Genomic DNA, 121896 nt, shown 5'->3' with positions numbered 1-121896 from the left:
GGCAGAGCCAGAGTTTTACCCAAATCTTTCAATTCTAAAGTCAGTGTTCTTAGACGAAGTGAAAAGTTTGGTGGTCATTCAGAACTAGGTTAAAATCCTGACTCCCGCACACACTGGCTGTTTGATGTATGTGCAGTTAATGTCTAATGTAACTGAATGGCTACTATAAAAATAACTCTACCGAAAGCTTTTGAGAATGTTCAAATCCTAGTTCAGTAGATTTTTCTTGTTTTTCATTTTATCCTCAGTTGCTACTACCTTCCATATTGGCTCCTAGGACTTCTGTTTTGGAGCTATTTTATGAGCTTCACCAGGGGTAGTTACGAGGTAAGCGGCACATAGGGCTGCAGCCCTCATGGCCACAGTGTGGCCTAGGGCTCAGCTTTTCGGCTGCTATATCCCTGGACCCATGGTGGAGTTTGAGAAGAGCCATTTAAGTGGCATGAACTTGGTAATTCAACTCTCCCTTTCTAGGAACCAAGATTAATTAAACAGAGTTAACACCTTTTCAGCTTTGCTTACAACATGTTTAGAGATTCAAGAATAAGATTACTACCAGTAGCAGCCCTCAAAGATGTAGAAAAAAAATCTCATCCTTCTGATAATTGGAGAGAAATAACACGAGGGAGGAAAATATCTTGCCTCCCAACTGTCTACTTGATGAAGACAAAGCCAATTTGAAGTATATGCCCTGGTAGGGAAGTAAGCATCCTCAGACTTTTTCCCCATGATTTGGTTTAGCCCATGCCCACTGAGAGTCCAAAGCATTAATAGAATAATAAAAAATTAATAGACAAAAGCCCCAACCCTTTAAAATTCCCTACTCCCGTGAGTTCCCAGTTCCCTCTTTGGAAGGATCATCCTTTCAGGGATCATCATACCAAGTATGTTGGTAAATGAAAAGAGTCAAAAAAGGGAAAAACACTTTATGCTGAAAGACTCTTCTGACCTATAAATTCAGTTCAGTCTCCACAGAATACTGAAGCTGGAAGGAAACCTCTGAGACAGTCCTGCAACTTCTCATTTTACAGAAGTAGAAACTGGGTCGGAGCACTTAACCTGCGTGAGTTAATGAGAGAGGCGGGTCTCCTAACGCAGATCTCCTGAATCCCGGCATCCAGTGGGCTTGGCACCACTCTGCAAGATCAGCTTTGTGTTGATGTGTATTAGATTAGTAACCGTCTTTTACCAAGGTCAGTTGCTTGGTTCATTTATCTAAGGAACACTAAAACAGGCATGACCATTTAAGAGAACTGGTTTCAGATTCTTAACGGTTGTTTGGAATCAAATGTTTTCAGAGAATGGGCTGCAAGTTACATTTAAATTGGCATCACAGCACCTTGTGCACACAGAGCAGTAAATAAATGTGCCATTTCCTTTGCAAAAAGAAAAGCTGAGGCTAAAATTGATGCCTCAGATGGGAATACTTGACCAACTAGCTGGTTCTGTTCAAAAACAATCAGCCCTCATCCTGTGGCCAAGTCTGTATTTATCCAATCTTTTTGTTCCATATGTCCTTACCATTCTGTGAAAGCTACTATTAAACTTTATTCCCCCGGTGAAGTTTGATTCTGTGACCTTGGCAAAATGTGAGCTCAGAGGTGCAAAATTCAGTTGCTCCTGCTCACGTCTCCTTGGCCCAGTTTACCTGGGAACCTTCCTAATGTGTTCGCAGAAAGCCCATGTGACTGTAAGGAGCATGCCTCCCATTGTCAGATAGCTCCAGAGAATGGCTAGCAAATGGAACCAGGCAATACACAATGTTCTCATTTGACTAATTAAAAGGATTTTTATCGTAACTGTTATCAGCATTGATGAGGCTCTTAGAATTTTTTTAATCTGTTTTCCTCCTTTGTGCATCAGAAAAGGTCACAATTATTTCTGTAAACAGTAATTGTGCCTCTCCTCATTAGCTCTGAGGGATAGGGGCATCACCTTCAGGCTCCAGAATATATAACTCATGCATTGGAGATTTGCTGACGGCAGGCTCACTGGTTCAAAGTGTTTCAGAAATGTTTGAATTAGTTGGTAACATTTAAAAGCCAGGAGATTTGGCAAAAGTTTAAATTCCTGGTTTCTAAAAATGTGAAGGGAGGTCTAAGCAACACTGGTTCTCTCCATGACAGTAGTCAAGCGCCCATTAGAAAAGAGAAGCTCGAGAAACCAAAGTATGCCCATGCTGTGTTAATAATACCTGTGCTAAAATCCTCTGGGCACTCAATACTTTCAGGACCCATCACCCAAGAACCAAATGGAGCAGGGAAGCATGCCATACCTGGAAAGCTAGCAGACTTGGGTGCCCTTCTAAAGATGGCCCACGATTTGGATCTAAAGTAAGAGGGTTAGAAAGCAAATGATACCTCCTTTTACTTCTGGTGCTTTTTATTTAACTCAAGAACTAGAAGGCAGAGCATAAAGTATAGCAAATGCATACACAAAATGAATTATGTTCTTTTAATGGGGGCTGAAAGGAGTCCCCGTTGACATTTTATCAGTGCCCCTTCATGGGCTGTAAGCAAAATGTTCTCCAGTTTGCTCTGAAGTGCAGAAAAACACAAGTAGCGTTCTGCCTCACACATGTAGAGGTTAGAGACAGTGTTTTAACATTGGATATTTATCTTGGGACCTGACCAGATACTTTGCACTCTCGTTAACTGAATCTGTGAATACCTGTTAGTGACTGCATGCTTACTGTTCTCACCTAATTCTTGACAGAAGTGCAAGGCAGTGGTTTCTGCGCAGCTAGTCCTTTCTTTGCTACTAAGACTCAGAAGCTTTAAAGGTTACGTTATCATCATGAGTAAATATTTCTGCATTTCCTTAAGCCTTTAGCATAATCTATATAACCCTTACATAAGGAAATGAAAAGATGAATAGGGAGACTGTTGCCAGAAGCAAAAGGAACTAATCTTTTGACAATGACTTAAAAACTACCAAGGACGGTGACTTCCGCTTCCACCACCATTTCTCCAGGCTGTGTATTACTGTTTACTATTTATGATTCATCTTGTATAAGCAACATCTCACCAAACACATCAGTCTTTTCAAAAGGATAACCACTGTTTGTGGCATAGGTTCTGAGAAGTTCTTTAAAAGGGAGATATCTGCTAGCATGTTCTGTGAGATTGTAATGGAACAAGCACTCTCCTACATTGTTAGTGTAAATGTTAATCAGGCAGATTACTTTTGGAGGAAAATTGGTGATATCCATCCAAATTTTAAATACGTAACTTCTGTCCCAGGAATGATGCTGCTCAGAATTTATGTGCAGATGTGCCAGTGCAGGATAAGGTATCTATGCGGAGTTCAAGTCCATCACTAAGGTGCTGGTTAAGTCAGTTACAGTGTATTTACTATGCCATCATTGAAAAACTGAGGTAGACCTATTTGTGCTAACATGGAATGTCCACATATAAAGTGAAAAAAGCAAATCTAAGCCTGTATACTTTGCTACCATTTTAAAAGAGATATTTATTTATATATAGTGCTTTGAACATCTGAAGGACACACTAGAAATGACTAATAGTGGTTATTTCTGGAAAGGGATGTGAGGGACTAGGGATGAAGAGTGGAAAGGAGACACTCCACTGTCTCTGAGTTTTTCTTTTTTTTTTTTTTTTAACCAGATGCACGCATTTCCTTTTCACTGCTATGTTTTTCAAAATGAACCAGACCAGGGAAATAATGATATATTGTGGAGTAAGGCGCTCTCCCCGCGCCCCGGTTGTGTGCTTCTCCAGGAGCACAGCTACAAAGCCTTGCCCTAGTCAGGGATGGGTGTAGGGGATGCTAGACCGCTGGCTTACCTATTGGATTCATATCCCCCTCCCCCGAGGCCTAACAGCTTTTCCCCATTCCAGTAAAGATGGACAAGTCTGTCTCTGTGCCTCAGGTCCTGTTTCACACCTATTAGTAGGGGCAGGGGATAGATATGCAGGAGTCAGCCACGGCCTGTTAATGGTAGAAGAAAGGCAAAAGAAATCATGCCAGAGCAGAGGAGCAAAATGGAAGTTACCTGGATATGTTTGCAAAGATCTGTTCAGAAAAGGTAGTTTGTTATTTATTAAGCATTTATTAAATAACTTCCTCAAGGTCCAAGATACCACTAGGACCTCAGTTAGGACTGAATCATATGTGCAAGAATGGCACATAACAAAGTATCAGCTCATCAGTTCAACTCCAAGATAATTTGCCCTTGAAATAGAACCTCATAAACTTGAAGCAGTCAGTGGCACGGCATTCTCTGAAGATTTTAAAAGAAAAACATAACCCGAAGGCCCAGTTTTCAAAAATTGCTGTTCAAGGCCAACAAATTAGCTGGAAGGGAGGGGATAAAAAGGGACAGCCTCTCTTCAAAGAATAAATCTACAGAATCCTCCGCCCTCCACAGCAGATCCTTGTAGTTTTGTCTCTTCCCAGGAAATAATCACCACTTTGTTGAAAATGGGAAAGGCACCCCCTACCATCCCCAAAGGGGAAAAAAAACATTCACCCAAACAACTTCTACTTGTTTTTACCGTATATTCCAGGGATATGTATGGGTTTGTTTTTACATTTATACAGTTTACATTGCTTGACCCATAAATAGCACTCGTAAGATTAAGAGGGCCATAGTTTTAAAGAGTATTTACATAGCCCCACCATGCATACAGAGCCTTTTTAATATTGAAAAATCAGAAAATTTAAACTCTCCATCACTAGGCAATATAAATTTGACCATCTAAGCTTATAAACCCTGACTAAAATACAAGCAATCATTTCATCCATAAATGCTGTTTCTGGTTCCCCAACAAAACTAGCACTGCAGTGTAACAAACGTCTTGCAATTCAGGGATATAAAAATATCAGCTTTAAAATCTGAACTGTACATATGTACATTAATATTTGCACCGTTAAATTAGGAATACACTTAAGTCTATGGAATACTACATTATAAATAGCAATGTCTTTTTCAATCTGTAGCTGGAGCTAATACAATGCACTGTTTACCTGGCTAACTGAAAGGGGACGAGGTGGTCTCGCACGATGGGATGCACAGAACTGGCTGGGTCAGTGTGACTACGTGCATGCCGCACAACAAGACAGACTGATCAGGACCTGGGCCAACCTGGTGTAGACAAACGACAAACACTATCGCTTTACAAAGGTGGCGGAAGTTCTCCATTGTCTAAAATCAACACCCCCGTCCAATCACCTCGTGACAGTTTCTTGAGGATTCTCTTGAGGATTGGAGACCAAAGCCGCTACACAGAGCTGTAATGCACCTGGCAGGCACAACATGTCACATCAAACTGGCACCATCCAAGGAGGGCAAACTGGAGAAATCACACCTTCCCAATGTTAATCTGACACTGTAAACAGCAGCAGGGGTCTCATTTACATGGGCAAAGCACTTTAAACTATTTTAGCAACTTTCCTACGGAAGAAAAAAGATATGCTTCAAGATGGTTAATGGCAAAGTTTAAACATGATCTCCACAGCTACTAGATTAAGAAATAATACAGTTTTTGCCCTTGGGTCCCTTTTTCTTCTTGGATTTAGTTGTCCTCTGACCAAACTGAGGACTGGGGAGTACAGAAGTTGGGCTCGAAAGGTCATCTGTGTAGTAGGCGTATCTCTGGGGCCGGGGTTGAGGAATTGGTTGTCCAAGAAAATATCCTTCTTCTTCGGAGTCAGAGGAGGAGGAGGTGGAGGAACACCAAGAATCATCGTCCTCACCGTAGAGTCCTAGAAACCTAGGCCCTCCCGGGTTCTGCAGAGCGTAATCGGAGGTGGCATGGGCATACCGTCTGTACAGATCAGCATTCTGGATGTATGCTTGGATCTCCCGGGCACTTTTATTCTGTATAAATTTCTCGTAGTTATCAGGGGTGTAAAGCCGCAGCCTATCCTTGGGAGAGTATTTTCTTTCTGCAACAAGATTCAGAGCATTGTCAGAGCGGGACTTCCTACTTCTCCTGCGGCGATGGTGATGAGACCTGGATCCCCTCTCTTCGAAATGGTAGACCCGTCTTCGAGTCCTCTCACTCATCGGAGGCTGCCGGATTTCAATGTTGTCATAGTTTCCGTTGTCGATGACATCATCCGAAAACTTGACCTGCTGTGGTCTGGACTGAGACTTGGATCTTCGAAGCACAGGCAGATGCACCGGTTTCTCCTCAGGCCTGATTTTTTCTGGACACAACTCTGAACTTAGACTCTTCAAGGACTCTGCACTCCTGTGCAGCATGGAAGAGTTCAAAGTCCCCATATTGCTCATTTTCTCACAATCCTCTCCCTCCATCTCCTCAAAGTTTTGCAGGGAATACAACGAGGGTCTCGGCTTGCTTTCTCCATCCACTGAAGCCCCTAGGAGAAAAGCCAAGCCAAGATGTGATCTTCTGACAATTATTACAAACAAGCCACTGAAAGGAAGCATTTCAAAGAAAATTCTCCCAAATTTCAATATTTGATTAACACCCACTAGGTAAGGCCAACATGCATATATACTTAATTGAGAAGGTTTGACCTTTATTGATACAAGGGGCACAGTCTCTTTACAAGCCCAGCTCTTTTGGAGCCAGACGTTAGTGACAGCACATGTCATGAGCAGCAAAAATTTTAAGCTCTTCATAAAAGTCTCCTCATTAGTTTATGTAGAACATGACACGTAGAAGCTTCTGCCTCTCAATACATGTAAGCCAGACTACTTCACTTGAACATCTCTCAAATCGATCCCTTCCTTTGCCTCCACATGGCCACCCCACCATTATGGTCCTTTTATACCTAGATTAGTGGTCAGCACACCACAGCAAGGGCCACGTCCGGCCCACAGCCTATTTGTGGGTAAAGTCTCACTGGAACACAGCCACACCTACTCGCTTACACGCCGTCTACCGCTGCTTTCTGCAGTGACAGAGCTGAGGGGCTGCAACAGACTGTGTGGTCCAGCAAGTACCACCTAGCCCTTTACAAGAAGTCTGCCAAGCCCAGACCTGGATCATCATGACCATCCAGTCTTCCTCCTTCACCTATATGAACTATGCCACTTACAGATTAATCTTACTTTAATAAAGCTTTTCTCAAAATGGATACTGCTCTCCTTTTTTAACAAGGCCCAGGCAAGTGAAATGAATATAGCCCAGCCGACAGCAAGTGACCAGGGCATGGTGCAGACTATCGTCAGCTGGAGACTACTTAACTTCCTACTTTCTAGAGGGAGCCTGTTTCTCAGCCTGTTATTGTCAAGGAATGTTCACCCCTAACACTTTATACCAAATGATTTCTGCCTTTGACACTAAATGTTAAAACACCTACCACAGGCCCTAGCCAACAGGATATGCTTAATTTAGTCCCACCCACATTCCTTAACTCCCCTTTGTTGTAGGCCTCATCTTTGACAAGTCCAACAGAAACCAGGAGGATAGCTGTCTTATTCCTCCCTGCCACAGTTATTCCTGACACAAGGCAGCCACTAAAGCCTTTCCTGTATTACAGTAACATAGCCTTTATGAGAGGACGGAATGTCATTAGCTTGACTATAAAACTAGCCACAGCCTTTGCTAGCTATAGGCCAGTAATATTTCTATATTCAAAGACTTAAGGCAAATGTGATAGGAAGGGTGGATTCTAGGCTCAGTCTTGCCTTTATTATTTTTATTATTATTATTTTTAATTTTATTTATTTGAGAGAATGAGAGAGAGAGAGAGAGAGTTGGGTCAGAGGGAGAAGCAGACTCCCTGCTGAGGGAGCCCGATGTGGGACTCGATCCCAGGACTCCAGGATCATGACCTGAGCCGAAGGCAGTTGCTTAACCAACTGAGCCACCCAGGCGCCCTTTATTATTATTTTTAATTATGTCAGTCTTGCCTTTAAAAATGTATGTGGTAGGGGGTGGGAGGGATGGGGTGGCTGGGTGATAGACATTGGGGAGGGTATGTCCTATGGTGAGCGCTGTGAATTGTATAAGACTGTTGAATCACAGACCTGTACCTCTGAAACAAATACATATGTTAAAAAAAAAAAAAAAGAACAGTAGGAAGGGAAAAATGAAGGGGGGGAATCAGAGGGGGAGACGAACCATGAGAGACTACGGACTCTGAGAAACAAACTGAGGGTTCTAGAGGGGAGGGGGTGGGGGGATGGGTCAGCCTGGTGATGGGTATTAAAGAGGGCACGTTCTGCATGGAGCACTGGGTGTTATATGCAAACAATGAATCATGGAACACTACATCAAAAACTAATGATGTAATGTATGGTGATTAACATAATAAAATTTAAAAATAACATGTCAAGTTAGGCACTTAGCCTCTTGATAACTGTAAAACACAGGAGGTAATATCTACAGCTCAGGATCATTTTGTGGATAAAACGTAGATAGCTGATATGAATATGCTTTGGAAACAAAGTGAAATTTTATTATCTGGGTAAAAAAACCATTCAGCTATTTTTGAGCTGTTGCCACAGGGCAATTAAGGAAAACATAAAAGATGCTAGGAGCTTATAAAGTACACAGGCTGATTTTAGTATCTTGAAATTCATATAGCACAATCCAAAGAGTACAGATCTTTCAGACAAGACGCAGACTCCATTATCCAAATAAATCCATTTCCTCCGGTTTCAAATGCAGATAATGCCTACTCAAAAAGCTTGTATTAAAATGTATACAGATGCACACATGTATGCATACGTTTGTTAGTGTTTGGCATTTAATGTAAACTCCTCCCTTCCCTTGGTCTGCAGTTTTAAATAATGTGGCCCCTACTGCTGAACCTAGTTTGTCGAATAAATTTTTTAGTGGCTCTTTTTCTAAATACCCCATAATCCCTAGATTACGTACCTGTGATATTAGATAAAGCCAAAGAATCCATAGAATCTCGAACACTTTGCTCTGGTTTCAAGTCTGACAAACACTCCAGGGAATCTTCATACCACTGTGTTTGATCATGGTTATATCCTGCAGCCCCGTGGTCCAGATCTAACTCCTGGAGCCTTCTACTGCTTGCAGGGCCTGGGTGGCTGCCATAAGCAGAATCACCCAGTCCATCTTGGGACTGTGCCCAATACATATCAGATTGGTATTTTTTACTTGCAAGGCTCTGGTTATTTTGCTTTAACTCGGTCTTATTTTTAACCATATTATCAGATATCCAATGCTCACTGGCTCGAATATCTATCTCATTGGGCTGCTGCTGAAAGAGGCTTTTATCACCAAACTTGAGGAGGAGCTGCGTCATATAATCTTCATGCTCGGCCCATTCTTCAGGCTCTTCTGGGGTTTCGTGCTCCACCCTGCCTTTCCAAAATTCTTCATTGACAAAACTTGCTCCCTGCCTGGAGAGACTCAGATCATCCAACTTCCGAGAAAGGGTGTCATCAGCATTGCCTGACAGGCCAGGAAACTTGTAGTTCAGAGCAGGGGACAAGAGAAGAGACTGTCTACACTGATCGGCTGACCGACTGCTTTTGCCCATCCGGACACTTCTTCTAGAGTCTCTGGATCGAGCGGACTGAAACGCAGAGTCGGAAGAATCAGACGCATGGACGTCTTCACCAAGGCTGCATGTTTTTGAGCAATAAATCTGGCCTTGTTTGGGAAGGAAGGGACACCCCAACAAAGAAGCTTTACACTGGGCACAAGAAAAGCAGGCTTCTGTGGCATGCCAGTGCTGCCCATCGTACGTCATCTGGGCATGGTCAACCCCTGTTTTGGAAAAGAACAGAGGAGGAGGTTACAGTTCGATCTTGAAATGAAGGAAGAAGAAACGGACGAGACTATTTGTATGAGGGAACTCTAAGGGTGATGGAAATGTTCTGTATCCTGAAAGGATTGTGGGTCACACAGGTACAGTTAATTCTCTTTATTTACAAATTCCGTATTTTTGGATTTGCCTATTTGCTAAAATTTATTTGTAACCCCGAAATCAACACTTGCAGAGCTTCAAGGAATTTTCAGGCACGTGCAGAATGACAAAAAGTTTGAGCCAGCTAATCTGCATGTTCTCAAGAAGCTTAGCTCAAACAAAGCAATGCCTTGTCTTTTGTCTCAGCTCTTTAAACAACTGACATAGCCTGGGTCTGTTTTCTCTTTCTTCTATTTTCTACTATCATGTTTTCTTCATTTGTGTGCTTTTTGTTAATTCTGCTGTTTAAAATGGTCCCGAAGCATAGTGCTGAAGTGCTGTATAATGTTCCTAAGCCCAAAAAGGCTGGGCTGTGCCTTCCAGAGAATATATGTGTCCTAGGGAAGCTTCATTCAGGCATGAGCTATAGTGCTGTTGGCTAGTTCAGTATTAATGAATCAGTATATATTAAATAAGGTGCCTTCAAACAAAAACATACAGGAAACAAGATTATGTGTTGATCAGCTGATGAAAATGTGATCAGAGGCTTGGAGGAACCCAACCCTGTATTTCCCCCAGGAGCAATGGTTCCGTACTCAATAATTCAGGCAACCTTACAGAACACAACTATTACAAATAATGAGAACTGACTATTCGTGAAAGCACAACACAGAAAAACATTTAAGATCTGTACATTTCACTGTATGTTAAGTTACAGCAAAAAAAAAAAAGACTAGCCATTCACAGACAGACTGTTGGGCATGTGACAGAGCAGATAGGCTGGCCGTGGACTCACCGATATGCTCCCCACAGGCTTCACAGTACTCCGCGTACAGGGACTCAAAACAGCTGCAGCAGAACGGGCGGCCATCCTTCATGATGTACCTCTGTCCTCCCAGGGCTGTCTCACACTCAAGGCAGCAGAAGTGCTTCATGTGCCAGTGGCGACCCTCGGCTTCTGTGCACTCATCAGCAAAAATGATCTTTAAAAGGAAACAGGATGAAAGAAGATCTTAGCGAGCTATTCTAAAAGCCAGGCAACTGCAGGCTTTCTGGGCAACTGACAGACGGTGGCAAAGAGCCACTTAGCTAACCTTATTTCTTACAGCCTCAAGCTTAAATCTAACTCGATTTAGATACAAAGCAAGAGCAGAAATTGAAAATGTTGAAAAAGAGAAACTTAGTGCCTGCTTAAACTTTAAAGAAACAAACACATGCAGATTTCTACACTGGAAAGAATTCATTTGGTCATATTTTTGCTCCCCAGCCACACTTCGTTGGCATAATCTGGCAAAGAATACATTAACATTGAAATAATTTAGTGGTCTGTGTTTTAACAGAAAACTCATTTAAAAAGTCTGCAGAATCACCAGTTACAGCTATCCAGATGCTGCCTTGTGTGAACAGCACTTGTAGATACTGCTTCATTTGACCCGGTGGATATCTCCAGATTAAAGACTGGTTTTTATAATTTTGGTTTCAAAAAAAATTTAAGATTTATTTGAGAGAGAGAGAGAACATAAGCATGGGAGGGGAGAGACAGAGGGAGAGGGAGAGTTTTTTTAATTTTATTTATTTATTATGTCAGAAAGAGGGAGAGCACAAGCAGGGGGAGTAGTAGGCTCCCCGCTGAGCAAGGAGCCCCATGTGGGACTCAATCCCAGGACCCTGGGATCATGACCGGAGCTGAAGGCAGATGCTGAACGACTGAGCCACACAAGCGTCCCAAGAGAGCCTTAAGCAGACTCCACAGGGAGCCCAATGCAGGGATCGATCTCATGACCCTGACCATCATGACCAGAGCTGAAACCAAGAGTCAGACGCTTAACTGAGCCACCCAGGCGCCTCTCAAAAAATTTTCAAATAGCACATTACTGAAAAAAAAACTTTAAAAAATAAATGTATAAAAGTAAACACTGAAAGTTTACTGTCACTGATTAAAGGAGACTGAGGAGATATAAAGAATAAATGCAATGAGGTATGCTGGATTGGATCTTGGACTAGAAAAATCAGAAAAACTGGAAATCTAAATAAAGTCTGTAGTTTAGTTAATAGTGTTAGACCAATGTTAATTTCTTAGTTTTGATGCATACACCGTCGCTATGTAAGATGTTAACAGTAGGGGAAGCTGAAGGGAGGGTCTACAGAACTCTATCATCTCTCCAACTCTTCTGTAAATTTAAAATTACTTTAAAATAAAAGGCTTAAAAAAATTCCTTTCACACCACCATCCCTTCCCCACATGCCCCAAGGGTAACCACTGTTAACTCAGTGTATGTCTTTCCATACTATTTCTGTGTGTACACAGATATGTATAGAACTTTAACTTATTCTCCCTTTATGTAACAAAAAGATTATCTACCACGTACTCTACTTGCAACTTGTTTTTTCCCCCCTCTCACAATCCATCAAGGACATCCTACTTATCAATGCACAAAGACACCTGCTACCTTCTCTCTATTAGCTACATATTATTCCGCTATATGAATGTATAGGGTTATCTTAAACAGCAAAAGCAGGAGATATTTTATTTTGCTTAGATGTGAACAGTGGAATATTGGCTGACTAGAAGCTTATTTTTCCCATTGTTAAGGGATAAACTTTTTTACCTCATCACATGCTGAACACCGTGGTTTCAGTAGTTCAGCATGGTGCCTGCCACAGTGAATTTTTCCATCCTGATAAAAATAGATGAGGTCGACCAGCAGCTCGTTACAGGTGAAGCAGACAAAACAGGAAGGGTGCCAACACACTCCAGGGCCCGCGCGGGAGGCAAACACTGCAATTTCACCTCCATTTATCTTCAACCCACACTAAAAACAAAAGGATTTGAAATTGGGATGATCCTTCTTTGATGACTGGGTTCTCAGCCTTTCCCACTTTACACCAAATCCCATTTTGTCAAGAAAGCTTTCCTTTTTGCCCCCTCCTGTTAGTAATTACATAGCTCTTTAATGCTGGACTATTTCTGATTCTTAACCGGAATGAACATGCCTCAGGTATACTGCCACGCTGCTAGACTGTTTCGAAGAATGGTTTCACCCAACTCCCCCTAAGAGTCATTTTCCTGAGCCAGCCTCCTATTGGATACATTTCCTGCTCTGAGCCAGTACAGATCTGAATGTCTTCGTTCTGTTTCTGCAGTTTTGAACACTAGGTGCACCCCTGCACTTCCCTTCATGCCAAGATCCTAGAAAAGGCAGCATTTCACCCGACGTTTACCTAAGGGCAGCCGGACGCCCCCCCCCCACCCCGCCCCATCATACAGACACAGTAGCAGAGCTATAAATGTGAATACCCCCTTAATAAAAAGCTAGGCTGCCTTTTATTTGGGGGAGGTTTTGGGGGCCCACACCTGTGCTAGCCTGTCACCTACCCCCAAGCTCACTCCGTCCCCATCACTACCACGAGCTACTCAGCCTGGGAAGGGCTACCTGCTCGCACACGGCATGCATCACTGCTCGGGACAAAAGCTTGATCGCTCCTCTTCCAAGTGCTTCTTTCTTCCGCTGGGCACTGAACACCTGCAGTTCTTTCTTCTCCTCTTCGCTCAGAGACTGGCAGTACCGCACCTTCAGAGACAGGAAAACAGACGCACCACACTGGAGAGCACAGTCTCCCTCACCACTTCTTCATTCCCAGAGTTCGAGTTTCAGGAAAGGGCAAGTTTAACTGCCCTCTCCCGGGAATCCCCAATTTAAAAATGGCACTATACCTTTCAAATGACACCCAACCTTGCAGCCTCTCTAGCAAAAGGGAAATGCAATTTGAAGGAACTTTCTTTTTTAAAAAAATAGGGAAGGTTTAAACTTTTTTCAGAGACGCTAAAAAAAAATGTTAAGACACTAACCTTCCTACAAAAGGTTGAAACTTGTTACTTGGCACACTCACTCTACATTCTACAGGCACCCGACTGCAGGCCTGAACTATCAGAAAGCAAGGACTCTGGATGAAGGGGCAGGGAAATCTCAAGAGTTGGTAGGCTCCTGATAAGTGGTGGGTGGCTGCAAACACTATAAAAACCAACTTGTTAAGTTTATTGCACGGACACCCTTTTCTCTCTTTAAGAATGGAAAGCTGCAGCCTCCAGCCAAATTTTAACTGAAGAAAGGCCAAAGAGCCCTAGCCAATGAAGAGGTAGGGTTCACGAGGCATCTCAACGTTTAGGGTGTATTTTCTTTTTTTTTAATTAGCCTCCTTCCTGTTATTTTACCTCATTATCATGTGGTGGCAACTGGTACAATAGCTGTTTAATTCGATGTTTCTCTCCAGGGCTGTTAACATAAGGAACCTTTTCCTCTGGTAAGCAAGCGAAATAGAGCTGGATCTGAGTAAGATGGAAAGAAGGACGTCAGCATACAGGAAGTGAACATCTTCGCTTATATTCCATCTTTTTAAAAAGTAACCTTTCCCTTTAGGTGCAGGGCTTGGCCTCCTGCAGCTGATGAGAAGACCAGCTGAGCCAAGGCAGCAGAACTGCAAGCCTTCAGACAGCGAGCAGCCGGCTGCTCAACTGCTCTTCGGGAATGTAATTTGTAGCGACAATTAGGAGCATCGTAAATTATGCACCATAAAAGGTGCACCTTTAATGCTACCACTCCTCAGCTGCTCTCCCTAGGTTCAGCCAAGGAGTAGTGCTGGGGGGCACCGCCAATGACCACACAGGCTGTGGGACGGCGCCCCGAACCCCACCACTCCACAAGCACGCTGCCTCTGCCCGCCGGAGGTTACACGTTACAAACACAAGAGCTGGTTTGTTAAGCTCTGTCAACGCTCCCTTATCAGGGTCTCTCAAGCATCAGCTTTCTTTGCTTCCATGGGTGTTATTTTCTAAATACCTGGAGTCCATTTCCCCAAGGAAACTGGAGGGGAGCCAAACAGAGCCATACTTGGTCACTCTGAGAGGACTCGATTTTTGTTTGGGGTTTCTTCTGTCGTATTCAAAGGAATAGTCCTTGGTGAGTGCTGCTGACTACGCTGCAGCGCCGAGAAAGAATGAAAGCGACTCCAGGGGAGAGGAGATGGGGGAATCGGGGCCCTGTCTGCTTCAGTAGCTTAGTTTCACACAAAACCTACCCAACCCAAAGCTGAAAGAAGGGGTTTTCTCCTAGCGAGCAACTTGTCAAAATACTGCTTTCCTAACGCGGGTGCCAGGCCGCGGCCCTCTCTCCCCATTGTATCGGCCACAGAAGCCCTTCCAGGTAGAAGTGCTTACTGAGGAACAGCCATGTGTGTGCAGGACAGGCCCTGCGTGACTCGGGAGCCCCTGTTCTCAGAAGAGTTCCCCACCGTAACTCAGAAGCAATGGCACACCCGACTGGCACCTGTTACTTCAAACTATGGCTTTACCCTGACACGAATGTCTGTCACCAGCAATGTTTAGTAAGCTCATCATTATAAGGATATTGGGAAAATAAAAATATGCATATACGTAAAATAACAATACAGACAATGCACAAAATTAGCTTCCCCCTCCCCCCTAATCCACACTGTGGGGACAGGTTCTTTTATGTGTAAGGTTATCAAAGGTCAAATGTCTAAGCAGTAACACTTCAGATGGTTTCTTACAACTCTGTATTTCTTCTTTTCCAAAGCAAAAGCATTGCTGAGAACTGGCATGGAAACGTTCCTCTTTCCTTTTATTACCTTTTTATTGTTACTGTTATTTCAAAGGTTAAATTCCTCTCACTCTCCCAAGAGACTTGTCAGATATCCACATAACAAATGCATAAACAGTGCTCTGGATGTCATTCATGAGAGCAAAAATAGCATCACTGTAGGACTTCTGGATCCAGAAGTACAAAAGGATTGAAAACTTTCATCGAGAAATTAAGGATGACCTTAAAAGGCAAAAATTTACACTATCCAAAGAGTGAGGACCGAGAAGGGTAGCAGGTCAGTGTGGTGGAAATGGTCTATAAATTTTTTATTATTTATTTTTAGCAATTCTTTTTTTTTAAGATTTTATTTATTTATTTATTTGACAGAGAGAGACACAACGAGAGAGGGAACACAAGCAGGGGGAGTGGGAGAGGGAGAAGCAGGCTTCCTGCTGAGCAGGGAGCCCGATGTGGGGCTCGATCCCAGGACCCTGGGATCATGACCTGAGCCAAAGGCAGACGCTTAACAACTGAGCCACCCTGGCGCCCCTATTTTTAGCAATTCTTAAGAAATCTTAAATCCCCTGGAAAAACAGCACACACACAGGGCGATGAGGTTCCCACCTGCTCCGGTCGAAGGCCTGGGGGCACCCAGGCATACTCTTCCAACGCGCAGCCTGAGTCGTCATCTGACGTGGAGCTCCTCTGGCACCCAAAGGCAAGTTTGCTCATTTTGGGCTCCATCTCCAAAGGCATAGTAAGAAAGTGAAAAGGCCGGTTTCTCAGTCACAGGACATCAACAATGGCTGCTGTGGACAATATAGGCGGAAAAAAAAATTAAAACCCCAAGGCACTATTCTTACCCTCCAAGAACTTTCACTGAATGTTGTTTACACACAGCTGGGCCTAGAGAAAGTAACCAAATTACTGGCGTCACCACCCCCAACCAACCCCCAGGCCTGCTGACACTTAAAATCTAGGGCCCCACAATTTGGAAACAGCCCCCTTCACGACTCAGCATTTCAGAAAATGCTCCCCAAACTAGCTTGGTCCAGTTGCCTTTAAAAAGTGCCTCTAATGCACTATTCGTTAGAAAGGTTCTCAAGAAAACGGCTCCGTTGACTTTCTAACTTTCCCACAGAGGAAATCCTTGTGAAGTCCTAGGAGTCAAAGAGAGAAGGTGAGGGCCCGCGCCTCCACCTGCCTCACCCTCGGCTGTGGGCCATGAAAAACGGCTCCAGAGACCCCACCTTGCTGGCTGGGTTTCTAGTCCGTTTTCCCAAGAGGCGCTGCTGTGTGTGCCGACTGGGTCCACGGGGCCAAACCGCTTGGGTTTCGGGGTTCTAATCAAGTTCTGGGAGACAGCAAACTTTGTTTACTCACTGAGTGGAAAGAGCAGTTCAATCCTTACATAGCACATTCAATCCAAAGCCTTCACCATCAATGCGCTACAGTCGGCCAGACAGTTCATTAATGAGTTCCTTCAACAGAAAGCAACTGAATCCGAGCACGACGCAAAAACAGAACCCAGCTAGGTGACTATTAGTGTTGAACTGCATTACTAACAGGCATTCACTGAAAAGTTACACAGTACCTACTATGTGTGTGACATGCTAGCAGCCAGCTACCGGGCAAAGTAAATCCAGATGAAGAGTCTTCCTCGGACGGAAGGACTGTAAAAGGGGTCAACACAACGTGGAGTCCCTGCCCTAGAGCCCAGGAACTTTGTTATGGTCACTGAAGTTCCTTCTTAAGTGTCTTCTGATTCTTAAACATCCTCCCTCAGCTCCAGGTACTAAGAAAAAAAAGATACAAGACTTTCAGAACCAGCTTTCAGAGCGCAGCTTTTTATATCTGCTCCTTTCCCTTCATGAAAAAAAAAGAAAGGAAAATATATGTGATTAGCCTGACCGCAATTTAAAGAAAACAAGTCTCTGGGAAGTTAAGTGACTTGCCCAAGGTCACACAGCTAAAAGCCAGAGTGCAGTCACACGACACGATGGACTCATCAGACTTCCAAACGTTGTTCTGCCTTAAAAAATTCTCTCGCTTGCTGAAACAAGTAGGAAAGGAAACCTAACACGTTTCAGCCTGAGACTGTCCTTTTTCAGCCACGATGTCAAACGCAACTCTAAATACTTACAGTATCAGGAAGTGTTACCTATCACAACCTGATTATTAAAACGTATGGTTCTCCTTTTATAAATCAAAGGACATAAATTAAAATTGTAACAGTCAACAAATGGAAGGCCAAACGCCCAATGCCTACAATCTTTACTGGAAGAAGGAGTGATGCCACACGGTAGGTAGGTATGATTCCAACTAATAAATTTAACTTTCCTTCACCCTGAACAAAAAGTAAAGATGACCTCATTTCCTCCACTATCATCGGGAGGTTATGACCTTTCAAAGGAGTCATCATTTCACACAGGTGCAATTCATTCCCATCTTGACTTAAGAAAGGCTCTCTAAACAGGCACATTCCTTAGTCCTCAGTAAAAAAGGATGTGTTAATGAAAGTCAGAAAATTTCTTGGATCTAGTCTTTCCCTTTTGTTTTGGAAAAAGCAACTCCCACATGTCAAAGGAAGAGAACTAGAGTTTAAGAATTTAATTAGTAACTCAAAAACCCCACCAGTGGGGGGGGGGGGGGGCGGAAGGCGGGCTCCAATGCAATTTTAACCTGAATCATGAAATAGGTGTATTTGGCCCTTGCCAAACCTGGCTGAGGAAGGAGACATGACAGTACCCGCTCTGCAGAAACTTACAAAGAATAGATATTAAATAGAGCCTAAAAATGAAATGTCCTATCCTATAAAACAAGAGAAAACACCACAAATTAAGACAAATCATGGATTTTCCAAACTAGCACAGAGGCAGACTACCAAAGATCTGAATCACTTTTACAGCTGTAATCCTTGATTAGCCTTTTGCAAAAAAAAAAAAATTTTACAATTACTATCCCAATCAAGGTAAATCAACATGAGCACTAAATGACACAATCCCCCCTCCTCCCCATCATCTAGAGGTGCTGGCCACGCCTCAGGCCTACCACTCCCACATACTCGTTCCAGCCTTTCCACACTCTACACGGAGGACTGTGTCCACCAACAACATGAAGGGTCCAACTGGAGGAACGTGAGGGACTGAGTCCTTGTTACCCCAGGCAAGGCTTCCGGTTTCATCTGCTGGCACTCTGACAGCTGCCTTGTGCCTCTGTGCCCAGCCTGGCATGATTCGTGTTATGACATTTAATCCCCATATCAAGGGGCCCACAGAGGGTGTATCTTGACTCACAGAGGAGGAAACTGAGCCTCAGAACGATCTGCCACAGGACAACTGTCCTAAGGTCAGTAAGTTAACAAGCAGTGGCCTTGGAACTGGGCCTGTGATCTTAAACCCCGGGCACCCCTCATTGCCTCCTAGAGGTGGAACCCGACTGTGCCAGTTCTGCTTTCTCTGGCCGACTAGTCATACTCCTGCGCCACAGCCGTGAAAAAGGACGGACCGCAGGGAGACCAGCCGCTTTGCCCAAGCAGACGCTTCGAGGAGAGCACCCAGGCAAAAAGGATTATAAAACTTCAACGGCCTCATGAGCTGTTGATTCAGAATTTGTTCTCTGGAGAAGGCCTCTTTTTGCTTTCTATCAGGAGATAATAACTTAAAATGACACAACATTCCATTCATTAGCAAGGTCTCAGAGATGACAAAAAATAAACATTAAAAAAAATAAAAGTGACATAGCATGACCTCCACTTGCCAGGTTGTAGGAAGAGACCCTACATTACCACTAGCTACTTTCTCTTTACTTGATAACACACACACTTGAATATAGACTTTTCTTTTTTAAAAATTACCTCTGTCAGGAGACCCTTAGATTCTTAAGTATATCTTTGTCTCATACTGGGTCACAGGAAAGCAGTTGACTGCTGAGCATGGTTCCTGCACTTCTAAAATGTTAAAGTAATAGAAATGATAAATCTGACTTCACCTCTATCTCTTACTGTAAGCATTTACATTACTCTATGGTATCTGCTTTGACAACACAAAGAAAGAGGGGAGCCTGGACATTCCTTATGCTTTGGGTCATGATGTAGCAGCTTCCTGATGACACGTGAATGTGGTTATGTCTCATCTGCCAAAATACCACCTTTTAGACTAAACACAAAACCACGCGTGAATCACGTGGAACACGCGAATTGAACAGAAAAATTGAATCGAGCAGAAAAATTTCATTAATTTCATTTCCAGGTGTTGTCGCTTTAGGTTGGTCATGTGAAACAGGCACACAAATCACATCTACAAATGAACTGCATTATAATAGGAATAGAGCTATTCACAGCTGGGGTTAGGAGAGAGAAACTTTCTCAAGATTTTTTTTGCAGAACCACACTTAGATGCACAAGAGCGGCCCTGTCCTATGCCCTGTCCTTTATTAGTTTTGTATTTTACTTATTTTTGTAAATTTTTATTTTGATGTAATTTCAAACATCAGAAACGACGGAAGAGTAAGGAACTCCTATGTCGCCTGTACCCAGGTTCATCGTCTGCATTTTGCTTCATTCGTTTTATCATCCTCCCCCTCGTTATCAAACACCACAACACACTTTCCTGGGGACCATTTGGGAATGCGTATTTTTTACATTCTCTTACCTAACCACAGCTAAATTAAACATGATATATTTTTTAAATGTTTACTTAAAAAAACTATGCGGGGCGCCTGGGTGGCTCAGCTGTCAAGCGTCTGCCTTCAGCTCAGGTCATGATCCCAGGGTCCTGGGATCGAGCCCCGCATCAGGCTCCCTGCTCGGCGGGAAGCCTGCTTCTCCCTCTCCCACTCCCCCTGCTTGTGTTCCTGCTCTTGCCGTCTCTCTCTCTAATAACTAATATCTTAAAAAAAAAAAAAAAAGAAAAAAACTATGGGCAAGACGCCATGTTAGATGCTTGAGATAAATAGAATAAAAAGGCAAAATAGCTTAGTATTCTGTGATTATTAGGAGGCAGGTTTATTGTACTGGTCTTGAAATGCTGTATTTAACCGAATGAACTTAATCATATGTGAATGACAATTATGCATTAACCAGTTCTGTGCTAGGTTTGCCCCTGTCGGGGAAATGAATCAGTAGAGGCCCCACCTCTCCAATGTCTTTTTATAATTCTGGATGTAAAGAAGTTTCATCATGCAGGGAAAAAAGTGAAACAGTTTTCAGGAATGGGTTCGTTCAGGTTTCAAACAGAGTCTGACCCTTAAGGAAACGTGTAAAGGAACGTTTAAGAGCTACCAGCTCTGTCAAAGATGCCTTCCGGGTCAGCACAGCAAGCAGGTACCTGAATCCAATGAGAGCAGGTTAGGACGTATTCACAGATACTACTTTGAAGGGAAAACTAAAAGCCAATTAGAAGAATCAAGGAGAGAAATGAATGACAAACAGAAGAAAAGGGCATGGACATAAGGGAGGGGGAGAAAGAAGCCTGAGGTTGGGCAGAGAGAAATGAGATATTTTTTTCTTAGAAAGACAAGGATTATCATGGGGGTGCCCATGCAAGCCACGCAACAGACGGTGGAAGAGTTTCATTTCCCTCCTTTATCCCTTTTCTCTCTTCTTCCTTCAAAATCGTTAACTAGCTGCTTCTCACCATGTAAAAAGACTCAAAGACAAACAGCTCGCAGGTGTAGGACTTCTCAATCATCATATAATTGTCAAGAGAACATCTGACCCAAGGGATAGAGCAATACTTAGGGAACAGAATCTGGGGCTTCAGCACTCAGTAAACTCAGCCCTGGAGCCTTCATACCTCTCACAAGTCACTGAACATCATGGGGCCTTATTCTTTACGGCAGCTATTTTCCTTCCAAAGATGCTCTAAGTATGGGAAAGTTTTGAAGAAGAAAGGAACTGCATGAATATAAAGAATTACAGTTACTATCAACATGTGTCAACTGGCGTCGCTATTCCCACTGTTAATTAGTGGAAAGATTTCCTTGAAGCTGACCAGCAACATCCAGAATAAGAACAACTTGTTAATACAATAAAACTGAAGGTTGACATGTAAATTTCATCATCTTTTTGAGTTCAGGAGGTTCTCTAACCTTTTGAAGGGCAAAGAATTTTGACAAACTATTAGCCTCCATTCCCAGCTCCCTTAGAATCAGCTTCTAACCAGTACCTACATAAAATCTCCAATACCAGTTCATACGCACGCGTGCAGGCACACGCCCTCCATTACGTTCATACGCACACGTGCAGGCACACGCCCACACAGAGAGCACAGCCGGGTATTTCCAGGTGTCTCAGGTAGAGCAACAATTGTGATAAACCAATACACGACTGGCTGTAAGTTGGCCCTTGTTCCCCAAATAAGAGTATGGCCTCATTCATCCAACACCGTGATGTAAAGAGGGGTTCCTCAGGAAATTTACTTTCCAGATTCATTTACTCCATCCATTCATTCATCCCTATATTTAAAGGCCATTGCTGAATGATTCAAGGAAATAACAGAAAGAGGCAACTGGTTTTATTCAATTAAAGGCTAAAACTTAAAAAAAAAAATGTATCCACCAGGACAAGAGTATTTCCAAACTCCATTATACAATTCCTTGCTTTCTTGAGTGGCGATTGTGTATACTGTATGTGATTTAGCCTTTGGCTGATCATTTGTTTTCATTCTCAGAAGAAAATGAACAGTAGAAAGAAAACGGCCTTCAGGAATCTAATCCAGCCATCCAGCTGGGTGTGACCTGGGAACATAATTCCTCAACTAGAAAGTAAGTTTAGGGCTCTCTCACAGTGGAGAGCTGATGTCTGGAATCTCAGGGCCCCAGCCTCATGGCTTTAAGATGGTTGACAAACTTTTTATAGATTTTTCCCTCCCTGCTGTCACTACAGATTTTTGAATTACTGCTGCTTTAGTCTCTTACTAAGTAAGTAGCCTTTTCTCTTTGCCCACAACCAGCAACCTCCGAATCTTTCTTTTTTTAATTTGTTGCTTTCTATGTTCTGTAAATTAGGCAACTACAATTTGAAAATAATTCGTCTAAAAGTATATAGAGTCATTGTGCTATGAACAAGGGCTTACACAGTCCTTCTGTGAGCACAGTAATCACCGGTTAAATGAGGTAACATACAATATGTGAAGGTGTTATGCAAACTAAAAGCAGCTTTATTATTTTGCTATGCTATTTTGGTCATTTGAGAATCATTTATTTTCTGTTGTGCTATATGCTGCATCCAGGACAGCTAAGGATTACTATTTTGACTGACCTTGACATATACATAAATGAGCCTTTACTATTTTTCCCTAAAAAGCCTAGTAAGTCAACACAGAATGTGAAGGTCCAGAGACAGTGAAGAGTCAAGAGTTTCACTGGAAGACAGATGCAACAATAGAAGGCAATGGTAGCACCGAACGACATTGTCAAGAATTAGACAAATCAGGCAGGAGACTTCGTGCTTAACCCTAAAGGTTTAAGAGGAAGAGACAAAGGGCGTGTGAGCAGAGTGCCACTGAAAGTCTTAAAGAAAATTAACACAACAGGGACGGTCAGGAAAGAGAACAGGAAACAGGGAGGGGCCTTTCAGGCCACTGCTACTAAAGAGAGCCTAACATGGTAACTTGGGGAGATAAAGTAAAAGGAAGCAACAAGAAAGGGGGAAACTGGGTCAAAGACAGTCTTGAGTCTTAGGTGACTGAAAGACGGTGTACTAAAATGGAAATACTACATAGGCAAGTCAGAGAGGAATGAGGATTTCAGGAGGTTGAGGAGACGGAATTCAATCACACATACTGAGGTCTTAACTGTACATCAGTTCTGGTCTGGTTCCTATTATTAATCATTTTCTTGGACCAAGTCACCAAGCCAAATCAAAATCATGCAAATAGAAAACAGAATAATTTTCAGTGCCTGCCATTGAACATGAAGTCCAAGGTCACACCCCTAATTACAAATGCTTTTCCCAATCAAATTCCACCCTAGTTCATGTGAAGATTACCATAGCATTGCAGCAGCCCCATGAAAAGGTATTGCTTGTGTGAACCTGCCCAGAGAAGTCAGAAATCCTTTGATCACCAAAACCCAGAACAGATACCAATTTGTGAAGTCGGTTGGGCTAACATTCCCTAGGTGTCCCCTGCTGCTAAGTGTCATCCTGTGGGCCACAAACTGCTTAACAACTTCTTTGTTAAACTGCTTGTTAACAAGGCCTTAGCACACAGAAGATGCAGATCACACATACCCATTCAAGAGCTACTCTAACTCTGTCAGGCTAAATATGCAGGTGAATAAAATTTAACTACAGACTAACTTGGCAATACAAGAACCTGAAACACTTTCATTCTTTACGAAACACAAAATATACAACCCTATGGATACAGGTATTTTTTGTTTATGGAGATTTCTTTAAAAGCCAGAGGCCTGTAATTGCCATAGGTATCAAAACTATGATAACCAAGGTTTGAACTTCATAGTAGAGACCCTGAACTGTTATCTCTTTAAAGTTTTCACACACACACTCAAAGAGCACTCAGCGCTTACTGCCTGCTAAAGACAAAAGTTCAGAGCCCAATTCAGTTTTATTTATATTGAAAGGAACCGTGGAGATAACTGTAAAATAAAAAAAATGAAGGTACCCAAGGACATTGCTTAATGAAACATTCCTTTGCTAAGAGTACTTCATACCAGCAATTAGTGGCATTAGGCCATGTGCCCCTTGGCATTTTCTGTATTTTCCAGGTAAGCCTTCATCCAACTTGTACATTTTCCAACAGCTGAGTGTGGCCTGTCATGTACCATCCAATTGCCAAGTAGCTATCCATTTTTCCAAGAGGAAATGTGCAACTCTGCGGGGTTTCAAAGCATTCTAATTTCATGCACAAATACATTCCACGACAGTAAGACAGACTGCTTAACAAAAGGAGGAAACATGATGACAAAGCATGGTCCTGTGCCAGAACGGCGCTTTTGGGGTCAGGTTTTTTTTGGCTGTAAACCGGACTATACAGACAAAATCCAAAACGCACGCTGGGGTGTGCGGTGGACCACGCAAGGCACTGCGCTAATGAACTAGTTATTGTCCATAATGGGGGACGCAGATATTTTCGCAAATCGTGTTCCAGTCTCTTATTGATTTTTTGAATTTCTATTTTCAACGGCGGCCCAAGGAAACGGCAGCCAGACTTGACTCCAATGTACACACAGACTCAGGTTTCACCCCGTCACCTGTTGGCTCCTGAACAACACTCCTCTTTGTGAAACTTACAGCACTCATTTGAAACAAGTTTCCAGAGAAAACACTTCAAGAAAGTGTTTGAGAAGTCACAAGACTCGAGTTGTAAAAACAAATTCCACACATAGCCTGGTTTATACTGACACAGATTAATGTGAAAACCCGAGCTTTTTAAGAAGGGGTCGGGAGGGGAGCCGGAGGGAAAGGATGTCACCCTTCTTCAAGAAAATGCGGCAAGCTAATTCTGGATCAGGCTGCGAGGGACGGCTGTCGGGGTTCCGCTGGGTCAACCCATGCCCGCACCGAGGGGAGAGACACCTTGGAGCAGCCGTCGGCGCCCCCCAAAGCCCTACCCTCCGCGTGGCCGTGGCTGTTAGGCCGCGAGGGGGCGCCCCGGGCCGCGGGTGGGACCAGGCCCCGCGCCCCCTTCCCGGCCTCCCCCCCAAATCCCTTCCGCACCCAGAGGTCGAGCCCCAGACCCAGAGGCTGGGAGCGAGTCCCTCCTGGGCGCCAACGCGAGGCCCGCAGAGAACAGCCCCCCTTTTCCCAGGGGACAGTACAGTCGCCTGCGAACCCCCTTACCCACCTCCAGGGGAAAGCCTCGCGCCGCCTCTGCGCAGCGCCCCCTCCGCGGAAGAGCATTCGCCCCGCGGCTTGACGGCGGTACTGAATGGCCGCCAGGCCCCCCGTCTCTCCCCCAACTTCCGACGAGAAGCCCACACCCCGCGGGCGCACGGGGACGCGCGTACCCCCGCAGCCCTCGGCGTTCAGTCCCCGTCGCCCGACTGCCATCAAGCCCCAGGAGCGGACAGCGACTCCCCACCTGCGGCTGCGGGGCCGAGCGCGGCGGCCTGCAGCCCCTCCCGGCGCCCGCCGCGGCCCGCGAATCCGCCGAGCCCCTCGGCGCGCCCTCGGCGCCCACCGCTCCGCGTCCGAGCGAAGCTGGCGGCCGGGCGCGGGGTGGTTCCCGAAGGAAAACAGGGCTGGGGGCCCTCCATGTCACCCTCACCCACCCGTTTCCGGGGGAGACCCTAGCAGGGCGGGGACCGAGACGCGGGGGCGGCGAGCGCAGGGCCCCCGGTAAACCGTGGCGGGCCGCGCCCCCTGTCGGGGCTCAGCACCCGCCCCGCGCGACGGGTAGGGGGTCGCTGCCGGCAGCCCCCGCCCGGCCGTGACGCACACCCGCTGTCCTCCTCGAGCCCCCTTTCGGTGCAACACGGCGATCCTCACCCGCTGCAGCTCCCTAACCAGCCGTGGCGGGGCCGGGGGCCCGGCAAAAGGTCCTTCAGCTCCCCGGAGACCCTCTGTCCCCGCCGGCGCCGCCGACTCTGCTCCCCCGTGTTTGAGTCGCCTCGTCCAGGCCACCGCATCCCCCACGCCCCAGCGCTGCGTTTCTCCAGAACCATCCACCGGGGAGAGAAAAATCCCCGTGTCCGCTCTGCGCCCGGGGCCGGCGATCTTCAAAAGTAACCAGAGCCCGCATTTAAAAAAGTAACCATTTCGCTTCCTGCCGGTCCCACCCTCCTAGGAGCGCGGCGGGCCGGCCGCCCGGCTTGCAGTCCCAGCCCTCCCGGGCTGCCGGTTCCCGTCCGCAGGAGGCGCCTGCCCAGCCTGATCTCGTGGCCGCCCGCTTTCCAGGAACTGTCACTGCTGACCGTGCCCCTGGCAGGTCTCCACGAGGTCCTGCGCGCACATTATTCCTCGAAAAGTTACCCACCCACTTGGCGAGCCTCGCGGCTGGAGCACCTTACCTCCGTCCGCCCGCTCCATTCCCAGGAGCCCTAGTGAGAAGAGCCGCAGAGATGCAAATACCCCAGGACGCTTATGTAAACTTCCCCCTCCCGCAGGTGCACGCGCGGGCCACAAAACGCTGGGAGAATTATGCAAGGCCACCTCTTAAAGAAATCATCTCAACTCAGCCCCATAAACATGATGTCAGCAAATGGCACGTTTAACCAAGTTCTCACTTGGAAGGGCTCATTAACATATGAATTCTCCTCTTAGGACTTTTCTTGCATTTCGCAGTGATTCCTACTGCTTAGCGCAGGAGATTTATTTTTATCGGTAAATAACAGCAAAAGAAAAGGTGCCAAGTCATGGGATACACTTAATCAAGTACATGAATAGAGTTTTTATAAACAGGTTAAGTGAATATCATTATTCAGACACAAGAACGTGCCTCATACTTAAGGCTAATCTTGTTTTTGAGCTGATTTCTGGTACACTGAGAGAAAGTGAAGTTTGGCAGTTGTCTACAGAAAGGACCAAGAGAAGCAACACAGGACCTCAAAGCAAGCCAAAAACGGAATGATAGACTACTATAATCAGCCCCTGAGGTATCGATCTCTTCTGAACTACAGATTTTAATTTCTATAATAGCCCCATCACAAGGTGATAAAATGCCAAGGGAGAGGAGAGGAAAAGATGCAATATTTAAATATTTAAGGGTTTTGTCAGTTTATAAACTGCTATTAAATAAAAGCAACTTGAAATGGTCACCAGTTTCTTAGGTATCCTACCTTTTCTTTAAGATAAAAACAAAATCCTTGAACCATCAGGATTCCTTGGGAAGGCTTTGTAATATATGTACTTCGACAGTATACAACTGAACAATAGCTCATTGTAACTGTGATTTAAAAATACACAAGTTGCCATAAATGGAGCAGTCAAGTAAATACCTCTGTGGCCAGTTTCTGTTATCTCTGCCTTAAAGACAGAAGCAGCTGAGGAGAAGCCCCTTTTTTAAGCGATTGTTCTAAAGTGGCAGAGACAAAAATTTGTGGCTCTGCTGGTAGACTAATTTGGAAACACTGATTCAAACAACAGGATTTGTAATTCAAATAGACTCTCTGTTGGCCAATACGGATACCAGTTTTGAAGACTGTTCCTAAACAGTTGCAACCGTAGAGCCCCTCTGGCCTTCAGATTGTGTGGGGACTTGAGGGAGGGTGGGCGGGGAGCTTTCAAGGTTACCGCTTTCCTCTGTGGATCTGTAAAATTAACCATGAAGGCCTAGGTCAGATTTCCTTTTTCCTCTTTCATTCTGTGTGGGCTTCCTCAGGGAAGTCATCCACTGAACAGTATCTAGAGGACGAAAGCGCAGTTATTGACTTATATCAAATCCTAAGCTATGGTATCATTATGATAAAGAGGGTATCAGAGGACCAATGCTTTGAGCCAGGTGGATCCTTTTAGAAACAGCTTTTAAAGGAGAGCTACACATTAGCTAAGGCCACAGAACCCTCCCAAACTACAAACCATGGCAACACCTATCAGTATTAAATGTCAGCCATTGTAAGTGTGCTTCCTCTAAGGCAGTTACTTGTAAATACTGTTTGTTACAATTTCAACAGGTACTGTCAGCTTTATTGCCTATTGTCTGTGTTTTTAGCCATGAAGCTCTTTGGAGAGAGTTAAAAAGCTTTCTACTAATGTTCACTCTAAATGCAACAGACTTTTCTCCTGGTCTGCAAGGCATTGTTATTGTCAAGGGTGAACTTAGGCAGGATGGGGAGCAAGGCCCCCAACCAGCACCCTTTTGTTTCAGCCAGGTGGAATATTCATTGCTTGCAGATCACACTTGAGAGGAGGCTGAGAAAGGAAGCCCAGAAATTCACAGGACTCGGTTTCCTCACCCCATCCTGGTCTCTGCTATACAGTAACCTCCTCACAGGGGCTTTCTCCAGCCCTCCTAATGCCCCAAATCACCTCTCCCTCTGCTTTGTGCTATTTGTCTTCATGGCTCTTACCTTTGCTTTGACATGATGTGGCTGTTTGTTCATGTTTACTGGCTTTCTCCTCCCCCAGAAGGCGGAGACTTTCAGGATTCGCTACTATAGTCTCAGCATCTAGAATCATCCCTGGCGCATAGCAGACAAGCTCAATAAACATGAGTTAAATGAACAAATGGGTTTTGGACATTCTTCTCAGGCCCTCACGGATATACCATACTTGTACAAGTCAGTCTGTTTCTAACCTAAAACCATACTGAACTGCAACGTCCTAATGGAAGAAACTAGGATGGAAAATCAGAAAAATGCCAAAGGCAAAGAAAGAAAGAAGCAGCGCTTTGTTTTGTCAAATGCCTGCCAGCTCTGTTGGATCTGGAAGAAAGAGATAAAAATACCAAATAGAAAGCAAACCTTGGTGCTATTTCTTCTGTGATTTGTATACAGTGACCTTGAGGTCTTTTCCTTGCCTCTGTTTTTTCGTTTGTAAAAAACTGCTTTTTAGTTTCACGGAGAAGAGTTGCTCTTGGTCTCAGACATTGGGAAGAATTTTTATCTAAATACCAGAAATCTAGGAAGAGTCTATTTAAAGGATTGGATGTCTTGAAGTTTCTTAACAGAAAAGAGATCAAGGCCTCTAATGTTCATCAAGTGGCACCTCACTGAATACATCTGAGGGGCAGTTGGCATAATGTTAGGTGGGGTGCAGGCTTCAGTCTTCAGTGACCCCACAGTCTAGGACACCAGTTTGGCCGTTCTGACAATAGATAGATAGGTAACTAAAAGAATCTCAAAATACACTTGTATGTATGATGTAATTTCTAATTAAAAGGACTTTTAAAATAAAAAAAAGAATCACAAAGTCACACAAGTAGACAAAGAGTTGACAACAACCTGTGGGATCCTACATCTTGTCTGGATAAAAAAAAAAAGAGAGATCCAGAGGAATAATCATAATAATTCATCATGCTCCTTATCAAATTTGTTACCACTGAAGGTCAATGTAAAATGGTCTCTTTTTCCTGTTCATTTTAAACATTCCTAATGTACCTCAGATTGGGCAATATACCCGCCCCGGTGGGTTCCTGCACGTTTGCAGATTCTAGTTGCCCTGAGCTGAGTCCGATGCACCCCCCAGGGAAGGGCCCCAGGCAGATACCAGTTCTTCCTAGAGTTAACAGGCATTACAGTGTTTTATAATAGATTTCAGTTTCTCTAGGCCTCCAATTACTTCGCCCTTTGATTATATTTAAAGCAATGTGATTAGAGAGCACTGGTTCTTTAACATTTTCTGCACCCAATCCCTCTTTAGATTGACTACTCCAATCCTCCCAGCTGTCTGTCCCCTCCCCCCACCCAGACTGCCTTTGTGAGTGATGTAACTCCTCCCATCCAAGTACCCAGAGGCCCTGGGCTTGTCTGTTCTCCGTCACTCACTCACTCCCTGACACTGGGGTAGATCACTTCTCTAAGGTATTCGCTCTCTTCATTTCTAAAAGTGCTAGTGTTCAGGCGAGGTCAATGGTTAGAACTTCTGAGGAGGGAACACAATCCATTTTTTTTTAACTCAAATGAGAATCTCAGTGTAGAACCAGATGAAGTTCACCCGCTCTGTGGCAGCTCTGGGTTGGTCTCTTCCCCAACCCCCTGCCCCCGCAATACCTCCCCCCCCACCACACCCCATGCTTCCAGGTCGGCCCCTCAGGCTCCCTCCCCTCAAACTAGATGCCCCCAGAGGCTCCACCAGCTCTAGTATTTTCTGAGTCTCTTAAAACTCAATGGCTGCTTAGGACACTAATGCTGGATAGGTGTTTCTAGCTGCGCTGTCTTGAGTCTACAGTCCAAGCTGGGGGTGGGAGGGGAGAACAGGGGGTCAAGTCCTTTCATTTCACTCCTGCTCAGGGTTGTAACTTTTTTTTTTTTTAAGATTTTATTTATTTATTTGACAGAGAGACACAGCAAGAGAGGGAACACAAGCAGGGGGAGTGGGAGAGGGAGAAGCAGGTCTCCCGCTGAGCAGGGAGCCCGATGCAGGACTCCATCCCAGGACCCTGGGACCATGACCTGAGCTGAGGGCAGATGCTTAACGACTGAGCCACCCAGGTGCCCCAGGGTTGTAACTTCTAGTAAACAACAGCAGCTATCTTTGCCTACCCCACTCCCTCTCCCAAATTTTCTGGAATACCATCCTTCTCCACCCCAGGAAGTGTTATTTTTCATGGACAGATAATTACACTAATAATATTCAAGCACCTTGACCTTAAGTTCTTCACCATTCTCTACTTCTGTGGCTCAACACAAACATTCTTAAGACTTCACTAGTGAAAAACTACCAAAGTGTTAAGGAATGAAGAATCAATCTTCCAATAAATACTGAGAGATCTACACATGAAGGAAATCCAAGATATATTAAGATTCAAAACCCAATATATAGTATGATCACATTGTTATAACTAATAATTTACAGGCTAGTATATGTCTAGCAAAACTATTAATATGTTCTCTAGGGGAAGGCAGATTATAGGAAAAGCTATCACTTTTTAATTTATATTTGTAAAGTAAATGTATTTTCCTATTTTCATGTTACTTACAACCTTTTCCTATTTACAATGATCAGATAAAACTTTTACAGTTTAGGAAACAATAAAGAAAATATACTACAATATTACATAAGGAAGAAAATCTCAAAAGCAGAAAGTGATGCTCCTGATTTAATTATTAGTTGATATGGGAAAATACATAAACTCATCATTTCTCTCCCTGTATCTTCCTCTCAATCACAAACTTTAATAGTGAAATCTCCGCTGCATTTATTTACAATACTTTGGGAAGGGGTGACCAGACCCACCTTTGCAAGGAGTCAGATGGATTGGCTCAGGAGCCGCTGCAATTGATGCCTCCTATATTCACCTGTTGACTCACTGATATATTCTTTGGTTGATTCAAATGATAATCTGTTGAAGGGCAGCATTCTTAGACCTAGGCCCTCCCCTTAAGTTAAGAATTTCACATTCTATTTATATCTTGATTTATTTCCAAAAGTCTCAGAAAAAAAATATACAAGATGAGTGGGGAAAATAATTTCATTTTTCAGAATATGTAACAAATCATGATACATTGTGATTATACTACAGTAGAGGCGTGGTTACAATTAGAATCCAGGGATAAGAGGAAATGATCCATCAATTCTGGCTAGGAGGTGAAGGTCAAGGAAGTGGGAAGGTGGGGTAGGATCAGTTGATCACGGTAATTCTTGGAGTGGAGCTGGGGTAGGGAACAGGACCCAGGCCAGACTGAGCCAATTAAAGCTTGTGAAGAGCGAGCAGCTCTTAGTAAACCCATGATAAATGTGACAGGAGGACCAGAAGACAGGAGTGAGGGGCTGGAGACTGTGCCCAAAGGAAGGCAGGACCTCTAAGCTACTCTGGGGCCTTCGGGAACCAGGGAAGTTAAAGAAGAGTGACAGGACTGTATCTATGCCCTAATTAGAGGGAGGGCAGAGAGAGCCAGAGAGAGCGCTACAGAGAAACTCAATGGGAAGAGCATAGAAGCTGCCTCAGTAGTTGAGGGCAGAGAAGACAAGACTGTGTCTGAGGGTGAAGGAACTGGACCTGCGGTGGCCCAGTGTGTATGCTGGGGGTTCGGGTGGCAGATGGGGTGCAGACCTTCCTAAGTGAATCAGCATTCCCATTGTTTACCTGAGAGACAACCAAAAGTTTAGCCCGCCTGTGAGCTCTAAACTTGAAACGCAAATACTTTTCACTGCCCATGGGAGACAAAGGATTTACATATTTCTCTTTTTCTTTTTTAATCTCCACATCCAACAGGGGCTTGAACTCAAGACCCAGGGATCAAGAGTCAAGGCCCTACCAGTTGAGGCAGCCAGGCCCCCAGGATTTTCCTTCTTTCCTTCCCTCCCTCCCTCCCTCCCTCCTTCCTCCCTTCCTTCCTTTCCTTCCAGGTTTATTTATTTATTTGAGGGGTGAGGAGAGGGAGAGAAGCAGACCCCCCACTGAGCCGGATCCCACAACTCTGAGATCATGACCTGAACTGAAATCAAGAGCTGGATGCTCAACCGATTGAGCCACCCAGGTGCCCCAGGATTTACATTTCTATGCTCATCCTTTATCTTCCTCTTGATATTCACCTTTAAAACATAGTACTTACATCCTCTAGTGTGTGTGTGAAGTGGGGGTCTACAATCAATTATGCAGTATTTGCTGCTTTATTTCATGAACTACATGTGCAAAGCTATTTTGCTCACCTGTGTATTTTCTTATGCTATTTAAACTCTCCACCACCTAAAATGGTCAACTCTCCACAAGGGAGAATCTGGACCAACAAAGGCATGCCAACTTTTAACACTTACCATGTGCTGTAACTAATCAAGGTGTTCTTAGAGAGGTGTCAGCAAAGAATTAGTTCAAGCAGCCAGAAGCCTCTTGCCAAAAAGAGAAAGGTCAGCAAAGCTTTCCATAACATTTCTTTATCTTATCTGAGATCCCAAGTCCCTTTCTGCAACTGTGGGAATTTAAACAAAGTGATTTTGTAGTGGAGACCGGTTTGTAAGCTTTAATTAGATTGTGCCAGGGACAGGATCTGGAATTCAAATTGTTCTATTGGTCCTGAATCACATAGTTCTAGGTGGGTAACTGTCTTTTGATACAAGTTACTTTTAATATTTCCTTTCTCCTTTATGCTTGTAGCTCTAGTCTCTTCAACACTGAGTTTACAATCAATTATAGAGGGGCAAAGGCTAGGGAGCTCGTCCATTTTGTTCAGTGATAGATACACAGGCCTGGTATATTAGACACTTTGCCTGGTACATAGGGGATTCTCAGTAAATATTTGTTGAGTGTCTTGTTCACATTTGATTCTCCACAGAACCTGACACAGACCTTGCACATACTAAGTACTCCTTTTTATATCTCAATGATCAGTCTGTTGTTTTTATTTTTATTTAGTTTTTTAAAAGTGTATCAACTAATTTGAGGTTAATTTCCCAGTTTCAATATTTAAAGTAATCTCATGAAATTTAACACTTAGGTTATTTATTTATTTATTTATTTTGGCTTCTGAGATCTGATAGGAATGAACTGGCTCACTTGAAATCTCCTTAGAAAGCTCAAATTTCTAAATCCTGTGCTCCACCCACCTCCAAACCAACATCCTAACTTCTCTGTCTCTTCCCAGTCTCCCGACGGTACCACCAATACTCCGAGTAGCCGCAAACCAATCAGCCCAGAGCCTCCCTCACTCCAGGTGCCCTCCTTCTTGCCTACCCTCATTGGGTTATTTATCAGATCTTTGTGTCTTTTAAGCTTTCCCGGTTGACCTGTCCCTCCTCCCTCTGTCTGTGGCTGTGCCCGCCCCCAACCCTGGGGGTACCATGCAGCCTGACTCACATCTCTCTTCTCTCATCTCTACCATCATTCTCCTTCACTTGACCACCACAGATGCGACTAGGTTCATTCTCCTACTTTAAAATCTCTTCTTCACAGTTTGCCCAACACCTCCATGGGTTCTTAGCGACGAAGGCCCTCCATTTGAAGCCCCCATCGAATCCTCCAGCACTATGGCCACTACCTGAACTACCTCACCTTGGGCTCTCTAACTGGGGGTTTCCAACCCTCCCAGGCTGTTTCATGACCCTTTGCCTAATCCAGCTGTTCCCTCCACTTGGCTCTGTCTAGCCACTCTCTTTGATCTGCCCAGCCAGCTGACTTCAGGACCTTATTTGGGGTGGGTCCTGGAACAATGTTTCCCAAGGCCCCAGTATAGCAAGGGTTTCTACGCTGTGCTTCCCCTGCTCCAGAACCCTCCGTTGGTCCCAAGACTCCCAGCTTATTCAGACTAGTCCCTCCACCCAAATTACAGCTTCTTTTCCTTCTCAATCAGAGATTCTGTTCACTGGAGTGGCATGATTCTCTTCTCATGTGCACACAGCTTTGAGAGAACCCAGAGGTTTTCCTTTTCACTCAGCGGCTACACCAATACGAATGGGCTACAGTCACTATTTTGGTTAATAGTAGCATATGGAAGAGAGAGATTTTTGAGGAATAGACCTTCCGGTGTTTCTAGGTCCTTCAAAGAGCTTCCCTCAATGCTTCCATTCTCCTTCGGCCAAGCCCATCCCAAACAATCCAAGGAAAACAGTCACGTTGGGTTGCTGGATTCACAGAGATCACAACACACGTGACAGCCTCTCCCAAGATGTCAGAACTTTTAGTCTGGTAATCTCATTTCTAGATGAGATGCTTCCTGAGAACAGCACCTGCCCCCTTCTGTTATGTCACAGGACGGAGCAGAGTACAGATGACTTGCTGGAATAGATGCTGGTTACATACAGTTAACTTTGGCCAGGTGCAGAAAGCAGGGCTCCAGGACCAGACCCCTCTCCAGTCAGATGCATAAGTACCACAGCCCAGAGCGGCCTGGGCTGTGGTTCCATGAGCAAAACGGCTGGATCCAACACCCATTCACACTGCTTCACACCCCAACCTTTAAGACACAACCAAATCATTAACAGCCTGCGGTGGACCACATTGAAGAAGAATTTTTAAGACACAAAAATCAATGTAAAGTGATAGGAGATCTATAACATCAGCCTTGGGGTGTGTGGAGTAGTGAAACTGGAAGTTAGGTTAGTCGGAGACAAAACATAATCCCGGGCTAAAGGTGGGAATGGCTGATAGAAAAAAAAACCAGGAATGTCAAAGGAAAAGCTGGGTGTGCTTTCTCCGAAGATGATCATGGTGAAGAAGCTGTTTGTAAGGGATAAGAGTAAGGTCTCAGTGGATCTGGAGACTGCAAATATCCTTAGCCCCCTTTAGGGAAAGAGAGCACTGCCTTCTAGCATTTCCCTGAGTACCTGGTATAGGGCCTGCCTCCCAGTGAATTCAGTAACTTCACACCGTGGTGGAATCAGGATAGAATGAGGAGTCAAGTATGAGAATTGTGTGTCATCTGACATACAATGTGATGTGACTACATTTTCTGTGGTGATATATTGAGGAAGAATGCAATCATGCCAAATGAACCTCATTATTGTCATTATTATTAGTATTATTATAGCAGTCATAACTTAAGGAGCACTCATGTTCTGGGCACTGTGCTAAATCCTATACAAATATCTTTTTAAAAATCCCTGCAACACCATCTGGTAGATCTTAGATTCTTCATGTTACAAAAAGAGAAAAGTAAGGCAACTTGCTCCACCATCGAATCATCCGCGAGTTACTACAAGAGCCTAGATTCAAAACCCTGACATCTGACATCAAAGCTTATCGTCTGAAACCACCACGTTATTTGTTTTTAAAGCAGAGCTTCTTAGAAATAGCAAAATAAAATGCTTTGCTTTCCCCAGCTTGTCCCCCAGCAACATCATCAGAAAGTAGGAAGAAAATTCTAGAAGTTTTAAATATGCTGTTCTGGGGAGAAATGAAGCAGTAATTGTCAGTCAAGGGGAGCTCAATGAACATCTTAGCTTTGCTGGGCCCTAGGACCAAAGAGCTGGGCGACTCAAAGGAGCTGGACCCCCCAGCCCCCAACCCTGGAGATCACCAGACATCAGCTTTCTGAAGCAGTTCACTGCACCATTTTAATTTCTACAGATACAACATCATTTTATTGTCCACATACAACAAAACTGGCCTGTTTCTGAAGATCATACATATAACAGTTGCTCTGTTGCCTATTAGTCATTCCCAGTATCAGGACGTACTAAGCTCTTACGCAAATGAGGCTTTCATTCTCGGATGGGCTCAGCAGCCCCGCCATCACCTCCTCCACTTAGAGGCAGATTATGCTGAACAAAGAACAAGCCATGAGAATGGTTCAGTTTCTAAGTCTGTGGGTGACACATTCTACTGAACGCATCTCACGTGGCATCCTCAAGGCAAAAGGCACTGAAGTAATGCGGCCATTAATAAACTTGTCAGACAAAACTGATTACACCGCCACTCCCAGAACATAATACATTATGATATGTGTGTGTGTGTGTGTATTATTTTTGTAAAGATTTTATTTATTTCTTTATTTGAGAGAGAGCGAGAGAGCGAGCACAAGCAGGGGGAGCGGCAGGCAGAGGGAGAAGCAGGCTTCCCACTGAGCAGGGAGCCCAATGCGGGGCTCGATCCCAGGACCCTGGGATTGTGACCCGAGCCGAAGGCAGCCACTTAACGGACTGAGCCATCCAGGCAACTCCCAGTTTTTTTTTTTTTTAATTAAGGTCATTCAGTTCAATTGCAGCAAATGAAAAAATGAAGACAACAGAATTACTCATCTGTCTGGCAGCATTTCTGGGCGATTCTAATTGACAATATGTCCCCCCAACAAAGATTTCTTGCAGATGACCCCAAATAACAGGAGACTCTTAGGACTCCTATTACATCACAGAGGTTTGTAAAGACAATCTGCTTCCTACTGAAGGGCAAACATTTTTACTTAACTCAAATGCTACTTCCAGTTTAAGACTGCTCTGCTGACTGCATTACTGCTCATGTAATGGACCATATCACTTCCCATCATTGACCATTTCTGAATCTTTAGCTTCTCTTTCAATAGATTCTAACAAGACTCTAGGAATCTTTGAAATGCTTCTCTCTTCCTTTGGGAAAAGTCCATTTGAAAGGGGGAGCAATTTAGTGAAGACTGAAAGTATCATTAGAAAATAATTTTATGAAATATCATGTTTTGGGTTGGAAGAATCAAAAGTGTTTTGAAAGAATCCAATGATATGGTTAAACAACTTCTTCAAATGGAGCCACTACTCCAAAGAAAAGAGGAGGGCAATTCCTGTGTGAGCAACACTTATGACCCCTTCCTTGTCTTTCCAAGAACCTTTAAAATGACTTTCTCGAATATGCAACTGTCTGATGCCTAAGAAGACCTTTTATGAAGTGCACTATCTTTTTTTGCACAGTCAGGCATATTAAAATCTACAGAAAAATGTCACTGTTTCTCATGCTTAATTAAGAGAGTTCTTAGAATAAATATGATGATGGCATACATAAGTATTTGGAATTCTTGAAAGCCTGTAATGGAAACGTCTCGGCATTATGATGCTGATGCTGTGTAATAACAAATTTATTTTATAGTAGAATTACAAGAGGAGAAAGAATTCCAGATGACCACTAGCGTGCTAGCTAGACTGCACATTTTCTGGGCATTGTAAGGATATTATTCACTGTCACCATCAACACTGCCAGGAGAAATTAGGAGAGAGTGGGCTGGGGCCTCGGCCACATTAGTCCTAGGAGCCTGCCAACAGGTACGGCAGCCATGAGCAACACTGGGTAGATTCCTGGTGGCAGTCTTTGTTTTGAGTAGGGGAGGAACCAACAATTAATTTACAGACTGGCCTGGGAATGAGTGGACATATACAGTTTTGTAAATTTCTCCCCAGATGGTCTTACATTTTAGATAGTTCTTAAAGGCAAAATACAGAGACTACTTCACCACGGTACTTAAAAAGTATGATTTAAAAAAAATTATCTGCCTCTCTGCTCTTTGTGTTTCCAGCTATCAGGGACCCACACTGTGCACTGGAATGTATTTTTAGGGCAGATGGGGGGAAAGGGCCAAGTTTCAGATGTCTCTTTTCTCTATTTCTTTCCTTTGCTGTAAGGTTTTCTTTATGGACCTTTCAGTCTTCGGTTTCCATAACCTCCTAATGCAAAACAGGCTAAGAAGAGCAATGAATGTAACAAACCACATGTTGCTTTGCCTTTTTTCTTTCTTTCTTTCCTTTTTTGGGGGGGGAGGAGAAAAATCCAGCTTCCAAGAAGAGTATGCAACTTAGCAGTTAACTGAAATTAAAGATGTTTTAAAGATTTCTTAACCCCAGTCTTGGCCATCTTGTAATATTTTAAAATATAAACTGGAAACATATGATTATGATAAACTCTGAAGCAAACAGAAGATGTTAAGACCACGGATAATGGTTTACAAAATTAATTTTGACTTACGAGCCAATATGAATATTTTCACCTACACCAAAGATAAGAGACACAATGAAAAATTAACTTTAAGGATTTCACTGTGAAATCGACACTAGTACATTCTGAACCCTGGATTAACAATCTATATCAGGGCTTCCACAGACTTGCATAAATTATTCAAAAATTTTATGGCTCAATTCAGCTGTCAAAGAGAAGAGCCTTTTGACAGCACTTCACACCTGTTACTTATCTAGTAAAGGCCTGGGCTGAGTTACTCCCACCTGGGATGAGCATGTCCAGACTTCCCTCACACTCATTTTCTACAGGCGACAGATTCTTTGGAGCGCTGGGTAGTAAAGAAATTAAGACACACTAAAACCCCTGGAATTTTCCCCCAATAGATGATCACAGTGCAGATCTTAACTAACGTAACGACTGAGAAACGAGCACAGGCCTCACAATACCATCACAAGAGATGGTCTTATTTACAGCCCTTTCACACAACACATACACACAAAACAAAAAACTAAGAGCCACTGACTTCATTATCTGTTCTGAAGAAAGGACTAGACAACCAAAAATAAATTAAAAGTAACAAAAATTATGCAAGCTAATTTTTCTTCTGGGTCTTATGCTTGTAGGAAATGTGAATGCCCAAAATCAAAACATATCAGAATATTCCCAGCTGCTGGGTAATTCTCAGCTGTGAGCCTCTCTGATTGACCCCCACACCTTCTTTATACCTTAACTCACTTAATAGAGAGGTGAAGGCTAGGTCACATCTGAGGTTCCTGCAACCTCCACAAATCCCTCTCCACGGTCCTTCCCCTCATCTGTCTGCTTGTAATTCGAAAGGGAGCTCTGGTTAGTTAATTATGTGACACAGGCGATTCTTGGGGAAGAAGAGGTTTGAGACAAACATCTAGTTTAAATTCCGAGTCCACGGCAAAAAAACAGAAACAAAACCCCACTTCCTCACAAAAACCATACGTGGATTTTAGAAGTTCCAAAATACTAATCCCACTGAAATATAAATTCTGTTGATGGTTTTCCATAAAGGGAAATGAGATGCAAAGGAAAGTGGGGTCTTAGCAAAAGTCTACATCATACAAGATGAGGGTACTTAAAAAGCAAGGGATGGGAACACTTGAACGCAGATTTCTGAAAACAAGAGCCAGGATCAGCTCAGAGGCGCGTCTCCTGGACAGGAGTCCTGGGGCTGGGGCCAGGAGAGCAAACCTCTCGTTCAGGGAAATTTGGTGGGCAGAGTGGGAAAACCGCTCCGTTATAATTCAAGTGTCTTTACAGAGAATATTCTGACGAGAAACAAAAGGGTGTGTTTTTGTTTTGGCCCACTCAGTGTGCCTCCAAAAAAGCACACTGAGGGGGCAGAAAATAAGAACAGTTACTCTTGAACTGATTCCACAGACAGGTTACATCCCCCATTGGGGGGCATCCGAGCTGGGCAGGGACCGGAGGGAGCTATGCCAATGCAACCTGGACTCTGCGGAAAAGACTGAATGAGGTTGTATTCGTGAGGACTCTAAGGTTGCAAGTAACAGAAACAAAACTAATTGAGGAGGCAAAGTGATAGTTTACTGGAAGGATACAGAAGTGTCTCAGAAAGCACATGGCAGAAATGTGGCTGAGCCTCCAAAAATGGCCACGGTTCAGAAATGGAGTCCCTCAGACGTCTAAACAATATTCGTCCTCTGTTTTCTGTCTCTGCTTCTTTCTGGTTAACACCTGCGTGTTTGCAAGACAGGACTTTGTGGCTCCTCAGTCTATGAGGTTAAGAAATGGCCACCTCCCAAGTTTTGGGGTGAGAATCCAACATGACTGCATGGCTGCCAAGGGTCTACCCTTGACCATGTATCCATGGGGACAGATGGATTTGGATTTGGGCGTGTGTGTTTTGTAGGTTGCCAGCCAGTAATTCCCAGCAAAGGTGGAACTGTCTTGTCCTGCACAGATACTCAAAACTGTCTATTCAATGGATTAAAAATTCTACTTGTAGAATGGGGAAGAGTGCTTGCATTAGATATTATGGATGGGAATTAGGTTATCCATACCACTGGTGATTAAACAGCAACTGATGCCAAGCTGGCTGGCAATCTCCTGGAAAGCCTTAAGATATACACATGCAGGGCACGTGGGGGGCTCAGTTGGTTAAGTGACCGGCTCTTGATTTCAGCTCAGGTCATGATTTCAGGGTTGTGAGATCAAGCCCGAGTGGGGATCTGTGCTGGGCATGGAACCTGCTTAAGATTCTCTCTCTCTCTCTCCCTCTGCCCCTCCCTACCCCTGCTTGGATTCTCTCTCTCTTTCTCTTAAAAATAAATAAATAAAGATATACAGATGCCTGGACCATATCCCTATAGATTTTGATTCAGTAAGTGTGATGTAGGACCCAGAAATCTGCATTTCATACTGTCTCCCTAGGTAATTGCAATTTGTAACTAGGTTTAGGAACCACTGAACTATAGGACACCACTTTGGTTAGTTGGCTCTCCTAAGACAATGGTAAATTTGTGGAATGAGAATGAGGAGCTACTTTAAGTTTTCATTGAGTAGTCAATGGAAAACTCTACCTGGACCCTACAAGGTCTTTGATACTGCTTGTGAAGCAGTCATGCTGATGAGTGAACCTCAGATCTCTTCCTGAAAAGTTCTGAAAGGATAAATGCCATTTTAGGGATGTGACCCACTTCAGTTAGGATGTCTTTCTCAAGTGAAAGTTAACTTCTCTTTTATTATATTAAGTGAAACTCTTCTTTTGGTGTGGCTGTGCTGCTGGTTTTAATCCATAAAACCTTTGAAGAACTATGGTTTCTCATGAATTTTTGTAGAATGGGTTAAAAAAAACCATGAAATGAGAAATGTAAAGCCATTATTTTGAGGATATGCAATGCTTAATTTTGATTATGCATCGTTTTTGTAATTTCAGCACATTTCCTATGCATAAACTGCACTTTCCTGAAGCTTTTGAGGCAAGTGCTGTCCCCATTGATGTAAATTAACTGCTGTCTACCAGTTAACCGTTTTATTGCATGGGAGAATTTTCTGCAGCTATTATAATATTACCATAAGGAAGACTTCAGGAGGAACTAACATTCCTTCCCCATCACACCATCACTGAAGGTTGTGTCGGGCTGAGCAGGCAGCAGAACATAAATGATGTTGATAGATATTTCGAAAGCCAGCACATCTGTGTTGATTTAATGCGGAGAAAGAGAAGATGACTACGGCTAGTCATGTGATAGATGATATGTAAGCTTATCACCGGGCTGAATCGCAGTATTGACAGTATTAATTTTTCCTCATTAGCCAGAGAACACGGTAAATACATATCTGAGGATACACAGTAGGATTAGATTACAATTCCTGTTCCCGTGTGATTTTTATCAGGGTATGAAATGCAATTATGTCAATCTCTTTGAATTAATCCCTCAATTTGTCACTTTGGGGTTTTACAAAAGTTAACTGTATAAACAAATGAAAGTGAAAGTATGTTTTAATGATGATTGAGAACAACTTTTTACATTTTTTTAAAAAAACCCATCAAATGGCAATTGTCCTTCTTTTGTACTGGTTATAGTGGAAAATGAAAAGTTTGGAGAATGTGGCTCTGAGCGAGGGAACAGGAAAAGGGGAAAGGGGTGGAATGTTGGCCCTGGACTAAGTTTTTTTTTTATGAAGGATCCTCCATACTCATACTGCTTAAGGGCACTATGAAGTTTATTATATGGCAATAATCTTAGCACAACATATTTTCCTGTTAGAATATCCTGTACCATTACCTTGAACTTTTTTGGCTTAAAACTGAAGTATGTCTGAACATTATGTGTAATGTAATTCCCACAAATGAGCTACTGTTTGGGGGGGAAAAAAGGCAAGTGGTAATAAATCTGTAATCCCTGCCACAGTTTTCAGGATAACCTTTATTGGTCTGGGCTCAACAGTTTTATACGTAGGTAGAGAACATATGCCAAATTAGAAATGTGAAATCCATCAACGGATCTCATTGATACAGAACTGCTGCATAAATAGCTTTATTCTTCAGAGCTTTATATATTTATTATTTAAAGAGCTATTATTAATAGCTTTACTGTTTGTTTGTTGTTTGTTTAAAGGAACGACAATAGGGAGAGGAATCTGCTTTAGGTTAAACAACTGGGAATTATCGGGGTTGCCTGCCTTCGAACACAGTTGGGCAGAGAAACACCAAAAGCATTAAAAAAGGGAAAGGATTAATTCAGAGGGGGACTGAGTCCACTTTCAGGGCCCTAGGGAGGCTGTGGTGCTCCACCCTTGAGTCTGGAATGGAGAGGAGGACAGGGCTTGTCACTGTACTTCCGCCTCTGCTGACAACTGCTTGGAAGACCTGTACTCCTCTGGGCCTCAGTTTCTCATCCACAAAATGGGAGATGATCTCTGAGGTCTTTTGACTGTGATATCCTGTAATTCTCTGATTTCTTCAGTTGAGAAAACCTAAGAATGGAGGTCAGCTGTATACCCAGGGGGCCATTTTAAACCAAGAGGCTATTTTCGAATTCACTGCTATACCCCAGAGGGTGAAGTAAAAGCAATTGCACGTACTCCCCCTTTGCAAGCAGCAGCCTGCCGGCGCTGAGCGTTGCCCTTACCGAGAAGACCGCAGACAGGGATGCGCCTGGAAGCCTGAGAAGCCACACCAACCCCTTTTTGTCCTTTTGGGGTTTAGACAGTATAAAACTTCAAATGAAAGTTCCCAGGCATGTACCCTAAATTCTCTAACTCATCTGCAACTCCTTAGTCTGAAATGGAAAATTCTATTTTGGGAAACTGTCTAGAGATGCGTTTAGGCTAACATGAAGGAAAAGATGGAAAGCAAACTTGAACAGAAAACACGGAAACTCTCACAGAACCGATGAAAAAGGAAAATGAAATTCTTTTCTTTAAAGCACGCCCCAGAATAAAGTTCTAAGGGACTCAAAGAGAATGTTCCCACAGCACCTGTCGCTTCCCTACTATGTTCTGTTCACCCCTTAATTATTTGCATGATGTCTGTGGTCTCTTTTGGGCTGGGAGACTTCTGAGGATGGCGAATATGACTGATTTGCTCAGTCCTATATCCGGGAACTAGCCCAACACCTGCCAGGCAGAAAAGGACGGACAAAGGTTTGTTGAGTGACTGAGTGGCTGAATGATGAATGCAATTAATTTTACAAGAATATCCAAGATGTGAAACACTCAGGATATTAGAATGTCAATTAAAAAATGACCACCATTTATTCTATATTTTTCTGCTTCCCATTCTACCAATGACCCTTCCTAAGAAATAATTCGTGCCTTTTGGTCTGAAAGATAATCACAATCATTTTTCAGGTGGAAAGCATAACATTCCCTTGAAAAATTCTTTAATTGGGTTTCATCTGTATTTCATTCTTGGTATAATTAATTTTTTTAAATGGGTAAACAAATGAATCCCCCAAATCGATGCTGTTTTCCCAAAAATCTTTGAGATGGGTACTTGCAAGGTCCGCATTTCCGTAAGAAAGGGGCCCGTGTCCTAAGTCTCTGTGTTATTATTACCCGAGAGCCCGAAAAAACCTTTATTTACATGTCTAGCAATGACACTAACTTGCTCCGTTAAGAGCTCTAATAAAAAGTTGTGTGATAAAAATGCCAAGGCCTGCTTATCTGAAAAGATCCTTCCTAGTTCAAAGGGTCAGTTTCACACCAGGGTCCCCAGTCTTATCAGATGGCTCCTCAGAGCTTTGCCATTGTAAAACAAAGGATGCCTCCAACTGGCATGACAATGGTCCGATCACCAGACACTTCAAAAGCAGCAGGCTCTGCACAGGGGATGCCCTGAGTTTGCCCCTCACTGGGATGTTTATACACACGTTCCAACAGCTCCTCGCACAACAAAGGCCGGGCAGCCATAGTCAAGGGCACCATGCTTGCAGAGTAGTCAGGGACTCTCTGTCTTTACCAGTAAAGCCAGGAGAAATCTTCAGTTAAACACCATTTACTCCATACACTATGTTCTCAAAAGACAGGGTCTCAGTACTCTACCAGGGTGAGGAAGCTGCTGGGGTTAGGTGGTGGGGGTGGGGTGGGGGGGGAGGGGGATGCTGTTCAGGGGTTGCGTCCTCAGCACATAATTAGAAAGAGGGAGAAGGGGAGAGAGAGAGAGAGAGAGAAGTATGCCCACAGATAACCCAGAATAATCTGCAGGTGTCCACGTGGATTTTGCAGATGGCGATAAAAATCAGATTAAAAGACAATACTGGCTTGCAAGATGCAAAGAGAGAGCCTGCAGTTGTGAGGTTAACAGAAAGAATTTATTGAATTCCCTCTGAGGGTCTGGCCTTGTGGGGGAGGCTCTGACCTGTTGGCTTTGTTTGTCTGACTTCCCTGAAAATCAAAAACAAATGCCTATTTTCCCAAATCAGGGTCCACGGGGGAAAAGGTATGGAAATCGGTATCTGTGAAAATGATTTAAAAGCTGACCTTTGAGATTCCCCAGCCTTTTCGTGGAGGTATGTATTAGAGACATATATAAATAGGACTATTTCAAAGAAACTCAGGCACCTCGATGCGGGAAGCAGGACACTAACTGGGGAAAAGGAGGCTAAATGGGGATCTCTTCTGGATCAAAGGTTAAGTCATAAGGCTTTCTTTATTTTTCAAAGCTAGTGCCTGTGCTTTGTACACTCTGGGATGCCAGGGGTGTTTTAAAAAACAAGCAAACAACCTCCCATGATTATAGGGAATCCTTTGTACGTTGCAAAGAGCTTGGTGGCCTTGCTAAGGCCCCAAAAGACTGTGAGGGGTAGGCAACTAGAATCTGCCTATTTCTCCTTCATATGATCACTCTCCCCTCACTGGGGTTGTGCTTTTCTAGCACCCGTGCCTAGGTTCTTTTTAGGTTCCTGTCTCTGCTTCAACCCTAACAAGGTGCTAAATGCCCAACAAGATGGTCCCCCTTATTCAAAGTTCCCAGAGAGATGGATGGATCTTTTATGGTCAAGAAAGAATTTCAACATGTTAGTGTACCGATGACGCATCCGCCCTCTATTTACAGTGCCTCCCCTGCCCTCTCTCCACGGCGCACTCCCAGGTGATTTATCTTCACAGCCCCTCTCCCCGACAGATTCTTATTTTACATGATCATGTTTTTCGGCCCCTGGCCCTGCCCCCTGCACCACAAGGCATGTCAGCTCCACAAACAAAAGGATTTCTATCGATTTTGTTCATTGATGTCGCTCCGGAACCTGATGCATAGTAGGTACTCCATTAGTATTTGTTACATAAGCACCTAGAAGAAGCTGTGCTGGGCATAAGAATTAGAGTAAGAGCTGCTCTTTGTCCTGAAGTGACTCGTGATCTACTCCCTTGTTTATACATCTGCAATGCTTTCCTCAGTTTTTTGCCTCTCTCTCTCTCTCAAAGCTTTAATGTGTCTCTTTTAAAAAATTATTACACCATAAAACATGGGTACAATCTCAGTGTGTATCAAGAAGCTATTCAATTTAGGATCTACGGTAGCCCCCAGAATATAACCGTTCCAAAATACATTTGTTGCTTTTCCAAAATCCTTTGAGGAGTCATCATTGCAATCAAATAGTCGAACAGTTGTATGGTATACAAATATATCCCCAAATCATGGAACGTTAATGATCTAATAAAAGCAATTCTTTTTGGTTGCAGCAACTGAAACTATGTCTTCTATTCTGGGATTTAAGAACCTTTTATTTTCTGCATTTCATATTTTCCTCTGTGTGTTCCAGGAAACCATTAGATCCCCTACCAGATAGTTGTCTCATCTCATGGTTCTTCGGCAGAAGAAAGACCCTCGTCTTTTTTTTTTTTTTCCTGAATCTCTTGTCAGCGTTCCCGTAAGAAATGGTTCTCCAAATACTGCTTAATTACTGCCACAAAGAATGCTTTCACTAATGCATGCAGACCAACAGAAACACCTTGGGAAATCCAAGGGCTAATGAACTAAAATTAAATCTGAACAATTTATCTATTACATGTTGTCAAAGGACTTATCAAATTGAAAGATCCATATTCCTGAAATAAAATGAGAACAAAGTTTCTTTGCCCATCCTAGCCGATTCCATTTTTTAAATTTAGTTTCACTGAAATCACACAAGCATGTAGTTTAAAAATCAAACAATTCTAAAAGGCTTGTTTCGAAAAACATCAGTCCCTGTTTCTCTCCTGTTTTGCTTCCCCCCAAAGCAACCATGTTCATCTTTGTACTGATTCTTTTGCTATTTACTTCCGCTTATTCTAGATAGCAGAGAGATTACTACTTTGATTTTTTCTTTTTAGATTTTATTTATGTATTTATGTATTTATTTATGAGCGAGAGCTCGTGAGCAGGGGGAGGGGCAGAGGGAGAGAGAAAATCCCAAGCAGGCTCCACACCCAGCACAGAGCCTGACGCCAGGCTCCATCTCCTGACCCTGAGATCATGACCTAAGCCAAAATCAAGAGTCAAAACGCTTAACCGACTGAGCCACCCACGTGTCTCTATCTGTTCATATTTCACTGAAAAGCTGACTGCAAGCTATCCGTATTTAGGAGGATGGGGCAGGGAAAGGGAGCCTTTTGATTCTGTCTTCACTCTAAACTAAGATAATAGAGGTTGGGCTGTTTCTCCGGGGAACTCCCAAAGTCAGTATCTTTAGTTTTGTGTCATCTTTACCCCCCAATTCAGCTAACCAGATTCTCCAGAGAAGGCTTTCCTGTCTATAGGGTGAAACCTGGATGAACAATGTGGAAGCCAAAGGGAGGCATGTTACCTGACTGCTCTGGTTTTGGTTAGGTACCCCTCCCTCAACTGCCTCATAGGTGAGACAGCCTCTGTTCTACCCTCACCCAAGTATAAGACTTCTTGCGACTTTTGGGGCTTCTATGGTATAACTCAGGTTGCTTCTCAACTTTCACCACTTCTACATTAGGATCTGCTTCCTTGGGTCCTCTAGGTCAGGTACTAATTACCCCATTTCCAGCCTCCAAATCTGTTACCTTCTTCTTTCCCATTCTCCTCACCTGTGTGAGTCATCTCCTTTTAAAAATTATTTCCTGTCATTTTAGTGAAATTTTGAAAGAGGACAGAGCCAAATGTGTGTATCCAATCTGTCATCTTTAACCGGAGGTCCCTATTTCATTTCTTCCATGGGCTGGTTTGTAAGGCCATCCCCAACTGTTAGCCTCACTGTCTCCTCCAAACTCAAGGACATCTTGCAGCCCCCGAGGTCTGAGTTTGAAGGGAGAGGAGAGGAATTTCAGTTGATAAAAGGCAAATGTGGCCTTTGATACTTAACCAGGCACTTAAGAAGAGTGGGGTATTTTTTTGGTAGTCTAAAAGGTGTTTTTTTTCTACATAATAGATGGATTTCTTTCTACACACCAGATAGACATTGAATGTCTGGAGTTTGGAGCAGGAATTAAAAAGTCTCAGGCTATCTCTTCTGACCTTGAGTTTGTAATTCTAAAAATAAGAGAATTTAAAACCCAGCCTAATACCATGCTTTCATTTCATTAGCATGAAAACTGGTTTTACTAAATATTGGCTAAATTAAAAGCATCAAACATTTTTGAATATAGATATCATGATAACACTATGATTGCTTGCCTGTTAATGAGAATGATTTTTGGTACCCTGGAGAATTTATTTTTTTTCAACTGAAATGTCTTTTCCTAATAAGTACAAACAATAAGTATACAACATGCTGAAATCCATATGTTGTGGATTTATTTTTTAACGATGCAAAGTTATTTAAGTTCCGACACTAACAACAGCGGCCTCTTAATTTGAAAATGTTAAAAATAGCTCAGTGGTCCTTAATTTTCATATATTTGTCCTTGCATCTGTCTTCCAATTTTAAAACTAAAATACTACTGAATTCACCAATATAAAAGTTAGAAGATGAATTTCAATCCTATTTTATTTAAAACTGAACTATATTTAACATTACCATCCCGTTAAATGATCTTGAAATTTATTTGGCAGCCATCCTCTGAGTGAGGCAGAAATAATGCATCTTATATTTCTAAAAAAAAACTAGCAATAATGTCCCTGTAGCCTCTGATAAACTATAAGTTGCACTTACAAGATAATCTTGGGAGTCTTGGTTCATTGAACAGCTTTGCTCTTCACTAGCTCTGCTACCCTCCATTTCCTAGTCTCTAAAATGGGGGCAATAATAGCATCTACATCATGATGTTGTTGCTGTGGGTAAGGTGATGACACATACAGAGAACCATGCCTGCCATGAAATGCACTGTGGCTTCGTAACTGATAATTCTCTTCTTTACTTAGGAAAGTCAGATCGCAAATGTCGAAAGAAGGGTTACATCATTTCTCTCTTGTGGCACATGACCCTCAATTAGTTAATTATTATCATCGTTAATAGTGAAAAATGTCTTCAATGTGACAAATTCTTTTTTTTTTTTAAGGGGGTTGGGACAGAGGGAGAGGGAGAGAGCCTGACTTGGGGCTTGATCTCATGGCCCTGAGATCATGACCTGAGCTGAAATCAAGAGTCGGACGCTTAACTGACTGAGCCACCAGGAGCCCCAATGTGACAAATTCTTTTTTTTTTTTAAGATTTTATTTATCTATTTGACAGAGACACGGCGAGAGAGGGAACACAAGCAGGGGGAGTGGGAGAGGGAGAAGCAGGCCCCCCCGTTGAGCAGGGAGCCCGATGTGGGGCTCGATCCCAGGACCCTGGGATCATGACCTGAGCTGAAGGTAGACACCCAACGACTGAGCCACCCAGGCGTCCCGTGACAAATTCTTTTTTTTTTTTTTTAAGAATTTATTTACTTATTTGAGAGAGAGAAACAGCATGAGAGGGGAGAGAGTCAGAGGGAGAAGCAGGCTCCCCGCTGAACCGGGAGCCCCATGTGGGACTCAATCCCAGGACTCCGTGATCGTGACCTGAGCCGAAGGCAGTCGTCCAACAAACTGAGCCACCCAGGCGCCCCCCTGTGACAAATTCTTAATAGCATTTTTCTCACAGCATTTTCCAGGTAACTAAACTGTTGCCTCCACTGTGTGGTTAATAGGTATTTACTGAATTTTTAGAACTAGCTTTCGACTTTTATCAAATAGAAGAGATACTTCAGACATTTGTGGCTCAATGTCCTTGATCAACTCCATCCCCTTCTCTGATCTAGGTGAGCAAATATTGATCAATTGTGGTGAAGGTAACGAAACAGCATTCCTACACTTCATAAAGTGGCCTGTTGTTTTGATTAATCTACAGCTGGATGAACATTTACACAAAAGTAGTCTCCATAATTCTAAACCAGTGATGTGGTCGGGGAGGAAGCACCCCTAGAAGGAGTACCTAAAAGGGGTGGGGTGAAGTTGGGTAGCTTAAAAACAAAGCTGAACTCTGACCCATGGCTTTGAATGTTTTAATCCAACATTTACTTTATTTAGCAATTCAAATACCATTAAAGGAAGACCTATGTGTTTAGCAACACAGGCATATGCTTTAGAAAACAGGTAAGAAATACTGATCTAAGCCACAATTTCTCCATCTTCCTTGTCCCTCCCAGTAGCAGTAACCCGGCATGGTATACTGCAACCTGCACCACCACCTGCCCCTACTGCTGATAGGGTACCCCTTCCTGCCACTGCTGTTTTATGTAGGGTGATCATAGGTCCCATTTTGCTCTGGAAAAATCTTAGTCTGTGACTCTTTTCCAGGCACAACACCCTCTTTCACCCTCTCAAGTGTCCAGGTTTGGATGATAAATTATAAGGTCACCCGAATCTATGGGTCCCCAGGTCGATGGTGGATCTGCAGTCTTTGAAGTAAGAAAGTTGTATGGAATCTCCACAGGAACACAGATGAGTCCCTGTTACACAATGGCCACTGAGCCTCTTACCATGCTCTTCCAACATAATCTAATAAAATATGGAAAAGAAAGATGTAGGACCTTGGTGGATAATGTCCATGAGACAATATTAACAGACAGTGGACTTCGCAGGAGGACAGTTAGAATGCTGACCCTCCCATTTACCAACTTCATGATGGGGGACAAGTCATTTCATTCTCTCTTAGCCTCTTCCTCAACTAGGCAATGGAAATGTCACATTTCCTTCACCAAGTTGTGATGGGGATTAAATGAGATGATGCATGGAAAGTGCTTAGCACAGTGGGAAGACACCGTGGACAAGATCAATGGCAAAGGGCCCTTTATATTGTTTTAATTTGATTGAGGTTTCCCTTTAATTCATGTGTTAGCTACATTAACCTAACAATACATTTTCAATTTGAAAGACTTTTAATTTAAAAAAAAAGTTCTTTAATTTAGGCAGAGCATCAAACTGTTGATTGAATTTGGTTGGTTAACAATAGTGAGGTATTGCAAACCTGACCATAAGCTTCAGAGAAATTTCAGTATGTGCACAATCTGAATCATATATAATGTCATGATGTGTGCTGACATTTACCGAGAGAAGGATAAATGATAAGTGAAAGATATACCGTATAATCCATCTAGGCAATTTATATTGTATTAATATAAATATTATACAATTGAAAGTCAAAAAAATGATGGTAAAAAGCTTTAACACCTTATTTTGAGAAAAAACTGTATTTCTTTACTAATTATATATTTAATGGACGAAGTTGAAATACCTTTAAAATTAAAATGTAATTCAATCTCAAAATGGTGGTAAACATAATCTAGTTAAAAGTAGTAACAGGTGAGGGGCGCCTGAGTGGCTCAGTCATTAAGCATCTGCCTTCGGCCCAGGTCATGATCCCAGGGTCCTGGGATCGAGCCCCGCATCGGGCTCCCTGCTCAGCAGGGAGTTGCTTCTCCCTCTCCCATTCCCCCTGCTTGTGTTCCCTCTCTTGCTGTCTCTCTCTCTCTCTGTCAAATAAATAAATAAAATCTTAAAAAATAAAATAAAAAAAGTGGTAACAGGTGAAATTAACCAACCAGGGAGAATTCAGAAGAAATGCTCTTCTTGAAATCTGTCCCATTTCTCCTAGCACCAAGAATGTCTCCCATGAAGACCATATCCATATAAACCAACAGTGAAGAATAAGACAATTACCCTCAGAGCAAGCTAATTTGGTTTTAGTTTTATAAATACTTCAAGTGAAATGAGGGATAAAATTTTTAGGACTGCCACTTTCTACTTCGCTTATACAACTAGAATAATGTGGAATTAAATGACTATCGTCCATCTGTGATAGAAGCAGAACAAAGTGGCACAAATATGACTGAATTTTTTTTCCCTCAAATAATTCAGACTGTATCTTAGCCTTGAAATTTGCAAGTCAGGTATTATAAATCTGGTTTCCAAATTATATCACAGCACAATCCATAGAATTACCACCTAAATGTGCCAAGAGAAATGGTATTTATCTGAAAATGTATCTTGTTTTAATAAATGTAACATACAATCAAAAAACACTCTAAAAATTTGAAAATAAGAGCTGTGTCCATCTGAAACTAAGATAGCCTTGGTCATATTAATACTCCTTTCCTTAGCGCCACCAGCAGCATTCTGCCACGGAAAACCCACCATCACCTCAAGTGAGTTTTATTACTTTGGTGGCTGGACAAAGTTTTGTTTTTTTCCATTAGCAAAGAGAATCTTTAAGGCAAGAAACTGGCAAAGTTATTTTTAAAGTGGATATGTTACATAAATTTGATCTTAAGGGATCGAGCAATTTTCAGTGAACTCTCTTGAAGAAAGCAAGCTTTGCGCTCTTCTGTCCATTTTATCCCTGGCCACCTTAATACAAGGACTACCCATGTCCCAATACAGTTCATATTAGTTAAAAAACAAAAAACAAAAAACAAAAAACCTCTTAGAATCAAAAAAGGCGATTCTAAAAGTTTTTAAGTCCCCTTTAAACTTGGAATACGCATTTAAAAGGTTAACCAAGATGCCGATTTTCTGAATTTTCTCCGAGCCCAGTATGTGTAGGGTCAGCTCCTGAATTTTGAACAAGCCATGGGGAACTGGGTCTTTTTGTGCTACTTTCAGTGAGGCCATATTTCCACAAACTATTTTTCACACTAGTGCATTTGTTCCTAACTTTGTCTGAAACAATAAGTTGGTATTAACCACATCTCTTGAGTCTTCAAACAACCAAGAAAGAAAAGGAGGGACACAGAGAGAAACAATGGATTTTCATACATGTCTTTCACATACTCAGTGTTTCAGATGGCTCAAGAAATACCCAATTATAAATACAAGCCCTCTAGGTGTATTAAAGGGTAAAAATCTAGGGTCACATTATGTAGTACAGGTGGAAATACATCTATAAACACAGAACAGGTGATTTGGATAAGCCTGTAACTTTTATCTATATGCAAACTTATCCAGTAAGACTCTCTTATCCCATACTTAAACAAAATTAAACCTTGTCAACCACAAAGTTCAGAATAAAGATCTTTGATGTCAAATACAGCATTCTGAAGCAAGTTTTTATTAACTTGGCATTTTGTAAATAACATTTATCTTCAAAGTACCAGAGTACCCATTCCCAGGTAAATAGTAAGCGGTTAGGAACAACTGTGTTGAATTAATTTATGACCCTAAACATTCTTTCCTCTGAAATATATTTTAACGCTTTAATTGAATTGACCATGGCTTCATTGAGCTAATCAAAGGCACTTCCTATCTTTAAGCTAATTTTATTTCCATTAAAATGACCTATGCAATACATGTAATTTGAAACAGCAAGTACATCTATAATACAGAAGCTCTATAAAATGTTTTGTACAGAATATTTGATTATGAAAATCAAGACTACTCTAGAGCACTGCATATTGTAGAAAAACAAAGGACCAGTAAGTACAAGCACCTGCACTTGAGCTATGTAATCTTGATTTTTTTCATGATTTTTCTACCAATCCAATAGATTTAAAGTATTCCTGAAATAATAAAAGAACCAAAGTTAAACCTCTGAGTAAAAATCATCGATAATAACCATTATTAATTTTTTTATATTTATCTTAAAATTCTTCTGTATCAGTTATGATCCTTTTTAGAATAGATGTTTGAAAGATAGTGAGGCACAGTGGTTAAGGATATGGGTTCTGGAATCACTGAGACTTGGTTCATATGGCAGTTTGCCACCCACTAATTATGTCCTGCCTGTTAGAGAACATTTCCTGTTCTCTAAAATGAGGGCAATAACAGCACCTACGTCATAAAGTTGTTGCTATGGGCAATAAGTATGAGAATTCATAAAGTACCATACCTACCACATGTAAAGTGCTCAACAGATGTGAAATGTCATTACCAATACACCAAAGTCCATTACCAAGGACAAAGAGGGACTGAATGCCTCTTCCCAAGAATGCAATGCAAAGCAATTAAGCTGTCTTCTGTTTGAAACCGAGTTATGGAATCTTAAGTGTTTGGAAACATGTAGCAGAGTCCCCTAGGATTTTAAAATGCCAATGTATATAGTGCAAAGCCAAGATGGTCATATCTTTTTTTTTAAGGATTTATTTATTTATCTTAGATGCAGGGGATGGGCAGAGGGAGAGGGAGAGGAAGAGAATTCCAAGCAGACTCCCCACTAAATGTAGAGCCCGACCTGGGGCTCAATCTTACAATGACCCTGAGATCATGACCCGAGCCAAAACCAAGAGTCAGACGCTTAACCGAATGAGCCACCCAGGTGCCCCAGATAGTCGTATCTTAATGCAACCTCTGATCCAGACTGAGCTCAGATGGTGGGATAGGTGGGCAAAAACTCAGGCCAGAGATGCATTCACAGGTATTTCTTGGCACTTTTTTAGATCCTAAGTGACAACGGTAATTTAAAAAATAGATTTGTATTTAAATAGTTTATTTTTTTTTAAGATTTTTTTATTTATTTTTTAACAGAGAGAGAGAGACAGCGAGAGAGGGAACACAAGCAGGGAGCGTGGGAGAGGGAGAAGCAGGCTTCCCGCCGAGAGGGCAGCCCGACGTGGGATTCGATCCCAGGACCCTGGGATCATGACCTGAGCCGAAGGCAGACGCTTAACGACTGAGCCACCCAGGTGTCCTGAACAGTTTATAATCTGGTAGGAGAAAGGCATGATTATAAACTGATGCAATAAGATATACAATGGAGGTCTGAATGAAGTTTGAACAAAGTGCTGAGGAGCAGGAGGTGGGTCAGAAGACAGAAGACAAGCTATGTTGAGGGAATTAGGAGAAACTTCAAACGACATTGGAACTAGAACTGGAAAGATGAATAGTAACGTATAGGGCAAAAGAGTGATGGAAATGTCCTTTAAGAATAAGGAGGACAGGGCGCCTGGGTGGCTCAGTCGGTTAAGCGACTGCCTTCGGCTCAGGTCATGATCCTGGAGTCCTGGGATCGAGTCCCGCATCGGGCTCCCTGCTCCGCGGGGAGTCTGCTTCTCCCTCTGACCTTCCTCTCTTCTCATGCTCTCTACCATTCTCTTTCTCTCTCTCTCTCAATAAATAAATAAAGATCTTAAAAAAAAAAGGAGGAGGAGGAGGAGGAGGAGGACAAATCTGGGCATTTTCCTACCCGGAGAGTAGTGAAGAGGTTCCATGGAGCACAAGTGCAAAAATGGTGGATAGAGATGTATGCAGTAGTGGGCTGGGACCACGCTGCTAGGGCCCTGCAGGTGAACTCCACTGAGTAGTGACCCACTGGCATGTTCTGGCAGGGCCAGGCCATGATCAGAATTGCCTTCCAGCATGGTGGCCACAGTGTAGAAAATGGTTCAGGAGTGTAGAAAGACCACTTAGGAGGCTAGGGAATGATGATGATGGTGCCTTAAGCATGGCAAGGAGGATGACACGATGATCTGAGGGACTTCCATAAAAGTGTATGGTGCTTAAGGTGATACAGGGGTGATAATCAATGATGATGTGTCCCATGTCAAACTGTGGACCAGCACCATCTCTATACATTCAGGTGACTAAAACAATTAAGAAAGGAGAAGTGAAGAAGTCGTATGGGGCCATGGGGAAGTGTAGAATCTAAGGGTGTACATCTTAAAAGAAAACTGCTTCCTTCTCCCCTCTTTCCACGGTGGAAGTCAAGATGGAACTCAAGATTCACTTAGCAGGCAACATGAGGAAGCACTTCTAGAAGCCTGGTTCACATCAAGGACAATTATTCAGACTTCCCTGGGAGTCCCCAAAGGCATGGTTTGTGTCTGGCACGGAGAGGGCACTTAATAAATGCTTGTTCATTGAATTTGTTAAGCAGAAAGTGAATAAAGGCGTGGACTGTGTCTCACAATTACCTGAATCTTCTGAATCCTCCTGTGCCTTGATTTCTTCGTTTATAAAATGGAGATGAAAATGTTAGAGGGGCACCTGGGTGGCTCAGTCTGTTAAGCGTCTGACTTCGGCTCAGGTCATGATCTCAGGGTTCCAGGATGGAGCCCCACGTCGGGCTCCCTGCTGAGCAGGGAGTCTGCTTGTCCCTCTCCCTCTGCCCCTCCCCCCACTTGTGCTCTCTAAATAAATAATCTTTTCTTAAAAAAAGAAAATGTTAGAAATTAAAGAAAATTCGTAAAATAACTAAGACATGATCAAGAAGTATTTATCTTGGGAAAAATGGTAACTAATTCTGTATCTAATGATATGTAATCTATTACATATTTTATATATACTCTGTACTATTTCATCTCTAACTAAATTTTTACTCTCTTTTGCCATAAAAACAACGTCCAAGTTTTCTTAAACTTATATGGAAACTTAATTTTGTGCATGTCTTAACTGCGGCAAGGAAAAATACTTGGGTCAAGAGGGCTCTTAAATTTTGAGAAAAACGGAGCATTTGCAAGAAGTCTTCATATTAAAAAGAACGTAATATTTACAGCCTGGCTTTACATCTGCCTCTAAATGTCATTTCATAATAGAACATAATCATTTTTCAGATCGTAGATAGTATGAAAATTTTAAATGTTTGTATTAAAATTTTGACTTGCCAGAAATTGTTATATTCTATCACCGAGGCAGAATTTGATGTATTCAGAAATGTTTGAAATACAACAGTCTCCCCTTATCTGTGACCTCACTTACTGTGGTTTCAGTTACCCATGGTCAACAGGGTCCAGAAGTGGATGGTCCTCCTTCTGACACATTGCCAGAGGGTCACTAGTAGCCTAACACTACGTCACAGTGCCTGTGTCCTTCCCCTCACTCCATCTCATCATATATGCATTTTATCATCTCCTGTCATCACCAGAAGGGTGAGGGCAGCACAGTGAGACATTTTGAGAGAGACCATATTCACATAACTCTTATTACGGTATGTTATTATAATTGGTCTGTCTTGTTATTAGTATTGTTGTTAATCTCATACTGTCCTTAATTTATAACTTAATCATAGGTAGGTAGGTACAAGAAAAAATAGTATACATAGGGTTTGATACTCTCCATGGTTTCAGGTATCTATCAAAGTCTTGGAATGTATCCCCCGTGGATAAGGCTGGACTGCTATATAACAGCTGAACTCCATTTGCTTTTGTTTTTTTTAGCTATTTTTAAAATTTTTTAAAAAGATTTTATTTATTTTATTTATTTTTTAATTTAGAGAGAGAGAAAGTGTGAGCGGGAAGAGAGACAGAGGGAGAAGGAGAGAGAATCTCAAGCAGACTCCGAGCTGAGTGTGGATAGCTTGACAGCACAACCCTGAGATTGTGACCTGCGTCAAAATCAGGAGCTGGATGCTTAACTGACTGAGCCACCCAGGTACCGCAACAGCTAAACTCCATTTGATATCCTATAGTCCATGCTCAGATAATAGCCATTGACAAACCTATTAGAATGGCCCATATCCAGAACACTGACAACATCAAATGCTGGTAAAAATGTGGAGCAGGAGCTCTTGTTCATTGCTGGTGGGAATGAAAAATGGTACACTCTGGAAGACACATTGGTGATTTCTTACAAAACTAAACATATTCTTACCACATGATCCAGCAACAGTGTTCCTTGGTATTTACCCAAAGGGATTAAAAATTTATGTCTACACACAAACCTGCACATGGGTGTTTATAGCAGCTTTACTCATAACTGCCCAAACTTGGAAGCAGCCAAGATGTCCTTCGGTAAATGAATGGATAAATTCATTGTGGTACATCCAGACAATGGAATATTATTCAGAACGAAAAGAAAGGAGCTATGAAGCCATGAAAAGACGTGAAAGAACCAATCTGAAAAGGCTACACACACTATGATTCCAACTATATGACATTCCAGAAAAGGCAAAAGTATGGAGATAGTAAGGAAGATCAGTGGTTCCCAGGGGCTTGTGGGCAGAGATGAAGAGGCAGAGCACAGAGGATTTTGAGGGTAGTGAAAAAATTCTGGATGATACTCTAATGATGGATACCTGCCATTATACACTTGTCTAAACCCATAGAATGTACAGCCCCAAGAGTGAACTCTGGTGGAAACTATGGACTTTGGGGAATGATGATGTCAGTGTGGGTTCCTCAGCTGTAACAAATGTTCCAGTCTGGCGGGGGATGCTGACAGTGGGGGGGACGGTACAGGTGTTGGTGGCAGGAAGTATATGGGACATCCCTGTACCCTCCTCTAAAGGCTGCTGTGAACCGCAAACTGCTATGAAAAAAATAAGGTCCTTTTTTAAAAAAATCGATTGAATGTGTGTGAATGACGTCAAGAAATAATCATCACATACCTAATATGGATGTGAAAGCTATATGTTAAATGTGTGGGTGAACTGTGCTGTTTAAGTTTGAAAAAGGGCGTGCTGCACTGCTTCTTCTCCATCATCATGGTTAGAAAAGGGCCCTTCTAACATCTCAAATAAATCATGTGGAAACTGAGAGATGATTCTCTGCCTCTAGAGTCCCGCTGCTAAGAGAAGCCTCTCTTGAAAAGAGACCCTCTTCCTCTGCTCCTTCCTCTTTGTAGTGAACGAATGTGTTAGATTTAGACTTTTTGCTCTATGGCATTACACATGGAAACGTTTACAAAATTACACTAAAATAAATGGCAGGTCTTTTTTTTTTTAATTAGGAAAAATACCTAGTCCTTCAAAACTAGATATTTTACTTTGATTTTATTTGTAATCAAAATATTTCTCTGGAAGCATTTTCTGTAGTCTTAATTATGCAATTAAACATGTTCCTATGGAACTTTCATGTTACCAGGGCATGATAATCCTGCAGATGGCAAAGGTTTAATACCGAATTAAACTAAGCTATTAATTATATACACAAGTTAAAAGAAATCTAAATGAACGACCTTTTAAATGTTTTTTCATACTTCTAATAGGCAAAATGGTAGCTGCTTCTCTGCTCCCCCGGGAGTCCAGCGAGAGTAAGAGGAAGGATGAAGTTTTTGTACTTTGCTACTTGTTGGCTTAAGATAAATTGTCACTCTTTTATTTCAAATGCCACCATAGAGTATCACATAAAATGTGATTCTGAGGGGCGCCTGGGGGGCTCAGTGGGTTAAGCGTCTGCCTTCAGCTCAGGTCATGATCCCGGAGTCCAGGGATGGAGCCCTGGAGTCCAGGGGTAGAGCCCCGCATCAGCTCCCTGCTCAGCAGGGAGTCTGCTTCTCCCTCTCCCTTTGCTCCTCCCCCCGCTCATGTTCTCTCTCTGTCTCTGTCTCTCTCTCATTCACTCTCTCTCAAATAAATAAATAATCTTTTAAAAAATGTGATGCTTACAGAAGCCAGGTCATCTCAGATCCACCGCTACTACATCTGATATGAAAAACTGTCCCATGCTACAACATACTGCACAGAATGTACATTACCTGAAAGGCAGGCCATGAATAATATGGCTGGTGTTCACTGAAGACACATTTTAAAATTAATAAAGGGAAAGACTCTCTCAATCAGATGGCAAAGATGGGAAAAGCTTACTGCAAATTAGAAATAAAAAAGCTTTGTAAATATTTTTTTGGATGATTATCTATTCCAGAGGGAAGATAAAACAGAGCAACTAAATAATAATCCAAAATGTATAGATGGTAGACTGTCATACAACATTATCTTTAGGAAGTAATAGTTCTTTTTGTGTGTGTGGTTCTGAATACTATTCTTTTGAAAATTAGTCTTCTATTCTCACTCGTAAGGAGAAAAGTGCAGCTTGGAATTTCTGCTACGAGATGGGGAGGCTGATTCTTCAAATTCTTTAGACCCAAAGTCAGGAAAAAGGAAGAATTTCCAAGTGGGATTACATCATGGATTTTTCTTTCCTCTTCTTCCATTGGTGGACAATGTAATTTATCATTTTATTTTAAAGATTTTATTTATTTATTTGAGATAGAGTGGGAGAGAGCACATGAGCAGCGGGGAGCAGAGGGGGAGAAAGAGGCTCACCTCTGCACAGGGAGCCTGATGTGGGGTTCGATCCCAGGACCCCAGGATCATGACCTGAGCTGAAGGCAGACGCTTAACCAACTAAGCCACCGAGGCGCCCCTGTTATTTATTATTTTAAATTAAACACTGACAGAGAACCAGAAACTCTTCATTTTATACTTTAGAACGCCATGAATCGTTCCCCCTAAATTATATTCAAGTCACTATTTGGTTCAATAAATCCTCAACAATGCTAAATTATTGAGTCAAACATAAGCTCTATTCCTTGAACTGGCATTTTCTTCAATAATACCCAGGGGATGAGGAAGAGGGTTCAGCAACTCCTGGAGGTTCCTGACATTTTCCCTCAGAATCCCCGAGATACCTGAGAAAAATACAAAATGCAATAATCCTAAGGAAGGAAGGAGGGAAGGTTTTACAGAGGCTCTACTGGCCATGTGATGCAAAAACTTCAGTGTATTTTATCCAGTTAATATTACAAGAAAAGTAAAAATATATGCCCTACTGCTAAATATCCTAAGGCTTTGCTTTTAATATGCAATGATAAATACTGTTAAATAGTGTTCGGTTATACCTCTACGCAAAATAATAAATCAAATATGTTGGACCTCAGATAAATGATCTTTTAAGTTCATCCCCACCCCATGACAGTATTACAAAGACAAATCAGAAAGGTTTCGAAATCTATACACTGTGAATCTTTTCAATTTCAGTTATGTCTACAATCAACAACTTAAGTGCATGTGTTTTAATTTAGGAGGGAGTATAATGTCGAATTCTAGCCCTTAATACTTTGCAATTCACATAAAACATGAAAATTCAGAGCAGACTTTTCAAAAACTTAGTCACAGCTAAATTAAATTAATTTGAATAGAGTTGTTATAGGTGTTTTTTGAGTCAATGTAAAATGAGCAATTGCTAATGAGAATCATATCTTTCTCTACAAGGAAAATAACTCCAATAATAAGAAGCAAGAGCATTACTTCTTCCTTTCTTTCTTTCCTTCCTTCCTTCCTTCCTTTCTTTGTCTTTCAAGATTTTATTTATTTGGGGCGCCTGGGTGGCTCAGTCGTTAAGCGTCTGCCTTCGGCTCGGGTCCTGATCCCAGGGTCCTGGGATCGAGCCCCGCATCGGGCTCCCTGCTCTGCAGAGAGCCTGCTTTTCCCTCTCCCACTCCCCCCGCTTGTGTTCCCTCTCTTGCTCTCTCTCTGTCAAATAAATAAAATCTTAAAAAAAAAAAAGCTACAAGATTTTATTTATTTATTTATTTGAGAAAGAGAGTGAGCACAGATCACAGGAGCAGGGGGAGGGGCAGAGAGAGAAGCAGGCTCCCCACTGAACAGGGAGCCCCATGCAGGGCTCGATCCCAGGACCTGGAGATCATGACCTGAGCCTAAGGCAGACGCTTAACAGACTGAGCCACCCAGGCACCCCTTTTACTTCTTATTTCTTCATTTGTAACATCATCTCTCATTTAAAAATTTCCACTCTCCCCGCGATTCTACCTCTAGCAGTAAATCCTAAGGTAACAATCAGAGGTATGCAAGAGGATTTTGTGTATAGGCTGTTCAGAAAGTAATTTTAGTACTGAAAAATAAGAAGTGACCTGAAGATTCAATGTAATGAACTGATTAAGAACTGGTTAAATAACTATATTCATGTAACATAAAATCACGCAGCTATAAAATGATGCCATAGAACCAGTGCTGTCCAACAGAAAGAGAATGTGAAGATTTGTAATTTTAAATTTTCCAGTAGGCACACTGAAAAAAGTAAAAAGAAACCACTGAAGTTAACTTATTAATACATTTTACTTAACTCAATATTGCAACATGTAATCAATATAAAAATTAATAATGAGATATTCTCCTTTCTGTGCCTCTGGAATCTGGTACGGTTGTATACTCATAGCGCATCTTAATCTACCTAGCCACCATCCTAGTGCTCAACAGCCCATGTTTCTCGGGGTTGTAGTATTGAACAGTGCAGCTACAGACAATGTTTAGGGCTAGAAAATCATTAATAATATATTAAAATTTAAAAAACATTATATGACATATGTACAGTATGATTTAAATTGTATGCCTGAAAAATTCATGAGTAGGAGAAAAAAAGCATAGGAGGGTATACACCAAAATGTTTACAGTGTTCTTCTGGGAAGCAGGATTATAGTTGTTCTCTTCTTTTTTCTTTCCTGTATTTTCTACATGTTTGACAATAAACCTGTATTATTTTGAAGTTCATAAATGACTCTGTTAATATCCTTCTATCAGCATTGATTAGATTGATCAATTAAGTTTATGACTTTAGACATTCCACTCTAAGAACGTGATCCCTGAAAAGTGAATTTGTTCTGTATTTCATAGTAGTGAATACAAATTTCATTGTCCATAGAGAATCATTCACCACTATGAACAAGACTTGTATTTTCAGCACAAGCCCTAACATTTGCCCCTTAAATGTGGTGTGTGTAATTATAGTATAAGAACTGTGAGTAAATTATTTCATTGCCTGTTAAATAACTGTTTGTGAAGTCTAGACAACAATTATAAATAGCCATTATTTATAACGTTTCCATTCAAAGTACTTGGGGAATTGTATAATAAATAGGCAACATGACCTACACCTCCTTATATTCTCAAATTGTACAAAAAAAGAGAGAAAATACATAAAATTGGCAAAGATGCTAAATACAGACAAAATCCACTTGGAAAATGTGAGACTAAGTTGAAGTAGATGTTGCATGCCTGGCATCTGCCTGACACTGCGGAGATCTTATCCTGCTGATCTTCTTCATCGTGTCGCTCCTTCCTCCCCCAACACACACACAAAAGGCTCTTCAGAAAAACTAGCCCACCGGGCGCCTGGGTGGCCCAGTCATTAAGCGTCTGCCTTCGGCTCGGGTCATGATCCCGGGGTCCTGGGATCGAGCCCCGCGTCGGGCTCCCTGCTCGGCAGGAAGCCTGCGTCTCCCTCTCCCACTTCCCCTGCTTGTGTTCCTGCTCTCGCTGTGTCTCTCTCTGTCAAATAAATAAATAAAATATAAAAAAAAAAAAAGAAAAGAAAAACTAGCCCACCTTCCTTCAAACTTCGGTCTCAATATCCCCCTATCCCTAGCAGTGCACTGTCGCTATTCTGGAGTTCCTCACTGTATCCTCAATGGAGTTCCCGGGACCTTGAAGTAAAAATCATTTGAGATTAACTGATTTTATTCAGAAATATTCACTTAGTTCCTACTTATTGCATAAAGTGGGGCTTTGAGTCAGTAGAAGTACACAAAAATACAAAAATAATGACAGATGGTGGTAAGGACAGTAAAGGAAAAGAAGACGGAGCTATGAAAGAAAATAATAGGTTGGGGGCGGCTGGGTGGCTCAGTCGTTAAGCGTCTGCCTTTGGCTCAGGTCATGATCCCAGGGTCCTGGGATCGAGTCCCGCATCGGGCTCGCTGCTCCACGGGAAGCCTGCTTCTCCCTCTCCCTCTGCCCCTCCCCCCTGCTCATTCTCTCTCTCTCTCTCTCTGCCAAATAAAATCTTAAAAAAAAAAAAAAGAAAAAGAAAACAATAGGTCAGAACTTGGCAGGGGATGAGGGGTGGTCAGGAAAGGCCTCTCCATCGCCAAAGGACAACCCCACTGAGGAGATCTGATGGATGAGAGGCAGCCAGTAGGAAGAAACGCCTTCCCACAGAGGTGCATGTGCTGACCCAGGGCAGATGGGGGCTCAGGTGAGTTCAGCAAGCCCAGTGCTGGCTGGTACGGTAAGGGAAGAATGCCGGAGCCATTTCAGCTGGGGTGCCAGCAACCGTGTGCTAGCCAAGGCTTTTATTACGATTATTAACAACAGTAGCAACAGATAAAATGTGGTAAGCATTTTCAATAAGCCAGACATAGGCTAAAAGCTTCAGACATAATAATGGATTAACTCCTTAGAGCAGCCCTTTGAGGTAACTATTATTAAGTGCCTAAGAGGTTAGTAACTTGTCTGGGGTGACATGACTTATAAAGGGCAGGGCTGGGAGCTGCTGACAAAAGAGTTCTTACCCTCTTTGTTGGACTGCCTCTCCTTCCAAGTTTTACATCCTGTGGTCTGCTGCCCCCAGAGCTGTGGGGGAAAGGAGCAGTTTTTTGAAAGAGGATACTGGAAAAAACAAAGAAACTGAGATTTATATTCCCAGAAGGATAAACTACCTTCTGGGACTTTAAAGACCAAATTCACTCACGTCTAAACCACAGAGGAAGGACAAAGAAATGTGTGGAGCATACTGTAGTAGAGATCTATGGTTTTTGTCTTCCTGACATCCATTTTCCTTTTTCCTAGTGAAAACAATTTTCTTTGGGAACATGCGCCTTCCCCACTCTCACTCTGTGGTGGTTTTAGTGGGGCAAACCTCACTGTTGGCTTTAGAACAGAGCAGATGACCCTTCAAAGCGAGGCACCGGGAACATTCCACCCCCTTGGCCAGTAACTGGTTCAGAGATGGTATGACTGATGGCATATGAGCTCGATCTGGGACTTTCCTGGACTACCGAGAGAGATATAAAGTTACAGCTGCTGGTATGCACACCTGCCTCCATGTTGGACAATGCTGTCTGAGAATGAATCCAGTACAGGAGGGAAATATGCCTAGAGATGAAGAGATGGCATCTTTAGGAATCACTGAGCACATGGATTCAAACACGCCAGAAGCAAGCTTTACTTCTAAACTTTTCGGTTGAATGAACCAACAAATTATTTCTCAGAGAAGCCATTTTGACTTGGATTTTCAACCACAAGGGACCCGCTTATGGATCAGAGGCAGAGCAGAGTGGAGAGACATGACGGTCAAAGTAAGCCCAGTGTTAGCCAACGTGGCAGAAGGGTGGCCAGAAAGATCCTCAATTCTATGGCTTTTGGAAAAACTGTCTGGGCAAGCCAGCAGCTGGAGTGAAACTACTCCTCTTCCTCCTTGGAGGCAGGCAGCTGATGATGTGGAAATGCGGGTGCATACTTCCTGGCTGCTCGAGGTGAGTCATACTTGTGCTAGCTGCAGGAACACCCAAGCAAACATGGCCCCTTTCCTCCTGCGAGCCCATCAGCTCCTCGGGAGGGCAGAGGCAGCAGGCACAGGTTAGCATGACTGCATCCTGATTTACCTACACACTGAACCCAGTGCGGTAAAAGCAGCACCTGATTAAAAAGAAATCTCTTGGTTCTCTGGTCTAGACAGAAGCCTCTTCCACTGAACTGTAACATGAAAGGTTCAATCGCGCAGAGGTCAAAAGATAAGGAGATCTGAAAGATGAACGCTCAGCATTAGTAGCTGTACCATGAGCAGAAAGACCTAAAACTGGAACTAAGGGGATCTAAGTACACTCTGGTCTATCTCCAGAAATGAAGTTGCTAAAGAAAGAAATCAATCCAGGAAACTGAGGACAGAATGTTAAGGAAGGACACCACAAGAGGGCCAGTATCAACAATGCCTCTAGCCACTACAAAACTACATCAGCTCTGGGAACTTTTCTTGGCCTTTCCCAGCCTGAGGTCCCCGTGGCTAATGTCTCCTCCTGACCAGTGACTGTATTTTCCCCAGATTGATTCTATATCCAGCAATGTCCTTAGTGAGGCTGGACGTCGACCGTCCTCCCAAGCTCAGGCTCTGGTGCCCAGGAACTAAGCAAGAGCTCCAGGATCTGCCTCCCTCCCTGCCCCAGTCCTCAGCACTGGGAGTTCTCTGGGCCCTGCTACCTTGCTTAGTTCTCACACAGGAACGCTCTCTCCTGAACCCCTGAACATACATGCAGAAGGCCCCTCTCCCGAGTTCCTGAACTCTGTGCACCTGGCTGAGGTGCCACCAGCTCCCATGGGCCATCTGATGTGCAGGTTGCCTCAACAGCCCCTGAGCCCCACTGTCTTCTTCTACCTCTTCCTGTTCTCCTGCCCACCCTTTTGTCTCTCGAACCTCTTCCTTATGTGGTACACACCTGTGCACGTCTCTTGCCCTGTCTGCCAGGAAGACTCATGAAGTTTCATGCCCAAATCATGGAAAATGTAATCAATTTTTTAATGGGGACGGTGGTACTGGAAAGTATACATATGATTAGCAATGCTTAAATCAACTGGTAAAATTATATGTATCCACTTATAGAGTTGTTTTGCTTCTTCTCAGTTCTTTCTTTTCTTTTTTTTTAAGATTTTATTTTAAAGTAATCTCTACACCCACTGCGGAGCTCAAACTCACAACCCCAAGATCAAGAGTTACATGCTCCATTGACTGAGCCAGCCAGCCACCCCTCTTTTTAGTCCTTATATTTACAAAATCTCAACATAAAGATCTTATTTAGGATGCTGTTAAATTAAGACACCTCACTCAACACAAATATGCCTACTGAATGATCTCAATTTTGCTCTGAGGTGAGACTATTCTTGAACAAATTTACCAAGGAACAAAAAACAAAACAGAATACACCGAAAACCCAGTAATACAGACCAAATCTAATGGACTTGAATAACAGCTCTGTTTGGTTCTTTGAGTATTCATTTAACCATCATATTCATTTAACCATCATATTCATTCACGCAACAAGTATTTAGTGAGTGTTTACCATGTACCAGACAGTGATCTAGGCCTTAGGGATACAACAGGGGACAAGACATTTTCTGAATATTTCTTATGTGCTCATTATCAAACCATGCTCTCCTCCTTTGTGGAGCCACTAATTAGTAAATCCATCCTTCATTCCTTCCTGCCTTGATGACTCCGCCCAGAATGTACTCTAAAAATGGCATGTCAAGACTTGGTTGTTCAAAGAAACGTTCTTTCCACAGAGACAGTCTTGAGACAGTTATACTAAAATAAAAACTGTGAGATCACCTAATCCATATAATCATCTACAGATGAAAAGGTGGTCCATATAGTGGATAGCGTGTGTTGAAACAGTATTATTTTGATTCTTAATCCGGTGTTCTCCTCCTGCACTGCCCAAAATGGTAGCCACTAGCCCCAGGTGGCTACTTAAATTCAGATTTAGAATTAAAAATTCAGTGCCTCAGCTGCACTACCTACATTTCAACTGCTCAAAAGCCACATAAGCTAGTGGCTATCACATTGGATAGCAAAAAAAAAAAAAGACTATTTCCATCACTGCCGAAAGTTCTATTGGACAGTGCGATGGGGCTAAAACACTCTGCTTGCATTATTCTAGCTCAGTGTTTCTCAAACTTTAATATGCATAGTATTCACCTGGGGATCTTGCTAAAATGCTGATTCCAATACAGTAGGTCAAGGGTGGAGTCTGAGATTCTATAGTCCTAATAAACCCCAAGCAGGACTGCTCCCGGTTTGAGGACCACACTTGAAGTATGGGAGTATTAAGGTTCCAGCTCAATACTACAGTTAATATTGCAAGTTTTAGTGTCCTAATAGTTTAACAGTTTAATGTATATGATTTTTTGTCTTTCCAATTAGGTTTTAAACTCCTTAGGAGAGAGCACCATATCTTCTTCTTCTTCACATCTCTCATCATGGACTGCAGAATGCAGGGCTGCATGAGGAGTCAGTTTTCCTGTCTATGGTACATGACATTTGGTAAAAACTGCTTCAGTGTTACATATAAATACACTTTCTTTTTCTTCTTAAAAGACATTAGATCTTTAACCTAGACATTTAATGCCTTCAAATTCTTAAAAGTAAGATACTGGTAGCTATATTATGTCAACTTCAAGAAAAACACATGGGAATTCATCCTTTTTAATGGCTTTAAAATGAATTGTAAATTATATACAGTATATATACTTAAAATAATTTAAGAAATAGTCGAGAAAAAATATAGAATGTATATCTAACTGAAGGGACCCGCTAAATAATCTTCCATCATTACAAACAACTGAATAGCCAAGCTTTATCTTAAAATTAGAAAATGATTAAAATACTTAGAAAACAATACAATCAGAAGTTTTAAGTGTGTCTTTATGTTACTGGGACCTTCCATCCTACCCTGAAAATACTGAGCAACCTTTTCTATGGGACAGCTGACAGTTGTTGTGGTATGAGCAGGCACCTCTATAAATTCTTACCATAGCTTTCTATCAGCAATTTCCATTTTTCCAGAAATTTCAGCAATCACTATTTGTAATGTTATTAAGAACTTTGTAGTTAAGTTTAAAAGGTCAGTCATTTTTGTATTTAAAAGTCACATGTTTATGCATTCAGTTTTTAAGGAAATAAGAGCCCTTTGTGTCTTTCTAAAATGTATTCCTTACAAAGCAACAAGAAAAAGAGTTTTATTAATGCACAAGACTGAAAGAAATGTCAAGTATGCTAGAGTTCTGGTTTTGATTTTGGACTTCAGAGAAAGTTAAAGAAGCAGTGGAACAGAGCTCTTTAATTACAATCCAATGTCCTAGAGAAGAATATTTGATATCTCTTCCAGTTGCCATTCTAGCTGATGTGAGGAGAAACTCAACTACGATTAATATAACATAAAATCATTCCACCTAGTCAAGTTCATCAGGATTGTACTGTGTGTACATTACAAACCTCCCTGGTTTTGTTTAAGATCTTGTTGGACAAATTATAAGATGGAAATGTTTTAAGAGTTAAATCAGTACTTTTATTTTTGCTACATAACCTAAGCCAGTACAAGTTTGTGCTAAGATTCCTCACACTCCCACTTCACTTTGGGAGGGTAACTCAAGGACAGCATTTTTTCCCCCAGGAGGAGAGTAAACAGCTCTGAGAGAAAGATGGCAGGCTGATGGCTGAGAACCTGGGTCTGGAGTTGCTGCCTGCATACTAATTCTCCACTCGGCCACCTCATCATGTGGGCCTGAGGAAAATTAGCTATTTCTTTAAGACTCGGTTTCTTCATCTATAAAATGGGAATGAGACTAAGGTTGCTGGGAGCACTAAATGCAATACTGACCTTATGATATAACAATAAGCAAGTACTTAGCAGTAAGCTTTAAATAAACATTAATTATTTTTATTAGATCTGAAAGGGATTTATCATAGCTCAGTGGCCATGAAATATTTTCCTTCATCCCTATCATACCCCTTTAAGACCCTTTACTTTGTGTTTGTATTTAGAAATCTTCCCTTAAGATATACAAAATATCTATTTAAGAAATGAAAGAGGTATTTGGGGATTTGGTTTTTAAAAACAAGTATATTATCTGTTCACCTAGAATTGTTCTATAGCCCCCATTCAGAGATAAAATGATTCAAAGTGAGTGTAAATGGAACATATCAACATAAAAAAGGCCATATATGACAAGTACACAATATTCATGAAGAAAAAAATTTTAAAAATTAAAAAGCTTTTACTCTAAAATCTGGAACAAGAAAAGGATGTCCACCCTCATCACTTTTATTCAACACAGTTTTGAAGTCCTATCCACAGCAATCAGACAAGACAAAGAAATAAAAGACATCCAAATTGGTAAGAACGAACAAATGGAAAGATATTCCATGCTCATGGACTGGAAGAATTAATACGTCAAAATATCCCAAGCAATCTACAGATTCAAGGTAATCCTTATCAAAATACCAATAATATTTTTCACAGAAGTAGAAGGAGTAATCCTAAAATTTGTAGGGAACCACAACAGCCAAAGCAATCTTGAGAAAGAACAAAGCTGGAGGTATCATAATCCCAGATTTTCAGATATATGACAAAGCTACAGTAATCAAAACAGTGTGGTACTGGCACAAAAACAGACACATAAGTCAATGCAACAGGATAGAGAGCCCAGAAACAAACCCATACTCATATGGTCAATTAATCTATGACAAAGGAGGCAAGAATATACCACAGGAGAAAAGACAGTCTCTTCAATAAACGGTGCTGGGAAAACCAGACAGCTAGATGCAAATGAATGAAACTGGACCACTTTCTTACACCTTACACAAAAATAAACTCAAAATGGATTAAAAACCTAAATGTAAGACCTGAAGCCATAAAACTCCTAAAAGAAAATGTAGGTGGTGATCTCTTAGACATAGACCTTAGCAACATTTTTCTGGGTATGTCTCCTCAGGCAAAGGAAACCAACAAAATGAAAAAGCAACCCACTGAATGGGAGAAGATATTTGCAAATGATATATCTAATAATGGGTTAACATCCAAAATATATAAAGAACTCCTACAACTCAGCACCCAAAAAAACAAATAATCTGATATTAAAATGGGGAGAGAACCTGAATAGACCTTTTTCCAAAGAAGAGATACAGATGGCCAGCAGACACATGAAGAGGTGTTCAACACCACTAATCATTAGAGAAATGCAAAACCTAAATGAGGTATCACCCTACACCTGTCAGAATGGCTAGAATCAAAGAGACAAGAAATAACAAGTATTAGCAAAGATACGGAGAAAAGGAAACCCTGTATAAATTGATGAAACCACTATGGAAAACAGCATGAAAGTTCTTCAAAAAATGAAAAGTGAAAATACCATTTGATCCAGTAATTCCACTTCTGACTATTTACCCAAAGAAAATGAAAACACTAATTTGAAAATATATGCATCCTATGTTTGTTGCAGCATTATTTACAATAGTCAAGATCTGGAAGCAGCCCAAATGTCCATCAATAGATGAATGGATAAAGAAGATGTGGTACACATATACAACAGAATACTACTCAGCCATAAAAAGGAATGAAATATTGCCATTTATGACAACATGGATGGACTTAGAGGGTATATGCTATGTAAAATAAGTCAGACAAAGAAAGACAAATACCATATGATTTCACTTATATGTGGAATCCAAAATAAAACCAAACAAAACAGGAACAGACTCATAAATACAGAGAACAAACTGGTGGTCCCCAGAGGGGAGGGGGTGGGAGGGTGGGGAAAATAGGTGAAGGGGATGAACAGGTACAAACTTACAAAATAAGTAAAAAATAATAAAAACTCAAAGACACCGAAGTATAATTTCAAGGTATATATTAACATCCAGATACAGTCAACAACATAAGATGCACTCTTCTAGAAGACAACTAAGTCATGGAGTTGGTGAAGTAAGGTCTGGACAACCCAGAACGAAGCAGAGGTTGGCAACTAAATGTATAATTTACATTGTACAGAGGACATTTTTTACTTATTCAGGTCAAAAAGAGCATTGTTTTTGTCTTTAATTACCTAGTTTGGTTGTTGCCTATCCAAGAATTGTGCCAACTCCTCTCTTTTCTTACTGAGAGTAGAACTGGCTGAGGTAGAGCAAGAACCATTTTCCTCATTGGGGAGAAGAGACAGTGGTCCCAGCAACAGCCACAAAGGCTGGTCAAACTCCTGTCACCAGCCACAGCGGCTGTGTATCAGCAGCCAGGTGACAAGGGATGATCTGTGCACACTTCCCACATCAGGTTGACCTTTCTCTGAAGGGAGAGCAGTGGCCATGTCCATGTTGAAGATGTTTACAACAGTACTAGTCAGTAAAAGAGAATCCATGTCCTGCTCCAGTCATAGGGTGTGGGGAGTCTGGAGCCAGTAAGAGAAACAGGCTTGAAGCTTCACGTCCATACAGCACATTCCCATCTGGTCGTACCACAACTCAGCTGAACACGTCCTCATGAGGTTAGTGTAGTTAGTTTACATTACCAAGAAAATGAAGAGCTGAGAGGAAGACGGTGTGTCCAGGAGACATCAGCAACCAAGTAGGTGGCAGCTCTGGAAGCTATACTCCTGTCTTTCCACGGGCAGAGTGTGAGGAAAGTTCCAGAAAGGAACTAGTTATGCTAGATTTCACCAAGATATGGCTCTTGCGGCTCTTGCTTTTATTTGTCTACACTGTCAAAGCAAGTAAGCTCACAAAACTAGGGTTTTCCAAGCCTCTATTCAAAATTTTCCATTTGTTTTAAAAACAGTTCAATAGCAGCTCCCCCCCCCCGCCCTGCCCCCCCCGGCCAGAATCCATTGAAGGCTGTATATTCCAGCTGGTCATAATGTCTCTTCAGTCTTTTCAGTCTAGAATAGTGTCCCCATTTTTGTTTTTTCAAATGACAATGACTTTTTGAAGAGTCAGAAGAGTTGTCTTGTAGAAGGGCCCATGTTCTAGATTTGGTTGTTTCCTTATACTGTCTGTTATATTCTGCGAGCCCTTCTATTTCCTGTTGATTGCATCAGGTTAAAAAATTCTTGGAAAAAAGATCTCATTGGTGATGTTGTACACTTCATATTGCTTCACACCAAAGAACGTATCAGACTGTCCCATTACTACTGAATTTAGGAGAAATCACTTGGTTAAATTGGTGAGCACCAGATTTCTCCATTATAAGGTTTTTTTTTTTCCTTTACTAATGGTTAGTAGATGTAATTTTTTGGTATTGTGTCAATACCCTATTCCTCAATATCTTTTCTATTTTCAAGTTATTTTTTATGTAGTATTTGTAGTCTACCAACTACAATCCTTCTGCAATGTTCATTATTTGGGCTGTGAATCCAGTGAGGCAAAATCTCCCCACTCTTGTCCCCCAGTGTTACATTCACGGGCCTAACTCCAGGTAAAGATGGAGTTACTCTACTCTCCAAGTAAGATGGTGCAGGCCCTTTGCTGGATAGGGGATTGCATCAGGATAAGGATGGGATTCAATCTCTACCCAGAACTCGAAGAACAATGCTAACCATCTGGTAAAATTAGTTACGTGTTAACATTTTTTTTTTATTTTAAAAAAAGTAATATATATGCAATTGTTTTTAAGAATAAAACAGTGCTAAAAGGCTTAAAACAGAAACAGTAGTGGTTTGGTCACCAGAGTCAACCACTTTTTCTTTTAAATATTTTATTTCTCTATTTGAGAGAGAGAGAGTGTGTGTGAGAGAGAGAGCATGGGGAGGGGAGAAGAAGGTTCCCCGCTGAGCAGGGAGCCTGACATGGGGCTCAATTCCAGGACCCTGAGATCATGACCTGAGCTAAAGGCAGAAGCTTAACCCACTGGGCCACCCAGGTGCCCCTGGAGTCAACCACGTTTAACCTTTGTAGATATTCCTTCTGATACTTACCTCCATATGTCTAAATAATTTAAAATTTTTAGTCATTATCTCTGACTTCCCATTATAATAGATGAAGATGAGCTGTTTTTCCCGTGTCTTGCTTTGGAGGAGAAATAGGTATAAATTCCTAGGGCTACCACACTGAATTCTCACAGCAACTAGCACAATTAGGAGGCTTTAAAGATATTCGTTGAGTGTCACTGGATGAATGACACAGACACCCAAAAGCACAAAGCCAGGATTCATTCTGCAGTTTCTCATAGCAAGTACGCACTGAGCAGAAGGCTGGAGAAATACATCATCTCCCAAAGTCACATATACTAAATTGTTCTTGGAAAACGTTAAAATTCAACATATTAAAATATTTTTTAAAGGACTGTCATGAAACTAATTTGAATGACTCAGTAAAAAATTTCTACAGCCAAAAAATATTTTTCAAGTACATTCTTAATCAGCAGTAGAGGAAAGAAGAATTTAGGTTTAAGAAAGTAATCTTTTCTAAACATTAATAAGCAAGCGGGGCCTGAAGATATATGGGAGATCTTCCTTGGAGTCCTGTAGGCTCAGAACTCAGCCTTTTGCCTTGCAGAATTTCAAAGTTTGATGCCAAGCCCCCCCCCCCAAAAAGGATGTATGAATTATGAAAAATTTGAAAAGACTCCCACCTCATTAATAGGTCTCAAAATACACTGCTTAAGGGTAAGATTAATTAAATCACAGTATACATAAATTTGAAATGTACTGGTAATCAATCGCAGACAAAACTATGTTACATAGAGACAAAATAGGAGTAGTGGACATTAACACAAGTTAAATAAAAACAGATTCATGCCATGGAAGGAATTTTTCACCTGACTTACTGTGGACACTGTACTATCCAGCTTTCGGGAATATCTGAGGCAAAAATTAATGGAAGAACTACATATTCTTCTTCACTTGGGGCCCTTCCAAGTAGTGAATCGTCTGCTTAGTACTCAAGAATTTCTGAAGCCAACTTCAGTGAGCAACGAGTTTTCTAGCAAGGCAATAAAATTCTTAAATTTACTGGCTAAAATATGTTTAATGAATTTTCCAAGAACTCTATTTCTTTGGTTGGTTGTTGTCTGTCTTCGGGCCCTACACTTCCACTGCATTTCAACTCTTTTGCAAGAAGGGAAAAGAAAGAAATTCAAGTGAGCCATTTCGATTACGTGTGAATAGTCCGACAAAATAAAATCGACATTTTTGTTTTTGTTCCTTATAATTAGCTGTAGGTTCCAAGTATTCATGCATTCTCACTAATAAAAGCAATCTAGAGCAGGTTACTTTCTGTAGCTGGAATAATTTCATTGTCATGGTATTTCCTGGATATATCTAGCTTTTATTATTATTGTTTTTTAGATTTTATTTATTTATTTGACAGAGAGAGACACAGCGAGAGAGGGAACACAAGCAGGGGGAGTGGGAGAGGGAGAAGCAGGCTTCCCGCTGAGCAGGGAGCCCAACGCGGGGCTTGATCCCAGGACTCTGGGATCATGACCCAAGCGGAAGACAGATGCTTAATGACTGAGCCACCCAGGTGCCCCGTATCTAGCTTTTATTACACAGAATCGTAGAATGGGAAGGTTCTTAGAGATGAGCTACCTCAAACCCGCACCCGAGGCATCTTCCCAGCAAGTGCTAATAAGAGGAAATGGTGTACAGTTGACAAAGCAAAGGCTTGGGAGCCAGATAGATTTAATCATCTGTAAATAAGGCTAGCAACAGGTTTCCAGAAGGTCCTTGGGCAGATTATGTAATGCAATGGATGCACAAGAGCCTGAGCATATTGCAATGGATAGAACCCCAGGCTTTGATGTTGGAGCTGACCCCAGCTGGACACATGCCCCAGCGCTGCCGCTTGCTTCACAGCTGTGTGTCTCTGGGCAGGTTCCTTACCTTAAGGCTCATATTCCCCATCTGTAAAATGGAGAAAATAATGCACCCAATTCATGATGTTATTTTTAAAGACTGGATGGGCTAACGTATGTGATGCTCAAGTAACATCAGCTATTATTCTTAGGCCAATTCAGATGAAAAGCTGGACACTGGATAAACCTACTTCCAAGGTTCTCAGATTAATAATACTATGTCTCTAATAAAGGCAGCTATGTTTATAACTGAAAATTTTAATTTGTAAGAGAGGAAAATCAACGTTAAACACTCACGGTCTGTGTAGTAGGAAAAAATGCATCCTATTATCTTTAAGATCCCCTAATATCTTCACACAAAAATATTTATTATGTTCTTCCTAAGCATAACCATACAATAAAAGAGGAGAGGACCCAAAGAGAAGAATACAGGCTAAATCCATGAGGAAGGGTTCAATCCAGAAAAAGTATAAGGTATCCATGCTCACCAGAATAACCTAGTACACAAGGCAGCGTAAGCTAAGTGGCAAATAAGGGGTGCCAAATACTGAGTTCCAAGGAGCCAGGGCACGCCCAATTTCAGGGCCAGTGGTCAAAAACGGAGGGGGTGGGGTCCGAACTGGGCCCTACAGGCCGGTATTTGCAGAGGAGGCGAGGAAGACGAAGGTCGTTATTTCAGACAGAATGTGCTGTCCTGTCCCAACTCCATTTCCAGTTTGAACTAATGATAAGGCTGCCAAGCTGCATCTAGGAAGGTTCTGTGATTTGGTATGAGAAGAAGGGAGAGAGAACGTCCGCCTGCCCCATAGGAAGCTAGGTTAGAAATCCGAGGAGCACCATAAATGAATGGCTCGGGCCCCTGCCAGCGGCCCTGATTTCTGGGTGTTCCCAGGCACGCGGGGCGGCGCCAAGTGCACTGCTGAACTTTGGGGGGGGGCAAGAGTACATGCCCCACAAGCTCTAGCCGAATCCACACCGAAGGGGTTTGTGTGAATACAAAACAAACAGTTCAAAGAGCCCAGGGTTAAAATACCCATCGCCGTTAAGCCTGTCTCGCTACACTTCCATGAGCCACGCTCAGAGCTCCCAGGTTAGGGCCTACCAGGGCTCAAAGCCACAGATCTCCTTTACGCTCCGGGACCGCGTACCCCCCTCACCCTCCACCCCCACCCCTGCATACTGACCATCAACTCTCCATGACTCAAAGGCAGCCTCTGCTTTCTCCTCCCACAGTCCCTTTCTCCCAGAGTGCACATGCCTTGTCCAACAGCTGTCTAAACCGGACACCTAAAAGTCACCACAGACTCCTTGCTCTCTCTTCCCTAGGTTTGGCAAGAGACAGCTCACTCCTTTCTCCAGTCTCGTCTCACCTCCTCTAATCTAGCTTTTCTTTGGACTGCTGCCTCAAAGAGTATCACCTATAGGATTAAAATCTTAACTCCTCTTAGCAAGACATAAAGGGCATCATTACCTGGCCTTAGCCGACCAGTCTGACCTGAGCTTCCAACACTCTTCCCTTAAAATTTGCATTCTGGCCAAGTCTAATTACCTGAGAGGTCCCTGAACCTACCCCGCCTCGGGGCCTCTCTGACACCCTCTTCCCTCACCACCGTGCCTAGAGCTTGGAAAGCTTCTATTCATCCTTCTGGTCTTAGCTTGGCAGTGCTATTTCTGTTCTGATTCTTTCTTGACACCTGCCCATGTACTGAGGTGCTGCCCGTCTGGGTATCTGATAGAACTGCCTTGGTTCAACTGCTTCATAAGCCCTTGAAATCAGGGACACAATCCTTTCTCCTTCCAGCCCTAGCCCCTCGCACACGGTAGCCCACCCAAGCCAGAATTCGTTAAGCAAATGACGGGCGCCTGGGTGGCTCAGTTGTTAAGCGTCTGCCTTCAGCTCGGGTCATGATCCCAGGGTCCTGGGATCGAGCCCCGCATCGGGCTCCCTACTCAGCGGGAAGCCTGCTTCTCCCTCTCCCACTCCCCCTGCTTGTGTTCCCTCTGTCACTGTCTCTCTCTGTCAAATAAATAAAATCTTAAAAAAAATAAAATGAAGAGAGGAATCAATATTATTTGCTTAAAATCAACAAGTTTGAAGAAATCTCCTGCAAACATTAGTTTATATTAAATAAACTAATTTATTTTAGTTTATAAACTAAACTAGGGGCAGGGGGAGAGGGTGGACTTGCATGGGGATATTCTCCACCAGTTTATCTTCTCTTTGAAACTGCCAATGAAATGATCTCACACGTGTTGTCCGATAGGGCAAAACATCAACGTAGCATTTGTTTAAAAGAAATAACCTCTGTGGTACTACCTGAATTTACAGTTTTTGGACTCTTTTCAGCTGGCACTCAAATTTATCTAGAACATTTTCAACCCCTTCTCCGCTAACAAAACAACAAAAATAGAGACCAAAAACACTACGGAAATTTAGAACCAGCCAGGAAACAGGGATTTAGCTCTAATTCAGCATTGAGGACTCTCAAAATGACTTTCAAAGCCCCTATTTAAACTGGGGGATGTTATGAAGTTGTTAGAAGGGCTCCTCTCCTCTGCATTCCCTGAAAAAAGGATGACACACAGATTCATGCCTGAAGTTGTAGGACTGAACTCCAAAATCTTAAAGTTTTGAGTATTTGGTAAATTGCAATCATTTACTTTCCTTGGGAATTAATAGAAACCATCTGCTTAATGATAAAGCTGAGCTCTGCAATTATTTGAGGAAAAATGTGCCACAGTCAGCATAAAAGAGGCTTATTGAGGAAGCCTGCTAGACATATGTATTTTTTTTATAATTAAAGCCAATCGCATTCATTAATTTAAAAACGCTGTTGTGATCAGCTGCCCCTATTTCTTATTTATCAGCACCACCCTTGTTAATATGCACCTATGCAACCTTCAATTTTAAACTTACAGAGATTAAATAACTATAATTGTACAGATAGTGGTGATCACACATCAGAATGTCGAGGCGATCATGAGAAAAAATAAAGATGGGGAAATAAACGTCTACCGTAAACCACATATCCGCCTTCTGGGTCTCCTACCTGTGTGTAGCCGAGTTATTTTCCTCTCCTAGCAAACAGGAAGACGGCTGTGAGCGCTCCAAACAGAATTCCTTTGAACTGGCCATCTCTCAAAGCTCCTGGTCATTCTAACAGCAGCTCTGCTAGCAGCTGTGAAGAGCCCCAGAAAAACAGCAGCCTACAGAACGGGAAGAGAAGAACCAACGTCTCCCCTCAATGGCTGTAAATATTGATCCACCTGTGAGGAATAAGGGCGCCACTAATGTCCGGTAGCAAATAAATACAGGAGGAGGAGGGCAGAGCAAAGAGAAACACACACATAGGGGCCAACAGCTCCAGTGGCTTTCTCCTCTCTGTGTGTGGTCCAAGGGAGGAGGAGATGTTTATTTGGACATCCTCCCTTCGGAAAAGCAGGCAGTAGACCCTCTGCCTTTGGATGGGTCCAACGCTAGAGCTCGGTTAATTTCACGGGCAGAGACCACACGGTTTTTAACCAACGCAATGCAAGATTTTCAATTTTTAAAACCATTTGGTACGAAGCAGCTGACCCATACCACGCCAGCCCACCAAAAACTCCCACTCTGGTTCCGTAATGTTTAACTAGCCCTTATGATGGTCCTTAACCTACAGAATGGCGTGCGGGTGAAAAAGATGAGTTTTGTCAAGTATGAGAGATACCAGTTGAAATCTCCCTTAGCCCCACAAATGTGAGTTACAGTATGGCCAACCCCGTTGCAGGGACAAGCGGGAAAGTCACAGAAATCAGTAAGATTCCCAAGGTACCACCAGCGCCAGGGGCATCAGTGCCGGGGAGGAGGCATCCTTCCTCCTCTTTGGAAAAGGAGTGGAGGAGGTGAAAAGAGCTGGGCTCAGGCAGCCCCCAGCGGTTGCAGCCAGCAGCGAATTTCTCAGGAATGTCCATAAAGACCCCGTTCTAAAGCCGAGTAAACACAACGATTTTATGGCAAACAGTGGGGTCAGAATGTGAATATTTGTCTGCCAGCCCCCAATTTCTTTTTTTCTTTTTCCAAACCAGTCCATTGTAACACATTGTTGCAAGGTATCTGGGCTCTAGAATCAGAGGGATCTGGGTGTCTCCCCAGCTCTGTCATCGTGGGCCAGCTGGTTAACCTCTTTGAGCTCCAGTTCTGCCATCTATAAACTACAAGCAGTTATCAGGCAACCCGGACGTGATGGAGTGAAATGTGCCACAGCACAGCCGTTAAGAGAGTGGGGTAGACAGCTGGACTGCTGGGGTTCAAGCCTGGTTCTGCCACTTACCCTGAGTGACCAGCCAGCAAGTCACGGAATGTCTGCCTCAGTTTCCTCCTTTGAAAAATGGGGATAATAAAAATCCCCATTGAGTTGTGGTAAGCACTAAAAATAGGCTGATGCTATAAAGGGTCTTAGAACTGAATTCATTTTGCTTATTATCATGAACATTAAAAGAGATAATGCAGGGTGCCTAGGTAGCTCAGTCGGTTAAGCAGCTGCCTTCAGCTCAGGTCATGATCCCAGGGTCCTAGGATCGAGTCCCGCAAAGGGCTCTCTGAGCCAGGAGCCTGCTTCTCCCTCTGCCTGCCACTCCCCCTGCTTGTGTGCATTCTCTCTCTCTCTGTGTCAAATAAATAAGTAAAATCTTCAAAAAAAATGAGAGAGAGAATGCACATAAGCCTTGCATGTATTAAGTCCTCATTACATAGTACCTATCATTCTTATTGTAAAGAAATTAGAAAATACAAATGAGTAAAAAGGTAAAATAACTGATAATCTTTAAATGGAAACTCTTAGAATTATGTGGAACACTATAAAAATTGACCGAAATTGTTCTTAGAGAAAGACACTATTTCTAAGAAAATAATGGAAACATATTTCCCTAATTATCTTTTAAAAAGGAATCTGGAATAGGACGCTGATGTGTTCCAAAGGTGAGAGATGACCTCTATATGTCCCTTTAGACTCCTTAACAGTGCACACGTTATTCCATGGAGGAATCAGCAGCCTATACAACAGTGCAAGCATCACATGAGGTCAGGCACATTCCTATTAAAAGGAGGAAAATTCTGGGGCGTCTGGGTGGCTGTTAAAGGTGCCCAACTCTTGGGTGCCTGGGTGGCTCAGTCGGTTGGACATCTGCCTTCAGCTCGGGTCATGATCCCAGGGTCCTGGGATCGAGCCCAGCATTGGGCTCCCTGCTCGGTGGGGAGTCTGCTTTTCCCTCTGCCCCCCCCCACTCCTGCTCACTAGCTCACTCTTTCACCCAAAAAATAAATAAAATCTTAAAAAAAAAAAAAGGTGCCCGACTCTTGGTTTCGGCTCAGGTCATGATCTCAGGGTCATAAGATCAAGCCCCCCTCACCACCCCCCAGTGGATTCTGGACACTGTGCTCAGCAGGGTGTCTGCTTCTCTGCCTTCCTCTCCTTCTCCCTCTGCCCCTCTGCCCCCCCCCACGCAAATTAAATAAGTAAATCTTAAAAAAAGAGGAAATTTCAAGTTTAAACAAGATGTTTAGCCAAAGCCAAGAGAATAAAAGGAATCAATTATTAATGCCGACAAATCCAAGTTCACAATAGAGGTTTTAAAACATAGACTTTCCCCCTAAAACCTAGGTTCAAGTTCCCTTCAGCAACTCTTTCCCTAAGGCACTTGGCAATAATGGGTATTAATATGAAAATTCCTCTAGTTTGAAGAAAACAGAATGGACCTAGAACTTTTTTTTTTTTTTTAAGTAACTCAGAGTACCTTCTAGGTAGTGTGATTCAGACACTTAGATGGGATGGTCCATTTAAAAGTACCACTTTTGTGGGTGGCTTAAAAAAAAAACCTCCAAACTCTTGTAGAACATACAAATTCCAGGAGAATATAGAGGAAAATAGAATAAACTTAGCCCAAATACTTTTTTTTTCCTTTGGATTTAAATAGTATTATTGTGTTTAAAAATGTGGAAACCAAAAATCTTTAGGTGGGAGTATAAAATCAGTTTAGCAACATTTCTTTTCTTTGCTTTTCTTATTCCTACCTCTAAAATTTAATATCTTTCACAACATATATCTACCTGAGTACTACATTTACATAATAAATTTTTTAAGTAAGGAAGCACAAAAATAACTATTTCCAATGTTTTGTCAAGTTTCAAATGACATAAGAGCTAAGGGTTGAAATTTTTCTCATTATGGTTTTTTATGGTTTAACACATAATTGTGAAATATAACAAATGAATATTTGTAAGTTATAACACATTCCAAATATTTTAACAGTAAGAAATGAAATTTACTTATTAAAGAATAGTTCTCTAAAACTGTCCCTATAAAATCATTCTAGAATGATTTACTATTATGTTATTTATTATTTCCATATAGCATCTTCTTCAAATTCTACTTGGTTACTCCTAATTAGCAATAGCCTTACCCCTATTCCCAGTGCATATAAGCCTTCCATTATTCCAAGGGGCCTAGGGAGTAAAAAGAATGACACCTTTCAGTATTTAATCATCAAGTTTGAGTTTCTTTTCAAATAGCCTGAAAGTAAGTCTGAGATATTATGTATCTCTTAATTCCACTTTGAAAGTAAGCAAACATTTACCACCCCACTCAGTTCCTGAATACAATCAATATTCTTTTCTGGGATTCAGACATAAAGTCCTATTGATTATGCTCGAGTGGTCACTTACAAGGGTGCCCTGGGCAATTGCTTCTCCAAGTCCCTAAGTGAAGTTCTCTGGCCTTGGCACAGGCAAAAAGCCAATGACTTCATCTCCACCCTCCCCCAGCTTAAAAGGTTTCATTGGCTTCCCCGTCAGAGGAAGAAGCCCCCAGATGGGAGACGACGGGGTCCTCTCTGTCCAGCTGCACCCCCCCCCCCAACACCTGTCTTTGTTCTTCCTAACGGCCATCACCACCATAGCCACAACAGTGATAACTAAAACCTATACAGGGCCTGCGCATCATCTAGAAAGTAATTCCTTTAATCCTTACAACCACCCTTGAAGGGAACGACTACTATGAACGACTACTATTGCCCCCACTTTGCAGAAGAGATCAAGTGAACTGCTTGAGATTATTCAGCTAGCAAGTGCGGCAGCCAGGCTTCAAACACGCAGTCTGGGGCCAGGTCTGTGCTCTCGCATCCTGACCCTTATTCAGAGACAGGGTCTAGCACAAAGTAGGGCCTCAAGCCATCTTTATCAAATGACTGAACAAAGGAGGGGTGGCTGAGTGGCTCATTTGGTTGAGGGTCTGCCTTCGCTCAGGTCATGATCTCAGGGTCCTGGGATCGGGCCCCGCTTTGGGCTCTCTGTTCGGCGGGGAGTCTGCTTCTCCCTCTCACTCTCCCCCTGTTCTCTCTCTCAAATGAATAGATGAAATCTTTGAAAAACATTTTTAAAAATGACTGAACAAATGAGTTCTATAATTAGTCAAGAAGTCTCTACAGTGAAACCTGACTTCTTAATTTTCTACTGTACAAGACCACAGTATGGGCTTCAAAGAAGGATTCAAATATTTAACAAATATTTCTAAGCATCTGCAATGTGCCAGGTAGCCAGGCTAGAAAGAAATACTGCCCTCCTTCAAAGAGTTTACACTCGGTGTAGGACACACACCTAAACAGGCTATTAATTTCTAGGCCTAGGGACCAAAAACCTTGTCTTACCTGCACTGAATTAAGCCTTTAAGACAATGGTTAGATGCTTTTTAAATAAAATGTTTATTCCAAACATATGCATTCTACTTAACCTTTTGTGGACTGGCCTGGGAACAGTGCCTGGAAGGAGGAACAACCCATAAGCTGATGGATGAAGGAAGGGACAAATGAAGGAAACAGGCGAACTGGACCTCGTCACATTGGGAAAATGCATTTCAAATTCTAAGTAACTTGCAAGTTCAAGTAGTTCAGATCTCTGTACACTAAAGCAGGGGATGAGCTCTAGTTTGCAACTACCCCCCCAGATGCTTCCCTCAAAATTGGGGGGCAAATCAATAATCTATACAACTCCAGATTTTATAGCACCCGTTCACACACAATCCTCTCTTCCTTTCTGCAAAAGCTCTATTTTTAAAGATGCCCATGTTTGTTTAAAAGTTGCTTTAGGCATTGGGAGGACTGGATCTATCCTGATGTTATCTGTCATGCACAATTCGTAGAACACTTGAGTTATTACAATTCTGAGGTTTCTGTGGGAGGCATCTTGTTTTTACAAAATTGGCAAATCAAAATTCTAGGTTTCATGACTGTTTTATGTAACCATGCAAAGTTTTTCTCTCTCTATATAAAAAAGGTTCCTCAAACACACACGAAGATACTCATTCCAAAATCATCCCAACTGAATTTCTTCAATCAAAAAGTGAACAGCTTTGACATTTTAAAATAAGAAACTGTCGCTTTCAGAATTTGATTAGGCTATTCTAAAAGCAGGCTGAATTCTTTAAAATTGGCTTTTAGAGAGATAGTTCACATGCTTAGTAATTGGCATATTGTAGTGATGACAGCCTCCCAATCAGGTTTTCAAATACGACAGCGTCTCTAAAAACTGGATAAAGGCAGGTCACACACAAGCCACTCAGCAGAAATGTGTTTCAATATTGTTTAATCCTACAAACTCCACATTTTCATAATAAAATAATTGTATTTTCGCATAAATAAAATGTAATATTTATGCCTTAGATTAGTATATACATATTCTTATGTAAGAAATGTAAGAGATACCCTGCGGAATAAGAATACCACCTTCATTCAAAAGTAACACACAAAAGAGCATTTCATAATTCTTCTTTGTTCATTATTACCATGAAGGGTGAAAAAGGGAGGGAACAGCCAATAATTTGTTAATAGTTTAGTAAGAGAAATGCCAGGTTAATTAAAACAAAAAAGCACAATGTTTCCTAAGATTTACTGCCATTTTATTGAAGGGCAAACTTTCTTTAAAATTCCAGATGTGAAACTGCCTTAGGAAAATTCCGATGCTGTTGTGGAAAATGCAGGGAAGGTCTCCAACAGGACGCTGCTTGTCTGGGTCCCCCAGCCGGCTCTACCCGGGGCCAGCAGATGCCAGCCAGGAGTGGGCGCTGGATCACAAACTTGCGGGGACAAGCACCACTGTTGCCTTTGGGTCACTAAGCTACAAAGAAACACTCTGTTTTAAAAGTCGTCTTACAGAAAGTAATAAAGTGCTAATTCTTGGTTTTTAGGACCTTATCTTCTTTTAAAGAACCTCATTTTCCCATGCAAGAGCCAGAGCTGATATATATATATATATAGTCGATACGGTATAAACTGCAGCCGAGAGAAGCTACGTGGAGGAGGCAGAGCTCAGCGTTGGAAGTGCAAGTATATTGAATTAGTTAATTTTCTTAGTGAAGGAGATAGCAAACAGGCAGGAATTTTTTTTTTTAATCTGACATTTAACCAGGTGTTCTCAACTGCATGACTGGCTGTATACATTTCTCATCTGTAAGAAGTCCTAGCTTTTAGGCTGCAATCGAAGAGGGTAAATTTCTGTACAAAATTAAGAAGTTGGGAGCATTAAGGAGTTTGGAAAAGGAGCATTTCTACCTCCCCTGCCAACCACCTCAAAAAAAAAAAAAAAAATCAAAGGACAATGAGTTCAGGTCTCTGGGAAGTGCCAGACAAGCACTGAAACTCCTACAAAGAAATCATCTTTTTCTTCCTTGTCATTACTACCATCCTATCATTTCAGACTGTTATCTAGTGGCTTCTAGAAAGCAACCTTAATCTACATAGTCCATTGGAGCTGTCAGAGATCTTTTTTTTCTTTTTTGAGTTTTTTTTTTTTTTATGTAATCTCTACACCCAAGGTGGGGCTCAAACTCACAACCCCGAAATCAAGAGCCACACCCTCCACCAGCTGAGCCAGCCAGACGTCTGCTGTCAGAGATCTTATATTCAGAAAAGTTATTTTGATATCAAGATGCTTAAACACACCTTCCTAATTAAAATGTACCAAAATAAAACCTACTTAAGACTTTTCACGTAAAGGGAAACATCCTGGTCTCTCTTTCCTTAGCTACAGGCAACCGGTCTGCTCTTCGTTCTGGTATCCATTCTACCTGACTGGACTGACCTTAATTAAAGCAGTCTTTATCATGTGCCCACAGCGGGCGGTGGGGGGGGCAGCTACATTCCAGGGGTGAAATTTGGGACCTGTGCTGAAGGGCTTTATACAATCCACAAAGGGCAAGCAAGTAAAACAATTTTAACCACGTGCCCTGAACATTATTTCACAAAATTAATGCGCTAACCGATCATTCTATATACCCTGGAAAAGAAGTGAACAGGAGTAAGTTCTTCAAACTTAAGGTAGAGAAGTAAATTTTTGGATACCACAGATAAAATGGGAAATCTTTTGACATTTATTTATTCTTAATCTTTAAACTCAGTATTCAAACTTATTTATACCATTTCTATTGTCTGGGACTATTTGCTGGATGGTGTAGATATAACGTCAGAGACCAAGAGCAAGAAAGAGAGAATATGTGATCCAATTTCCCATGGAGGGCAAGCATTTATTATTTCCATATTTTCTCATGGACAGGGCGCCTATTTAGTTATGTCTGTGTTTTGCCATGGCTGAAGCCAGGATCTCCAGGCCTGGAGAGGCAGCTTACGTATGGCCACCACCATTCACAAGGTAGGTTAGGCATGAATGCATGTGCATGTGATTCTGGAAAATATATCCTTTAATCTTAGCAGGTCAAAAGCACCAACTTCATGTGAAAAACACATGTGCTATTGGCAGTTCTGATAACCAGTAATAATATTGCTAACTCATATTAATAATATCAAAACTATTAATAGAATCCTATCCCCCAAAAGAACAAAAATGTCTTACAGGATTTGTGATGCCTGCAATGCTATAAATCTCTGAAGACAGGTTATATCCTTCCCACTTCCCTGAGGCATTTGTCACATTGCCAGACAAGATTAGAACGAGATAAGCCTCAGAAACTTTTTGAAGATATTAGAAAGATCATGTTAGGGAAGTGGCTTAGGGGTTATACTTTATCAAACCAACATCCTTCAAATGCCTACCACTGATAATAAACTGTCATCTTGCTAGAGAAAGGTGGTGGACACTGAGCCAACAATGGGACTGTATATTTAGTAATAACCTTTATTCTGTTTTCCTTTTGTGTGTGTTTGTGAGGGAAAGACCCATTTAAAAAAATTATAGCACAATAGAAAAGTCTCGGGCAGACAAAGGCATTTTTCATGAACAAGGTCCTTTCTCACCACTCCCGGTCACTTCTCTGACCTTCTTTCTTCTACTGGTCTTTCCCGTTACCCCCACCCAAGTTTTTCCGGAGTAGTTTTTCTACTCCATGCAACTTACAGATTCTGTAATACCCAGTCATAGAGTAGCTTCCTGATGGCATCTACCTTCTGTGATGTATGTTTTCAAATGTGTTATCTTCTGTAGAAGGGTCACTTAACTCTATTCTGTCCAAGAATTAATGAGCTCTTTGGGTTTAAATTTAAAAGTCTTATTTTTAGAAGCCCCCAAATAGTTTCCAATGGCAGGCTAACAGCCATGTTATAAATCCTCCCTAGAGGCTTTATCATGGCGTAAAATGAAATTGATCTTATTTTCCATTTCAGAGGTTTGTTTTTAATGATAAGGACTCACTGTTTATGTACAGTAACTGTGAAAAGTCATCTCTAAGAACGGCCAAGATATACTGCTAATTCAGAATCACTCTGGGCATTTGTCATGGTCACTGAATTACTATCTGTAACTGCCACAAGGCAAAAAGGTGAAAATGTAATGTCTCACCCATTTTCAAATCAATCAAAAGGCCAAGAGATCTCATTTGTTGTATTGGAAAATTCAAGTCTATCTGCTGTCATGGTAATATCACAAAGGGAAAGATCAGAAAGAGGGAGGGAAATCTCACTAGAGATTATGTAAAAGACAGTGGGATTTGAGGATGTAAAAAAAAAACATTTTTTTTGGATTTTATTTTTAAATATTTTATTTTTTTAAGTATTCTCTATACCCAATGTGGGGCTCGAACTCACAACCCCAAGATCAAGAGCCACATGCTCCATCAACTGGGCCAGCGAGGCATCCCAGGGATGTAAAATATACTGATAACCTTTTTTAGAAGGCAGACTGAAATACTATTTACATAGTAGCACTAAAGAAAGTTAAGAGAAGTTGCTAATGTACTTGAAATCAGCTTGATACAGTATTAACATCAGTGAGCTGCGAAATAAAGAACCTCTGGAAAAGATCTTAAAAATAGGTAAGAAAAGAAAAAATGAGAACTGGCCATGAAAGAAATGAGAAATGAATAAATGAACAAATAAATGTAAGATAAACTCAAGATGTAAAGGTTTGATAACAAATAGACAAGGAGAAAGGCAAGGCAAAAGACCTGCAGGCAGATACATAGAGATAAAATCGAAATATCAACTGCATAATGTGGAGAAGCAATGTGAACGTCCTCCTAAGTGGCTTCGATACCCTAAGCTGCAGAAGGAAAAGAGAAAAAATGCTTCCTAGAAAGGTGGAAGAAACTTTACTACCAAGACAGTTGGAGATCATTGCTCAGAAATGCTCGATCGCCAACAAAGACAGAGCTCGCATTCAAATTTTAGCAGATTTAATTAAAAATTTTGAATTGCGATCAGGACAATTTCTTAGTTCTGGAAGATAAAGAGCTAAGTTACTGCCACAAATGGAAACTTGCCAAGTTCAAGCAGGATGAGTAAGAAAGAATATGGACTGCTTTTTTTTCAAACTACATAAATACTGGAGCTTTTAAAAGCCCAGTAATTTCTTTTTTGGTATTTCTTTGCAAAACTTAATTGCAGACCCCCCCAAAATCAATTGTTTGATAAACAGAATATAGATAGGGAGAACACATAATTTATCATGCAAACCAGAACACTTTTAGAATGCAATTAATAATTATGTTGTGGGGGGCGCCTGGGTGGCTCAGTTGGTTGGGCGACTGCCTTCGGCTCAGGTCATGATCCTGGAGTCCCGGGATCGAGTCCCGCATCGGGCTCCCTGCTCAGCAGGGAGTCTGCTTCTCCCTCTAACCCTCTTCCCTCTCGTGCTCTCTCTCTCTCATTCTCTCTCTCTCAAATAAATAAATAAAAATCTTTAAAAAAAAAATTTTAAAAAAAATAATTATGTTGGGACAATGGGCATAACCCAGAAATAGTTACCCTAAATAATGGAGCAATTTCTTAAGTGAAATAATATCAAAGAAATTGGACTCATCATGCCAACCTTCTCCCACTATGAAATATGTCCCTTTTCAAAGCACCACTGAGGGGCGCCTGGGTGGCTCAGTCATTAGGCGTCTGCCTTCGGCTTGGGTCGTGATCCCAGGGTCCTGGGATCGAGCCCCACATCGGGCTCCCTGCTCGGCGGGAAGCCTGCTTCTCCCTCACCCACTCCCCCTGCTTGTGGTTCCTGCTTTCGCTATCTCTATCTGTCAAATAAATAAATAAATAAAATCTTTAAAAAAAAAAAAAAAGCACCACTGAAATCTTTCTTGAGGTCATACTTTTAAATCTAGGAATACCAATATTTCCCAAATTTCACTGAAGTATTCAAAGAAATATCCTTGGAAGGATTAGTTGCAAGGGGCTTTAAATTTTGGGGTGGGGGTCAATTTCAGAAACATTCAGATTCCAAAGTCCTAATGGAATGTAAACAAAAGCAAAAGGATACATTTACTGTAATGTATCCAGATGTAGAGCTCAATGTCACCTGTAATAAAGCACAATAATTCAATTATTGCAAAAGGGATTAACTTAAATTTAATTTGCATTTATTTAAATACATTTTATTTGGGGCAAGAACACTAGCTCTAGCAAATGAAAGTGAACAAAGAATCCAAAAAGGAGTTAACATAGGTATCCGGATGTTTAAAAATATTCACAAACATCTGCGTCAGTACAGTCAAGGGCAAATACAAATGTTAATATCTTAACTGGGGTTCCCAGATTTCCTGAAGTCTGAGTTGCCAGGGGCTATCACCAGTCTTCTGGGAACAGCAGCTCCAGCTGTGGTAAGAGAACATTCGGCCAGCACTCCAGGACTCTGGGTAATGTCTGAGGGATGGCCATCAACGATGAAAGTTTTTGTTTTGTTTTGTTTTTAAAGATTTTATTTATTTGACAGAGACAGAGAGTACAAGCAGAGAGAGGGGCAGGCAGGGGCAGAGGAAGAAGCAGGCTCCCCACTGAGCAAGGAGCCCAATGTGGTACTCGAACTCAGGACCGCGGGATCGTGACCTGAGCCGAAGATGCTTAACCGACTGAGCTACCCAGGCGCCCAACAAGGAAAGTTTTCAAATGGGTTCCTCCAAACTCATCAGCCAGGCAAGCTGAAGAGAGGGGAGAACAGTGGGTCGAAGGAAAGGTTTGGGGTCACCTTAAGAACGAAGAGACTTCAGGAAATACTTCTATCTAGATGGGGAGGGTATGTTTTGGGGAGTAGAACAAGGACATGGGAAGCAACTGTCCGCCCTCAACCACTTCGTTATCCCAAAGTGGTGCTTTTTCAAAGGTCCTAAAGACTATGCTGAACAGACGCTACAGAAAGCAGCCTGGAATATACAATGGGACGGGATGGCGGGATCAAAGGGGCGGGGAGGAGGTAACCAAAAGGAAGCCTTTGTTAGGGGTTCACTGCCCCCAGCAACCAAAGCAGCCAATCCTCTGGGCCTGGCCAATCTTGCGGTTTTATCCATTTGTTGTATGCATTTGTTTGAATCTGCATTTTTTTTTGCCAAGTGCTTTTCACTCATACTCAGTTTCTCTAGTTTTGTTTTTTTGTTGTTGTTGTTGTTGTTTGTTTTTTTTAAACCAGAGCTGACCTCAGGATCCCAGAGGCTGGTTAGGGGAGAGTGCTAGAGAAGGACTGAGCTCTAGGACTCAGGAATGAGCTACAACTACGCTCTGGGTAGCTTTTTTCCAAGTATCAGGCTTTGAAGGCTGATTCTATGACTGTGTTCACCAAAAATGGGCCAGAATAATTGGGGGAGGGGAAGGAAAAAATGCAGCTCTCCTCTGGAAAGAGAAAACTAAAGCCAGATATGGGGACCCTCTACCCGAGCCCGTTACTGGATGGTTAAAAGCAAGGGAGAGCCCAGGGGAGATGGAGGAAAGGGTGCGTGAGGGCCAAGCCATGGAGGGCTCAGAGGGCAAGCACAGTATGAACAAAGCATGGCATAATTAGATTTTCATTTTAGATAGATCACTCTTACAGTGTGAAGGGGGCAAGCCCGAAGGCCGGAAGCCTGGGCAGTGGATTAGTGAACTGAGACCAAAGATAGAACCCTGGAGAGCAGAGGACAGCTGGTCCCAGAAATGTCCAGATAGCAAATGAGACGGGACTTGGAGGTGAATGAATGTGAAAGACACAAGCAGTCTGGGTAACTCCCAGGTTTCTAGTTTGATTAACTAGATGATTTTGAGGCTATTAACCTAGAAGGACAGACACAGACGGTGGAGAGGATATGAGGATGGACAATGGCAAACAGAGTAGCCGGAGGAGGAGGAGGCTCCGAGACAGCAGGTGTCTCAGCGAGACTACTCTAAGCGTTGATCTCGAGCAGCCGGGACTGACAGTATGGACCTGTGTGAGATGACCTGGAGCCTAGTCTGGTGCGAACAGCTATGAACTATGTGTGAGGCTCTCAAACATCTGGGATTTGCTTCTTTATAAAATTACATAGCTAACCCACAGCTTGTTACCAGGAGTAAATGAGAATGTGTGTAAAAGCAGTCTTCCACTCTGAAGTTTTCTTTAGATTTAAGAACTTCCCTCTCCGTTTCTGTCTCTCCATTCAGCAAACATTTTGTATTGCTTTCAGCCAGGCACCAAAACATGAAGAACTAGACAGTGCCTCTCACTGGGGTTGATACAATCTTTGAAACTTGGTTTTTCACTTGAAAAACATTTATTCACTCATCAAGTAAAAAAATGTTTTGAGCCCTAGTATAGGCTTGATTTTAAAAACAGACACACAAGTAATGCACACTTGTTTAAGGACTTTAAATTTCAGGATGCAGAACATAAAATATAAAGAGATGAATTATGTGTTTAGCACTGCAATGGAGAACTGAGGCTGAGCAGACTGGACGGGTTCACACGCCATCTCTTGCCGAAGGGTTAGCTAATCTCCATACCAGTCCAATTCTGTGTATGAGGGGCAAAGAGATGATCATCATCACTATTTAAATACCACTTTAAAAATTTTTTTATTTTATTTAAATTCAATTAACAAATAATGCATTATTAGTTTCAGAGGTAGAGGTCAGTGATTTATCATTTGCACATAACACCTGGTGCTCATAATCTGCAATGGAAATAACTGGCCTCATGGGGGATCAACATACCTTAACAAAATGTTCAGTAGATTTAGATCTTGCTAAAGCCTTTTACATTTAGTATATAGAGATCATCAATCCAAATGACCTACTGCACACTAAAAATGCTCCTGATGGACACAATCAATTGAAAGACAAAAATGTATGAATACATGTTCTCTGTCAGGAATTCTATTAAGGGTAGGATACACTCTTCAACAGTCTCCAATGTCCCCCAAAAGTCTACACTGACCCCTTCCGAATGAAACTATCCTTTTTGAGCTTTCGTTATAAAAACTACCGGGGTACAATGTGGTATAGAAATTTTCAGTCTTACCAGACTGTTTCTGGGTTATTTCCCAAATGGAATTAAAATTTTCGTGTATTGTTATTAATTTAAAAGATATTTCAAGAGGCACCTGGGTGGCTGAGTCAGTTAAGCGTCTGCCTTCGGCTCAGATCACAATCCCAGGGTCTTTGGATCAAGTCCCACCTCAGGCTCCCTGATCAGTGGGGAGTCTGCTTCTCCCACTCCCTCTCCCCGCCCCCTGCTCGTGCTCTCTCTCGCTATCTCTCTCTCTCAAAAAATAAACAAAATCTTAAAAATAAATAAAAGATATTTTATTATTTTTTAAATCATACTTTCTCTATCTTATAATGGAACATTAATTCCCAGATGACATCAAGGTCTAAGACAGAAGGTCAGAAGTGTAATGGTTACCATCTTTAGGCAGGGAATGCCTTCCTTTATAAACATACATGCGCACACATACACACAGATGAGAGCCCAAAGAGAAATTCATTTTAACCCCTGCAAACCTTCACCTTCTCCATCCTTACAACCCATTATTTATAACTTCTGATAATATGTGATTTGTACATCTTTGGAGTATAATAAATGTTCACTGTGGATGGAATCTGATCCAGTAAGCACCCACCTGGAGATGAACCTAAAGAAAAATAAATTAAACATACAAATCATCCTTAAGATCTGTATACAATCTGCTACTACATATAGTATCATTTTTACTATACTTTGGCACAAGAGGAACACTTTTTGCATTATTTTAAATGACAAAAATCCCACAGGTAACTACTAACGTACAACATGAAAAAGCACACAGGGGTGGCAAATATACTTGATGGAAAAAAACGAAGTGACACTAAGTATCCTCAAGAAGTTCACCTTAGATCAGGAAGGCAATTTTACTCTATTGTGTGCATTTTCAGAACTCCGTTCAACACCAGAAAAAATATATTTTTGGTAGAAAAATAGTAAGCAGAAAGAAAAAATCCATAACTTCATCTTCCAGAGACCAACCAGACATACAAACACTAACAGAGATGAATATTCACTTTTCTCACCCAATGAATGAGCACAGCCTCCTTTACTATTTTATCATCTGCCTCCTCCACTTAAATACATCCTGAATATCTGTTCATACAACTTTACCTTTGTCCCTTCATTTTTAACAGCTGCATAATTTTCTACCCTATGAACACATGATCATTTTGTCCCCTAGCTTTTAAAGTCTAAAAAAGCTTCCTGACAGCATTTTAAAATGTGAAGTTGAAACAGGCATTAAAATAACTCCCAGTCAATAAACCAGTTCAGCAAAGAGCCTTTAATATATCGTTTTTAATTTCAAAAGCAAAATTCTAGGAGACGACATTAAACTTCATAATGCCTTTAGATTTGCAAGTTTTATACAGTAGAGTTCAAACCCAAGTTTATTTGAAAGAGAAGTAACCACTTTTAGGTAGTGCATTTACTTTAAGAAAGGACAGATCATTCCAAGTTTAAGACTGCCATCTAGTGCCTCCTTTCTTCCTGTTGGATGTGGGAGGCTTTCAGTTTAAGGATATTCGACAGTTAACTTTCTGGACTGCTTAACTCGGGTTTTCAACAGCGGTAACCTTTTTCAGCCTATGCGTCATTCTATGGTACCAGCTGTGCCGATTAAGGAAATTGATTGGACTGTTCATCCGTCTTAGAGGAAAAAGTGAGGCAGAGACTTGAAATTAAAAAGCAGTCATTTATCATCCTTTGCTGACCTATGCAATTAAACATGACCCCCCAAACAAGACAAATTAACCCTTTGTGCTGACGTAACCCCTGGAACAGATGGATCAATAAAGGGGACATATCACTCCCCCAAGGTTCGTGTTTAAGACGAGCAGCGTGGCATGGGAAATTCTGCTCTGGCTAGCACAGCTGAAAGACTGTATCATCAGCTGAGCAGCAGATTCTGAAATCAGAGTCCTGCAGAGACACCTGCTATAGACTAGATACTCACTGGGTGACCCAAGGCATTCCTTTGTGAATCAATGTAGAATCAATGTCCCAGCAAGATGTTAGGTGGCACTGAGCTAATGGACAAGTAAATTAACAAGGGAGGCACAGCAAAGGAGGCTTCAGCCTTATAAGCTCATTAGCCTTGGAATAGTTCCAAGACACCTGGGTGGTTATGTCCACCTACCTGAATTACCATGAAAGTTTCAATTGGATTCAGTTCCCTTCCATGAGTCATAAATTATTTAACTTTTACTATGCACTGTTAAACAATTGTCATGTTCCACGCTTAAGTGCCTGCCTTCCAAATGGGGTATGAAATGACTTTGTGATAAAATTCACAGGAGTCCTAACGTATGAAAGAAGCTGTACTACTTTTAGATAAAACTCCATCTGGCAGTTAACTGATCAAGATATTTATTTGATTCCAACAAGTCACAGACTTATGATTAGGCAATTCTGAATGGCACTCCTATTTCTCTTCTAGAAGACACCTAGTTTACGCATAAGAAAAATGGAAGTTTAGGGGCTTTATATTCATTTCAGTGGATTTCCAAATCCAAATGTGCTTCTTAACAGATAAAAAATTCCATGTTCAGTAGGTCTTGAAAATTATTATATAAGCTTTAACATATATAGTCAAAAGAAAGAAAAATATTTACCTTATTTTAAAGTAACTATTTTGTATATTTGGGAGGTTATTTTCACAAACATTTACTTACTAATATCAACAATAACTCAGTTTAATATGCAGTAGTTTGTGCGAATCTAACCTTGACCCCAAAGGTTGTTTTAGCAAACACAAAACCTTTAATTTCCTAGCCTTTATCATGCAAATCCCCTCACACAGCCTCTTAAATTCCACCTTCAGCTGGCCATGAGGAAATGTAGAGAAAAATGTAGCCTATTTGACCGTGAAAGGAGGTAAACATAATGAACCACTAAATCTTCACGTGTTAATATTATAAAAGAAAAAATACAAATATTTTGGGCTTTAAGGGCTTTTCCATATTATAGTCAGTGTAAGTTTCAGAGTAAAAAAAAAAAAAAAAGACCTGCAAAAGAGATGTTATGAAGTGGTATTCTAAGAAAAAAATTACAGGCTATTTCCTCCAAGAGAATGAAGAAGCTAATAGAAAAAAGAAAATGTCCCTGTAGCTTATGCTATAGAGTTGATTAAAAACAAAGCCTTGAAACCAGCCTAGGGGAGGGTGAGTCATGCAGCACAAATCCAGGCTGTGTCCCGAAGCTGGTGGGGAGAAGCAGGTGAACCTCCAGGTCCCAGGCCTTGTGTTTGGAAACAAGCAGGGATTCTGATGGCTTTTCAGATCCAGCTCCCAGGATGGAAGCCTGTGTTTATGGTACAAGAATATGAACACCTAACAGTCACTTGGGTGACCTGGGCCTTTGGGTTCTGATGGTGACAATGAGTTTCATGGAAGTCACACTCACCCTCACTGAGCATCAGAGGGCTCTTTCTCCCTATTTCAGGTTTACCTGTATGAGTGCATTCCCCAGCCTGGCTCAGTTACATAATAAAGGATGTAGATCATGGGGTCATATCTTCGGATCCCTCATCCCCTTTCCTTCCTTCTACCACGCCCTTTTCTTATGATACATAGGAACCATGTCTATTATTATGTTTTTTCAATAAGTATTAGTTGAGGGGCGCCTGGGTGGCTCAGTCGCTTAAGCGTCTGCCTTCGGCTCAGGTCATGATCCCGGGGGTTCTGGGACCGAGTCCCACATCGGGCTCTTTGCTCAGTGGGAACCTACTTTTCCCTCTGCCTGCCGCTCCCCACTGCTTATGCACTCTCTCTCTGACAAGTAAATAAAAATCTTTTATAAAAATAAGTATTAGTTGGGGGCACCTGGGTGGCTCAGTTGCTGAAGCGACTGCCTTCGGCTCAGGTCATGATCCTGGAGTCCAGGGATCGAGTCCCGCATCAGGCTCCCTGCTCAGCGGGGAGTCTGCTTCTCCCTCTCCTGTTCCCCCCTCTTGTGTGCTCTTTCTCTCTCTCATTCTCTCTCTCAAATAAATAAAATCTTTAAAAAAAATAAGTATTAGTTGAATGAATGAATGAATAAATGAAAGAGAAATTTTAAGTGTAAATAGTTTGGGTAGATTTTACATTATAATTAACTTTCAAAATATATAAGCATTTGCAAACTAAAAGAATAATTGGGGGCACCTGGGTTGTGCAGTCAGTTGAGTGTCTGACTCTTGGTTTTGGCTCAGGTCATGATCTTGTGGTCCTGGAATGGAGCCCCGTGTTGGGCTCTGCTCTCAGTGGGTTGTCTGCTTGAATTTCTCTCTCCCTCTGCACCCCCCCCAAACTCGCATGCACACACTCTCTCACAAATAAATAAAGCTTTAAAAAAAATCTATAAACCAGATCTTCATCTATACTTTGGAACATTTAGACCAGAATTACTGTTTATGGGCTTTTATGTCTTTGAAAAATGTTAAACTATACCACTAACACTTGTTTTTCTTATTTTTAAAAGTAACACAGCACCGATTTTGGAAAAACTGAAAATGGGACAAAGAAAAAAATCACACCCGTTCCTAATCTGACCACTACTAACATTTTGCAAATACAAAATAAGTACCTAGAGTCAAGAGGACACCCACGCAAGGGCATCACACCCGAAGCATCCAAGTTCCACAGACCCAGGAAGAGGGTCCTCCAAGGAGTCGCTGGGGCAGTGGAGGACTGTTTCACCCTAAACAAAGTTAGTGGTTTCTGATCACGAGTCGGACAGTATTGAGTTACACTGAGAAATATAATAGTTGAAAAAATAAGATTATTCTGTGGGGTAGTCGGCTTGAGAAATAAAAGTAATATCCAAGGGCTGCTTTATAATATTTGAGCAAAATGACTGAATTACTTTAACGGGTACTTTCATTAAGCCAGGACCACCAAAACATACACATCAACCAAAAGCCAGGGATAAGCCCATTCGAGACACCTTTCCCCTGGGTTGTTATAGAATCACACCCAAGAGCTCCCACCCATTTTTCTCTTTATCGATTCTATTTGGCCCACCTGCGATTCTTTTTTTTTTAAATAAAGATTTTATTTATTTATTTATTTGACAGAGAGAGAGATAGTGAGAGCAGGAACACAAGCAGGGGGAGTGGGAGCAGGGAGCCTGATGCAGGGCTCGTTCCCAGGACCCTGGGGTCATGACCTGAGCCCAAGGCAGACGCTTAATGACTGAGCCACCCAGGAGCCCGTGGCCCACCTGCGATTCTGATTATACCACCAGTTCTCCTTACTCAGGGCAGTTAAATTGTTGACTTCTACAAATAGGTGACTTAACAAACATTGCTCCCAAAGACTGGGAATCTATCTTATCCTAAAAAATAAGAAAAGCAAAATAAAGACAATGATCTTTACAATTACCATGTGTCACAGGAGAGGCATGATCATGGAGATTCTCTAAGATAGCCTTCATTTGGGGCGCCTGGGTGGCTCCGCTGGTTAAGCAACTGACTCTTGATTTCGGCTCAGGTCATGATCTCATGGTTATGAGATCAAGCCTCACAAACAGCTCCGTGCTTGCTGGGCACTGCTTGAGATTCTCTCTCTCTCCCTCTCCCTCTGTACCCCACACCCCAATCTGCTTAAGTGTGCATGCTCTCTCTTCCCCCCCCAAAATTAAGATAGCCTTCACTTTATTCTTAAGTAGGTTCCACACCCCAATGTGGAGCCCAAAATGGGGTTTCAACTCACGACCCTGAGATTAAGACCTGAGCTGAGATCAAGAGTCAGATGCTCAACTGACTGAGCCACCCACCTGGCTGGGGAGGAGATGGGGGTACTGGGAGCGTGCAGCTGAGTTGCCAGGTGAAATACATGATGCCCGGTTAAATGTGCATTTCAGATAAACCACCAATAATGGCTTTAGGGACATGCAATATGTGGGATACACTTATACTAAAAAGTATTCACTGGTTATCTGAAATTCAAATTAACTGGGCATCTTATGTGTTTTCTTAGTTTGATAAATCTGGCAGTCCTAGAACAATGAACCCTCTTTTTCTACCTCCCTACTTTTTAGGTTGGAGTTCCAGATAATCTTGTGTTTGAGAAAAGAGTTCACATATCAAAAAAAAAAAAAAAGTTTGAAAACCACTTTGCTAGAGGAATCCGGGCAACTCTCTGAACTCCACTGTCTGTGGGTTTCCCATCAATAAAGCGGAGTGCGTCTGGTTGTTGTGAAAATTAATTAGAGCTTGTAAAGCCCTTTGAAATTGGCATGTTCAGCTGCATATGCTACAAAATATTTATCACACGCCAGACTGCCTGAAAACATACTGATTAACAATTAGATGGTAGAAATTCTAAAAGATGTTAAATCACAATTTTTATATCACCATATTGAAGAACCGCATATTGAAACACAGTGGAACCTTCCAACCTAAGATGTGAGTTTATCTTTGAAAAACAAACATATATGATTTGCTTTTAAAAGTAGAGCGTATTGTGATGGATCTTTTTTTTCTTCCTGCTGAATCATAGTGTTTAAAACAGGAGTTCAAGAAAACAATCAGGAAATGAAGAAAACAGTTCATCCCCTATGAGTCTATTGTCTGCTTTTTCTGCTTGGTAAGGTTTTTTTAAGCTTAAAAAAAGTTCTTATGAAAACAAAACAGAGATACCAACACAATAAAACACATCTGGAGGCCACTTGGTGCTCTTTTTTCCCCCCCAACTATTAGCTTTCACGGAAAACTCTTACAGTACTTAAAGCAAACGTCATAAAAGTATAACACTCATTATATAATGTTGTCTAAACACTCAAGGCTGAAATGGAAACCTGGCAGTGAAAATGAAGAATAAATAAATGTAGATTGTACCAACATAACAATCAAAGGCACGGCGTAAATACCTGGTAGACTGGCCAGGTAAATACACCTTACTCAGGAGCTTAAAATCAACCACGGGGAGAAAGACAGGGTCCCAATTAAGGTTGTCAAACTCCATCTCTTACTTCTGATTGAGATTTTATAAAGGTGGCACTGAGTGCATGACCAGGAGCGTAATTAATCTTAGGGCCACATATAAAGACTCAGAATTCTCTGAGTACTATGGTTCTTGCCTTTGCCCCCACTTTTCTCTTGGCCCAGAATGAGTCATTCTCCAATTCGAACAGCGCGGCGCACTCCTTTCCAGTCATTAACATCCAGCAGCTCAGCCATCTCCCCCTCTCTGAAGCCTTCCTTACGTAATCTGCACAGGACCCGGGTCTTCTGCCCTCGCCTCCGTGCTGCTGTTAATTCCTGCCTCTACCACCACGTTTCACAAGGAAGGGCTTCGATGCCTTCCTTCCCTACAAGGCCGCCAGCTCAGTAAGACAAGAACCTTTCCTATTTAATGCCTGTACTTCCACAGCCTAACCCAGGGCTCAGCTAACCACAGAGGCCCACAGAGGTGTGCTGAAATTCCCTTTCAGGGAACAGCAAAAAAAGGCACAGAATATGCAAAAGAGCTCCCGTCACTTGGAAGGCAGTAAATGGTCAGGAAAAAAAGGCAGAAGAGGAAAGGTTCTGTATATTCGCTTCAGGAGCCAGAACAAGAGAAAACATGGGGAACTGTTCCCAAGACATCTCTGCAAAAGTGTGCCCAGCTGTAACTGGGAGGGCCAACCTCCCAGTCAAGGGCAAGTGGGACTTTATTCCTGGCCCACCCTCCAAGAGGCTGCTGGGAAGGCCCACAAAGGTGTCATTAACCATGGAATGCCTTCCTGCAGTTCTTTCACACACTCATTACCAGCTGATAGCGTTTGATCTTGGAGTCATGGCTGAAGTGACCCAGATTCAAACTGGTGATTATTAATGTCACATGTATATAGACAGTCCTTCCTCTTAGAATAGACCTTCACAGTCACTTATGCACCTGCCAGGAGATGTGCCACGGCTCATTGCTACGTTCATCTGAACAATTCATGAATTCCGTCTTCTTAGAATACAGACGCTGTACCACTTCCCGGTGGGTCATTTGTAACTCCGGGCTCAGCCTAATTATAACGTGAATGAGATCCAAGGCCCGAAGAATTTGCTTAAAAATTACGGAGTTAATTAAACACAGTGCTATAAAAATGGAACACCCAGGCCAGTACGTAAGGTGACATATGCCAACACGTAGTGTTTAACACCGAAAGAGTTTCACCACTTACTGCATATTTTCACCAGCTTTTATTTGGGGAGTGAGGGAGAAGAGAATATTATTATGGTTTCAAAAAATATTAGGAATGCAACTAAAATGGATGATAGGCTCTTTTTATTTTCCAGTAAACCCTCTCTAGACCTCCCTAAATTCATTCCAATTTGGTCAATGGACACACACATGTTAAAAAAGTTATAATCACAATGTGATCACATAAGTGAACATGCCACTGAGTTCTACTTTATAAGTTTTCCACATTTCCCGTGCATAAACACAGTGCTCACATTTCTAATTTTAGTGTGAACATAAGTATGCCATTGTTGTAACTATATTCGATTAGTAATTTGCCTTAACATTACTATATTTTTTAAGTTCCTCATATTAAACTATAATAAAACCTATTAAACCAGACTTTTGGTGAGGGAAGTGTATTTTTTCTCAGGTCTTTAAAATATAGCTATTGTTGAATTCTGAACTGGCCACACGGAATCACGAATAAGGAAACCATTTTTTAAAGTTTCACCTGGCTTATACGAATAATTCTGAGTTGACTGCTAAATAATTCTAGCCAAGAACTTAGGTAGGGATAGTTAATAATAAAAAAATATCGGCTCCAATTTATTATCAATCTCCCTTGAAGTTACAGCTTCCAAATCTCGTATTTTAGAATTAAGAAATTTTAAGCTTAAAAATTCATTAGGACCCTCCTTTTATAATTGAGGAAGCTGAGGCACAGAGTGGATAAAAAATCCAGAAAACTAAGTGACTTAGCCAAGTCACATGCAAGTCAGTAGTAGGAGGGGCTATAATTATCTAAAAGCATTTAATATAGAATGAATATATGGGCACTTGGGTGGCTCAATTGGTTAAGTGACTGTCTCTTAATTTGGGCTCAGGTCATGATCTCAGGGTCCTGAGATCAAGCCCCTCCTCCCCACTGGGCTCCATGCTGAGTGTAGAGCTTGCTTAAGATTCTCTCTTTCCCATTGGGCACCTGGGTGGTTCAGTCGGTTAAGCTTTTGCCTTTGACTCAGGTCATGATCTCCAGGTTCTGGGATCAAGCCCTACATCAGGCTTCCTGCTCAGCAGGGAGTCTGCTTCTCTCTCTCTCTCTCTCTCTCTCTTTCTCTCTCTCTCTCTCTCTCTCCCCCTCTCCCTCTGCCCCTCGCTCAAACTGTCTCTAAAAAAAATGAATATAAATAGCAATATTTACAAAATGATGAAACATCATTAGTTTTGTATGTCACAAGTGTCTGCTTATTTTCCCTTTCTTTTCTTTCTTTGTTTCTGAAAATTTAACTACAAACATTCATTTATTTAGGAACTGCCAAGCCAAAGCTCCTTAGGAAGGTGCATCTTGAACTAATAAGCAGCTTCTTCAACAGTAAATTGGGAAAACCTTGGTTAAACCTTCACACAAAGATGCAGCCAAGGTAAATGAGATGAATTTGCAAAAGCTTTGTGTATATTGGAGGTATTAGTCTTATTATTAGTAAAGACCCCCCAGGTAAAACATGATAATTTCTGGACAAATAAGTGGGTTCAGCTCCTTAATAGGAAAGTTGACCCACTGCCCATTTAACCCTGGAACCTGAGACATTAAAATAATAATTTTAAGCAACTAGGTTTCCTAGTAAGCTAGTTGAAATCACTTAGAGGATTAGCTTTTCACCTCTGGAATTTAAGTCAGAGGATTTCTTGAGTGAAAGATGACCCATTACCCTTGTTTTAAAATACAAGGCAACACCCCAAGTTTGTCTGAAGATACTGCCTCTATTTTTGGCAAAGGTTACAAAGTAGTATGGATATATTATGAAGAGGGAAGTCACACAGCTTCCCTGCTGCCAATATTCAATCTTCTATTAATATGGCATCAGTCTGCTATTTGATTACATTTCATTGATCACTTTATGGGGGAGGGAGGTGGGGTTATCGGTCTTTTTCCTCATACTCTTATCACGTTCCTCTGGCTTTATTCAGATAAGGACGGAAACAGCTCAGAAACTTTACTTTAGCTGCAAAAAGAAAACAAAACAAAAAAAACTCACAGACTCAAACAACACACAGAAAAATCTTTGTTCTGAAAATTTTCACTTAGACAAAAAACAGAATACTGGGTTCTATTCGTCTTTATTTTATATATAACATTAAAACAGTCCACAAAACAAAAACAAAAACAAAATGGTCCACAAATGCCTATCCTATAAAACAAGGGTGGCTATTTGCTAACTTTAAGAATGAGAATATGAGCATAAAGCTCTCTAACTTGCTCAGCAATACGTACTTTTAGATTGGGGAGGGGGTGTCCCAATTTGAAGCACAGCTAGCTCCCTATTTTTTTGCAGTCATTCATTCTGCAGGAATTTATTAATAAGCACCTTCTATGTGCCTCTAAGACTGAGGATAAGGCAGTAGACAGCATAGACTTCTTCATGGGACAGACAGCTATAATAAATAGGTATCTGTCTGATAGTGGTTAAGTGCTATGGAGAAAAGTGAGGCAGGCTGAGGGGGTCTCAGAAGTGCTGGGTGATGGCTGGGGCAGGCAAGAGTGTTGCTATTTTATATAGGGTGTTTAGGGAAGGCCTCCCTGATATCCGATGACTTTTGAGCTGAGCCCTGAAATGATGCAAAGAGCTGTGATCCCACCTGGAAAAACCTACACTTGTCCTTTTATGTTAGCTTGTCAAGTCTAGTCAAACAAGGAGATTAGCTGTGAAACGACAGGAAAGTGAAACCTACAAATAATAAAGCTTTATACATTACTTTGAACCAGCTCTCAATTTATCTCCAATGATCCTTAAACCCTGTTTAGCTACAGCTTAATCTTTTTCCTGACTAAAATGCCTCACATTATCTCTTCACTTAATGACTAAGAGAGAGAGTTTTCCAGTTACATTGTGCAAACAACCCAAGTAGATAATGCAGGTAGAAATTTCCACTCTGAGGTCCTGATTATTTGAATTGGCAGTGGGCATACAGTAGGAAAAAATGAGCTGAGAGTAGCTGATTTTGCTACTGGTCATGCCTATACAGTGAAAGTTCAAAGGAAACTGGACAGTTATCCAGGTTTTAGAATGGTGAGTTTTTAAAGTCCCCCTTTTAATTAAAAATAAAACAAAAGAACAACCCCACCCACAAGAAAGGCAACATGTAATAACAAAAACATCAAGTGAGCTAGGTAAATATAAATTTCTTATTTTGTTTATGCTATATAGAAATAGTAGTGATAATGACTGATTTAAGTTTTTTTAATTTACTCTATGTTCTACAGTAATGGTAATAATGAATGATAGGAAATAATCCAAACTTTCAAAGACCAAAGAAGAAAAAGCAAAGAAACAAAATGGACAATAAACTCTTTTGATCAACTTTTATAAAATTATGCAACCAAGAATTTATCAATTTTTATTATTTATTATTATTTTATTATCAATGCTTGATAATAAAACTTTCAGATGCATCACAGTTATTTGAGAAAAACTGAGAGTGTGCTTATAGTTTATTGAGACTCTCTAATTTATCTTAACTAGAACAAAAAATATATATACATTTTGAATATGAACCTCTGTATAGTATGGATCTGGACAGTTTTAAAGCCCTTCATATGTTATGAAATATATGATATGGAATCATGTTTGTAAAAGGATCAAAATAGCTATTGGCCATAAAAAAAACAGTTTGAATTAGCTAGCTTACTTCACTAGTCAAAAAAATGGGAATTAGCATTTCTGTTGTTGAAAAAGACAAAGGGCTTAATCAGACACACACTTCATTAAGAAATCTGTCTTGATAAAAATCTATTTAAAATTTTTAACCTTTGTAATTAAAAATATTTAAAAATAAGACTTAAAATTGTAATGAAGTTGTAAATTTGTCAGATAAGCTCTGAAACGTTTATGGTGATAATGGTTGGGTTATATTTCTTAAACTGACCCACATTAAGATGATCACATAAAACTGGACATTGATTCATTCATTCCACACATACAGGCACCAAAACGTAAGGCCACACGGGAAAAACTATGTCTTTCATAAGATAAACTGTTTTCTAACAGAATGTTAATTACACTTTCAAATAATATGCTTTTTTTTCCAACCTCCAGATACCTTTGCAGAAGTACCTCTGAATTTATTTTCGTTTCTTTTTTCCCCCTTATTGTTTATTTATTAAATTGTGTTTTGAATGTGGTATAGCTGACACACAATGTTACATTAGTTTCAGGTGTACAACTTAGTCACTTCCACCCCTCTACGTGTTATGCTGGGCTCCCCACGGGTGTAGCTCCATCTGTCACCATACACTGCTATTACAATATCATTGACTATATTCCCTAGGCTGTGCCTTTTATTCCTGTGACCTACTCATTCCAGAACAGGCAGTCTGCAATTTCCCACGCCCCTTCACCCATTTTTGCAATCATCAGTTTGTTCTATTTATTGGTCTGATTCTGCTTTTTGTTTTTTAAGATTCCATATATGAGTAAAATCATATGGTATTTGTCTTTCTCAGTCTGATTTATTTCCCGTAGCGTAATACCCTCTAAGTCCAATCATGTTGTCATAAGTGGCACAATCTCATCCTTTTCTATGGTTCAGTAATAGTCCATTCTTTATATTATACATTATATATACATACACACACACACCACATCTTCCTTATCCATTCATCTGTCGATGGGCACTTAGATTGCTTCCATATCTTGGCTATTATAAAATGCTGCAATAAACACAGGAGTGCATACATACATCTTTTTGAATTTATGTTTTCTTTTTCGTTTTGTAAATAAATACCCAGTAGGGGAATTACTGGATCATATGGTATTTCTATTTTTAATTTTTTTAGAACTCTCCTTCTGTTTTCCCCAGCAGCAATACCAACTTACACTCCCACCAAGAGTGCACAAAAGTTCCTTTTTCTCCACATCCTCACCAACACTTGTTATTTCTGTACTTCTGAATTTAAAGCAATGAAATCAGCTGTTAATCTGGACCAAAAAAACAAAAAAACACAATACACTATGGAGTATCCCCAAAGTCTGGAAACATAAGGAAAATAATGTATTTATTATGCTGTTTTCCAGATGAACAATTATATCCATTGTTTTAAATGTGGAAAGGTATCCGAAAGGTTGACACAAAGCATACTGAGCGTATTATTTGAAAACATAATACTACATTTTCAAGAAGTTTCCTGACTTCTTGGGCTCTCTATATTTGTGGAGCATCTACTGTGTGCCAGGCACTGTGTCAGGCATTGGGTACACAATGGTGAACAAACATGGTCCCTCCCTCACATTAATTACCATCTACTTACAAAGAGTGGAACACAGATATTCCTGGAAGTGGGTTAGAATGATATCTATAAATTTTTGACAGCAACATTAGGAATAAACATAGAGGTGAAGGAAGGAAGGAGAAAGGAAAGAAGGAAGGAAAGTAGTTCATCCTCATAGGATTAGAAACATAACATTTTAGAACCAGAAGGAAATCTTAGAGATCATCTAATTTAGTGGCTCTTAACCACAGCTGTGCCTCGAATTACCGAAGAAGCTTTTTCAAGCTAAATGTGCAAGACCCCACCCAAAAGCCACTGCCTTAAAATCTCTGTGTATTTTGAAAAAAGCTCCATAGGTGTTTAGGATTCAAACCTTTGGTCAATATATACTGATCTAAATTCCCTCACTTAAATATGAGGAAATTGAGGCCCAGAGAGGTTGAGAGGCTGACCCGAAATCACACAGCTATATTGCAGTCCCATTTTTCTAATTTTCAGAAAAAGACTGTAGAAAAACTGTCTTTTTCTGCACTATTATACCACATCACCACTGTCTACTCTTGAAGCTCTGCTCAAGAAGAAACAGGATAAACTGACCAACACTTACTAAAAGTTACTGAACCAAAGTAAAAAGCCAGTATCTATGGGCAACACAAACATACAATTAACAAAAAACCCATCATATACCATAGTAACCTCGTTGCTTCCTCCTTAAACAGCCAAGTCAAGCTAGTTTAAAACACTCTCAAATAAATATGATTATTCCTATCAGTTTCTCATTTCAGTGCTGCAATGAACCATAATTTGGGTTTTCATGGGTAAGAATGCGGAGAAGAAGAGAGTGATTTTTTTCTGGCTTATTTCTTAAAATTCAGAAGGTTAAAAAAAAAAGTTTCTAATACTTCAATATGAAGAAAGCCTGGTCGGCTTGTAACGCGCTTGGCGGTACTTAAGGACATGTTTTTGGCTATTAGTCTGGCAAGCTGTTTAAGCTTATAGAAGGCCCACAAAGGGAACTTATATGATTAAGTTAGTTAAACACAAACATCTTCTCTGTATATTTTATCCCCTCCCTTCACATTCACAAAAACATAAAAGGCTAAAACATTTTAGAACTAGGTAAGGGAAGCAAGTTATTTATCACTTCAGCTCCTTTCTCAAGGCTTGTGTAAATAAGAACTAAAGAACTCAATGAAATTATTCATATAATCCTTGCAATGAACAAAGCGAAGCATCAGAAAGCAATTCAAAATTCCTCTGAAGCATATGTATTTTCTTACAAGAAACATCTGTGATTCTCTAATGTACTTCAGACCTAACTTTATCTCTTTCTAAAAATTATGTAACACACATACACTTCAGGCACCGAACATACTTATTAATTACATAGTCACAGAAGAATTTAAAATGCCGTCTTTTTTTGACACACACTATAGCAAGTATTTCAACACTGGAGCACTAAGCAGTCTTCTCACATAAAATCTAACAGTTGGGAAGTGATGTTTTAAAACAAAACAAAATGCCACACTATCTAGCTCCTTTTCAGATCCTAACTAAGGAACTTAGATTATTCAAGCATGTAAATAACATAGTTGGAAATATCAATTACAGTTAAGTCATGAGTGTCTTCAGAAGATTACCATATTATTTGCTTATCAGGGAGATAAAAGCGAAAAAAAAGCACAAATGCTTTTGGTGAAACTGTAAATGGTTTAAAGCAGTTTATTATTTTTAGACTGAAAGACTGGTGTATATATATTTGTATTTGTGTGCGTGTGTGTGTGCGTGTGTGTGCCCATGTGTGCTCGCACACCCAGAAGACAGCATTTTAACTAGGGCAGAGGAACTGGCCAATATAGAAAAGGGTTTTAATAGCCCTTCTATTTCAACCATAGCTACTGTGGGTTTTGTCACTATAGCAATGGGCCTGGGTGGGGCATGTAGCTGGCAGGCTCGGGTGCTCAGCTGGTAAAGCAACATAAACCTCATTTTACCTCGAGCTGAGCAAATTTTCTCTAAGAAGCTTTGCTTAATTGAAAGACAGCAAGGAGAAAGAGGAAGTCTAAGCATCAGTTGGTGGGCACTTCTTCCCAGGACACTGCCATACTAAGGCTACCCTCACACCTTCTCCTTCATTGGATCAAAGGCCTCCACTATCATTCATTGGTGGTAGTTACCTTGGATTTAGGCAGTAACCTAACCTCCCGGATCGCAATGATTCCTAGCAGCCTGGGTTAATTTCAGCTGTCTCTACAGGGGCTACATGAAACATGGCATTTACAAATTTGGATTATACAGCACTATTTATTATACTATGGAAGATTTCCAAAAATGCCAGAAGAGATGTTGGCATTTATGCAAGTCAACTACTGTTCAACCCAAAGAAGCACTATATTCTATAGGATGTTTTTTGCCAGGATTGAAAGAGCCTATGTGAAAACACCTTAATTAGGACCATCTTAGCACCTCAGTTACTGGATACCTACTCTAGCTCTAGGTGTTATGTTTCAAATGGGCCAACAAACCAGCCTGGAAACAGAAACCCCCAGTCCTGTAACCAATTCCTTCACTCCAAGTCCTGAGAGTGTATATTTTCTTATTTTCAGATTTAATAAGTCAAGTATATCTGGTAGCTATTAAAAGATTTAAACCACTACTGTTTTTAAAAAGGTTTCAGTGTTCAGAAATTTCAAGCCCACAGAGGGGGCCGATCTGGAGGGTTTGGTGGCTGCAGAATGGTGAATTATTTGCTGGTCTCCCCCCACACCTTCAAGGAATATTCTTATTGATCTCTCTCTACCCTTTTAATGTGTTTCTAACACATGATCATGGGCTCACAAAAGTAATATAGAAGAATCTGAAGAGAAGACGGTGTCCAGGGACCTAAAAAGATAATTATAATGATAGATTGCTAAAGAAGGAGGTGGGTGGGGGACTTGAAAAAAAAAAAAACGTTAGCCACTTACAACATGTGATCAGATAACCTTTCCCCTCTTATTCTTTGGATTGGGAAATCCAAACTACTATACGTACGATGTTTCTTTAAAATTTCCTTTAATGAACAGTTCAGTTAGGCTTGCTCAAAGCCAAGGGCCATCCTAGAAAACCAGGGCCAATATTGTATGTTGTTAAGTGGTGGCTACTTTATATCAGACTTCTTTTAAAGGCAACAAAAATGGGGGGGTGGGTAAGGGAGGTGGTTATAAAAAACTTCACAGGAAACCAAATAGCCTTCATTTAAATTAAAAGCAATCACAGCCTGATTCTTGGAACATGCTTCGAAATGCTTTTTGGCATGCAGCTGCTACATGCCGCCAATATTGTGTGTAACTGGAAACATTTCAAACAGAATTGTTACCAAAGTCAAAGACCATAATTGCAAGCTGTGGGATCTGTGCCTCAGATAAAAGAAGGGCAGCTGAGTGAGAGCTCACTGCACTGAGGAGTCTACTTACCGGTCTGCATCTGACTGCAATATTTCCACTGTATTATTGACAAATCTTTCTTTCCACAGACCCAATGAGAACAGAAGGAAACAGAGAAGCATACACAAAGCAAAAGTTGGTGGGTGCTATAAATCAGCAATCGGGACAAAACTCTTAGGCGTATATGACTTCAATACTAGAACAACTGAAATAACACAGCCTTAACGTTTTTTTTTTTTCCTTCCTGAAGTGCAATCCACTAGAAATGAAAGGCGTCTCTCCCCAGAGTTTACCCCAAATCTACCAGTGAGAAAAACGCAACTGCAGTTTAATTGGTCAGTGGGATCACTTAGGACCAATCTTATGGGTGGGGGGGGGAAAGTTAAGTAAAGGTAAATGAGAGCTGCTTGCTAGTTTACAGCTTTAAGTTTTAAAATGTTTACACTGGCATCTGCTTTGCTGACATTTTTATTTGTATGTTAAATTTAAAATCTCTCTTTCTAGGGAAATGAAGGCGGAAAGCTCTAATCAGTTCAGGCTGGGCAATCATTCTTGTTCCTAGAGAGGTCCCTTCAAAAGTGACCAAAATGCATTTAGAGTTCAGTCTAAACAAGTGAACAAAACAGAGACACAAGAAGAATTACTACATTTTCTTTGAGAAGTTTGATCCCCCCGGCTCAGTAACTGGACATAGTACCAGTGGGCCACTGGCTCAGGACTGGTTCTTGGAAAAATCATGTCATTCTGGCACACAGGAAAGTGATCCAATTATTTTGCCGTATCTCCACGCCAGAAGTGTCATGACATCAGCCTGCTCCAACTAGTAAAGCCTGTCTCTTCCCACCATCCCTGCTTCAGGAGAGAGGGGACCGAGGGCAGGCCAGGCTTAGCTGGATTCCCCAAGCAATCTGAGACCAGACCTCCACTGCTCCAAAGGTTCCTTCACTGGCACACGTGCAGTTAGCCTCCTGGACTCCAGCTGAGCACGGCCTGTCCAACAGGGTGCCCTTACCGATTACTGGGGGTGCTGAGGAGGTACACTTCTGTGTATCTGAGATGGGGAAGTCCAGAAGTGGCGGGGCGGGGGGAGTGCTGTTGTGGTTCCTGGTGCCGTCTCTGTCCCTGGCATTCTTTTCTGGAGTGCTGGCTCCATATGCTGCCTGAGGTTTCGAGGAACTGCAACAATGCAGGACTTGGCACCCAGATTACTGTGCTTTCTTCTCCCAACGTGTTTCCTCTCACACCAGCCTTCCAAAGATATTAGTGCACAATATGGAAATGCTTTATTCTGTGACCAGAAGAAAAAGCAGTAATGGTCCCTTAAAACACCAACGAACCAACCAACCAACCAAGAAATGCAATTCATTCACTTCCCTAACTCCTCTTTATTAGGGAATAATTACACGTGGATTTAAGCAAATTGAATATTCTCACATTCTTAAGAGTTAAACAATTGATATTATTTAACATAAAATGAGAAAAAAGAGACCTATTTTTCCAAGAAGACAGAGCCTATCCTGGTCCAGTGGCATCTTTAACATTTTTATGCACAGATGAGAATCACTTTGCCTTTTTAAATTACTTCCTTTCTTTAAAAGGAAAAATTTCCTTTTATGAACTACTTTAACCAGGAAATTAACTATCAACTAGAATACTGGTAATGATATTTTTTCCTGAAAACCATTTCCCCATAATATTGGGAAACACAAACTGTAGATATAGGCCATTAAAAGAGTTACTTAATTACTGGAAAATAATTTTTAAAGATTCTTATTTCATTTCATGAGTACTCTGAACAATCACTCCTAGTATTCAAACTCGTGTTTTGCTTTCAAGTAATTACAAACGTTTTTAGAAAAATTATCTTACAATGTCACTTTTTTAAAACAGATTTCAGCTTACTTTTTAAAAATCCTTCATTAGAGAAGCCTCAAATTTTAACTTTTTTTTTCTTTTGTGTCTTTTCAGAGTCATCATAGGAGAGGATATTAGTAGAAACCACACTTTTATCCACATCTGACTCTAAACTTAATAGTTAGCTGTTAACTCTATAAGGGTTTTTTTTTTCTCCCCAGATGATATTAGATTTTATTTGCATGACCAAAGCTGACTCATTGCAATCCCCTTTACTATACCGACAAATGGTGGTTCCATGGAACTTGATTATAAAAACATGATAAACTTTTTAAGTTTCACTGGTATTGCTAGCAGAACTGATTGAATCTGTCATTTTAGTCAAAAATATCACTTTTCTTTTGAGAAAACCTGTAAACCCACAGGGTCACTCAGTGATAAGTCAACAGTAAGGACCACATTAAGGATGGAAAAATTAATTTCCCAAACCTATTTGCTCACCTCAACATGGCTACCCTCTGTGTACCATCCAGTTTTTCCCCCTTCCTTCCTCCCCCTTCCCTCCTCTCCTCCCTCCACTCCTCCCTCCCCTCTTTCTTCCCTTCCTCCCTCCCCTTCCCTCCCCCCTTCCTCCTTTCCTAGGTTTATTCACAAGAAAGAGTCACTATTGTTAGCCATGACTTATTAAAACAGATTTTTGAGTTCATCAGCAAATGTGCTACCTCTTAACTGTGGGTAATGTCCATTTATTTCTAGAACCTTTAGTTTTAATATGTGGTGCACATGCATTGTTAACCTTTAAATCCTTTGTATAAACATTTCTGGTAGGGCTTGTAAAATATCTCCTCCTGTGTTTCCTGACTCGCCAGTTGATGGCATTTAGAAACCCTCTGGTACCAGCAGGTGCTGTATTTTGCTTTCTTCAGGCTCCAGCTGGGCTACAGTGACAGATTCCTGTCCCAGGCCAAACCCAGCCACCTAGGCTAGGACCACATTGGAGGCAAACTGAACCGGGCCCCACCAGACAGCAAGATAAATGGCTGCTGTCTAAGTTTAAAATCCCTTGGTGGGAGTAAATATTGTTCCAGGGGAAAAGGCTTGACAAATATTGCGTCATCCTTCCAGAGCTGTCTTGATTAAAGCAGAATCTTTGGATTAAGTTGGTGCTCAATTCAAAATGTATCTATCTTGCTGTCATGGGATTTTTTCCCCCTTCCTAGAGTCTGAAAACACATATTGTTGAGGATGGTCAAATAAGACTGCCGCCTCCCAAGGGGCTGCAGTCCACTCCTGATAATAGAAGGCGGCTGAACGCTGACACTTCACCGAGGAGAATGGAGACAGCAAAGGCTTAGTGGGAAAAGGCCAGTTGTCACCTAAGTGACAGGCAACAGCTGAGCTCACACATCTGGAGCCAGACCAGGGCAAACATTCAGCAACCCTTGCTGGTCTACACCTTGGGCCTGTCTGAAAGGACAGAGAGAAGTTCCCTTTCCTTCGAAAGCACATTAAAAAAATATCTGATGGTGAACCACATCAATTATATAACCCAGCTGCTGCAGGCACGGCCTTCTGAAGTACTGATTAAAATGAAGAGGTACACACAACTGTGAGGCATGCTCACATACAATTTCGTTGAGTATAAACTGTCCTTCATAAAATCCGTCCTAAAAATCACAGACACACGCCTGCTCTTTATAGCACAAATGCATCTGAACTCCTCTGGAGAGGCACGATCTTTCGATCTTTACATGCTCTTTCCCTTCAGGCAGGTTCCCAGGGTGTGCTCTTCACCTGGTTCATGGCCCAGATCTGCCTCCCATACTCTTTCTAAAATCAGCAACCAAATATGTTTGGGTTGTGATTCGGAATCTTCCTTAGGCAAGCCGCAACTCAGTGCGATGCCAGCCATCCTCCCCCACCCCTACCTCATTCTTCAGCCTGTAGAAGACAATCTGTGGACAATTTTCCCAAAGTCCCCGAAAAAATATGGCACTGCCGAGCGTCACTGGCGATGTCGTTTGTTTTTCTTGGAGGGCAATGAAAATTTAACAGCTTTCTGCTGCATCCTGAGTTCTGGTCTTGCTAATTATTAACATGCCCAGTTTCTCCAACTTTTTCTGCCTAAAGGGAAGAAGACGCTCCCATTCCCTTCCACATACGTGCTACATTCAGAAAACACCTTTGTCGGGGCGGGAGCGGGGCGGAGGAGCCGATGCACCCCTGCCAAAAAGGAATCGGCCCTTTCCGCAGAGCGTTAGGAGAGAATCAGCACCCTCCCTCCGGACGCCAGTAGGTGACAGGCGATCCTAAGCGGCGGACACATGCCAACGCACCCTCGCCTCCCTGCGCCCCTCATCGCCCCAACTCTGGGGCCACAGAACGGGTTTCCACGCAGGAGAGAATCAAGGCAAGAGTTGGTAGTGATGCAGCAAACAGGAGCCATGCGGGCAGCCTATCCGAAGCCCTCTTGGTGCTGCAGCCCAGTATCAGCTTTCAGTGTCTACAGAGCCCACAACAAACCGAATCTGCCCTTCTCTCTTGGTTTCTGCTCTGCCGGCCCAGTCTGGGTGTCACAGGCCCCCCGCAGTGACACCCTAGGTGCCCGGCCCTTCCCCTTTGGCGCTCGCCCCCCACTGCCGCGCCGCAGCCCCTCTGCAGAGCCGGCCGGAGCCGGACTGCCACTCACCCCGCGCGAAGGACAGAGAACTCGGCTGGACGGTCCTCCGCGCCGCGGTACGTCTGCGGAGCTGCAGTCCGCGGCGTCAGGGGTAGGCGAGGGCGGGCAGCAAGCGGAGCATCGAGAGCCCGGCAGGTCGCCGTGCCGGCCGCGGCGCCCCTCGGGGAAGTCAGCGCAGGCGGTGCGAGGCTGGCATGTTCCGGGGCGCGCTGTCGGGCGGCGGCGGCCGCGGGAGGCGGCGCTCACAGCGGGCTGCAGGCAGAGTGCGCTCCGACTCCCGAGCGCCGCGCCGCGGCACCGCCGCGCACCCCGCCCTCGGCCTCCGGGGCCCGGCGGGAGCGAAAACGCGGAGCGCGGACGCCGCCGCGGGATCCAGGCCGCTCGGCCCCGAAAGGCGAGGTCGCTGCCCGGCTCCGGGCGGGCGCGCGGGCGCGGGGCGCAAGGTGGCGAGGCAGGGCGTGCGGACGGGCGGCGAGCTGGGCAGGACTGGCTGGGCGAGCAACCGCGGGCGCTGAGCGAGGGGCGGGTTATCTGCTCGACGAAGTTCACCCAAGCGCGGCCCAGGTTCTCAAGTGCAGCTCCGTCGTCTCCTCTGCCCCGCCCCCGATTTTATGCTCCCTCCCCCTTTTTTAACCAACAATCCTGATGGTTTGAAAAGACAGGAAGGGTGAAGGGGGGAAAAAGACAAACCCAATTTCCTCTGATCAAACGGTTTGGGGATTGCTTATGTGGGTCTCTTTTCACTTCGTGTGTGTGTGTGTGTGTGTGTGTGTGTGTGTGTGTGTGTGTGCGCGCGCGCGCGCGCTCGGGGATAGGGTAGTTAATTAAACTCAGATTCCTTCGGGCGCGCCTCGCCTCGCTGGGGACCCACTGGGACTCGAGCCTATCTCGTGCAATCTTCCAGGCCGGGCTGTCTCCGTTTAGGAAGGAAGAAGCCGAAGATTCAGCGTCTAATTCCTTCCCTTCCCCTCCTCGACGGTCCTAGCATCTCCAAGAAAAGCTCCAAGTCTGGAGAGTGCGTGTGAGAACCTCAGCCCACCCCAGTGTCCAGAGCCTGGCCCAAGTTAGCATGGATTACTTAAAGTCGTTTTCAGAGTACTAATTTGATCACGATGATCGTTTTTCATTGGCCAACGACTCTCCAGGTTTTCTCTCTGCCCGATTCCCAGGGTTGGGCTCTCAGACACATTCTCCCAGGGTGAACTGGGACTCGGCCTGTTTGGAAGTTCTGCCCTGACGTTTGTGTTGCCTTAGAAGCTCTCGCCATTTCCAGTTCCAGATCAGCGGAGTTACACAGCGTGTGGGTACGATTTCCTCCGAGGTTGCAGAGGGCAGACCCGACGGCAGCTGCTAACACCAGCTTGACAGGTGTCTCTGCGAAGCTGGAGCTTCCTTGATCTGTCGACTGCTTTCACAACCCTCTAGGATACTGTATCATCCTCCAGAAAGATGAGGGAGGGTGTGTGTGTGTGTGTGTGTGTTGGAGGTGTGTTGTAAGAACCGTTTTTATTCCTTTAAAAAAAAAATCAAAAAGGCCAATCTCAGAATTTTTCAGAGCACCGAGTCGCTTCCATTTTCATTGGAAGTGAAGCAAAGTAATACTCAGCAAAAAATAGACTTGATGAAAAAGAGGATGTAAGGAAATAGCATCTAAAGGCAAAGCGAGGAGGAAACAACAAATCTAGGGAAATGTTTCACCTTGGCACTGTGCTCTGTAATTCCAAGTCTGACTCACATCTCCTGCACGACAGAAACTCTCCCTTCTAGATACACAGGCTGGGTTTCTGAGTCTCTGAGCACAGCTCACTCAGGAAACAAAGCTGTTGCTTTTGAAATAACTCCGCCTGCTTGTGGTGTTTGTAACTGATGGGAATCTGAGGGAAAACAACCGAGGCTGTCTTGCTCCTCAGCATTTTATTGGAGTTAGCCTTTTAAGTTGTGTCTGTTTAACTTACCAGGGTTACAAATGCTTCTATTAAGCTATAAACTTTTAGCTTCTATCTAACCTCCAGAAGGGCCCAAGAAGATAGACAACGTGATTGATTTCACCCATGGAGGTAGTAAAATTAGTAGGTTTAAGGGCAGAGAGTCTACTCTCTTTATTAGTATCTGTGGGTGTCTGTCTATTGTCTCAATCAAGACCTTCAAATGCAAGCAGTTCCTGACGAACTGAATGATGCCGTGGAACAGAACCCATCGAGGATGGTGTCACTTGTACAGCAGCGTCTTCATGAGAAAGTCCTCTTCAGTGGACCAGCAAGCATTTGGAGCAGGCAGAATTGGGGTGAAGAAGCTCATGGAGAGAATATTTATTAAGCCTGCCCTTGGACCTCCCTGATGATTGCGGAAAATGATACTTTCTTATTATAAGAGATGATTCTGTTATCAGAGCACTTATAACTCTGTGATGACTTCACAAACGTTTGTTTACTGAGCAAACTGGGCACAGTAGGGCGTCTAGAGTTGTTCCCTCCAGAGGCTTATTTCCTCTCTGGACCGTGCGCTGGGCAGCATCTTTTGGATCTGATGCAAATGTGAATGCTTGGTCTTCAACCAGGACTCTCATAACATTACTTTGGGTGGCACAGATGACGATTTACAGTCAGAGAAGTCAAATCTCAGCCCCACTCCTTACCAAATGTAACCCAGGATAATGCAGTTAATCCTGAGGTGATTCTTAGTTTCTTCATTTGCAAACGAGGAGCGTAATACCCACCTCAGAGAGATAGATTTAGGGAGGACTGAATGCTAGGTGTGCAGGAAAGACTCAATATGTGGAAAGTTTATATAATGCCACAGCCACCCTTCTCTACACCAGCCTCCAAGAAAATCATGCAAGTTAGAAAAGAACCATTATAAATTTAATCTAAAAAAGCCTGTTTCATTGTGGACTATTGGGTTGTTTCTGGGTCTTTTATATTACTGGTGTTACTTTGCCTTTACAAACCAATATGGTACCATCCTTAAATTTGCTCAGGGAATGTCTACTTCTTTTTTAAGCCCTTGGTAACAAATGTATTTTATTTTATTTTATTTATTTATTTGAGAGAGAGAATGAGAGAGAGAGAGAGAGAGAGCATGAGATGGGGGAGGGTCTGAGGGAGAAGCAGACTCACCGCCGAGCAGGGAGCCCGATGCGGGACTCGATCCCGGGACTCCAGGATCATGACCCGAGCTGAAGGCAGTCGCTTAACCAACTGAGCCACCCAGGCGCCCCAAATGTATTTTTTTTTAAATAATAGCTTTATGCACTGAATTGTGTCCCTCAGAGATTCATCTGTTGAAGTGGTTGCCTCCTAGTACCTCAGGATGTAATCTTGTTTGGAGGTAAGAGTCTTTGTAGCTCAGACCTTAAAAAAGCAAGAACTGAGGATAAAGAAGAGGTGGTATATATACACAATGGAATATTATGCAGCCATCAAAAGGAATGAGATCTTGCCATTTGCAATGACGTGGATGGAACTGGACGGTGTTATGCTGAGTGAAATAAGTCAATCAGAGAAAGACATGTATCATATGACCTCACTGATATGAGAAATTCTTAATCTCAGGAAACAAACTGAGGGTTGCTGGAGTGCCAGGGGGTGGGAGGGATGGGGTGGCTGGGTGATAGACATTGGGGAGGGTATGTGCTATGGTGAGCGCTGTGAATTGTGCAAGACTGTTGAATCACAGATCTGTACCTCTGAAACAAATAATGCAACATATGTTAAGAAAAAAGAAAAAGAAGATAGCAGGAGGGGAAGAATGAAGGGGAGTAAGTCAGAGGGGGAGACGAACCATGAGAGACGATGGACTCTGAAAAACAAACTGAGGGTTCTAGAGGGGAGGGGGGTGGGGGGATGGGTTAGCCTGGTGATGGGTATTAAAGAGGGCACGTTCTGCGTGGAGCACTGGCTGTTATGCACAAACAATGAATCATGGAACACTCCATCAAGAACTAATGATGTAATGTATGGTGATTAACATAACAATAAAAAATTTAAAAAAATAATAAATAGTGAAAAAAAAAAGCAAGAACTGACAGTTTTGGCAGGCTCTGATTCTCAGGTCTTTTTGCTTCCTAGGCTTTGCTTGGTCCCTATTCCCTGTATTTGCCCACAATGGGGGCTCCTTTCCCCAACCTGAAGACTCAGCTCCACTCAGTGTTTCCAGGGCAAATCAGTTTTGACCCTTTAATGAGGGTCGTAGGCTTAGCTGTAAGGCATGTTCCCCTACTAGAAATCCTACGTAGTTTCCCAGGGCTTTCTAGATTGAACACACCCGCCTTGGATTAGCCTAAAATGTCCCTCGTATTTGTACTCTATTTCTCTAGTTTATTTTCCTACCAGTCCCCCATCCTTGTTTGCCCTAACCATATTAAACTATTTGCAGTTCTTTGAAAGCATCAAGCTATTTTATGCCTCTGTGATTTGAACATACCTAGCATGTTACGCACTGATAATTGCCCTCTTTATTAGATAATTCCTGCTTATCCTTTACAATTCAACATAAGCATCACCTTTTTGATGGTCCGTTGAGATGCATATTGTTGTTTTGTCTGCCTAGCATCTATTTCTCCTTTGTAATGCCCCAGATTTTCTTTGGGGAACCACTTTCCCCCATTGTCAGTGCCCATGGTTTCCTTGGAGACTTATTCCTGGATGAGGTGACTCAGACCTGGAAAATTAGAGGTCTGGATCCTCCTGAGCAAAAGAATGGTCCAGGGATGGGCATGTGACCCAGGTCAGATCCTGGGATTTTGCAGGAACTTTTAGGAATTTCACAGCAACAAATTCAACAAATATCTATTTAGCATTTATATACCAGTGAGCTCTTTGCTGGAAATTCAACAGTAAACCAAACAAAGTGTCTATCCCTATGGATCTTCTTTGAGCCCCTGGATCAAACTCTGCCTGAAAACAAACTACCACAGAATGTTTCAGATGAAATTGATATTTGTTGTTGTCTTTTCAGCAACTTTGGTGTTTAAGTGACTTGCAAATTAAAGAATACTAACTGGTATCACCATTTAGATGCTACTTTTCTCTGTTCAACTTTCTACGCTTTTATCAGGTCATTTGTTTATTTGATTAGTTATACCTGACCTTATTCCAAAAAGATTTAAGGCCATTTTAATTAAACAGCAATAACATATAGCAAGTTAACTTGAAATTTTAGTTTGAAAGTAAGTATGAAATGAGAAACAGGAGACAAATCCATAAAATTAATTCCATCAAGAATGGGACACAATTTAGCTTTTAGGTTTCTAGCAGCCAATATAACAGGGGTCACATAATTCTTACACAATTGAAAACATCTCTAAGATAAAATAATCCTTTCAGGAGAAGCACAATTATTGTTTAAATCAAAGAGCAGAAAGAAGCACCCAGCCCAGGTCATCATGAAGAAGACTTCAGACAAATGATGCACAACATCCTCGACAACATCCTTGCAGAGCACACAACAATGTGTTTCTTGGGGCTTGAGCATCCCTCAATTCACTTTTCAGAAAGTTCATTTTTCAGAAAGGGAAATTTAATTCACTTTCCTTCGTGACAGGCATTTCACAGAGTGTATAAAAATTACAGCGAAGTTAGTAGTCCAGAGTGTTCTAGTAGTACACAACAGGGGCAAGCCACATAGTTGGAGGGGAAGAGGTAGGGTCAGGGAAGTCTTCCTGGAAGAAGAGGCATCTGAAATGTGAACTAACCTAAGGAAAGGGGTGTGTGTGTGTGCATGCGTGTACATGCATGTGCATGCACATGTGTCCATGTTCAAGCAATTTAGGTAGAGGGAACATCGTGTGTAAAAGTGAGGGTATGAGTGCAAGTATGGTGAATCTGAGAAACTGAAGGATGTCCAGTGTGGCTGCAGCTTGGGGTGCCAGGGGAGAGTGATGATGGAAGCTTGGCTGAGCCTGGAGAGATGGGCAGAGGCTGCGTCATGAATAAGCTTTGGTGGGGGAAGATGGTGGGTTCAGTTTTGGATGTCGAGGGAAAGTAACCTTCAAAAATGACTAAGAAGAAGCCAAAGATACAGGAAGGAGCTAGGGAGAAAGAATTCAAAAGAAGAGGGCATTTCAAGAACAGAGTGGTGCCTGTCCTCTTCTGCTAAATTCTGCTAAGTTTTAAACTGCGGAGAACAAACTGTGTTCTGTGGACCCCTCATGGTTCTATGAAACCCCTAAATCAGAGGTTTGCTGGAGGCCCTCAGATGTCCTGAAGGGTGGGCCTCAGGGACCTCAAGAAGATTCCACAGTTGACAGTATTTCTATGAAGTGCTAATCTGCATGTCCTTCAGACAGTCCTCCGTAAATAGGCGCCAGGCTTTTGGAAGTTTGGCCAGTAGCGATCTTGAAATGATTATTCCTTGGTAATACTCGACCTTTCTATGTTGCTCATTTAAAAAGGAATTATATGTTTTAACAGTTAGCTGAGCCAAACTGATCATCTCCTGTGAAAACTGACTCAGGACATGTGCAAGAATCGAAGACCACTTCAAAAGTGAGAGGAGGATGCGGGGTTAGGGTCCACTCCTTTATCACAGCAATCTTTGTAATCTTTGATTTGTTGTCTCTCTCTCTCTCTCTCTCTCTCTCTCTCTTTTTTGAGAGAGAGAGGAGAGGCAGAGGGAGAGGGAGAGAGAGAACCCCCAGCAGGCTCCACGCCCAGCACAGAGCCCCATGTGGAGCTTCATCCCACGACCCCCGAGATCATGATCTGAGCTGGAATTAAGAGTCAGATGCCCAACTGACTGAGCCACCAAGTCACCCCTGTTGTCTCTTCTACTAGTCTGCTCCTTAAGGGCAGAGTCCTGCCTAATCCAATGTTGTAACTCCAGTACCTCGCACAGTGACTGGAATAGAATAGGTGCAATATACATAAAATGACAAGTGACTACTGGGCCTCAAAAGAGGGGGTGAAGGTGGGGGCGGAGAGGACTGGCCAGTGCATCCCTAAGATGATGCAGCCAAGGCTAATGTGTCCACAGTCTGAAGGAACTCAGGGACAGATATTTGGGCTGTAGAGACAGCCGTAGTTGGGGAGGCAGTGGGCCAGGTGAAGTGGCAATTAGAGTTTAGGGGCAGGGTCTAACCTCCCAGGAAGAGGGAGCTAGAGTTCAAGTGTGGACCAGAGCCCCAGTGGCCAGATTAGAAAGTGAAATCCAAAGGTATCTACATACATGGTGGGGGCATAGCTGCTGCTTGGAGGAGCCCCACAGCAGATGCCCAGCTTTGCGGAACAAGATGAATTGGACCTTCAGCACCAAAATCGAGAGGCCGGGACTGCAGAACAGCTTGGTGTTTGTGTATTTTGGTTCTCTGATTCTGTCTTCCTTATTTATATTTCAAACCAGACATTATCAGTTTTATATACTTGTGAGTTTAGAGAAAGAAGAAAAATAAATGTCCTTTTTGCTCACAGCTTTTAACCCTGTTTTACTTCAAATCTCCTTTGTGCGATGTAGAGACACTCACAACTAATTTATTCACGTTGACGGCTTATAAAAACTAGAGTGACACGACGGCTTCTAATGACCTTTCTGGAAATATCTTTGAGTTAAATGGTGACTTATTTTCTCTTTTTTCATCTAAAAGGAACTTTGGAGCTTTTAGTTGAATCACTGAAGGAGGATTAAAATCAATCCTCTGCTTCTCAAGCTCTAGATCTTAGGCTTCACCACGTATTCTCTTCTTTTTATAAAAAGTAGCAATTCCTGCTTCAGACCGTTGTCTATTCTTTTGGCAGTAGGCTTGAAGATTTTCTATAGATAGCACATGGTGTTCCATAAATATCTTCAAGAATGACCTGCAATGTCTGAATTAGCTTTTTCCCTCCCTCATGCTTTGTCTGGGGCAGGAGTTTCCGGATGTCAGAGTTTAAATAATTCTTCAACTCCTACTCATGCCCCGCCAACCCAACCCCCAACTCCCACCCTGGGTCCAGAATTTGGGGGGCATTAAAATAAAGCAAAATTCAAGCAAGCCTAAGGGGGAAAATAATGACATGCTCAATTGTGTGGTTATGGACTATAAATATACAAAAGGAACAACCTTCAAATAGAGATTGCTAAACTTATAGTCCATCTTCTTCTGGGGTTTAAGATGGGAAGGGAGAAATTGGGGAATGGTGCCTATAGAAAAGAAAGAAAACTATTGCCTTGTGCTCATCCATTCTGAAAATCCAGATACATGGATCCGGAGTCACATGGTAGGACAGCGGGAGCAACTTGGAGACACATTCCTGATCCCCTTGGGAATTGGCTCCCAGGCTAGCACCCTGCACCAGGATGTGGTTTTGTGGTGAGTGAGAGCCACTCATGGTCCAGAGATTAGTCTTTTATGTTAGCATGCTTACCTTGCAACTAGAGCACACTCCCCTCTACATTACTGTCTTAAAGCATTAGCAGAATAATGTGTCACTCATGATGTGATTGAGTGAAATGTATAAAGGAAATTAGTTTACTAACTCCATTAGGTTAAAAGGCAAATGGGAGACTAAACCAATAATCAAACAATAATATTTTAATTTTCAGGGTTAGTTAACTGACAGGGAATTTCTCTTTTATTTTAGCTTTCTACATTGGGTAATAATGAAGTTTAAGGAGCCTTATAGAGAAACAGAGGAAATTAGGGTGCCAAGCAAATCAACGCATTTAATCCTTTTTATAGAGTTTCAGAGTTACAACCCACTCTTGCTAAAAAGTACTATTTCAGCCACCAAAGCAGAATAATTCAATATGAGGAAAAGAAAAAAAGAAATGCCCCACAGAGAAAGGAGCTGAAAATGAAATCAAAGAATCAGGAGTACATTTTCTCCAAGTGAACAACTCAAGACGGTGAGATCCCAGCCCTGCTTCCGCGTGGCACTTGAACTTCTGTATTTGTAAGTTGCATGAAATCTTGTCTAATCTGAAATTGGAGTTTGCCTGGAAGCGGCTGTACTCTCGTTACATTGGCTAGAATAGGCAGGCAGTCCAGTCAGTGGAACCTGCGAGAGACCTGAATACAGTAGGACGTTTATGGTTTTCTTCATCCATGCGCTGCAAGAATCAGGAAAGTTGTGTGGGTGTCAAGTTTAAGGAGGAGAATGGAGGGGTGACTCTGAAAACACAGCCAAAGGAAAAGAAGTTCTGGTCACAGTCATGGCAGGAGTACAGTGATACTGTTCTCTCCCTGCAATGTTGGGGGATGAGCCTGTCAGGGAAGCGCTCTACATGGGAGCCAAGTCGTTGGAGACAGAGCTGAGTCACCTGACTTTTCCTAGTCCAAGTGCCCATCAGCAGACTTGGTGACTGGCATTTGGCAAGCTG

The 121896-nt window shown here is 42.0% G+C and overlaps 1 protein-coding gene across 7 annotated transcripts; it reads right to left on the bottom strand.

Annotated features, from left to right (window-relative positions):
• Positions 1-2437: 2437 nt before the first annotated feature.
• On the bottom strand, positions 2438-112844 carry PRICKLE1 (prickle planar cell polarity protein 1). Of its 7 annotated transcripts, none has more exons than XM_027595023.2 (9): positions 26397-26443; positions 17017-17217; positions 16047-16231; positions 14036-14149; positions 13257-13394; positions 12432-12635; positions 10619-10805; positions 8820-9683; positions 2438-6348 (listed from the first exon to the last, which is right to left on the bottom strand). In XM_027595023.2, the coding sequence occupies exons 3-9, from the start codon at positions 16176-16178 to the stop codon at positions 5489-5491; spliced, it is 2499 nt and encodes an 832-aa protein (XP_027450824.1). In that variant the 5' UTR covers positions 16179-16231; positions 17017-17217; positions 26397-26443; the 3' UTR covers positions 2438-5488. The 7 variants fall into 7 exon arrangements, with proteins under 7 accessions (XP_027450824.1, XP_027450825.1, XP_027450820.1 ...); XM_027595024.2 differs by having other exon boundaries at positions 17021-17217; XM_027595019.2 differs by lacking the exons at positions 17017-17217; positions 26397-26443 and adding an exon at positions 112612-112844.
• Positions 112845-121896: the final 9052 nt, after the last annotated feature.

Source organism: Zalophus californianus, chromosome 9 (assembly GCF_009762305.2).
Source record: "Zalophus californianus isolate mZalCal1 chromosome 9, mZalCal1.pri.v2, whole genome shotgun sequence".
Classification (NCBI taxonomy): Eukaryota; Metazoa; Chordata; class Mammalia; order Carnivora; family Otariidae; genus Zalophus; species Zalophus californianus.
This window is presented reverse-complemented; position numbering and strand designations above follow the sequence as displayed.

Coding starts and splice junctions, on each gene's coding strand:
- PRICKLE1 (XM_027595019.2), bottom strand. CDS start 16,178: ATGCCTTTGGAGATGGAGCCCAAAATGAGCAAACTTGCCTTTGGGTGC. Junction 13,395..14,035: donor TGCCACCACATGATAATGAG/GTAAAATAACAG, acceptor CTGTCTCTGAAG/GTGCGGTACTGCCAGTCTCT. Junction 6,349..8,819: donor GGCTTTATCTAATATCACAG/GTACGTAATCTA, acceptor CTTTTCTCCTAG/GGGCTTCAGTGGATGGAGAA.